Raw genomic sequence first — 130785 nt, 5'->3', positions numbered from 1 at the left:
ATATCAAAGGCCGTGGTATGTGCTATCCTGTGCATGGGATGGTGCATATAAAAGATCCTTTGCTACTAATGGAAAAATGTAGCGGGTTTCCTCTCTAAGACTATATGTCAAAATTATCAAATGCTTGACATCCAATAGCCGATGATAAAAATCAATGTGCTCCAGTGTTGTCGTTAAACAAAACAAACATTTTTTACTTACTCAATACGTTTCTTTGTTTAAAATACCAGTGGGTTGTGTATCTGGTGTGTTTCTGGTCGACCTAATGCTTTAGTAACTCATCCGTCATTCTGCTACCTAATATGTATGTTTTCGTATGTACAAGATTATTTGAAGTTTCGGCTACTACAAACATTATGACAAGCAGAAACACACTGTATTTACAGATACTGATATTCAAAACAGGAAGATTCTGTTGATGGGAAATGTCTTACAATGGCAGAAAACTCGGGATATTCTCTTCAAATGAACTTCTGATATTTTTTTTTTTGCACAGCTGTTTACACTTTTTAATGTAACTTTAAAATGTTTATATTGCCAATTAATCATGAATTTATTCATATTCTGACATGCGTTTGAAACCCAACAGCCGATGCATTTTTAAACAATACATGAATGAATGAATGAATGAATCATTCATTCTTTTTTCTTTAGTTCTTTCTTTCATTCATTTTACTTATTTTATAATAAATATCTCGTCAGGATGAAGTGAGGTCATGCGTTATTAGGTCAACAGAACACCCCCTGTGTGAATTTAAATACAGAATTATTGTCCTGGATGAATAAGATGGAACTTTCAAGTACCAAGGCAAGAGCTGTGCGGGAATTCTTCCTTCACTTGTCAAAAGCGAAGGAAAGACATTAAGTGTTCTATTAAACTGCAAAGTTTTAATATTGGATATCTAGACTAAAAAAAGAAACAAAATATTCACCGACGAAAGAGGTAAAACATTTGTATCCGATGTCACGCCACCCGCAGCTGTAATAAATAATAATATCTAGGATTCGGTCTACAATTTCAAAAAGCTAAATTTTACTTCAGTTTAGCAGAAACAGGACAAGAAGAAACGATTCTTCAGGGTTTTAAAAAAAATTGTTTGCAAACGATACATTTCCTTAGATAATAATATTCGTGTAACATTACCACACAGATCACGATGCGGTTCATTGGTGTAGCACTAAAATTTTGGAAAGTTAGTTAAAGAATGTTTCATGGACCAGTTTACAGTTCATGTCTGGCCTTCGGAATTAAGGCTACCTTTTAGGTAATCCTGGAGAAAAAGGTCCTGTTGACTCGAATACTTCTTTGATAATTTTGCCTTGCCAAGTCAGTAAATGTCTTTGTTTTGACATTAATTTATAGTTTACCATGCCTGTTAGTTCCCTCTCATTTTACAAATCTTAAATGGTTTGTGTGGCGAATGGAAATGCATAATTATTAGGTAATAAGTAGGCCTACTTACAGCTCACCATAATGTCAGTGCCTTTCCATGTGTTGCTAATTATTTATCACAAAATATATGGACAGGAAATTCATCAATGAAATCTTAAAATTACCATAATTGTTGCAAACAACAAATAAAAATGATATGTAATAACCGCATAATATTTTACTCCAAAGTGCAAAATTATTCAATCTATAAATGTTTTAACTACTAAATACGTCACCTTCACTTAGAAAAAAGTTGATGTATGTCGTGTAATACAGTCCACATCACTCAAACTAATATTTATTTTAAAAAAATGTTTGTACTATCTGTATCCTTAAAAGTGTGTGTTATATATCACTACTTATGCATGAAAATGCAGCCAATAGTAGGTATAAATATGCAATTATATGGACGTAATAGCTTCTCTCGAGTCAAATACCAAATACTTTATCTTCATATTATAGATAGACAAGAAGAAATATACTGTCATCATACTCGCAAACTTATTTTAATTCAAATATGGGAGTTTTTCTTGAAACCATCACTTTACTCTGACACCCCTTTAAAAGCGTGCATTCTCTCAAGACCGCAGCGTAATTTATCCAACCGCTATTGTTTTATTCGTATAACCAGCGTGGGCTCGGGTCGGCTCGAATCGGTACGGTACGGCACGCCACGGCTCGGCTCGATTCGCCTCAGCAAGGCTCAACTCGGCTCGCGTCGACTCGCCTCGGCTCGCCTCGGCCTTGGCCCGGCTCGGCGTCAGCTCGAATTCGGCGTCAGCTCGTCTCGGGCTCGGCCGTTTCGCAGGACCTGTTTATTGCTCTTGCGAATAAAAATTTAACCATTTATTTTGTAAGAGGTGTGAAGAGAAGCTGTTAAAAAAAAAGAAAAAAAGTACCCCCCCCCCCCCCCCCCTAACAAAAAAAAAAAAAAAAAAAAAAAAAAAAAAAAAAAGAAAGAAAAGTCATTGTCTTGTGACTTATTTCCACTCAGCAATAACTAGAAACTATATTTTCAGTTGCTATTGGGAGCATTAAATGACTGGCTATCCATAGGCATAAATTATAAATCGTGTTGGGGGGGGGGGGGGGGGGGGGGGGGGGGGGCGTGCACGAAAAAGACATTATTCGTGTATCAGTAATTTTAGGATAGACATTATTCGTGTATCAGTAATTTTTTTAATTTTAGTGTGTTATCCACAGCAATGTTTTTTTATATGTAGTTCCCCACGGACAATATAGCACATATATAGCACAGTATAATTATTTATACCTGTAACGAAGTACCGGCTGAAATGAGAAAACCCACGAAGAAGAATCGAGCTTACAATTTATTGTATTTTGGAAGAACGCTTTTTGAGATGATAACGAGCATTGCCTATAAATTATTCAGAATCTTTGCTATTTATCAGAGTTAAAAGTTAATTATTAATTATTCAGTTATGTGATTAACGCCTTTTTCAGAAATATTTGTCACAATAATTATATAATTGGGGAGAGTGCGAAGCGAGATTGTGTACATTTCAGGATTGTATGATTACATTAGTTTTCCTATCATATAAAATCAATAACAGTAACCTTTAGAACGTCCAACACATTATCTAAAACTGTTCTCCGCATCAGGTTTGAGGTCATATAAATATAAGATGCTAGCTCGCAGGGGAGAATGCCTCCACACCTCCAAATAGCTCACCATCATCTTTAAACATCCTCCCTACGAGCATTTTATACCGTATATTACGTTTAAATACATTGCGGTTGTCAGTATATATACCAGTGTTTAACCGCGTGGTGATTATAATTAGGTTTGTAGATATGGTTTAACGTGCAATTAAGGTTCAAACTAGCTCGTTGTGGCTACAAACTAATCAAGAATGCAAGTTTCATAACGAAGTACCGTGCAAATGTTTTCACAGGACTATGAATATTTAACAAGATCCTGATAGTTTTTTCTATGTTAGTCCATCCGATCTTTACTTTAATGTTTTCCTGTCACCTTTAATTAACACACATTCTCTCTTGTCATCTATTCTATTTCTAACGTGATTTCATTGTTTTCGATCGGCTAAAAAATATGACATCTACATTTAATAATTCATATCACCTAGAGATTATTATATAAAATTATATTTTTGTTTTGGGTATGTCAAATTCGTAATTCCGTACAGTCTATTTAATAAGCATAATTAAATATGATATAATGACTAAATAAGATATTTTATGAGTGTTTGTTTGCCAAAGGAAAGCTATTTTGACAAATGAATGTAAAGTAACCCTTGGAATTATCATTATAACAAAATGCCGGTTATACAGCTGGCGCTCCACGTTGGGCCCTACCATGGAGAGGCAGCTTTCTGTCGGTTTTCACTAATAATACTTCTCGTTCACTTGTTACTAATACTTCAGTTAACTATATACAGTCATTAGATAAAAATCCACACTCCAATCAATAAAACATTATTTCTACTATTAAACTAATTTTGGAATTTAACTACATAATTAACATCTTATTTAGTGATTGCATTCATATTTAAGTTTATTTATATTAAATTGACTGCACTAAGCTACGAATTTGACATATTTCAAACAAGCAAAACGTTGCGAAAAAATAATAAAAACATGATTTTAATTTCCCTATATCAAAACAAGAAACCACATTATAAACAGAACATACAGAAGACGATGAAAGGTGTTAACTAAATTTGAGACTTAACCATTTACATAAAAGCAAATTAAAAAAAATATATGTGTAAATCAGAAGTGTGTTTTTGTTTCTCCGGTGATAAAAAAAATAAATAAATAAATAAATAAATGACCTGAAAAGAACAGATTTAGGAATACTAAGTAAATATAAAAAAAAAAAAAAAAAACGATATTTATTTGAAATAGTAAAACACACCTTAAGTCTCATTATTGATTTTAACACCGTATCAAACTGTATTGTTTGCATACACAACCAAGGCGGGGACTATTTCGTACTGTATTGGATACCAGCCTTTCCCCTCTTCTGAGCTTTCACATAGGTCTATACATTCAAGACTAAAACAAAAGTGTAGAAAAACGCCCAAACCTCCTACAGAATACACCTACGAATTTACATTTTAAAATATTTCAGGGATATAATTTTGATTGTAGCAGTGGTGTTATTGTCTTTTTTGTGTGTTAAACAGATACATGTCCCTAGTTCACTTTTCAAAATGCGGGTGTTTGTTCAGAGGTATGCACGTAGGACATTATAATTGACTTAATAAATGTTTAGTACTAATATTTAACTAGTGAACACTCCGTAACTAGCAATAACAAGACCACAACATCTAACACAAGAGGAATTCGGTTTTGTTCTCCCTAAACTAACAAGTAAAACGTACCCATATTTTACATAAAAGACTGCACTAATAAGGCTTTTAAAACCTTAAAGTTTGCAAAAATATTTGTTCTGAAATGAAGCAAAACCTTTTCTGCTCAACCTGCTAGTCGGATGAAACTGCTGTGAATCAACAGAACGCGTTTTAATTATTCCAAAACCTAAGGAATCTTAAATAATCCCTCGTCCTTCCAACTGCAGGCACGCTTCCTCAAAACCAACGTTCTACAATTGGTATATTAGAGGTCATGTGCTAAGTCCGTGGGTTAAAATACATATAAATAAACGTTTGATCCTTAGATTCGAATTGGTAACAATAATTAATGTGCCTGTTGCGGATTTATTCTTTTACTTTGCAAAGAAAGTATTTTAGTTACACGCTTAACATCTAATATAAGTAGTTCTAATTGTACCGAGGTGTCGCTAAACATTACCTTTCCTTCAAATACATGTACTATGGATGGGTTCATCTACTGATTCTACCATAAGTTTGCTTTTTGTTTTAAAGAAAGAAAAAAAGAAATGTTTTATTTAACGACGCACTCAACACATTGTGTTTACGGTTATATGGCGTCAGACATGTGATTATGAACAACACAGATATTGAGAGAGGAAACCCGCTGTCGCCACTTCATGGGCTACTCGTTTCGTTTAACAGCAAGGGATCTTTTATATGTACCATCCCACAGACAGGGTAGTACATACCACGGCCTTTGATATACCAGTTGTGGTGCACTGGCTGGAACAAGAAATAGCCCAATGGGCCCACCGACGGGGATCGATCCCACAACGACCGCGTATTGAGCTAGCGCTGTACCACTGGGCTACGTCTGCCCCCTTTGTTTTAAATTAACGATCCTAAATTCAGTATTGCTTTGACGCACGTGTTTATGAGTTATTATTGACAGAACATAATGGGTTAAAAGTGACAGTTTACGCAATGTGGTGCCCTCATTTCTGCCATCAGTACTAGGGTATTATTTTTTCGAACAATTCTTCACGACTGGCATATTAAAAGTCGTAGTATTTTCCATTTTGACTATAAATTAATCTTTTTTTTAAATCTTAATACAGACGACTGTATCTCAAGACCATTTGCATAACGAAGTAAATATCAAAGAGCCTCATAATATGCTGATATGCCGATGAACCAACCATTTTAAATGTGGTATAATCCCACGACAAAACGTTACGTTAGTTCTGGATTAGAGGGGAAGTTGCCATTTAGATTTTTAAACTGTGGGCACTGGCCTATAAACATAGGATACTCCTGGCGTAATAATCCATACGAAACATTTAGAAATATATATTTTACGTCTACTAGGTATTTTCCAAAATAAATCAAATTAATGAGATACTATGCTTAATACTTAATGGTCATGTCCTTGTTAGGTTATTACCAGTCTTCTTCCCTCACATTGTGATACCTCACTAAATATAGTCTAGCTAGTCCATGCAGTAGCCAGGTTCATTCCATGGTAACAATTCGTGCTGCTTTCAGATAGTTCTTTGTTGGTCATTCATTGTTGGTCATTCACTTTTCGTAACATTCTGACGATCCATCTAAGACGTTCTCTCTAGAAGTATCCCATTTCTTAGAAGACACTGGATCTGTTGGCAGAAAACATAGAAACAAGCTGAATGGAACCCGAAACGTGAAAGAACTACGTAAGTTTTTATTTTTAAAATAAATATCCACTGAATAGTTTATGTATTAAAAGTATAATATATACTCAACGGGAACGATCAATCTACGATAGTTATTTGTAACCGCATAGTAGTGTATAATATATCTGTCTGTCTGTGTGTGTGTGTGTGTGTGTGTGTGTGTGTGTGTGTGTGTGTATGTGTGTCTGTCTGTGTTTGTGTCTATATGTATCTATCTATCTATATATATGTAGAGAGAGAGAGAGAGAGAGAGAGAGAGAGAGAGAGAGAGAGAGAGAGAGAGAGAGAGGGGGGGGGTAGAGAGAGGTTATTACCAGAGTGTTTTTCGGTATCATCAATATCATATATTAGGAATAAAAATTCTTGCACTGGCTGGAACGAGAAATAGCTCAATGGACACTCCGACAGGGTTCGATCCCAAACCGACCGCGAATCAAACGAGCGCTTTACCACAGGGCTACGTCCCGCCCCTTCATTTATCTATCTAAATAACTCATCCAAAACTTTGAAACTACTTCACATCACTAGCTTTTTTGTTGTTGTTTTGTGGTGGGTTTTTTCTTTTGTTGTTTTTAATTTAATTTTATTTATTGATTTGGGGGTAGGGGGAATTTTCTTATTATTCACCTGCTACAACGTCCTGACAATTCTTCTACCAAATCTGCCATTTCAGTTGTGGTCATTTGTTTTTGAAGTACCCAGTAGTACCGCGCATCCGTGGCATTTGTTGAACCTCTATTCAGATGAAATCATAAAATTAGTTGTGTGTGTTGGCCTCAACAATATTTTAATAACATTTTGAAGTCATGACCCAAGGTATAAGAATGGTGTATACTATGTAATAAGTTCATGTTGTTTTATTTAACACACAGTAAGTGTTTTGCATGTATGTAAGTTTACAATATATTACTTAATAAAATGTTGACTAATTTTGTATATCAATATCTGTGTTAGCCCTATATCGAAGTCATGAATGGTCAAACTGTGTAAACATTCAAACTCACTCCGAGTTGCCCATTTAATAAGCTAATTAGGGGGTAACTGTTATATTTGATCATTTGCGGTCGTTACAGTTGGTTTTACTGTCGCATATTAAGTTTTACTGGCGAAGCAAAAACAACGCATAATTAAAAACCTGGTCACTACTATCGTGTTTCATTTCTTCCGCCTTCTAGAATAATTATATTGCAAGCAGTTAAATTATACGTTTTCAAGTGTATTACAACTGTTGCTTCTAAATTCTTGTTTATATTTTATTGACTTAATAAGTTAAAGATTTTGTTCAACGACACCACTAGAGCACATTGATATATTAATCGTCGGCTATTGGATGTCAAACATTTGGAATTCTGACACGTAGTCTTCAGAGAAAACCCACATTTGCCTAATGCAGCAAGGGACCTTTTATATGCACTTTCCCACAGACAGGAAAGCACATACCACGGCCTTTCACCAGTTGTGGTGCACTGGCTGGAGTAAAAAAAACCCAAAAAAAAAAAACAGTTGAATGGATCCACCGAGGGGATATGCCGCTTTTAGTGCCGAAAATGGATTTGATTAGCCAATCAAATGTCACGTTATATCCAGATTGAATTCGAATTTACAATTCTTGATTAACATCGAGTGTTTACTGCTCATCAGTTGACATGCATGTATATAATAACAATTTACAGATAAGGAGAACGTAAGAAGATGTGTTTACAACACTAAACAATTTAAAAACGTAAAGTGTAAATTTTATAACTAGATTTTCGTCTATTAAACATATAAATATTTTTCTAACTTACATTATTCGTTGACGTTATTAGTAGATAATAACTATATTAATTTAAACATAGATGAATGGATTCTATAATAATTTATATCAATATATAAAACTCTGTAATCCTGAAAATGCGCAATATATTATGAAATTCATCTTCATTCTCGCCGAAATTGCACAAACAATACAATCATTCATTTATTCATTCGTGTTCGCGCTTATATCCAATTAACGCTCAAGCACGCTATTCTGGGCACACACCTCATCTATCTGGGGTTTCTGTCCAGGACAGTGGGTAAGTGAGAGAGAAGTCGGTGTAGTGGTCTTATTCATCGAGTCGTCAAAACTCGCTCTGGGTGGGAGCCCGTACCGGGTTGCGAACCCAGTACCTGCCAGTATGTCCGACAGCTTAACCACGGCACCACCGATCTGTTAGACCCATTATCTTATCAATCACCCTCAATGGTTACACTGTGATGATGATGATGATGATGATGATGATATTATTATTATTATTATTATTATTATTATTATACACCCGTTGGTGAGAACACCATGCGTTATTTTTGGTTACACGTGGTTGTTTACAGACTACGTGTGTTGACAATTTCAAGACATACGACTGGCTTCTCCAAGGTGATGACCAGGTCACCAATGCCATACATCCAATGAAAAACAACACGATGGAAATCGATTAGACTGTGGCGTATAGTTAACCTGACATTCATGTGTCTGTGACGCGTAAGTCAGATACAAGTGCAACGGCAGTAAATAACTTAGTCGAAAAAGGTGTTAAAATTTTCTTAAACCTGTTTTTTGAGGATATGTAAGAAATAGAAGAATACATTCGTGTCCGTTAGATACCATTTATCTCACAACTCGTTGTTTAAAAAGGTATCAAACTCGCTTTCGCTCGTTAGATACATTTTAAAAGATAAATGGTATTTAACGGCCACTCATGTATTATTCCCTATGTAATGCACTTTTTAAAGCTTGGGTACGTTTCATTAGACACTATTGTAAAATAATCCTTTTCACGATATATTTATAAAGGGATGAACGTTTGACAGGTGTATCTAGATGTATCACATTGGTTTGTAAAATATATTAGTCATCAATAACACCCACCTGATGACTGGAGGAAGATCATAGTCAGATCAGTTCAGCAACAATAGTCTTGTTTAATGACTGCCGACCTTGTCCTTGAATTGGTGTTCTCAGTAATATATCTGAAATAGCATGTTTACAACTGTATTTTTGTATAATTCTTAAAAGACCACATTTATTATATATTTGCACAAATATATTATACTTCTCTGAAACATTTTGTAAAATTTTGGGCTTTCGTTTTTGCTTAGTGTCTGTCAGTTTTTGAACAGAGAAAGAATAGGTGGGGAAAATGAGAGAAAATCACAGTATGAAATGTGTACAACAGCTTAGAAAAAACCCTGGTTACCAGTGCTGAAGCTCTTGCTTTATGCAATAAAACCGATTTCTAAACAAACTTTATTCATGATGAGCTGGTTGTTGCACTGATTGAGACATCTCGCAAAGATCTGAAATGAGACTAACATTTGTTGTGTAGCATGAGAAAGCAAATATCAAAACATTAACAACCACAATAACACGGATTAAGAAAAGATGGTAGGGCCTATCCATAGTTAACACAACCATAGCGCAAACAGGTTGTAATTTCGTATAATTTAGTTTAAGTTAGCTACCGGTATGTTTATTTAGGGTGGTGGTGGTTTGGGTTCGGTGTTAACCGTGTTGGTATTAAGATGTTTAGTGTTAGAAGTGTTCGTGTTAAAAATGTTAGTATTACCAGTGTTAGTGTCACTGTTAAATATTAATATGTGTTAAAGTGTTACCGGTGTTATTGTTAGTGTTAGTGTTAGTAATAAAGCGTTAAAAGTATTATTAGCATAAAGTGTTAAGAATATTATTATTAGCATAAAGTGTTAAGAAATGTTAGTATACGGTTTAGGTTTGGTGTTGGTGTTGGTGTTGGTGTTGGTATTGGAGTTGAAGTTGGCGTTGGTGTTGGTTTAGGTGTTAGTGTTAATGTTAGTGCTAAGTTTGTTTTAGTGTTAGTGTTAGTTTAGGTGTTAGCGTTAGTGCTAAGTTTGTTTTAGTGTTTGTGTTAGTTTAGGTGTTAGTATTAGTTTAGGTGTAAGTGTTAGTTTAGGTGTAAGTGTTAGTTTAGGCGTTAGTGTTAGTTTAGGTGTTAGTGTTAGTTTTAGTTTAGGTGTAAGTGTTAGTTTAGGTGTAAGCGTTAGTTTAGGTGTTAGTGTTAGTTTAGGTGTTAGTGTTAGTTTAGGTGTTGGTGTTAGTTTAGATGTAGGTGTTAGTTTTAGTTTAGGTGTAAGTGTTAGTTTAGGTGTAAGTGTTAGTTTAGGTGTTAGTGTTAGTTTAGGTGTAGGTGTTAGTTTTAGGTTAGGTGTAAGTGTTAGTTTAGGTGTAAGTGTTAGTTTAGGTGTTAGCGTTAGTTTAGGTGTAGGCGTTAGTTTAGGTGTTGGTGTTAGTTTAGGTGTTAGTGTTAGTTTAGGTGTAAGTGTTAGTTTAGGTGTAAGTGTTAGTTTTAATTTAGGTGTTAGTGTTAGTTTAGGTGTAGGTGTTAGTTTTAGTTTAGATGTTAGTGTTAGTTTAGGTGTAAGTGTTAGTTTAGGTGTAAGCGTTAGTTTAGGTGTTAGTGTTAGTTTAGGTGTAGGTGTTAGTGTTAGTTTAGGTGTTAGTGTTAGTTTAGGTGTAAGCGTTAGTTTAGGTGTAAGCGTTAGTTTAGGTGTAAGCGTTAGTTTAGGTGTTAGTGTTAGTTTAGGTGTAGGTGTTAGTGTTAGTTTAGGTGTTAGTATTAGTTTAGGTGTAAGCGTTAGTTTAGGTGTAAGTGTTAGTTTAGGTGTAAGCGTTAGTTTAGGTGTTGTGTTAGCTTAGGTGTAGGTGTTAGTGTTAGTTTAGGTGTTAGTGTTAGTTTAGGTGTAGGTGTTAGTTTAGGTGTAGGTGTTAGTTTTAGTTTAGATGTTAGTGTTAGTTTAGGTGTAAGTGTTAGTTTAGGTGTAAGCGTTAGTTTAGGTGTTAGTGTTAGTTTAGGTGTAAGTGTTAGTTTAGGTGTTGGTGTTAGTGTTAAGTTTGGTTTAGTGTTAGTGTTTAAAATAAGAAATCAGACGTTCTCTATAAATTATATATTAATAAAACAATATCAACTTTTACTTGGTATAAAAACTAAAACTAAAAATCAAAGAATTTAATAATAAATAGTAAAGAAATATATGTATAAATAAAATGTATAAATAAAAGTAAACAATAGCTTCCTGTTAAATATTGATATATACGGCCATATATACCCGATCGAACGTTGTTTTTGTTTGTTGTATTCTCAAGATAATAACTGACACAACATATATCATTAAAACTATGTCATTTGAAGAATTCCATTTGAAATAAAGGCATGAGGTACTTTTACCTTTGTAAAGTGGAACACGTTTCCTCATTTTCTTCAAAAAGACTTCTAATTTTGAAGAGAAGTTTTTAACAGGTTTTCCATGTTCAAATGTAATGCAGTGTCTGACTCAAAACAGCAAATAACCAAACGAAACATGGACAGGGTTAGTGAGTAAAGTGTTCACCTTGTTAATCCTGTACAAAGCTGTGGAATTAATTAAACTCCAAGCTGAAAACCAGTGAAAGGAAACAAATGACAAATACCACCTACACAACAAAAATGTACAAACAGCCAGTATACGAATGAATGAACATAACTTTATTCACATTAGACCTAGTGGCCTTTGAGCACATACTATATACATATATACACAGATATAATGTTTGTATACAACTTTTATAACGTAAAATTATACTGACACAATTCGGTTACATTAGTGATATGGCGCGTTTGAGTATTAACATGATGTTTATAAAATAAATCAATGCAAAATTATAGGTACACATAACACATAATATATATATATATAACAAACTTTCTACTTACGCATTAACATTCACATGAACGAGTGGTTTGTTTATGTTTAACGACACCACTATAGCACATTGATTTATTAATCATCTTAATCATCGGCTATTGGATGTCACACATTTAGTCATTTCGACGTCTAGTCTTAGAGAGGAAACCCGCTACATGTTTCGATTAGTAGTAAGGGATCTTTTATATGCACCATCCCATACCACGACTTTTGATATACCAGTCGTGGTGCACTCGGTTGAGCGAGAAATAGACGAATGGGCCCACCGACGTGGATCGATCTAAGACCGGTCGCGCATCAAGCAGGTGCAAAGAAAGTCACCCCTTCTTAAAAACATCATAATTATGTGCCTAAAAATATGGTACCAGAGCAGAGGAGCTGGGGGCCTTTTAGCCACACACCAAATATTTTAAATCAAAAACGTATTATTGACATTTTTATTTGGCATAATGAATTTATCTTCAAGCATATAATTTTAAAAATTTCCCACGGTAGCCAATGATCCCCTAAAATTTACGTAAACACGCTACCAAAATAGTCAAACCAGTTCAGTTCAATGTTTTAATACGAAGTCCTACACATTGCAAAATGATATATTTTTGCTATTATAAATTGCACTCCCCTGAATTTGAACTCCCCAGTCAGGATTATACAAGAATAAGCACTCCCCAGTGCATATTATGCATGTAATATACACTCCCTCTGAATAATATGTACTCCCCCAGTTTGTATTACACGTAGGCTATAATAATGTTTTAATCACTCACATAATGATATTTTTAATGTTTTTTTATGTTTGTATGGCCAGTCTGTGGGATGGTGTACAGGCCTATAAAAGATCACTTGCTACTAATGATAAAATGATGCCTCGACCAGAAGCGGTCAGGCCCTTTATAAGGGCCCTATGGGCAACCTAGGGAGACACCACAGCATCGTAAAGGTCTAAAATTAACGAGCTACTCTCGATTCACTAATATAAAAACCTATATTAGCTCGGCCATTTACCTTTCGACCGACCGTTCAAAATTGCGCCAAAATTTCCTCAACAAAATTGCGCACCACTTTCTCTTTGGCATTAACGGCTCCATTCAAATTCCATAGCACCATCACCACCCCCACCCGCCTGATACCGATTCAATCGGGCTGCTGGTGCTCCCTTGCACCTGCCAGTGCAGGCGGTCCCTCCTTCCCCTCCCCCCACCTTTCCTGTCATGACATGGCCGGCCAAGGCCGGCTCTTGCGCCCACGACAGGCGTGCGCTACAACAGCTTGCTCTGAATGTGCACGTAAAACCCTATGACATGACATGACAATGATAAAATGTAGCGGATTTCCTCTCTAACACAATGAAAAAATTACCAAATATTTGACATCCAATAGCCGATGATTAATGAATCAATGTGCTCTAGTGGTGTCGTTACACAAAACAAACTTGTGATTGTCGGGCACTTGTCGTTTTGAGACGGCCCCTGGAAGACGGAATGGCTGAGTGGGCGATCATGTGACGCAACGTCACGATATAGGTCGGCGAACGTAGAATTCTGCTGTCCGGAGTTTGCCGAAGCTTAGCTGAATGTGGGTGCTGTCGGGTTTCTTTCTGTAGTGTGTGTATTAGTGATTAATATCTAAAAAATTTTTTAATCAATTAACTCGAAAATTATCGATGTAAAGGTATTTGGCGTCAAACATAGGATTGTTGTGGTATTAGTATCCTGACACGTCTGTTTGTAATAGCCTGTCATGTTGTAGTACTGGTTACAAGAATACGTCACGGTGTTGCCGTAGTTGTAGCTGCTGCCGTAGACCTGACCATCAGCTATGGTTCCAGGTGATCCACATGTCACCACTTACAGAACGATAAGGAATATCATATGTTATAATAATGCATACCGATGGATGATCGGACAACGACGACCATACAGTGCCAGCAAGATGTTTGTCAGTCATCGAGTAAAAAGCTTTGGCGCTTTACTTCGCTTAACAGCATATTCGCTGAAGAGCAGAATCGAAACAACTTCAAACGACCTACTTGCCCACCTGCGCTGTACTACTGTGTATGTCAAATCTGTATGTGTAAATCGCTGGCACAAGCTGCTGTATATTATGTAATTAGTTTTGTATGTGATGTTTATATATGTTCTATGGATCTCTGATCTGAAATAAAAATCTATTATTATTATTATTATTATTAGAGCGGAAATCTTTGACAACTTTTTGGTTGTCGGCAATTGCTAAAAAAAAATACATAGCTTGGTCTCTGACTGTAATGAGAGCGTATTTATGTCCAAATGTCCGTCTAGCTAGCTTACAGTCGGAGTACTCGGGCTAGCCATAAATCTATACTATAGTTGTAAGTAACGATACTAATGATGTATAAAATTTACATTTATAACGTATACATTCATGATTATCTGGATGCACAAGGGGTAAAGCGTTCGCCTGATGCGCGGTCGGTCTAGGATCGATCCTCGTAAGTTGGACCAATCGGCTATTTTTCGTTCTAGCCAGTACACCATAAAAATCTACTAATGGAAAAATGTAGCGGGTTTGCTAAATCTAAGACTGTCAAAATTACGAAATGTTCGACATCCTATATTCCATAATAAATACATCAGTGTCCTCTAGTGGTGTCGTTAAACACTTTTTTAAATTGCACAATTCTAGGAGCAGTGAGTTGATGCTACACGATTTATTAAGTTCAGTGCGTGATAATAAATAGATCATTATTATACACATAACCTGGAATTCACATTAATTACATCTATTAGTATTAAGTCTATACTCCATGTTCATTATTATACATATAATCTACACTACCCATTCATTATTAAATACACCGGACTCGGTGGCGTCGTGGTAGGCTATCGGTCTACAGGCTGGTAGGTAATGGGTTCGGATCCCAGTCGAGGCATGGGATTTTTAATCCAGATACCGACTCCAAACCCCGAGTGAGTGCTCCGCAAGGCTCAATGGGTAGGTGTAAACCACTTGCACCGACCAGTGATCCATAACAAAGGCCATGGTTTGTGCTATCCTGCCTGTGGGAAGCGCAAATAAAAGATCCCTTGCTGCTAATCGGAAGAGTAGCCCATGTAGTGGCGACAGCGGGTTTCCTCTCAAAATCTGTGTGGTCCTTAACCATATGTCTGACGCCATATAACCGTAAATAAAATGTGTTGAGTGCGTCGTTAAATTAAAACATTTCTTTCTTTTCTTTTTTCATTGCTATACACACCATTTGGACTCCACATTCATTATTATACATATAATATCCACTCCCCATTCATTATTATACACATAACAATTCGCATAATACTTAATCAGTGGCAGAGTCAGGGTCATAGTTCAGAAACAGTAACTTTGTTAACCATTCTTGAAACATCCTTCTTTTAATAGAGCATAATTCATAAATGCATTAAAAGGAAAGGAATCTTTGCTCAACATGGTTGGTTCTGTCAGCATTGACCAATGCAAATTGAGCATTTCAGACATTATGGATACTGGTAATAAAACTATGTACTTGTATGTTTTTCACTATCCCTAATTAATTTTTGCTAATTGTAAGTGTCCACAATAATTTCTTTTCCAACAAACCCAACAACAAAATTATCACCAGAAATTACGACCAAAGAAACTAGTTTTTATTCTGTTTATCTTTGTTGTCTATAGGTGGCTAATATTAGCTTGGGGCCCGTTATTGCCGCTTACGGCTATATTTTAAAGTTATTTTCATGCTTATATAAAAGTATTGTTCAAGCACTGTTTCCTAGTACACACACCTCAACTATCTGGGCACTCTGTTCAGGACAGTGGTTTAGCTGTTAGTGGTTAGTGAGAGATAAGTAGTTGTAGTGGCCATACACCTACCCATTGAGCCGTTGAAACTCGCTCTGGGTTTGAATTAACATAATTAAATAGAAACAAAATATTTATTAAAAGAAGAAAACTCAAATTTTGTTTATTTAAGCGTAGTAACTTGCTCGTGTAAACTTGAATACAATTGATTCAAGAGAACCAGTCACCCACGTAACAATAATTGAAAAAGAGAGTGCATGTCTAATTTATATAATTTTAAACAGATGTACGCATGAAGGGAAATGAAATGAGAGAAAAACTGATAACCATCTGCTCTGTGGTGACTGGAAAATAAACGAAGTACTACATAATGAAAACACGCAAACGTTACTGCACACAGTCTACAACTGAACTCATACCATGTTCATTTTCAAAGCTTCTTCAGACTTTAGGATATCTTCCATTTCGTTTCGAAACCCCCTGTATGATGAGTAGGTGGTTGGTATTTCTATAAGTGGTCCACAAGTGTGTGCTATGATACGTCTTTCAAGGCCGTCTATTGGGCAAACATTTATTTCAATGTGTTTTACACTTAGCATGTTAGATCCTGTGAAGAATCTCAAAACCCGTGCCAAACCTTTTTCGTCTTGAGCTTTCACATACTGGGTTAAAGATCGAAACGTTGTTATTTCGCAAGGGCTCTTTAGTGTTGGTTTAAATAGATTTACCACCCGTGGGACTGTTGGTTTCCTTTCTTCGAAGAATGATTTGAGCTCTTGCATAGTTTTAAAGTGGTTCTTTGTTAGTGGAGTTTGGGATACAGCTGCTATGGAGTCTAATGCATATTTTGGTTTCTGTATGAACTGCTCATGGACAATTTGCAAAAGAACATATTTGACATTTTCTTTAGTTGGTATACCTCTGTAGTTCATCTGGTCAAAGAAATCAATCATCTCATCGGATTCATTTTCTATGAGGTTTCCAGACATCGGTTTCTCAAGTCGTTCTCTGTCCCTGTAGGATACAAAGTCCAAAAAACTCTCCAGTAGTAGGACACTCGGCACAGCATCCTCACCAAAAACGACAGCACAAATAAATGCTGGAGTAAGGCGTAGAGGGAAAAACTCGTGATCAAGAAATCCCTTCAGTAATATTCGTCCTAGCGCCATCCACTCTTCTGACTGCCACTTTGGAGATAGAGCTGGCACACGAATGCCTTCCCTTTCTGTCTGTACCTCAATGAACTCTTCCCAAAAAGCTGTGTATACCTCACGTGACACGACGGATGCATCTGCGCCAACTTCGTTCCTAAACGACATTCTAATTGTTTCACGTAACAGTGTATCCTCCTTGAAATGGCCAATCATTTCGTTTAAAATGTTAACCCTGTTCAGGGTGAGAGTTGGGATTGGTGTTGAGATATATAACAAAGGAGATTGGCTTGCAGATTCTCTTAATGGTGATGATGTGGGTACTTGGGAAGACAGAAAACGTGACAGTTCATCTGACGACTCGTACCCGTCTTGCAGCTCCTGGATGTGTTCGATTTCAGTGCTGATAATGGTACTGTTAGGCGTACAGCTTTCTCTTGCAGTGCAATTCAATACGTTTGGCAACTCGTTCCAAATTTCTTCTTTCGGTAACTCTTGAAATTCATTTCTATCTAATTCTTCCATTGTATGTACTACTTCGGTGACTGGCTGTTGCAAAGGTATTGTGTCATTCAAGGTGTTTATTGTGTTGTCATTGGGAACTGGTCCAAATTGCTTCCTTGAGTAAATCTTTGGCTCGTTTTGACATAGCTACGGTGCGTTGCCGAGTACCCTTACCCTTTTGGCTGTGAACTTGTTTGTAGTCCGATATATCTTCACTGTAATCCATCCAGCCCAGTTCTATACGCCTGTGTTTCCGTTTTGCGTATACATTTCCAATTTTTGAATTAAATCTTGCTTTATGTTCTGCGGGGGGGGGGGGGGGGTACTATCTAGCGCATCTGGTAGACGTTTCACCAGCTTTTTATCCTTCTATTTCTTTGGGGCATGTCCTTTGTAAAATGTATTCTGGCGAAATTGCCTGATGCTAGTCTGTCACCATATTTCGGCAAATACTTTGCCAGATCTTCATCAGAAATAATTACCAGTACATTTTCATCAACCTGAATGAAAATAAATGTACACATTTATTACAAGGTAGCAGAATGGCCTAATTTTGACTAGAATGCTGAACATGTAGAGTAGTGAGTAATGCACGACAAACTCGATTAATCGAAACACCACTTATATATATATATGTGTGTGTGTATGTATGTGTGTGTGTGTGTGTGTGTGTGTGTGTGTGTGTGTGTGTGTGTGTGTGCGCGTGCGCGTGTGCCTGTTTTGTCGTATGTGTCTACATGATACATAGACCCGTAAGTAATTGCAATAGATGGGTATTCACACCTGGCAGCGTGTTCTCATCTCCGGACCAATCGCGTTATGGAAGTACAATATTATTACGAGGGAACGCACTATTATTATGAGGGAACACAATATTTATTATGAGGGAACATAATGTTATTATGAGGGAACAAAATATTTATTATGAGGGAACACAATATCTATTGTGAGGGAACATAATATTATTATGAGAAAACATAGTGTTATTATGAGGGAACATAATGTTATTACGAGAGAACATAATAAAATTATTTTCTCGTCTGTCATCTCCGGGGCTCCGTAAGAAATAAATGTTTCATTGCATATATAAATTGACCGTTCCGAACTTGTAACAACTTAAAATATCTGAGTCAGTGTAATTTGCGTTCGACGTACCTAGACAGGTAAAAGTAACAGGACAGCTGTGTGTACCTAGGTGTTTATCCTGGTGCGTTCAACACGTTGAACATCACCGCAGACAGTAACAATGTAAACAGGACACGACAAGGCAGCCCGCCACCCCGTGTGTTATATATTATGTCCCTTATCTATGTTTACACGTCCCGACCACTTTCCGCTTAGCACGCACCTTAGAACAACAGTAGACTTTCCGAAAATGTAATTTGTACCATAAATCAAAGCATGTTATAAGTTTCCTTTTTATATACGAGTAGTTGAGAGAATTAAGTCCAATTAACAGGGGGAGTTACAAGCGTACGAGATTGGGGGAGGGTGACAACTGACACCCCACACACACCACCACCACCACCACCACACACACACACACACACACACAGTGCTGAGTCAAATCCATAAATTCGGGCAAAAACGATAGAGATATTGGGGGGAAATTAGCTTGCTTGAAACCTTTTCACCATGTATTTTTATAATTCTAACCACAATATTGGTTGTTGTAATCCATGTCAAAATGTGTAGTGATTCGTTTGCAACCCTATATACCTGTAATGCTAATATGAATAAAATTTTGTTATCCAGATTCGTGCAATATTTCCTTTAATTCGCGCAACAACAAAATCCAGTCTGACACCCTGCAAAAATGGAGGGAGTAATGTATTTTTACAACAATATAATTTTATTCCGTGATCCTTTAAAGCTAGAAGGAGATGAGTATAGAACACAATACCACAAAAGTCAGAAGGATCCAATAACAGACAACAATAAAAGAAAATACAGACAGAACTTTTTAAAAAACCACTCTTAGCAGTCATAATACCCCTCCACACCACCTAATCCAAACCGGAATTGTCTCAGAACTGGTCGTTTTTATGGTTCTTTGTTAAAGGCGTAGACCCTAGCTTCAACTCGTAAAAATGGACTCTTAAGGTTAGTTAATCTGCAAACCTGTAACACATTTGGATAAAGTTATAACAGAGTGAAAGAAGAGTTTGTAGCGTTAACACCGGAAAATATCCTTAAAAAATAGACCATACGTCGAATCAATAACCGCTACTTCTCAGACGCACGTGCGTTTTTAAAATATGAAAAATGCATTTTGTGGTATTAAAAACAACAGGATGGCCAAAAACACTTCGGTTCTACAGAAATGGATAATCTAAAGAATAAAATATAAGTGATGTTTGATTTCAGTGATCATAAATGGCTCTAATAGTGAAAACTATGCTGTAGTGTTTAAAAACTAGGAGACCCCTTTTAACCAGACTGTTTACTTGGTCCTGTGGGTGTCTGGTTTAGAGGAACTTCACTGTAATACGATTAATAATAATCATATTCCTTCCATGACTCAACAAACTAAGTTTACTCATTGGTCTAACATCTAATCATAACTAACAGAAAGGAATGTTTATTTGACGATACCCCCAACTCATTATGAAGAAAACAAGAAATATATTTAAAGATGCACTAAACATATTTTAATGATGGACATACAGCGTCGGACATGTCAGATGGTTAATGAGTGAGGAAACCCGATGACGTCACTCAATGGGCCACTCTTTTCTAAAATATGAGACGATAACCTCCACGTGGCTTAAAGTGTGAGAGAGAAAACCCTGCATCCAGGCGCGTGTGCAGGGGGGAGGGTTCAGGGGGGTCGAAAGCCCATCCTGTCTCGAGCTAATTTTCTTTTATCAATATATTTTCCCGGAAAGCATGACTCGACCCCCCCCCCCCCCACCACCACCACCACCACCACCACCACCACCATCCTTATAAAGTTCGCTCACCACAGTCTAGATCCCTTCTTGCTAAAATGTCTGTTCACGCACTTGGCATCAACCACTTGAATGGTTCTTTGATGAAGATTTTTACATGGACAGGACAACATATACCACACTCAGGACAAAAAAAAGAAGGAAAAAGAAATAACAATAATTTTTAAAACGAAAAACGAAAACAACATAGAAACACCAACCACATCCCCTTCGATAAAAAAAAAGAAAGAAAGAAGCCACTTAAAGGTGATCGATGCCAAGACCCATTTATCGCAGGCAAACGGCTTAACCCTGGTCACTAGATACATCCCGCCCCCGTGGAAATTCAAAAGGTTATACAGTGAAATGTACGATCGACAGTTTCACTGCTTAACAAATACAATTCATACCCGCTGTGCCCTGGGTAACTCCACCTAGTACCATGTTAATACTTTGAAGTTTCAAGTGACGAGTGTGCTTACTTTTGATAAGAAATTACCTACGAAAGCTGTCATTGGTTCAAGAGGGAAATTAATTATATATATTTAAGAGCCGTACATGTCTCCATTAGCAACAACATCATAAACATTTCCTCTGATTAGACAAGCAAACAAATATGTTTGCCAAACGACACGGATTGACGTATAAGATTCATTACATCATTTAAGGGAAGAAACTTTGGTTAAAATGGGGTTGCAGGTAAAACGGCTTAGCGGATTTAGAAAGTAACAGACAGGCTAGCACATTTTTCTGTACATGCTTAAATTGAGGATAATAACGATAAAGAAGAATAAAAAGAGATTCGAAGCATTGCAATCCATTCATGTACATCTATGTGAAGCAATTCTAGATTCAAAACTCGCACAAGTACCAAACCCTTGCATACCCACCCCTTGACTCACTCCTTGTCCATTCCATATCCTTGTTCTACGACCGTGTGGGCTTAAGGACTCTCTATATATTGGCTTGCTAGTCTAAACATCAAACAGGTTATACCAGACTATACCAACACCAAGACTAACTCTTGATTGCACCAAGACAAGACTTTCTTTTCACGGTCCTACGTAGACAAAGACTTATCTCTGAATCTGCTTAGACGTTTCTTTAGTTTCCAAACTGTAACAATGCTCGTGTTCCATGCGGTCATCGTGGTGTTCCTTGGCGCGCTGGTGCAGGCCGAGTTTCCATGCGAAGCTAACAAACCAGGCCAGAACTGGGTGGCCGATCCAAGGGACTGTTCCAAGTTCTACCTGTGTTTTGCTGGAAAGAAATACGACTTCGACTGCGGCAAGAGTGTGTGGGACCCAGACACCAAGACGTGCGTGGGTCGGGGGTCACGGTGGGACAAATGTAAGTTGTACAGAATTGAGAAATGTTTTATAGTACTGCAGGTAAAAAAAAAAGCCCTACTGATCAGCTCGTATGCGAAGGTGGTTAAGTCAGAGGCCTTAAAGATGATGGGCATCACCAGGAATTTTTGAAAGGGGTTTCATTTATATGATGAACGAGTTAAACGTGCCCTCCCTTCCAAAAATACTTACAAAAAAAACAATTCCCAAGCGCATTTCCAAATGAGTATTCGTGCACCCCCTACCCCCCCCACCCCACCCCACCCCCCGACGCAACGTTGTTACACATTTGAGGTTGGTAGGTAACTGGTTTTGCATCATTTAATTTATTTCGTTTAAATTTTCTGTGTTTATATCCAATTTAGGTTCAAGCACACTGTCCTGGACACACACTTTAGCTATCTGGACTGTCTTTCCGGGACAGTGGGTTAGTTGTTAGTGGTTAGTGAGAGAGAAATCGTTGCAGTGGCCTTACACATACCCATTGAGACGTTAAACTCGCATTGGGTGGGAGCAGCTTCCGGGATACGAACCCAGTACCTACCAGTCGTATGTCAAGGCCGGTTAGGGTTTACATTACACCCAATAGGTATGAGGACACTACATGGATTTCTTTTTCAAGTAACCGCTAGCAACTAATCATAAACCTCTATTCTGGACGGTCTGCCCACGTGCATGTAACTGCGGTATGTGCCGTAATTTAATATACTCACAGAAATAAAGTTACAATAAAATAAAATGCCCCAGTGGCGTCCATTATTGAGCAGCTATCTCATCTATTCGTACACCCTTTCATTTATCCATCAACCCACGTGTCCATCCATCCTATCCAAAAATAGAAAGATGGGTGGACGGACAGATAGGCAGGCAGAAATCATATAAAAAGCACTATATAGAAATGCGGATTATATTATGTCATGTGCTATTTGATTCCAGGCAGTATCAAAACCGAATTGGAGAAGCTAAATCCATGCTACGAAGGCGGAAACGGAATGACTGCCAAGTCCGACAACTGTGCCCAGTATTTCGATTGCAGATCAAGGGAGACTACTATCAGCCAAGACCCTCACTTGAAAGAATGCCCGTACCCACTTCTCTACAACGAAGACGAAAAGCGGTGTGAGCCGCACACTTCAGTCGAGTGTGGCAAGAGAAAAGAACCCGTGGACCCATGTGAGTAGAATCACTTATTAATAATAATGAACATGTGTTTGCTGCTGTTGATGATGATGCTGCTAACGCTACAACTAGCATTACTATAATTACTACTAGGCTACTACTACTGCTGCTGCTGCTGCTGCTGTTGCTGCTGCTACTACAACACATTTTATTTATGGTTAAGGATCACACAGATACTGAGAGAGTAAACCCGCTGTCGCCACTTCATGGGCTACTCTTTTCGATTATCAGCAAGGGATCTTTTATATGCACCATCCCAAAGACAGGGTAGTACATACCACGGTCTTTGATATACCAGTCGTGGTGCACTGGCTGGAACAAGAAATAACCCAATGGGCCCACCGACGGGGATCGATCCCAGACCGGCCGAGCTCTTTACCACTGGGCTACGTCCCGCCCCACTAGACCCTACAAATGGCTAACTATAATTTAATATTGTTTTCCTTTATGTAGCCTATATATGAAAACAAACACCATCCCCAACATATACATGTACGTCAATTCCATTGTCTTAGCTGGAGGTACAATTATACAGTTAACGTTTTCACACACAATTGATTATGGGTTTTTGTAATCGATCAGCACATAGATGGGGCTAAACCCGTCAATTTTCGAGTATAGTTGACCATAACTATAGTGATAGTATATTCCATCCGATCCTCCTACAAGTTTTTTTTTTTTTTTTTTTTTTTTTTTTGGTTTGACGTAATAGGCCCGTAGAAACAACTTTGGGAGTCGTGGGGTGGAGAGACACTGATAGATTGGGTACAAACACTATATCAGATTTTGGTTACAATGGCAAACATTAATATGTAAAAAAAAAAAAAAAAAAAAAAAAAAGGGGGGGTGCTCACAAGTTGGGGGCACGTGCCCTTCACTCCCCCCCCCACCCCCCGATCCGCCCCGGTTCCTACGGGCCTGCGTAACAGGAAAAATAAAAGTGTTTTGGAAATAACGAAACAAAATACTATTTAATTTTGTTTGTGTAATTTAGAAAACAATCGGCTCAGAAATAACTATAAATACATGTATGTTTCTTCTGCATACAAGAGCTATAATTCGGCCGACTAATGTAAGTTAAACATCACTGAAATACATGTAGCTCCTCAAAATTATTTTCGATGAACTGTTCTAAAGCATGCGTCAAATTATTTCATTAAAATTGCATAATTATTTTTCGTTTTGGACTCAATCCAACGGGACATTTGTGTGTTCAATTTAGAAAACAATCGGCTCAAAAAGAAATAGCTTGTAGTAAATTCCATATTATGAAAAACGGCATTCCCTGTGGGAAGGACTATAAATACTGTCTTGAACTTCCATAAACATTACGACAACCTCGGATATATCGTATACATGTACATTGTATAAAAAAAAATAAAAAAATTCTATTCATGATTCAGCCTGTAATTTGCAACCAGCTATATAAAAAAAAAAAAAATGTTCTAAAGGACTATGCATATTTAATCATTAAACCTGTTGTTTAACTGTCAGTACTTTTTTATTTTATTTTAGGTGAATACGAAGCGAACCAGTGCAAGTTTGCTCACTGTGTGCCCTGTAACGTCCGGTTTTCCAGCTGCAACGCACTGCCAGACGGACTCAATCCATGGGTCGGGAGAGAGTGGTCTCCCTTCTTTGTCGTCTGCCAAAAGAACCGTGTTGTGTACAATGGCCAGTGCGACATGACGAATGGACTTCAAATGTTCAGTCCAATTAAGAAAATGTGTGTGGATGCAGATTTTAAGAAAGATATGGAATGAAAAACAATCATGACATTTATTTTTCCTGATTAAAAAAATAATAAAATTTAATTTGAACTTGTTTATTAATTTATAGTAGGCCCCCTATTGCAATTAATACAAAGACTATACATATACTTCGCAAGTAATGTTACGGATAAAAACACTCAAATTAATGCTTTGTATATACAGAAAAGATTGAAAAAGATGGACAGAAAGTAACACTCATTACATCAATATTTAATGTATTCTAATAAATAAAAATGGTAATTTCACTATGGAGCTGAAATCACACTGGCGAAGGAAGCGGGATGGGGGGGGCAAGGGGGCGTGTGCCCCCCCCCCCACACACACACACACACACATACACACACACACTTTTCTTGATCCCGTAGCAGCAGCGATGGTTTATATATATTTATATTTATATATGTGTGCATGTGCCACACACACACACACCACCACCACCACCACCACTTTTTGCACCTTCCTCCGCCACTGACACTGATGTGCTTATCATAAATAATTTAGTCATGTTATATCTGTAAATATCTAGTAGATACAGAACATATGAAAACTCACTATTTGGTATGAATTCTATAATAAAGGAGTTCTACTTCTAAGCGCCTGCCATATAATCGTAGACCTAAATAAAATGTGTTGAGTGCGTCGTTAAAAAAAAAAACATTTCCTTTTAAGCGCCTTTTTTCTTTCTTTTTTTTTTTCTTTTTTTTTTTGGCTGCAGTGCTATCTATTTGTGTGATGCTTAATTAATTTCCAGGTGTAATATTTGATATATTGCAAACAGTGTTTCGCTTAATCCCCATCCCCTATCTATGAGACCAATTTCTTATATGAAATTCGGAATATATGCCTAAATTGGATATGTTTTCGCACAGAAATGATTTCTTTCTTAATACAAACCCTGTTATGATCAGACTAGATGTGAATACTGTTTTGAACAAGTGGTAAACCAACTATTAATAAGCTCCATCCAAAAATAATAACATGATACCAAACCATCAGACTGGCGTCGGTGGAGTAGCGGTTACGTCATCTGACTTATGGCCGGTAGATGATGAGTTCGCATCCCGGTACCGGCTCTCACCCAGAGCGAATTTAAGGACTCAGTGGGTAGTTAGGTGTAAAAGTAAAGTTTGTTTTATTAAACGACGCCACTAGAGCACATTGATTTTTTTATCTCATCATCGGCTATTGGACGTCAAACATATGGTCATTCTGACACTGTTTTTTTTAGAGGAAACCCGCTGTCGCCACATAGGCTACTCTTTTACGACAGGCAGCAAGGGATCTTTTATTTGCGCTTCCCACGGGCAGGATAGCACAAACCATGGCCTTTGTTGAACCAGTTATGGATCACTGGTCGGTACAAGTTGTTTACACCTACCCATTGAGCCTTGCGGAGAACTCACTCAGGGTTTGGAGTCGGTATCTGGATTAAAAATCCCATGCCTCGACTGGGATCCGAACCCAGTACCTACCAGCCTGTGTAGGTAGGTGTAAGGCAATTACATTTACTTCTCTATGTAAGGGGCGGGATGTAGCCCAGTGGTAAAGCGTTCGCCTGATGCGCAGTTGGTCTAGGATCTATCCCGTCGGTGGGTTCACTAGGCTATTTCTCGTTCCAGCCAGTGCACCACGACTAGTATATCCAAGGCCGTGGTATATGCTATCTTGTCTGTGGGATGGTGCGTATAAAAGATCTCTTGCTCCTAATGGAAAAATGTAGCGGGTTTCCTCTCTAAGACTATATGTCCCCATTACCAAATGTTTGACATCCAATAATAAATCAATGTGCTCTAGTGGTGTCGTTGAACAAAACTTTTGACGACTGTGTGTCAGAATTACCAAATGTCTGATACCCAATAGCCGATGATTTTATTTAATCAATGTGCTCTAGTAATGTTGTTAAACAAAACAAACACAGATACATGTGATAGCGTGCGACTAGCTGCTCCTATGTGACGACCCGGTCCACAGAGCCATTATCATCCAATCAAAATTATACGCTCGATCGAAATTAATAGTTAGATGTGAAAATGACGTTTAATTTTGTTTTAAACCTGGGTTATGTAAGAAACAGAACACTACATTCGTGTCCGTTAGATACTCGGTGTTCAAAAACGCATCCAATTGCTTTCGCTTGTTAAATACGTTTTAAAACAACTCGTAAGATAAGTGGTATCTAACGGTAATTAATGTAGTATTCTCAATATGTCACTTTTATCGTTGATGTATATATATATATATATATATATATATATATATATATATAGCCCATAATAGAAATATTCCAACTACATTTAACTTACTAAGTGTAGCCCACCGCCTGAATTGCACCATAACACTCGCACTCACAAAACAAAAACAAACGTTAAACAAACCTCAGTTTATATTTAACATACATAAAACATCTGAACTATTTCTGGTATGTATACAGGGGAAGAAACCGCAAATTAATGGGCTACATGTACGGCGGGAAATACTCTAGAGCACGGTCTAGCAGCGGTCAGTTGCTTAAATTAATACAGTACACAGGCGTGTACATACAGGCACGTATAGAACCGGGGGGTTGAGTCCCCACCCACTACCAACATTTGAAGATCAAAATATACGGGGTTTTTTTATCCAACTCTATGCAGGCCCGTAAGAACGATATCTCCATTAGGGAAGGAAGGAAGGAAATGTTTTATTTAACGACGCACTCAACACATTTTATTTACGGTTTGAGGGAGGAAACCTGCTTCCGCCACGCAATGGGATACTCTTTCCGATTAGCAGCAATGGATCTTTTATATGCACCATCTCATAGACAGGATAGCACATACCACGGCCTTTGAAGTACCAGTCATGGTGCACTGGCTGGAGCGAAAAATAATAGCCCTCCGACGAGGATCGATCCCAAACCGACCGCGTTACCACTGAGCCACCACCCACCCCCCACCCCCATCCATTAGGGGGACACGATATATCTAGTTGACATAAGCGTACGAGACAGAAGGCAAGTGCTCCCTATTGCTGGAGCAAAACCTCAAATTTAAATGTGCTAACCTGAGACCTTTTTACCATGCATTTCCATCATTTTACACTCAAAATTAGTTGTAATCCATGTAAAAATGCGTAGTGATTCGTTTGCAACCCTATATAGCTGTTCGGTAGTAATGCTAATATGAATAAATTATGTTGTTATCCAGCCTGCCCACCCCCACCCCGTACAAAAATGGAAGCCTGAGCGCCTATTGGCCCATCCGTGTGAACGATATCTCGAGTAGGGGGACACAATATATAATTATATATTTGGTGGTGCGAGGATAAGCTACATTGTTATCTTTATTTATATAGAGAGGGACAAAAATATGGATTAAAAAATGTGGCATGTGCCCCACCCACCTACTCAAGACGTGTGACCCCACGAGAAATTGTGTACACACCCTTTCAGATGTCATTCCTACGGACCTGTGTATATAAATCAGCCAAGACAGACCTGCGCCAATAGCTGGTTCTGGGTTTCAAGATATACTTATGTCTCTTTCAATAACAGTAGGCCTAAGTATTCCCACGCATGTAGATTTGACACGCCTGTTGAATAACAAGGTCGGTAGGTCAGCTCAGGCCTCAACAATCAATAACAAAAACAATTAATAATTTATGTTATTCGACGTTAAACGCTTGTTTAATGTGCCTCTTTAGAAATAGTTTGTAGTATAGTAAATTACTACATAGGCGTATCTGCATTTATAACAATTAAATAACTACTTTATACAGATTGAATATCACCAGCATTATGGACTACCTGGGCCTATTTCCACCATTCAGGTAACTCATAATTAACATTGCAAAATGGCGTCTGTGTTTGTAAAATGGGACAATGACGACAGGTATGTTACAATTGCCAAGATTGTTAAGATTGGACATGGTGTAAATTGTAATTAATTGATTTCTAATTATGAAGTTTACTAGCATTTAGGTAAATAATAATTATGGCTGTAAAGCAGAAAGAAATTAGGATTGCTATATTTAGATGCATTTTGGTTTTGTCAACGAGGTCTGAACAGACAGGTCAGCAATGTTTAGTTTATTTTGGTTGTGTTGTTCATAACAATAAGTTGTATTGACATGACTGTGTCATTTTTATGTTTGTAAGTATGTAGAATATAACACCATTAATGCTTTGTGTGTGTTACATTTTATGACTGTCAACTGGTGCATTTGTATGCAGAATGTAAACTTAATATTGGTCATTGACAGACACTTCCTGTTTTCAAAGCTTTATAGGAGAATCACTGATTAGTAATCTGCTATGGCCATAATATTATGTTATAATTTACTATAGTCAGCATATCCATATAATATATATATATATATATATATATATATATATATAATATATAATATATATATATATATTATAAGGTCTAGATTAGTCCAGACAGTATTCACTGTATTGACTTAATGTGTTCACTGCACTAGTTCTAGATACACTAGGCATTGTGTGAATAGTAGTACAGGAATGCTAAAGTTTTTTTTGTACATTCTACCTTCAGTTCTATAAAATGTTTTATATATTTATTTTAGAGGGGGGGGGCATCTTTTAAAAATTAAAGTTGGCAAGAAGTGCTAGTTAGTAGATCGCAGAATTTCAAATTTTATGGGAAACACTTTCTCGGATTCACACCCAGTGATGACCACTGGGCTCGAAACAGCCTGTGGCCAGGTAGCCAAATGCAACCAATGTCCTCTTTGGGTGACTTAAATATCAAAAAAATAATGACGTTAGTCGTCCAAATAATATTATGTGAGTGATCTTCTTTAGAACTATAACATATGAGCCACTATTAATATTGACCGGCGTCGTGGCAAGCCATCGGTCTACAGGCTGGTAGGTACTGGGTTCGGATCCCAGTCGAGGCATGGGATTTTTAATCGAGATGCCGACTCCAAACCCTGAGTGAGTGCTCCGCAAGGCTCAATGGGTAGGTGTAAACCACTTGCACCGACCAGTGATCCATAACTGGTTCAACAAAGGCCATGGTTTATGCTATCCTGCCTGTGGGAAGCGCAAATAAAAGATCCCTTGCTGCCTGTCGTAAAAAGAGTAGCCTATGTGGCGACAGCGGGTTTCCTCTAAAAACAGTGTCAGAATTACCATATGTTTGACGTCCAATAGCCGATGATAAGATAAAAAAATCAATGTGCTCTAGCGGCGTCGTTAAATAAAACAAACTTTACTTTACTATTAATATTTGTATTCCACATTAAAATATTGCTCATGGTTCGCTTACCATAATTTGACAACATCCATTATTATTTTGGGGGCCACCATAGTTTCAAGCCCTGGACCAGAACCCACTTCAAACTGTTTCTATAACGTTTTTACCTTTTCAGCAAAGGTGACTATGATACAAGTGTCTCATACAATAAATGCCAATGTGACAAGACAAAACATTAAATTTCAACAGTTGCCATGCAGCTGGTTATATCACATGGCATCACCTAAATAGTACATGTACAGTGATGTTAAATGTTCCATGATATAGCCATTTCTTCAACAAATTATGTTTCTTAAATATACATGTACTAATAGTACTTATTGGTTTGAAAAGTATACACAATTTCAAAAAGCAAGTAGCAAATGACGCTAAAAATTAGCCCATGGTCACTCGAATTTTTATAAAATCCACTAGCCATAGGGTTAGTGATTTAAAACATTTACTAACCACAATTAAAACTTCAGTAGCCCTACTTTACTTTAAGTTAATAAGAATTTTACTTTAAATATTATTAGCATAATCAGCTGTCTGATAAACGGTACCACAAACACGAATTGCTTTCCATCTTATTTTTGACACTAGCTTTCAAATTCATGTACATCTAAAATTTCTCATTATCAAGTGTGATACAGACCTATAGACATGAGAAAAAATTGAGGGGAGTGATTGATTGCTCCCCAGACTTAGTAGGTCATGGGGAGCCATATAAAATATTGTATTGATACCATATATAGATTTGCATGCTAAGTGAAGCTAAATTACTCTACTTGAATTCGTCCATGAAAAGCAAGATCTGATGATAATATGCATGCAAATCATAAGCTTTTAAATCCATATTAGTAATAATTTTGAGAACTGCTTGTCAAATTTGAGTGTTTATTACCTAATAAAAATAATACAAATCTTGCTTTCAAATCCACCAATTGAATTTCGAAGCTTGATTATATATATGTACGTTTCACCCTTAAGCTAAACTCTACAATGACTGAGCCATAATTGGTCTTTGCATGTATGCATGACAATCACATGTATGATACTATAATAATTGTCATATATATGTACAAGTCCTATGTCAGGTGGAGTTACATGTATCACACTGATACACTGACACCCTTACCTGTTTAGTCTGTTAATTTAGTGTTAGTTTTTATACTGAACAAAATTAATTAAGGGCCTCTAGATATTTTTGTCAGGGCTTCTAGAATTTTTATAAAATTCACTAGCCATGGGATCAGTGATTAAAAAAAATTCCTTCACTATTAAAAATTTACTGCCCAACTTTACTTTTAAGTTAATTCAGTATTACTAAATAATAGTAATAATTGGATATGTCACCTAAAAAGGCAGAGTTTTTAAAACACTAACACTGGGGTGGTGGGGATGGGAGCAGGATATTCATGTTTACAAAATAGACTAAACTGTAACATTTTACTCAAAAAATTCACTAGCCATCAGGCATGGCAATAGTAGTTATTTACTAGTCCAACATTGAATGTCACTAGTCATAGGAGTGGGGCTACCATAATCTAGAAGAATTGTTTTTGCTTTCGCTCGTTAAAGATACATTTTAAAAGAACTCCTTGTGAGATAAATTGTATCTAACGGCCACTCATGTATTATTCCCTATGTACATGTAGGTATTATGGTACATATGTATTTTTTAGTCATAACCAGTCACTACTCTAGTTTCAAATTTCTAACAAGAAGGCAACATAGGTTGTTGATGAGAATGGATCATACTAATCACCAGATGAATGGATCATCATGGTTCGTACGCGTCCTGGAAAACCTGGAGTCCTTGAATTTCATGATTTTAAAATCCAGGCCTGGAATGTCCTGGAAAAATGACATAAATCTATGTTGTCCTGGAAAAGTGCTTGAATTTCAAGGAAAAACGATTCTTTATTTTATTAATAAAATGAAATAAAAGTTATAGTTTCGTTAATCTAATATGTTGATGGTTATACTAGCCATTACAACATAATAGATAAATGGCTCGGTAATCGGGGATAGATCATTTCTTGCTCCTATCCACAACCGCTTTCAGTTTGTCTAAAGGATGTGAAAATTGCCAAGAAATGCAATGATCGGGACATTTTGAATTTAAAGATGCGGTGTAGGACATTTCTGGTGGAGATGGTGATGAAATTATTAGAAAAAATGCCATTCGTCTACCGATTGGCAAGATGTATGATTTGCCTGGATCCAAGGCAACTTGTTAAGCAACCTCTTGCAAGCAAGCATAAATGTAAACAGATGCTGGAAATGTTGACTGATGTAGGGAGAGTTGATGAAATTGATGCTGATGAAGCTTACAGACAGTATGGCCAGCTTGTCGAAGAAATGAAGGAGACCGAATTTGACTCGGATATTGACAGAGTTGATTCATTCTGGTTTGATGCCATTTCAAAGAAAAAACATCTACAGAAACTCTGGAAAGTTATTCAGACGGTGTTACTCCTCTCACATGGCCAAGCAACAGTTGAAAGAGGATTTTCCATCAATAGACATATTGAGACTGAAAACATGTCGCAGCAAACCACAGTGGCAAGGAGGGTCATTTGTGACCACGTTAGGTCTGTTGGATATGCCGAATGTAGTGATGGACAATACATTGTTAATGTCAGAATCTAGTGGAAGACGGAGGTACTATATGTACCTAGATGAACAAAAGAGGGAAACAAAGGAAAAGGAATCCAAAAGTTCTAAAAGAAAGCTGTTTGAAGAAGTTGATGCCGTAAAGAGAAGGAAAACCCAACTGCAGACAGATATAAAATCTCTGTTCGTGAGTGCAGACAGCATGGCCAAAAAAGCAGAAGCCCAGGGCAATCTAACACTGCTTTCTAAGAGCAACAGCATGAGAAGGGCCGCAAAAGAAAAAGAAAACCTTTTGAAAGTAGTTGAAAAAGAACTGCAAGAGAAAATGAATGATGTAAAAAAAAATCATGAATGAGCACCCCAAATATCGGAAACCATTTGAATATGGAGAATAGATAATTCTATCTAACTTGTTCACTTGTACTTTAGTTTACTTTACTTTTGACAGGTGAAATATAATTACAAAAATTACCCTTTCATCAAATCTGGACTGCTGATTCCAGGCCTATTATTATTATTTCACTTTTCAAGCACAAATTGCTGGACAAGTTAAACTGTGATGTTGGCTTTTTCGTTTCTCTCATTTTTTTTTTATATTGTTTGTGTGATAATGCAATGGCATTCTGGAAATATAACCTACACAGTTCAGTTGGAGTTGAATGACTGTGAAGGTACCTTTACAAACTGTTGGTAGTGGACTAAAGTGGTCTTAGTGTTTGTCTAATAATATATGTTGAATTCTGAGAAGGTATGTGGTTCCTTTAAATGATAATACAGTGACAATGAAAATGGTTTACCACCCTGAAATATTCAGTTGTTAAAGGTGCAAGATATAACAATAAGAGTTGATGGTAATCTTATCTTATATATTGAATGTAGGGAAGCTCCATGCTGAATTACATGCACAAATGTTCTGCTCTTTTAAGAAATCCAGGTGATACTGTTACATTGTGCTAGCAACAGTGTACACGAACACGTAATATATCTTTGGAAAATGTTTTATGTATCTTGACAACATTAAATTTATGTCATTTACAAAAAACTTTATGCTGAAGGGATAGTCAGTATATAATTAAATATTATTTTTAAGATGGTAATTTTATGCTACACCTACCCAATCATTGATATAACAGTTTACTTACCAAACTTCATATATAAAATGATATGATGAATTCCAAATAACCAAATAAATTTAAATAATTAAAATCAAAATTTATTTATTGTGTTTATTTTATTGTTCATGTAATAAGATGTTGGACCTGATAATGGTTATAGCTTTTTCTTTTATTAAACAAATGCATACCAGATGGCAAAAATGTTGTATATTTTGTCCTGGAAAAATCTTAAAATGTCCTGGAAATGTCCTGGAATTTGATGTGTTTCCAAGTGTAAGAACCATGATCATACTTGACATCGGAAATTTTCGATCAGTGCATTTGAATGCTTAGTAAGACCCATTTAATTTCCACAAGATAAAATTGTGCAAGCTGTTAATTAAATTTACAGTAGATTAGACAATGTGTTTGTGAACAAATCAATTTATGTGATATTATTTGTTTTTCAGATTGATAAAACTCACTATGTAGACATTGAAACATTCAACATTGGAGACAAATTATAAATCAACATGGGGCTTGTTGGCCTCAAGTTACTTCAAGTTCTTCTTATTCTTTTATTGAGTTCAGATGGAAAAGCCCAGAATGCTGAAAGCTCTTGTAAGTTTATTTCAGATAATAATTTTTAACAGATCTCGTTCATGTTCTAATCACAAATTTAAAAAGTTGGAGAAGTGACTTCCCAGGAGAAGTGACTTCCCAGAGAAGTGACTTCCCAGGAGAAAGGTGAGACGTTTAATAGAAATAAGCGTTTGTCATATTATAATATGGTGTTGTTCATACGTCCGTCAGTTTTTTTCTTCTCAAGGGCCTGGACGTAGCCCAGTGGTACAGCACTCGCTCAATGCATGGTCGGTGTGGAATGGATCCCCACCATTGGGCAATTTCCCATTCCAGCCAGTGCACTACGACTGGTATATCAAAGGCCGTGGTATGTACTACCCTGTCTGTGGGATGTGCATATAAAAGATCCCTTGCTGCTAATCGAAAATAGTAGCTCATGAAGTGGTGACAGCGGGTTTCCGCTCTCAGTATCTGTGTGGTCGTTAACTATATGTCTGATGCCATATGTCCGTAAATAAAATTTGTTGAGTGCATCATTAAATAAAACATTTCTTTCTTTCTTATTTTTTTATCAATTCATATAGGATCATCAAATTTTGCATTCAACTACAACTTAGACAGAACAAACTTTAACTTCACCCGTTTCACACATTACTGTGCATTAAAGGAAATCCTTGTCCGGGTGACATCTTCCTTATCTATTCATATAGGATCATCAAATCTTGCCTGCAAGTATAACTTGATATGGCAGTGTGTTGCAAATCATAACTAGGTCACTGTGATCTACTTCTAATGAGGATCTCATTTATTACATACCCATTTAATCTTACTACAGTAATAAAGACAATTCTGACTGTGCAATAAAAAAAATTATTTTGCATTATATATATTTTTTGCTTATATCACTAAATGCAGAGCAGCTTAATACAAATATACAGTGAAACTCCTCTAAACCAGACACGCTAGGGACCAATAAAAATATCCGGTTTTCGAAGGATCCGGTTTAGAGAGGTTACATTATGTACCGGTTTTTAAAAAGGGACTCTGTAAAATGTCCGGTTTTGAGGGAATTCCTGTTTACATAGGGTCCGGTCTTGAGAGGTTTCACTGTATAAGATTTTTTGCTGCTATCCAGTAGGAATAGTCTAGATGACAGCAGCCGGTTTTCTCTAGGCCAGAAGTTAAAATAATGATACATTAGACTGTACACATAGTTTAGAATACATATATTTCTCAGGAGTCATTAAAACAAATTTAATCTTCCTTTCTTCCAATGTTTCAGATGATATGAATAATCCAGGTAAGTGTAACTTTGCTGGCTACATGACGGTGAAGACAGGCCAGCACGTCACGCTGTACGCCGATGGGACCACGGCCAACACGATGAGGTGTAACCTGAACTTTGTGGCCGAGAACAGCAAGGCGGAAATTGAAGTCACTTTTCAGCGCCTCATCATGGATGACTGTAACGTGCATCTCACACTGATCCTTGAGGGCTCTTCAAATCCGGTTAGTTTCCACATGTAGTCATTTAAATAGGGGGCGGGATGTAACTCGGTGGTACAGTGCTCACCTGAAGCGTGCTCGATCTAGGATCGATCCCTGACGGTGGGGCCCATTGGGCTATTTCTTGTTTTAAGGGGAGGACATAGCCCAATGGTAAGGTGCTTGCTCGATGCATGGTCACAGTGGGATCAATCCCTGTCAGTGGGCCCATTGGGCTATTTCTTGTTCCAGACAGTGCTACACAACTGGTGTAACAAAGGCTGTGGTATGTACTGTCCTGTCTGTGGGATGGTGCATATAAAAGATCCCTTGCTGCTAATCGAAAAGAGTAGCCCATGAAGTGGTGACAGTAAATTTTCTCTCTCAATATCTGTGTGGTCCTTAACCATATGTCCGATGCTATATAACCGTAAATAAAATGTGTTGAGTGCATCGTTAAATAAAACATTTCCCTCCTTCCTTCATTTAAATAGTGTAGTCATTCAAAAACAAGAAGAAAAGATTTATTATGGTATACACAAATTTTACTCAGAACTAGTTTTAAAGGGGTGGGACATAGCCCAGCGGTACAGCGCTCACCTGATGTGTGGTTGGTCTAGGATCGATCCCTGTCGGTGGGCTCATTGGGCTATTTCTCGTTCCAGCCAGTGACAAGCGAGCACTTCACCACTGGGCTATGTCCTGCCCCAGTTCCCACATGTAGTCATTTAAATAGTGCAGTAAATGTAGTGATATTCCAATGATCGATTACAGATGAAAATTGATTGTTGTGGATCTACCGATGTGATGATTGATTATAAAAATCCATAATCAATTGTGTGGGAAAATGTTAACTGTAATTGTTCGTCCAGTTTAGATGATAGAATTGATGTAAATATGCCTGAGTTTGGGTTTGTTTTCATGTGTACATAAACAGGGCTTCTAGAATTTTTATAAAATTCACTAGCCCTACTTTACTAAATAATAGTAATAATCAGATATGTCACCTAAAGAGGGAGATACAGCTTAAAATACATTGGGGGGTTGGGGTGGGGAGAGGATATTCATATTTACAAAATAGACTGCAACATTTGACTTATTTTTTTCACTAGCCGTCGGGCATGGCAATAATAGTTATTTACTAGCCAAATATTGAATATCACTAGCCATGGGAGTAGGGCTACCATAATCTAGAAGCCCTTTTTAAGTTTAATAGACAATTTGGCAAAATGTTTTGCCTACCCAGAGCTAGCCTTGATTCAGTAACAAACTTCACTCTGAACTAATTTTTGAAGTCTTTAAAGTATAAAGTGGTCTCTTTGTTTCTAGAGAATAAGTTGCTTGAAGTCTTCTCAAATATCACGAGCAGCGGGACGTAGCCCAGCGGTAAAGCGCTCGCTTGATGTGGGCTATTTCTTGTTCCAGCCAGTGCACCACGACTGGTATATCAAAGACCGTGGTATGTACTACCCTGTCTGTGTGATGGTACATATAAAAGATCCCTTGCTGCTAATCAAAAAGAGTAGCCCCTGAAGTGGCAACAGCAGGTTTCCTCTCTCATTATCTGTGTGGTCCTTAACCATTTGTTTGACGCCATATAACCGTAAATAAAATGTGTTGAGTGCATGCGTCATTAAATAAAACATTTCTTTCTTTCTCAAATATCACTAACAGATGCACTCAAATAACATAGGTGACAAAGAGAAGTGTTTTCACAGACATATATGGTCTTTGTCAAATGTGAATTCTCATTCCAATCAGGGCACCATGACTGGAATATCAAAAGGTGTTATCCTGTGTGGGAAGATGAATATAAAAGATCATTTGCTACTAATGGAAAAATGTAGTGGGTTTCCTCTTTAAGACTAGGCATCAGAATTACCAAATGTTTGACATCCAATAGCCAATGATTAATGAATCAATGTGCTCTAGTGGTGTTGTTAAACAAAACAAACTTTTTAAAGGATAGAGTGGACTCTTTGTTTATACCAGATTGCTTACCGGCCTCGGTGGCGACATGGTTAGGCCATCGGACTACAGGCTGGTAGGTACTGGGTTCGGATCCCAGTCGAGGCATGGGATTTTTAATTCAGATACCAACTCCAAACCCTGAGTGAGTGCTCCGCAAGGCTCAATGGGTAGGTGTAATCCACTTGCACCAACCAGTGATCCATAACTGGTTCAACAAAGGCCATGGTTTGTGCTATCCTGCCTGTGGGAAGGGCAAATAAAAGATCCCTTGCTGCCTGTTGTAACAGAGTAGCCTATGTGGTGACAGCGGCTTTCCTCTATAAAAAAAAAAGCAGTGTCAGAATGACCATATGTTTGATGTCCAATAGCCGATGATAAGATAAAAAATCAATGTGCTCTAGTGACGTCATTAAATAAAACAAACTTTTTTTTACTTTGTTTTTACCAGATTGTTTTAGAGAGAAAGTTGCTTGAATTCTTCTTTAAAATCACTAACAGTTAAAAAAAAGTTTGTCACTTTGTTACAAACTGTTACATTAGTTTTGAATCGAGTGTCTGCCACCACCCTATGGTTAGCTGGGCTTCTGGTTTTCCGAGTGGATAATATGTGGTCGTGGGCTGTCAAATGTCATGTGAATCGGTGCAGTAGGTTTGAATACTGCCAGTTGACAGTTTGTATAAATAAATCTGCATTATTTACATATAGTCACCTGTGTGTTAGAGGCTAATTTTAATACACCCACATATTGGTTGCTGAACAGGTATGACTAGACATCATGAACAAGTCTCAGCTTTGTTTCAACTCTACTGTTTAAACCATTTGTATTGTGTTTATTTGATTCAGGCTACAAAACTAATATGTGGATCGGCATTGCCAGGAGCGATGGTCTCGCCCAATGGTCGAGCATCCTTTCAGCTGAACAGGGACTATATGGATGCCAGAGGGTATAACTATCAGATGACCATGACTGCTTATATCCGTAAGTATACAGGAGTCTAATTTTAATGGGGTTTTTTTTTTTGGGGGGGGGGGGGTTTGTGGTGGTGGTGGTGGTGGGGGCACAGCAAGAATTCAGTTCAGTTAATTAACATAGGTTAAGACAGAGGCAGCTTGGAGGGGAACCAAGGTAAAACGGGTTGTAATTGTGTTTTGTTATGAATAAATTTAGATAAAGCACTTTAGCAACTTGTTCCTTAAACCACCAATTCTTACATAAAGATTTATTATTTTTCACAATTAAGGATACATATACAGCATGGGATGTATGGGAAGGGAATATTGACAAAGCAGGTAGGGCAAATTGACATTTTTCTTGCTATTGACAATCTCTAATTTTGTGGGCACAATGGCAAGTAAGGATGGCAACCACGACACTTTCCATCAGGTGCCACGGTTAAACAACTAAAAATAATATCGTCATAAGTGACAACAAATAATAAAGCAAAATGATGAAAAGCGAGTTCAAAATTGTTTTCTCCTTCCCCTCTTTGAATTACTAAATATTTGACATCCAATAGCCATTGATTAATAAGTCAATGTGCTCTAGTGATGTCGTTAAACAAAACAAATAAACCTTCCCCTCTTTGAGTGCAAGATGTTCAAAGAGAGGTCTGTACTTCGTACATACATGTCGTAACAAATGGAAACTCTTGTGTTACTTTTATTTAATTTATTTTATCCTTTCAGCTGGACAAGATCCGACCCTAACCGATGCAAACCCTATTGCTGTGGGTCTTATTGTTGGAATCACTGGTGGCGTCATATTCTTCCTTGTCATGTTGGCCATCATTGGCATCTGCTGCTACAAGAAGAAAAAAGAACACAACAGACAGAAGGCATCTTATGAATATAAAATGAGGCTCGATGAACCAGAAATGTCCACTACCAGTTATGGGTATGCAAATGAGGTGACCAGCAATGGGGGTGTTCAAGGCAACTATGATGGTGACGAAACTCCAAAGTCTGACAAGAGATTATTGATGAATGATTCTTATCCTGAAAACTCTGTGGCGGAAAAGACCTCTCCACTTATTGGCTCCTATGCCACAAGTCCGAAGAAATCGGAAACCTTTAAGTACAACCAGCCTTTGAGGCAGAGTGGAGGTGCCCGCAGAGACAATGCCATCAACGAAAAGAAAATTAAAAGGACTGGAACTGATGACGAGCAAGACTCTGATATACCCAAATCTCCTATTCTTGCCGCCCTTCATGGTAATCCAAGATTCCGAGCATCGTTTGCTGCAAACGAGGCAGAGGCTGAAGAAAGACGGAGGAGAATATCGTCTAATGCTTCAGATGACCACGAGGCATACTCTGAATCAGGAGCCTCTTCGTCAGGCCTCGTTAACAAGACTCCTCCTGCTCCTCCTTTACCTTCAGCACCTAAATCTCCACGTGGCAAGAGGTCAGCATTTGCTAGCATCAAAAGAACACCTCGTCCATCTTCATCTGGGAGTGAGATAGAACATCTACAGCGGCGGTACAACTCTGAAGATGGTGATGAAGAAATCAGAGTACTGCATGACAGTGATGAGCCACCATCGCCAGGGGAAATGGTTCCAATCAGGATCCATAATCCCCAGGCAGCTGCCAATTTAAAACCTACAAGCCACACGCTCAGGCCCAACCGAGGGAAGAGTCCACAGAACAAGAGAAAAGATGCTGAGCTGTACGATCAGAAACCTGTTAGGAAAGCAGAGTATGAACCAGCTTTTGAGAGAGCTTCGACGCGACCTGCTGGGGGATTCCAAAAGAACAGCAGTGGTAGGAAGAAGTCGCATAGGCCACCTCGGATTGGCCGAATGGCTTCACGGAGTACTGGGTCTATTATTGATGATGACAGATCTGGCACTCCCAATAGCATGGCATCTAGACTGCGGGATGATGATGATCTGGATAATTTTGCTCGTAAGTTGGCTTTTATTCTCTATTGTTAAAACATCTTTTATCTGCTATACTTGTTGCATGAAGGTTTGTTGTAAAAAATAATATTTATTAAGAAGGTCACAATGAGTCAAAGGACATGAAGGTTGAGGATATTTGACTCAAATCAAGAGTTTTAGTCTGAATGTCACTTTTGACATCAAAGCTAGAGGTTACAGTTTAAATGTATCAACAGTTTAGTGCAAATTAGGTCAGATGAGCTTGATCAAGTTAAATCAAGCTGATGCAATCTGAATTTCATTTGTCATTTGTTTTTAGAAAGTAGTGTTGACAGGATTGCTTTTATTATTTATTTGTGATAAAAAGTGCTTAATCTTGTTTCTCTGCATTTTATTTTAGCCTTAGAGAGGTCACAATCAAAGCAGTCCTTATACTCCTCAAGATCATCTTTGTATGGTCGTAGACGAAGACGAGAAAGAAGAAATTCCTTTGGTGAATCTGTCTCCACCTACACACAAGATGACATTGATGCTTATGACGATTATGTCATACACAGTCGTCCGATGTCCAAGCGGGATAGATACGACCGAGGCTTCAAGTCACTGGGAGATCTGGAGTATGAGTTGAGAGAACAGTCAACTCAGACTCTGAGAGAGACTGCCACACAGACAGGCAAAGGTCACGCTGTTGTGATGAATCCAAAGCGTGTCGTTAACAAGAAGCCTCTACCAAAACACATGAGTTCTTCTTCCACTCAGACTGCCAAGAAAACAAGAAAGGACACTGAAACGGAGTCACGGCCAAGAACGCCAAAGCCGAAGTCTAAATCAGTTGATTTGGATACCGAATCACCAATTGAGCAGAATGTTTCAGCAATACCGAAAAAAATTAAGAAGTCATCATCAGTATCTTCAACTTCAAAAGCTGATAAACCTAAACGAAAGAAACAGATCACTGATGCCAGTTCTGAAGTTGGTGATAAGCCCCAACCAAAGCTTAAACCTAAACCGAAGCCACGTAAAGTAACCAATGTTGGTAGTTCTGCTGATGAATTGAGTGATGCTAATTCCAAAGGATCATTTGATGGTGTTGAAGAGCCTAACGCTTATGAAAATGTTGCTATGCCACCACCTGGAACAGTTCCATATGTAGGTCAGCATGTGCCCATGACAATGCCACAAATGAATCCCCAGTATATGGGACAGCCCATGTATGTTCCTCAGTACTATGGACCGGGAGGTGTTCCCATGGTAGCACAATACCCTGTGGGACTTCCACCAGTGGCTTTTGACCCTAACCGACCAGGCCCTGTTCCAGTGATGGCACCCGGAGGTCCCCCAGTAACTGGTCTTCCTCCTCCTGCAAGTGTTTCACAGGCACCACCATCTTCACAACCTTCTACGCAACCCTCCAAGTCTAAGTGGGAGATGCTGTGTTCTTTGACAGACTCTGCCGAGCCTGCGCATCAGACGGCAGAGACCGAATCTGTGACAGGCTCCGTGTTTAGTAGCACGCCATACCCAGCTAGTACCAGTGCTTCAGGACATCCTCATCCTCAACCGTACGTTCCATCCAGTGTGCTTCCTGGGCCAGGTAGTGCCTACCCAGCGACAGACTTTGTGCCTCAGACCCATTCCTCACATCCATCTTCAAACCATTCCTCAGAAAGGGCAGGTTCTGCGACATCAAACACGGCTCCTCCACCTTCCAGCAGCATGTACCCACGGAAGTCTTCGTGGGAGGCATTGAAGGAGCTAACAGATAAGCAGTATACACTGACTTACGGCAGTAATTATGAACAGTCGGAGAGCAATGTGTAGTTCGATGTCATTGGTTAGTCTTGTAATACATATCGGTGATGTCATTGGTTACTTTTGTAATACTTATCAGTGGTGTCATTGGTTACTTTTGTAATACATATCGGTGATGTCATTGGTTACTTTTGTAATACATATCAGTGGTGTCATGGTTTAATTATGCAACATCATTTTTACTGATGTCATTCATAAAACATTTATTGTTTGTTTTTTTACAACTAGATTAGTGCCATTTGTGAGTTTTACATGTAATTTGATAATGGCATTATATGCTTTTTTAATGTTACAACCTATTTTGTGCATTTGGGTGGTTTTTTTTAGAATAATAATAGGGTTTTTTTCCTATGAAGGTAGCATGTTTATAGAGAATAAGAGGTTAATAATGTAGGTTATCAGGTTTTTCCTGTTCCTGTGCTTGTAACAGTGGTGAAATCTACACAGCTTGCTAAGAAGAATTCCCCATTCATCCTGAACAGGATAAGGCTGATAGTCTAAGTTATTAATTTGGTATTATTTTTATGCTGCAACGCAACAAGAACAGTGAGAATATCATCTTTATTCCTAACTTCTGATATGCGCCAGCTAACAACAACATGTGTTTAGTTTCACATATATTTGTTACATTTGTCAAGTTAAACACTAGTTGTTAAATATTATACATATTATCTCATTTTTGTTCTAATATTTACCACAACTCAAAACTTACTTCACTGAAATTAATGATGAGAAGAATATGCAATTGAAAATCTAGTCAAAGCAAACAAATTGATTCAGACAGGTCATGTGATAAGCGATAATCCTGCTAATAACAGTTTATGACTTCATTTTAAATGGTCACCATAATGAGTTAATACAAACAGTGGTTTCAGAATAAAGTTAAATAACCTCATGGTTAAAACTTCCAAACAACTTCTACTTTGGAATTTAATCATATGTATTTGTTTTTTTATTCACAAGTTTTACTATTCATTTGGAACAGTGTTAATCTCCCTGAATGTCGGTATGAATAACCAAGGATGACCTCTATAATATAGCACTAATGTAAATCATAACTTGTGATTAAAATCAATTCATATCAGCACAATTTCAAAACATTAAACCATCTTAAACAAATATAGAATCTTAAAAACTACCATTTGTATATTATTTAAAAGATATTTCCAAATATATTCTAAGTTAAGTACAGTGACCATTGGGGTATGAACTTATTGGTTATTTTTAGATGTTACTGTATATAAAATGATTGCAATTCCTTTAATGCAAATGGTTGTTATATTTTAAACAGAGATGGTAACAACATAACCATTGATGGTTTTCTGAATCTCATTTAGGGGGTGATCCTTGAAAATCCATATCGATAGGTACATGTACTTCAGAAAGTATTTTTAAAAAGTCCTTAAACTATCACTTTTATCATTCCACTTTGAATCCCAAGTAACTGTTGCATACTTGTGTTCTTTTGGTTTTATATTTCACTAGTGTAATTTTTGTTCCATTTACAAAAGCCACTATTGTGCTACTGGTACATATTATGTTGAACATATCCCCCCATAATGTGTTGCATAAAACCAGCCTCGCTGGTGCAGTGGTTAAGCCATTGGACTAGAGGCTGGTAGGTACAGGGTTCGCAGCCAGGTACCGGCTCCCACTCAGAGCGAATTCTTAAGGGCTCAATGGGTAGGTGTAAGGCCACTACACCCTCTCCTTTCTCACTAACAACTAACAACTAACCCACTGTCCTGGACAGACAGCCCAGATAGTTGAGGTGTGTGCCCAGGACAGTGTGCTTGAACCTTAATTGGATATAGGCACAAAAATAAGTTAAAATGAAATGAATGTGGTATAAATATGCAAACATATCTGCTTTACTACAGTACGGCTCCACACTAATGAGAAGTTAAATGTAATTCCTGATACCAGGTGTTTTCTAGGTTTACTTAGATGGAATCATTTTCATTTCAACTTATTTCCGTGCTTATATCCAATTATAGTTCAAGCACGCTGTCCTGGACACACACCTCAGCTATCTGGGCTGTCTGTCCAGAACAGTGAGTTAGTCGTTAGTAGTTGGTGCGAGAGAAGAAGGGTGTAGTGGTCTTACACCTACCTATTGAGTCATTAAAAATTGCTCTGGGTGGGAGCCGGTACCAGGCTGCGAACCCTGTACCTACCAGCCTTATGCCCAACGGCTTAACCACGACACCACTGAGGCCCATTAGATGGAATCAGTAGTTTCAATATTTCCGTGTCACTGTAGTTGTATGTTGTTTCTGATATTTTAGATCTGTTTTATTTTTACCATTTAGTTCTGATAACAATATGAAACACTTGATACATATCGATCAGTACCACATTTTAATCTGATAATATTAAATACCTTGATGCCACATTTTCATAATATTAGATTGCTTATGAATTAATGTTTAAATACAAGTCTTGATAGTGCTACCTGTAATGGACTATTTTAATCTGTCTTTACCAAATTATTTTTAGTTAAAACTGAATCCATTTTTTATGGCCAGTCATATGCAGGTGCGGATCCAGGATTTTTTAATAGAGGGGGCCCAAAACCCGTTGTAATTTAAAAAAAATAGAATTTAAGGTCCTTGACAGGTGGACAGGATAACTTTGCATTGTTGTGTATTCTGTAATATATATTGTTTCACCACAAATTATCAGTGCCCCTTGGTCCCCCGCCTGAGTCCACACCTGATATGGGTTATAACTTAAAGATAACACATATTTTACCAGTTTCATATTGATAGATTTTATTCAATAATTGATGTTTTTCAGTTTTAGTCTGAGGATTTTTTTTTTAACAATTTAGTCTGTTTTAATAATAAATTGTTTCAATTCTGAAAATAACATTTAATGTAATTAGATCAATCATCATTCATCATGTAAAATATCTCATTCATCATGTTTTACATATTATCTAATGGTTGTATATAGATTTTATTCTTACTTTTTATACCAAACCTAAATCAAGTAGTGAAATATAACACATTTCATCCACAATATGTAGTTGAATACATGTATATAATACATTAATATAATCTTTTAGATGGTTAATAGTGGCATGTCATACAAATGTTGCAGGCAATAATATAGATATTACTGTATGATTGTGTGATATATATGAAGTATAAACATGTTTGTAAATTGTTTTATTTAATTTAAGAATGAGAGACGAGATGAAACATGTTTTACAACTTAACTATTATAACATAAATAAAACGTTACTTAAACACCAAGAGGAGAAGTCATCAAGATGGGGGGGGGGGGGGGGGGGGGGGGGGGGGGGGGAATAATTTTAACGCTGTGTAATTAGCATGTTATGAACTGGTATTGTAGAGGCTCAGAATTGACTGAATAATCAAACATGCATATGGCTTACCGGTACTTTTATCAATGCTAACAATAATATGCAATTGCCAGTGGAAGAATATACACTGACGTGTAATTTAAGAACAGATGAGACAGTGGCTTCAAGGACCTAAATCTTGACCATTCCATGAAAATATAGTAATAATTTTGTGTGGGTTTTTTTGGTCTGCAATTGGTTTTTTTACAAAACAAAATTAGCTATCTGGACATGGTCCAAAACTCTAACTCCTTCAATACCAACCATGACAGCAGTGAAGAGCCCGACTCTTTAAACTCTGCCTTAACAAGACTTAACAGGCAGTTGCATACTAGCTTTTGATGTAATTAAAATGCTGTTTCATGCTCACTTTGTTACCTATTTCCTATATATGCTGTATATATTTTTGTGGTGTTTTGTTACTTTTTGTATATAATTTTTTATTGTTGTTTCTTTAAAAAGTGCTGTTAAATATGTTTATAATGGAAATATCACATAATTATGCCAAGTACCCAATATGGCTGATGTATTGTTTATCGTTTTAAACTTCATTTTGAAATTAGTCCATTTCATCTTGCCATCTGCATGAACACACTACTACCTGTATTTAAATCACTGTTAAGAACAAACAATTTTTTTTAACAAATATTTTTTTTTTTTTATTATTATTTTTTTTTTTTTTTATTATTATACTTCATTCCCAGTGGTAAAGTGCTTGCCTGATGCCCTGTTGGTTTAAGGTCGATCCCCATCAGAGGACCCATTGGGCAATTTCTCGTTCCAGCCAGTACCCCATGACTGGTATTTCAAAGGTTGTGGTATGTGCTATCTTGTCTGCAAGAAGGTGTATATAAAAGATCCCTTACCACTAATTAATGGACAAAAATGTAGCTGGTTTCTTCTGTAAGACTTTATGTCAAAATTACCAAATGTTTTACATCCAATAACCAATGATTAATAAATAAATTAGTGGTGCAGTTAGGCAAAAACAAACTAACTTGTTAGACTGGGTTTATATTTCAGTTTTAATTTATCAAAATGATGGCCATCTACTTTAATTTAAATACTGTTAAATTTTGCACAATGATTTTTCTTAATTCTAAATGTTAAATATTTTATAGTTGTATTTAGTCTAAATATTTAGTCATTGTATTTCAATGTCAACATAAAACAAAATGTTACATAATCATTGCTCTCCAGTTTAATGTAAAGGACTCTTTATTATAATTGTACTTATGCTGAATGTAAAACAACTGTCATGTTGTACATTTTATGTTGTTACAAAAAAACAATGCTGTCATGTTCAAAGTAATACAATGTAATATAGTGTTTACTGTGTGTGTACAATGTTTGTAATGTAATCAAAAGGTATTTAGTTGTATTATGCAGGTACTTAGTGATGTGTGATCAAAGTAATACAATGTAATATAGTGTATTACTGCTGTCATGCCTAAAGCTAAAGGCCTACCAATATGAGAGCTATGGGCTGATCAAACAGGTACTTGATGATGCTCAGTTCATGGTTCACATGTGCACACAGATTGCTGAGGATTTTTTCACCTCACTTGCTCATGAGGATAATATTGATTGTGTGTGATATTTTTTGGCCAAGCATGGTAAAAATCTCGTGTGACTTATCAGCTGAGCATACTTCACCAACTGACCAATGCAAAATGGTAAAATTTCATCATTGACATCATTGTGACTGTCCTAAGCACTTTGTGTGCAGTGAAATTGCTATTCATGAGCTAACAACTGAGCAGAAGGTCACCGTTAAAGGTTCGCTCAGCTAATAGCTTTCATATGTGGTAGGCTTAGGATAGTTTACACTTTTATTGTATAATATTAAATTTAATAAATCTTAGTAATGTTAGATCACATATATTACTAATATGAGTAAATCACATACTTGTGTGTGTGTGTGTGTGTGTGTGTGTGTGTGTGTGTGTGTGTGTGTGTGTGTGTGAGAGAGAGAGAGAGAGAGACAGGGAGGGAGAGAGAAAAAGAAAAAGAGAATTGGGAGTGTATGTGACGTGTGGGTGTTTTTTGGGTTTTTAATGTAACAAAAAATAACGAAAAATAGTAATATACACATACTTGTTTTAATTGACATATTCATACTGATACTAGAATCAAATTTACAAAGTCTGGTTTTTTAGTTGCACCTGCAACTGCTTGTATTTACAGTGCTTAAAACATCTGTGTTTTAAAAAAACAGGCTTTGTAAATTTGGTGTCTAATGTTTTGTGTTTTATCATACAAATTGAAACAAATAAATTAAATGATGATCTCGGTATTAAACTGTTATAATATTTTATTACATATTTTATATCTACCTGTAGCATTAATACACAAATTTATATGACACATTTTGTCTTTTCACCAATGCTTTAACAAAGAATATCTAGAATAAAGTACATTTATCGCAAAAGACTAGTGTAGTCCATTTAAAACATTAAAGGGACTGACTACTTTTTAAACACTTAAGGCATATTTTTCACCTACACCCTAGTGTCAGCCCGTAAAAATGGACAGTAAGTGTGGTTAATTTACAAACCTGTAACAAATTTGGATACAGCAGAATGAAACAAGAGTCTGTGATGTTGAAATAGACTTTAAAATAGACTAAAACGCGACTCCATAATTGTTATTTCCCAGATGCACATGTATTTTTTAAAATATGGAAAATGCATTTTGTGGTATTAGAAACACCAGGATGACCAAAAACACTTCGGTTATACAGAAATTGATAATCTAAACAAATTATAAGTAATGTTTGATTTCAGTGATCATAAATGGCTCTAATAGTGAAATATATGCTGTAGTGTTTAAAAACTAGGGTCTGTCTGTTTAAAACTTTACTTGCTTTATCTTCTTATGCAGAAAAAAAAAAACTTTAGAAATAAGTTCCCAGTAATATAGAGGGGATTTATATGCTGCAATGGTGTGTCTGTGCATTTACAAAATAATTTGACATACCTGTCCAAAAAATTTTCCAGAAGCAATACATTTTTATTCTGAACGTGCCTGCTATTGTGTTGGTTGTAAAACATGTTCCTCATAAAAAACAGTTGGCTTAAAAAAAACATTAACATGTAACAGTCCAGTAATTTAATTCAGAGTTCATTATTAGCTTGGTTATTGGTTTATTGGCCACCTACATGTCCATGCATAAATGTGCTACTGACTTTAAGAAAATAAAATAAAATATCATTATTCATGTACTGTTTTTGGAACGGGACGTAGCCCAGTGGTAAAGCACACACCTGATGTGCAATCAAGTCTAAGATCGATCCCTGTTGGTGGGCCCATTGGGTTATTTCTCATTCCAGCCAGTGAAAAGGTCATGGTATGTGCTATCCTGTCTGTGGGATGGTGCATATAAAAGATCCCTTGCTACTAATGAAAAAATGTAGGGGGTTTCCTCTTTATGACTGTCACAAATTTCCAAATGTTTGACATCCAATAGCCAATGATTAATAAAGCAATGTGCTCTAGTGGTGTCATTAAACAAAACAAACTTTATTTCATATACTGTTTGAATTGGACGTCCTGGGCAGATTCAAATCTTTAATGATGTGACATGAATGCAATTTGTCCCTTAATTCACCATTATAACATTTGAAAGTAAAAGCATGTTATTTTTTTTCAGATCAATTTATATTCCCATTTTCCTACATCAGCAAATTTTATTACCTGTAAATCATTTACATTTAATTCTTTAAGCATATCATCCGAAAATTGTGCTGGGTGCTTTTAATAAAACTGCCTGGATGTTAGTTTAATACATGTGTAGATATATAATTTATTTTATTATATTCAAATGTTTAAATATACTGTTCATAGTTATTACATGTACCTTCATATTTAATTTTTAGAGTATCACGTAAATAACAAAGATTAGCAAGTTCATTTCATCGGGGCATATAATTTTCATAAAACATTCCATTGACAGTAAATCATTATTACATTAGGGCTTTCTAATTCTAAATTGTATTCTTTTATTTACATTATATGTACAGTTTTAATTATTTTGTCAATAAATATTTACATTTGTATATACATGTTTTTGTTTTTGGTTTATTCGAGGCATTTGGTGAATATACTCTATTCCACCTCTGCAATTCTTACTACAGTTGATATTTATAAATGTATTTTTGGGGGGATGGAGTTTGAGGGGTGGTTGTGGGTTGTTAGTTTTTATGGTGTGGTGCTTTCGTTTTGTTGTTGTTGGGGGGATTTGGTTTTGGGGTTATTGTTGTTTTTTTTGGGGGGGTATTAATGGGATAAGGAAGAAGCATTTCTGGGGTTAGGGAGAAAGATGATACATTCAGTTTAACATATTTTAATTATTTGAGTTTGTACATCTGGGTCCTATACCAGGGCTGAATCTAAAACACAAACATTGAGGGGTGGTACTATGCAAAATACAGTTTTTTGTGGGTTTCAAGTTTTTACATTTAAGATGGAAAGTAAAATTGCAGTGAAGTTGATTATCGGGCGTACATGCATTTTTATACGACATTTGCTGCCTGCTCTGTCAATTGCGAGCCTTATTTAGAATATCAGTGTATGACATACAGTATGTATATTCAGTGTTTTTATAGTCGTCTTAATGCTGCAGTCTTTGGGTTGAATCTTATAAATATCTTACAACTGCACTTTTAATTCATTAGTGTGTCTTCACTATTAAAGTTGAAGATTTCTCAACGACTAACGTCCGTGAAACGTGTGAGACGCAGTGTCTCGCAGACGTGTTGAGTTGACGAAACAAAAAAAAAAAAAAAAATGTTTAAGCTTTTCCCTTTTCTCACGTTGACGTGTGGTATTACAAATGCACACAAAACATTTGTGAGTGCTGTATTTTTAAATATAGGTTCATTTCTTTTGAGTTGTTAGAAAAATATTGGACTATTTGATTCAAGGAAAATTATATATGTGTGGTATGAAACCGAGGTAGATTTAGGACTTTTACAGTGGTAAAAATCGTGCCTACTTTTAATTAATGATTTCATAGAAATCTATGAAAATCAAAATTAATTTTTTTTTGGTTTCATAATCAGTCGAAAGACTCATCACCACTTTGTGTGTAGTACTAGTAGTCCACACTGGATTTTACCTATCAATAAATCATAGATACAAAAAATATATATATTCTAGAAAATATAAAGTATGATCTAAAACAAATATTAGAACGATCACAAATACGTTATAAATATAACCACTGGTATTTTAATGAAGAAAGTGTATTTAATATTTAGTCGTTAAAAGGCAGAGTTAGCAGCCTCGGTGGCGCAGTGGTTAAGCCATCGGACTATAGGCTAGTAGGTACAGGCTTCGCAGCCCGGTACCGGCTCCAACCCAGAGCGAGTTCTTAAGGGCTCAGTGGGTAAGTGTAAGGCCACTACACCCTATTCTCTCTCACCAACCAACAACTAACCCACTGTCCTGGACATACAGCCCAGATAGCTGAGGTGTGTGCCTAGGACAGCATGTTTGAACCTTAATTGGATATAAGCACGAAAATAAGTTGAAATGAAATGAAGACCGAATTACTCTGCATACTTGGAACGGTCTCTCAATACAAGGTTATTTCGATGTTTCGTCGAAAGAGAAATTAAGAAAAAATACTGCCACATACAGGCTACTCCTATTGAATAAACAGCAAGCAAGGTATCTTGAAAAAAGCACACACTGCTTAGTGGGAGGGGTCACAACCAAAAATGTATTTTGGCTTATATAGTAAAATATACAATATTAGTTAATGTTTCGTGCATTGGCTCACAGGTAGTTAAGATAAACGTCTCCGGCACGATATTTATTATTGTGATGTTTATTGTATTCAAAATGTTAAAAAACGGACCGTAGATGTTTACCTTGGTGAACTAGCTCGCAGGATAAGTCACCCACAGTGGACTCCGGTTTTCCTCACCCCAATTAGTGCTCTACGACTGGTACATCAAATGCCATGGTATAAAGGTCTACTGTTCTGTCTATGGGAACGAGCACATATAAAAGATATCTTGCTTAAATGTCGATAAAGAGTATAGTAGCCTAGCTATCTTAGCCTATGTGCTGACAGCGTGTTTCCTGTCAAAATAACCACGTTAGTCATCAAATAGATGTACATGCAATTTGAAGTGTACCACGGGGCCGTTAAATCAATATTCCTTTCGTTTCCAATTTTGTCATCTGTAGTCTAACTATATGTTCTATCGCCATCTATATCAGAATATTCTTTGTGTTCAAATTCTGGACATAAACATTAGTGGGACATACCCTAGTTTTTAAACACTAACACATATTTTTGAATATTAGAGCCATTTTTGATAACTGAAATCATGCTTTACTTAGATTGTATGATTTATGTTATCAATTTCCGTACATTCGAAGTGTTCTTGGTCATCCTGTTGTTTTTAATATCAAAACATGCATTTCTCATATTTTTAAAAACGTCTGAGAAATAACAGTTATAGAGTCGAGTTTTGGTCTATTTTTAGAGGGTATTTGACCATTTCATTGACTCATGTTTCACTCAATTCTAACTTTATCGAAATGTGTTACAGGTTTGTAGATTAACTAAACTTAGTGTTAATTTTAACGAGTTGAAACAAGGGTTTGTCCCTTTGATTTTACTAGCCATTTACAGTAGATCTTAAAGGGACATACCCTAGTTTTTAAACACAAGGCATATTTTTTACTATTAGAGCCGTTTTTGTTAACTGATATCATACTTTACTTAGATTTTATTGTTTAGATTATCCATTTCCGTACATTCGAAGTGTTTTTGGTCATCCTGGTGTTTTTAATATCACAGAATAAATTTCTCATATTTTTAAAAATGCATGTGCGGCTGAGAAGTAACAATTATGGAGTCGAATTTTAGTCTATTATTAGAGAGTATTTCACCATTTCAAAATCACAGACTCATGTTTCACTCAATTGTAACTGTATCCAAATGTGTTACAGGTTTGTAGATTAACTAAACTTTAAGTGTTAAATTTCACGGGTTGAAACTAGGGTCTGTCCCTTTAAATAGTTTGCTAGACTACATTTATAAAAGTTTAATTCCAACTTGAACTAATTAATTATGTATTCATACACATTTATTTTGGTTTTATATTTTGAAGCTGAACGGTACCCCCAGCGTGTGCTGTTCCACGTCGTGGGTTTCCTTGAGAGGTGCTGAGGTGTCGGTACTTTTAAAAATCCGTAATTAGCCGAAATGTTCCGAATACATTTCTATTCTTTCCGGTACATTTTACGAATAGTGCCGATATTGACAACTGGTGCCCGTAGTTTTTCATTCCCGTGTGACTCCTAAAGTGATATCAGTCTACGATTGATAAAACGAAAGTTATTTTCCTGGTTCACGTGATTAGGCACCTGAAAACCTGCCGTCTTGGCCTAATCACATTATGATTGAACTTAAACATTCATTCAATTTACTGGTATCAATTAACGCATATTTAGCTAAAAGAAGAGAAGAATTGGGACGATCTGGTAAATTATAATAAGATGATGGTGTTAATTTTAGTTCATAAAAATAAACTCGAGTGCATTTACATTCGAGTTTATTTTTATGAACTAGTGTTAATTTGTGCTTATAAAGTTATAGGGTGGGGTTGTTTTTGGGGTTTTTTGGGGGGGTTTTGGGGGGTGTTGGTGGGTTTGTACGTGCGCGCATGTGGGTGTGCGTGTTCAAACAAACTTCATCATTTAAACCTTTAAGAAAGAATCCATGAAAAGTGCTGTCATACGATGCAGGTACATGTATACACAATGTCGTAGCCAGGGAGAGGGGTCTACGGGGGCCATGTCCCCCACCCCAATCAAACCTTAAAAAAAACCTATTAAATTTTATAAAATTATACATACATGGGTTGCCCCCACCACTATATAAAATCCTGGCTATTATCGATGTAAAGGTATTTAACATCAAACATAGGATTGTTGTATTAGATTAGGAATCTTTGACTACCATTTGTTAGGCAAAGATTGCGCAATATTAATATAGATTGTTCTCTGATGGTAAGAGAGCATGATAACTGTCCAAATGTCCATCTAGCTCTTTTACCGTCAGAATACTCAGACTATATCTAGGTCTGTGGATGTCACTGTCAGTTTGTATTACTAAAAGGCAAAAGTTATTGTGACACACAAAAGACAAAGATAATTGATGATAAGTTTTTACTGTCGTGTATGAAACGTTATAACATGGAAAGAGAAATGTCCGAAGGTATGGAAACGAGCAATAGTCCATAAAAAGGGCACACCTGCCATATGCAAATGAGCCACATCACTAGAGGGGGTCCAGAGCGAAGTTCACACAGTCAGTAGCGAGTGTGTCCACCTTGAGCATTGATACAGGCCTGGCATCATCATCTCATTGAGGACACTAAAGGCTGGAGAAAGTTCCTGGGAATGCCATTCCAGATCTGAGGAAGGATCAGCCTGAGTTCTTGCAGTTTTGTTGGCGAGGGGTTGTCACGGGTGGTTGGCCGCTACAGGGACGGTCCCTGACCTGGTTATTTTGTTGATATCGTTGCCATGAGGGCCATATGGTGTTTCTGTGGATGTTGAATTGACGTGCGACATCACGCTGCAAGGTCCCAGATTCAAGCATTCCCTGACTCGCCATCTGTCATTTTCACTGAGGCTTGGCATGATGAAACTGCATCAAACAGTTCACTATTGGTGTTTTTTTTGACTTCTGGACTTCTGAAGGCTGCACAGAGTGGCAATGATTTGCGACTGAATGTCTGGCCTTTTATGGTGAACACTGGACAGGATGTCTCCCGAATATTCCACGTGTCTTGCACAAAGCATGCAATCGCTGCAACAACTGCTTGGTTGCATTTCTTTGAGCTGTTTCATGCACATTTTCTCTGGTTTACATCCATAAATCCATTCACAAATTTATTACTCCAAACAATCTATGTCACAATAACTTCTGCTTTTAGTATACTTGTGTAAACGAGTGCGCACACATTAACATGTCTCATGTATTAGCACAAATAATTATACTCTGCCTTTTAATTAAGATCTAGAGGGATATTTGGCCTGTTATAAAAGAGAGTAATTATAACTGTCCAAATGTCTGTCTAGCTTTTTTACCGTCGGGATACTCGGGCTAACCTAGAAACTACTTTAGAGTTATCTTAGTGACACTGACAAAATTGTGTTTGATTTTTGTTTTACTTGTAGATACTGGTACCTTGAAGCCTCGAGTTCTGACACAAGAAAAGGACGGGATAGTAATCTACACCTGGAATGACCTGGTTGTTTCTCAGTCCAAGGTTACTAAGTCTGTTTTCCAAGTGTATATCAGGCCTGTATGTGTGATATCTGGATGGGGGTAAGGCAGTGGCATACCTAGGGTATGGCAGGTATGGCATGTTCCCTGGGAGCCACTTGAAGGGGGGGGGGTTCCACTGAGCAGTTTCTATTAAAGTCAGACTGTATATCTAAAAGATGGGTGTCAGATGTTTGGACAGGGGTGCAATTTCAGTGCTTGGTGATGGGGTCACAGTCTAGTGGGGGCACAGTCTATTGACAGGGGCACAGTCTAGTGCTGGGGGCACAGACTCTAATGGTGGACAGTCTAGTGGGGGCACAGTCTAGTGGGGGGGGGCACAGACTAGTGGAGGACACAGTCTAGTGGGGGCACATTCTAGTGGGGGGCACAGTCTAGTGGGGGCACAGTCTAGTGGGGGCACATTCTAGTGGGGGGAGCACAAGCCATATTTTTATCTTTATTACAGGCCTCTGAGAATTAAAAATTTGCATACACCATTTATAAGTGAAGGTATTATGTTTACATTTCAAAGCAAAAGTTAAATAATTTTGTCCAGAATTCACACCATTATGCACTTTAATACTTTTTGTTTTTGTTTTATATACAGCCTGACAGTAGTAATCCTGTAACTCACATTGGACTTTATGATCCCACCTCACAGCAACATAAGGTAACTTTTTAAATTAGTTTATGATTTTCTTAAAATATTTTCCTATCAAAGATTATTATAGTTTGTCGTATTACATGCAGAATGCTAGAGGTGAAATACGGGTGTTACTTGTCAACAGTTGTGTCAATAATTTTTGTTGTCTGTATTACATTTTCAAATTTATTGTGGATTTATGTTTCTCAGAAATTGTAATAGTGCAAGATCTACTTGTAGCCTAAATTTACCTCTAACCCTGAAATGTTTTGTGACAAATTAAACAAGTTTTAATTTTTCGAAAAGGTCCAGAAATTTATTATGAGTGCTTGTCAAAAGTCCCCTAAAATGCTCTGCAAATTGTTTATGTTGTTATACAATGTTCGAAATAAGCACTAGTCCATTTGTCCTGACAAGTAAAAATCTGCTCAGACAAACAAATGTACCTTAGTGGTTGTCCAGTGGACAAGTAAAAATGTTCAACGCAGTTTAATTTTAAATACAACAACCCATTTATTTGGAAAGTGTCTGGTGGACTAGTAAAAGATTCTGCTTAATATTACTATCACTGTTATAGGTATCTTGAGAATTGGTATTGGTTGCTAATGTACCCTTTTTAACAAACTTTTGGGATTGTCTTCTAATGTATTTTTCAGATGACTTTTGATCAACAAAATCATGGTTCAAATCTAAAGCTATTTATTGCAATTACAGCAGTTATCCAGCGTTCCTGTTTGATATTTATATTTCATATAATTTTGCAGGTTGTGTGGACGTACGATACCAAAGTGAAGATTGTGTCATGTTCTATTAATCAGAACAAAACATTGCTAGGTATTTTGTTTTCTAAAAATTTAAGAACTGTAATTTCCTGCATACCAGTATTCCCGTCAGACTATACATTTTAAAACACCTGAGAATATATACCACCTATGGACTATCTGTTAGTGTGAGTTCTGGGACTGTTTCTGTTTTCCAAGGCTAAAAAGAAACATGCTAGCGATTAGGGCCTCCACAAGTCCAACATTTTAGACTCGAGTACTTAAGGGTCAAACTCGATCCAGACTCGATTACCCGACACTTACACTAGATGATAATGACACTAAGGGAAAAAGTCAAATAGCATTATGCATCTTAATTCCAGCGCTGAACATGGATGCTCTGTCATGCTATTGTATTGAATTCCACACATTCAAATTTTGTTTTCTCTCCATGTCTTATAGCCCTATAATGTAACTTAAGCATATGGCAAAATGCCGTAAAAAAATAAAATTAAATGAGAATGCTCTTCCTTGTACGGGTACTCGAGTCCTGTGAATGGACTTGAGTCTAGCTAGACTTGACCCGTGCCCAAGTACTCGAGTACTCGTGGAGACCCTACATAACGCTTGTTTTAAACAGACTGTTGTATAATGAAACAAAATCAAACATATAATGGTACATCAATATTTATTTTGAAAAACACCAGTATTTGAAAAACTCAAATTGGTGGGACTTACATGAAAAATATAGTTCATTAGCAATCAGCTTATATGGTACATGGGGTTTAAGCTGGACACCAAATATTAATAGCAATTTGGCGAATTTGATCAGAAACGTTTTAGCCAAATTTAAGTTAAATTTAACTAAAGAGAATTTTTTTTTTTAAACTTAGGTATACACTAAAAAAAAAAAAACAGAATCATTGTGATATTTTTTTTTTTTAAGAAGACGACTTAGAACTTTGCCATGGATGAAAAGTTAGGTAAAGTTTATTATGACAGGGCAACTATTTTGCCCATGTCGCCCCCTTGCGTGATCCCTGTACACATACAAACGATACCTGGTTTTTGAATGAGCTTTTTGTCAATGTTGGTAATGACATATATTTGCCAAATTAAACTTTGAATTGCATTTGGCGATTGGTGAAAAACGGCATTCACGTTGGTCATTTGATTGATTGTGTTTCATGCAGATAGTGGCCTCGGTGGCGTAGTGGTTAAGCCATCAGACTACAGGCTGGTAGGTACAGGTTCGCAGCCCGGTACCGGCTCCAACCCAGAGCGAGTTCTTAAGGGCTCAATGGGTAGGTGTAAGGCCACTACACCCTCTTCTCTCTCACTAACTACTAACCAACTAACAATTAACCTACTGTCGTGGACAGACAGCCCAGATAGCTGAGGTGTGTGCCCAGGACAGCGTGCTTGAACCTTAATTGGATATAAGCACGAAAATAAGTTGAAATGAAATGAATCATGCAGATAGTGTCTGGATTATTCACTAGAGCAGGCTATCAGTATCTGACTATCTGTGTTTTTACATAAAACCTAATTATAGCTAGTTGTGGTCTATCTGGTGTAGTGCGCATTATGTATGAAATTACGGTATATACATGCAGGAGGGATGGATGGATGGATGGATGGATGGGCATATCTTAATAGAGAACTGTGCTAAATCAATAGCTTTGTATATTGTTAAAATACTGAATAATCAACTTTATGTATAAATAAATACAAAGCCTTATTTGTTTTTGTTTTTCAGCTTTTACAACTGTAACTATACAAAAAACAGATGATGGAAAATCAGGAAAAGGTAACAGAGAAAAAGTCATGAATATTTTTGTTTATGTACAATGTAGTTATGAAATAAATCATAATAATAATTATAATACATTTGCTTGATAACTTTGGTTATCTAAATGGTGTCGTTAACACTAATGTTATACTCCTATATTGTGCAGTAAAACAAAATCGATCTTAACATTTTATTGTGAACTGATATGTTACACATGTTTTTGTTCTTTCTTTAAAATCAGAATTGTTTGCCCTTTGTGTTTGTTTTTACTTTGCATTTATCTCCTATACTTTCCATTGAAGTGAGGTGGATATATTTTAAAACAATGTTTCTGGGAATTTAAAACCTGCAGAGAAGACCAAAAAAAAAAAATCATAATTAAATTAAATTCAAAATTTAACACTTTCTAGTTGTCCCTTCTTATTAGGTTAGCATAAAGTATATTATTACTGCTCTGTTAATTGTTAAATTACACATTATTTATAATATAACTTCTGGATAGTATAAGTTATCAATTTTGGCAACTACAATGTGCTTTTGGTTACCCTGCTGTTTGTATTAGCTCAAAATGCATTTTCTTTTGTACGTACAGTAAAACTTCTAGCAGCCACCCATTAAGAGGCCAAATTTTTATTCTCTCTAATCATCTAATATAGTATAAACTTACCTACATTTATATTAAGCAGCTGCCTGTGTTAAAAGGTCACTTTTTTATGCTCCCTTTGGTAGCTACTCAACATATATTTACTCTACTTGATAAACTATGATCAGTGAGTTTAAGTTTAACACTTTATGATGAAGTGGTATGTGAGTAAGGCTTCTTTTCTGTTGTATCTGTTGACAGACTTGTTCCAGGCCTACCTGGTTGAGCTCCAGGCCTCAGACTCGCGAGTGTTCTCACTCAATTTGGAGAAGTCATGTTTCCTCAAGGTCCAGTTTTTGTACCCGGGCCATGGCGAGCAGATGTTGTTAAAAGAAGCCTTTCTGCTCGTCTTTCTCCACAAAGAATGTAAGCTACTTTTCTCTTTCTAAATAAATACCAGCTTCAAGCCTAAAAGAAAAAAAAAGGTTTTTCCTGGCACCAAGCAAAAAGAGCCGATTATAATTGTAATCTTTCTTTCTTTTTTTTGTTCCAGTTTTTATACATGTACTAGTACATCACAAATGTACATGAGTCTTGGATGGGAGATCAATTTCACCTGACTTGCATTTATATACCGATTGTTTCCTTTTCCCTCCCACATATTTACCTCCCTTTATTTTAACAAGTGCACATTTTACCTCTTGCCCATTCAGATTGTTTTGTTTGTAACTGTAACAATTAATTTGTAGTATTTTAGAATTATTTTTGATTAATTAAATTACATATTTGTCTTTATAAAGCTATTCAGTTATGCAATATAATTTGTATTGATGGTGTTGTGGTTAAGCCATCAGACATAAGGCTGGTAGGTACAGGGTTCGCAACCCGGTACCGGCTCCCACCCAGAACAAGCTTTAATGACTCAATGGGTAAGTATACGACCACTACACCCTCTTTTCTCTCATTAACAACTCCACTGTCCTGGATATAATGCTTGAATCTTATTTGGATATAAGCATGGAAATAAGTTAAAGAAAGAAGAAAGTATTGGTTTAATGATAAAAGGTTCTGTGTAGTTGAATAATATGCATATAACTGATTTATGCTATAAACCGATATGCAATAAAATGGATTCGACTGTATGTTTTTTTACTCTCTTTGTAGCTGTTGCATTGTATAGCATTCAGTTATCACGGTTTGGAGACAAGGGAATAGTGAGTATTTAATGTTTTAATTTTTTAAGATTGTCCATTATTTCTTTTAGATTCTTCGGGTATGAACAAAAAAAAGCATGCACAACTTGTGTGAATTGGTGAAGCTGTTGAAGTAAAAAAAGTTTGCCATGCTTTTTTTTTTTGGAGGGGGTGGGGGTTGGCATTAAATTTGAAACATACTTATTAATAAAAACACAAACAAGATCCTATTTTATTTTGAATTATTTTTGGGGTTTCTGGAACAATCGCGCACGATAATACAAAGTACCAATATAAAATTACATTATCAGATATGACATTCCTGTCATGTGTTAATCTTTAATGGAATATAACCTATTAATATAATGTGTTTTTTGTGGATCTTTTTACTTTATGATTTCAAATGACACATTATACAGTAGAATCTCGTTGGGTCGAACTCAGAAGGGTCGAATACACTGCAACGCTTGAACCAAAAACAAAGTCCCGAGTTACACTTACGCGATGTTGACCGAATGGTTAGGTCGAACTACCCGATGGGTTAAACACTTTCTCGAGCACCAACGGGGTTCGAGCCAACTCTGGATTTAACTGTATATACAAGTATATATCAAATTGTTACAGTACATGCGAGACCAGCCAAAGACAGAACAGATCATTCAGAAGTTTGTGTGGTGTCAGTGGGACCCACAGAACCAGCAGTTGCATTACATCTACAATTGTCGCCATGACAACGGCACAGTGTATCAGAAGTTCAGCAGCATACAGTTCTATCAAAATGCGAAAAATGACAGCATGGTAAACATGTTTTGTTTTTATATAAAATGTACTGAATTTTTCATAACTTTGTATTTCTGCATTAAGGTCGACAGCGGTCACTTTTCCCACCGTTGTTTTGGCTTCGTTAGTAATAAATATAGCATATCTTACCATAATTTCACTTGAAATCCATATTTCGTAAAAGGTACAATTGTTTTTTAATCACAAGATTTTTGTACACATTCAAGAGCATTAGTAATGTCAAGATAAAAACATTTCAATGGCAATTTTGCATTGGAATTTTTCCGCCATTCCTACAATGGAAACGTCATGTACCCAGTTTATGGTTATTGTAAGACGATACAAAGTGACTTATTGGAATATGGACGTTATTCAGTTCAAAATTAGCTATATTATTACAATGCTTCGCCACATTAAAATAAAAATTGGTCTACTAACCTTGACCCCTGTCAAATTTCTATAACAAGCAGACGACGCTGTTTACAGGTCAGTATATATTTTTTTTTTCATAATTCTGAACAACATATTAATTTTAAGTTTTAAAAGATGAATGAAATAAAAAGTACCTTTTGTTAAATATATCATATCAAAAAATTGCTGTTGGATATGTTTTATTTATTGTGTACAAAGCCAAAACAAGGGTCCAAAAGGTGACTGTCGTTGACCTTAGTTAACTTTATAATAAAGTAAAGTTAAAACAAGATAAAAGTTTTTTGTACATGTATATTTTCATTTTTAATAAAGAAAGAAAGAAATGTTTTATTTAACGACACACACAGATTTTGAGAGGAAACCCGCTGTCGCCACTACATGAGCTACTCTTCCGATTAGCGGCAAGGGATCTTTTATTTGCGCTTCCCACAGGCAGGATAGCACAAACCATGGCCTTTGTTGAACCAGTTATGGATCACTGGTTGGTGCAAGTGGTTTACACCTACCCACTGAGCCTTGTGGAGCACTCACTCAGGGTTTGGAGTCGGTATTTGGATTAAAAATCCCATGCCTCGACAGGGATCCAAACCCAGTACCTACCAGCCTGTAGACCGATGGCCTACCACGACGCCACCGAGGCCAGTCATTTTTAATAAAGGCTATTTTTATTTTATAAAGAAATTATTGAAAATCCTACGTTAAAATTTCTGTTTGGCTAAAATCAGTATGTGTAATGACATACTGCAAATGATCATGAATGACGTCATGTCATGAATAACAATATCTTCCTTGTTTTTGGATAAAGTTTGGAATGTTTAGCATAGGCATTTTGTTAAGACGATTTCCAGCACTTGTCTTTAAGCAAATGTAGGAATAGCACTTTTTACTCATTATTATCAAATTATACAGTAAAATAAGATTTAAACAATAGTTAATACATTTATTATAAAATTAACCTTTAATAATTTTACATCCTTTAAATTTATGAAGAATGCAAATACATTTACAGGAAATGAATATTGTTTAACGGTATCTCAGCACATTTTAAACTATAGCTACAGAAACTTAATGTCTAGGGATGGGTATTATGAGAATGTTTGTATCAAGATGTATCACAAAGTATTAACAGTTGTATTATTAAGTATTATATAGGTACCATGTATCACCATATATATCACAAAGTATTATTGTATTAAATATTATATGGGTACCATGTATCACCATATACACTGGCATATGAAGGGGGGGGGGCAAAATGAGCATGTGCCCCCCCCACACACACACACACACGCACACACTTTTCTCGATATTTATATTTATATATATGTATATATGTGTGTGTGCGTGTGTGTGTGTGTGCACGCCCCACTTTTTGGCACCTTCCTATGCCACTGATATATACTCTTCAAAAGAAGAAACGCAAAACCACATTGTCGTAACATTTGGAGAATTGATTTAATTATTGAATGGTGAGTCCGATAATTACCAAATGTTGCAGGATTGTTCACAATTCACTCTAGTCCATTGTGAGTAAGTGATAGGACACACCACCAAGGTCAAGGTCATCTGGAGTCAATACCGGGTGTGGCCTCCGTGTGTGTTGACAACTGCCTGGCACCGCCTGCCCATTGAAGCAACCAGAGTACGGATGACGTCCCGGGGGATGGTGGCCCACTCGGCCTGAAAGGCTGCTGCCAGCTCGGGCAGGGTCTGGGGCTGTGGTTGTCGCTGTCGGAGGCGTCGGTCCAACTCGTCCCATAGATGCTCAATTGGGTTCAAATCCGGTGATATCGATGGCCAAGGAAGGACATTAATGTTGTTGTTCTGTAGGAAAGCCGTTGTGAGACGTGCTGTGTGAGGCCTGGCGTTGTCATGTTGGAACACTGCGTTGGCGTTGGCCATAACTGGAACGATGTGTGGCCGGAGGATCTGGTCAATGTAGCCCTGTGCATTCAGGTTGCCCTGCACGTGGACCAGGTCAGTTCTGCCAGTGTGTGAGATGGCTGCCCACACCATGACACTACCCCCGCCGAATCTGTCCACTTCCTGCACGCAGTTTGCCGCATAACGTTCACCACGACGCCTATACATGCGACATCTTCCATCATGACGTCGGAGCAGAAATCGGGACTCGTCACTGAACCACACCTGTCTCCATCGCAGTTGAGGCCATTGTCGATGAATCTGGCACCACTGCAGTCAGAGTCGACGGTGTTGTGGTGTTATGATGACACCTCGAACTGGACGTCTGGCACGAATTCCTACCTCACGTAGGCGGTTCCGTACGGTCTGGTCGGATATCCTGCTCAAACCTGGTATTGCTGCGGCTGTGGAGGTGGCAGTAGTCAATCGTTCCCGAAGGTGGCGTACCCGGATGTAGCGGTCCTGCCCGGGGGTAGTGACCCGTGGTCGACCGGATCTAAGGAGGTCACGTGTTGATCCATGTTGCTGGTAACGGTCCCACAGTCTGGAGATGGTGCTTGGGGACACATGGAATGCCCTGGCAACGGCCGTTCTGGATTCGCCTGCGTCTAGTCGGCCGATGGCATTGTTTCTCTGCGGTTCACTGAGACGTGGCATGTCCTGGATTGTCAACTGTCGGCCAGATACAGAGGCCAGGCAAGCGAACACCCTGCACTTTTATACTGTCGGTGTTCATGTTGCACGTGCAGACAACGCACGTGCAGTGGTGACATGGTTTGCACGTGGCTGCATTTTTTTGAATATTCACATTTTGGAACTTTATTGTACAGTAGCTGCGTTTTATCGAATGTAACCGTGGGAATGTGTTTGGGACATGCAATGACCTTATATTCACAAAGCATGAACCGGTAGGAAACATAAAATCGGAGTTATAACCCATTTGTACCCTTTTGCGTTTCTTTTTTTGAAGAGTATATATCACAAAGTATTATTTACAGCAGTATCAGCTGATTCACTACAGGTAGATGTATCATATAAATATGTTTTGTTCCTCATTTGAATCATAACATATTAGTATACCAATAATATAACATCTCTATTGATATCTAACATATTATATATGTATCAATTTTTTATTTTTTTATTTTGTAGATGGACCTTCCATTGAACTTTCCATTTCCTCACATCAGATCTAAATTCAAGTGAGTAACATTTATCTTGTCATACATGTAGTTTAAATATTTTTAATTTTGACTTAATACCATTAGACATATGAAGAGTTTCATTGGAAAACGCGATAAACACCATATTAAAAACCATTGTGCGAACACCACTCAGACACTGTTCACATGTAGACGAACACAAGTTCAAATTCAGCTTTCAACAAAACGCAATACGATTGTCTGAGGATATATGATTGCAGAGAACCTGGCGTAATGTTTATGGTGGTTTGGAATAAAACATTTTTAGGACTGGTGTGTGTATAGTGGCGTTTATCGTGTTTTGCAATGAAACTCTTCATATGTTCATCCATATGTACATTACCTGTAGATGCTATTCCTTCTGAATAATTAGTCTAACAAAGCTTTAGTAGCAGAATACCTGTTTGGTTTCCTACAAGTCTGACCGGGGAGTGTTGGTTTTGTCTCCATCTGTTTGTCCATCCATCTGTCCATCTGTCCCACATATAGTTTTCCAGACTTTTTATTTCATAATGTCTCAAGAAACTGAGCTAAAATTGTGTATCTACCTTTATTATGTAGAGTCACTGATCAGTTTGTCTTTCATATGAATTTTCCCATTTCTAACAGAGATGGTTATATGAAAATGTGTTGGACCCAGTAGGGGACATATAACAGAGATGGTTATATGAAAATGTGTTGGGCCCTGTAGGGGACATATAACAGAGATGGTTATATGAAAATGTGTTGGGCCCAGTAGGGGACATATAACAGAGATGGTTATGTGAAAATGTGTTGGGCCCTGTAGGGGACATATAACAGAGATGGTTATATGAAACTGTGTTGGGCCCAGTAGGGGACATATAACAGAGATGGTTATGTGAAACTGTGTTGGGCCCAGTAGGGGACATATAACAGAGATGGTTATATGAAAGTGTGTTGGGCCCAGTAGGGGACATATAACAGAGATGGTTATGTGAAAGTGTGTTGGGCCCAGTAGGGGACATATAACAGAGATGGTTATATGAAAATGTGTTGGGCCCAGTAGGGGACATATAACAGAGATGGTTATATGAAAGTGTGTTGGGCCCAGTAGGGGACATATAACAGAGATGGTTATGTGAAACTGTGTTGGGCCCAGTAGGGGGACGTATAACAGAGATGGTTATGTGAAAATGTGTTGGGCCCAGTAGGGGACATATAACAGAGATGGTTATGTGAAACTGTGTTGGGCCCAGTAGGGGACATATAACAGAGATGGTTATGTGAAAGTGTGTTGGGCCCAGTAGGGGACATATAACAGAGATGGTTATGTGAAAGTGTGTTGGGCCCAGTAGGGGACATATAACAGAGATGGTTATATGAAAATGTGTTGGGCCCAGTAGGGGACATATAACAGAGATGGTTATATGAAAATGTGTTGGGCCCAGTAGGGGACATATAACAGAGATGGTTATGTGAAAATGTGTTGGGCCCAGTAGGGGACATATAACAGAGATGGTTATGTGAAACTGTGTTGGGCCCAGTAGGGGACATATAACAGAGATGGTTATGTGAAACTGTGTTGGGCCCAGTAGGGGACATATAACAGAGATGGTTATGTGAAAGTGTGTTGGGCCCAGTAGGGGACATATAACAGAGATGGTTATGTGAAACTGTGTTGGGCCCAGTAGGGGGACGTATAACAGAGATGGTTATGTGAAAATGTGTTGGGCCCAGTAGGGGACATATAACAGAGATGGTTATGTGAAACTGTGTTGGGCCCAGTAGGGGACATATAACAGAGATGGTTATGTGAAACTGTGTTGGGCCCAGTAGGGGACATATAACAGAGATGGTTATGTGAAAGTGTGTTGGGCCCAGTAGGGGACATATAACAGAGATGGTTATGTGAAAGTGTGTTGGGCCCAGTAGGGGACATATAACAGAGATGGTTATGTGAAACTGTGTTGGGCCCAGTAGGGGACATATAACAGAGATGGTTATATGAAACTGTGTTGGGCCCAGTAGGGGACATATAACAGAGATGGTTATATGAAAATGTGTTGGGCCCAGTAGGGGGACGTATAACAGAGATGGTTATGTGAAAATGTGTTGGGCCCAGTAGGGGACATATAACAGAGATGGTTATGTGAAACTGTGTTGGGCCCAGTAGGGGACATATAACAGAGATGGTTATGTGAAACTGTGTTGGGCCCAGTAGGGGACATATAACAGAGATGGTTATGTGAAACTGTGTTGGGCCCAGTAGGGGACATATAACAGAGATGGTTATATGAAAATGTGTTGGGCCCAGTAGGGGACATATAACAGAGATGGTTATGTGAAACTGTGTTGGGCCCAGTAGGGGACGTATAACGGAGATGGTTATATGAAACTGTGTTGGGCCCAGTAGGGGACATATAACAGAGATGGTTATATGAAACTGTGTTGGGCCCAGTAGGGGACATATAACAGAGATGGTTATGTGAAACTGTGTTGGGCCCAGTAGGGGACATATAACAGAGATGGTTATATGAAAATGTGTTGGGCCCAGTAGGGGACATATATTGTTTTTGTCAGTACTCTCAGAATGCTTGTTATTTTAATAATTTTTCAGTGTCATCTTTTATCATGGAAGAGAAAGGTCACATCCTGTTCTGATGGAGAGAAAATGGGGAACACATAAATAATAAACAGCAAACATTGTCTGCAAACAAAAGCCTCATCCACTGACTGTATCAGGAAGTTAACTGTGTTACTTACATTCAGTAATAACATCTCAGTATTTTATATAGCCATAACTCTTCTAGCAGTGATTTAAATTTGGTCTCTCAGGCCTAGCTCAACAATTGCAAATTTTGAAAGCAGTTGGCAATTTTTTGTTTTAGTTCGGCGAAATAATTTCATGTAATAATTGAATTTTGTTTAGAAAATAACTGACAATTTCTGCAATTTTCAAAGTTTAATAGACAAGTTGGCGAATTGTTTTGCTCACCCAGAGCTAGCCCTGTCTCTAATACAGTGTGTTCCCTTATTTATTTCCACTCGTATATGACAAAGAAAAAGTGTAGTATCGACAAGGTTAGAAAATTCTGTACCGATTCACCTGGGTTTTGGTTGCAGTCACTCATCCCTGTTAGTGTTCGTGTTATTCCTTATTTCTCTCCATCAGTATATGTCTGACAATCTGAAACCCTGTTATGGGAAGAAGCCACATTTAAATCAAAAGACAACCGTTTTCTATTTTAAAGTCACAGACCTCTAGTTTCAACCCATAAAAATGGACACTAAGTTTAGTTAAATCTACACACCTGTAACACATCAAGATAAAGTTACAACAGAGTAAAACAACAATCTGTGATGTTGAAATGGTGAAATACCTTTAAAAACAGACTAAAACTCGATACCATAACCATTTCTTCTCAGACGCACATGAATTTTTAAAAATATGAAACATCCATTTTTTTATATTAAAATGATGAGGATGATCAGAAACACTTCAGATATACAGAAGTGGATTTATAATCTAAACAATCAAATTTTAGTAATGACTAATTTCAGTGATCAAAAATGTCTCAAATAGTGAAAAATATGCTGTACAGTAGTATTTAGAAACTAGGGTCTGTCACTTTAACTATATTGTGTTTCAGGTCCCGCTATGCTGACAGACCTTTGTGTCCTGGCATCCCAGGTATGTTTGTGACTTTTTGTGTTAAAATATAGAGCTTATTATGAGTTGCTTCAAAATGTAACTAACAAGCAAAAAGCAATATTAATTATGGTAAATGATATCTTGTGGACAAAAATATAGTTACCACAACTTAAACAGTGCATTGTTTCTGCGTTGTCTGTTACTGGCATAATAATTAGTTCTCATGCTGTTTTTGTCTTAAAGTGACATTCCTGAGTTTGCTGCAATTTTTAACATGTGAACAACTAACAGAGACTTTTTAATGATTGTAATTACATATCAAATGTATTTTTATGCATAAAATATTAGTGGCTGTATATTAAACATGTTTCTGGTCATTCTAATATTTGTACTAGGGTAAATTTCATTTTATTTCCTAAAATATATATTTTTCATACGTACGAAATTATTTGAAGACAAAATTCAGTTTGGGCTTCTTACAAATATTAAGACGACCAAAAACACATTGAATATACAGACACTGATATTCTAAACAAGAATATATATTTATCATGTAAGTTTAATTGTAGAAATATTTTATTAGTCGGAAACATCCTACAATGCAGCAAGTTTGTGCGACTAATCGCATAATGATAATGCTCCTTTAAAACTAAAGTACCTCACATTATGACTTCATGAACACCGGCAGACCAATGTATATGAAATAACTACTGTCCCCAGAATATAATTACTCATCCATCTTATAATCTCCCTGTGGAGTCTTATAAGTTTAAATATATTCTTGGCTATTTCTTACACATCTGGTCCATCACAAATCAGACTCCTCCCAACCAGATATATATTTTAATTTGTTTATGGAAAGGAAAGGAATGTTTGTTTAATGACACCTGAGCACATTTTAAATTACGACTCTTTGGTGTCTAACATTTGCTTATTTTGATATTTGGGTTGATAGAAAAATAAATAAAGGAACTACATTGACTACTCCTACAAATATTGCAGTAAGGAATCCTTTATGTTCTTTCCTATACACATCCAACCAGTGCACCACAACTGGCAAAGGCCATGGTATGTGCTTTCCTGTCTGTGGGAAAGTACATATAAAAGATCCCTTGCTGCATTAAAAAAAAAAAAAATGTAGCGGGTTTCCTCTGATGACTGTGTCAGAATTACCAAATATTTGACATCCAATAGCCAGTGATTAATTAATCAATTGCTCTAGTGGTGTTGGTAAACAAAACAAACTTTAACTTTGTTGAAAATCAGGGTGGGATTTAGCTCAGTCATTTGAGCATTTGCCTGAGGTGCTTGCATCGCAGGATCGAACCACCTCAGTGGATCCATTCAGCTGATTGTTTTTTCTCTCGTTCCAAACCAGTGCACCACAAATGGACAAAGGCCATGGTATGTGCTTTCCTGTCTCTAGGAAAGTACATATAAAAGATCTCTTTCTGCATTAGGAAAAATGTAGCAGGTTTCCTCTGATGTGTCAGAATTACAAGTACCATATGTTTGACATCCAATAGCCAATGATTAATTAATTAATCAGTGTGCTCTAGTGGTGTTGTTAAACAAAACTAACTTTTTCCTATAAGCAGGACAGTACATACAACAGCCTTGTTGAAAATCTTGTGGGTCACATGTTAGGATGTGTGTTGAAAGCATCATTAAATGAAACATTCCTTTCTTCCTTCCTTGTTAGGATGAGTCCATTGAGGGTTATCGATCCTGCAACCCACCACACTTCAGGCAAGTGCTTCAATACTGAGCTACATCCCGCATCTAGCTTATGAAATGATGCTCAATATCAGAGTCTAAATAGATATGTAATAAAAAAAATCTGCATCTGCTTTTTGTGTTTTCAGTGGCAGATCCAGAAAATCCATTATGGGGGCCCCCAATGACATGAGGTGGAATGCCAAGGGAACTTTGGGGGAGGTTTGGAGGAGAATCGTAAATTTTTTTTTAAAATTAATATATAATAAAATTATAACTGTCGCAAAATTTAGGCCCCCCCCCCCCGATCCATCTCTGGTTTCTTAACAATGAAATGTTCTGACATCATTAGAGAATAATTACATCCTTTGGGGAAGTGTTTAGCATATTATCTGCATTCTTTAGATAAGCAGTCTTATTTTTAAGCCTAATGATGCAGTATGGAAAATGAGCATTATGTTTTTATTTTATTTAGATGTCGCTGTCAATGCTACTGTCTTGACTCAGCCAAATGGGACTATTTGCATCTGTTATAAACATCACAAGTCACAGAGCAACCCTGCTGAATATAGAAGTGACAGTCAGGTGATTTTGATAACTCATAATTTTATTAGTTTTAAAGCTCACGGATTACTAAATAGGTAAGATATGCCTGGTCTTCAATGAGTCAGTATGATGAAAAACATATTTGTACTTAACCTTCTTAGATTGATAAATAATGGATATACAGTGTAGTTGAGTGACACATCAAAGGAACAAAATACAACTGGGTGAGATTGGAGCTTCAAAGAAAACATGTTATTTATTTATTTGTGGTCGCGGGACATAGCCCATTGGTAAAGCGCTCATGTGATGCACGGTCTGTTTGGGATCAACCCCCGTCGGTGGGCCTATTGGGCTATTTCTTGTTCCAGCCAGTGCACCACGACTGGTATATCAAAGGCCATGGTATGTGCTATCCTGTCTGTGGGATGGTGCATATAAAAGATTCCTTGCTACTAATGAAAAAATATAGTGGGTTTCTTCTCTAAGACTATATGTAAAAATTACCAAATGCTTGACATCCAGTAGCCAATGATTAATAAAGCAATGTGCTCTAGTGGTGTCGTAAAACAAAACAAACTTATTATTTATTTGTAAAAATTAAATATGTTGTAGAAAAGTGATCTAAATTCCAGTCATTATTATAAATGAAATTGGGTAACATAATTTGTTTTATTTGTAAAATTATAGTACAGATTTTTTTTTATCATAAAACATTGTCTTAGTATCAAAATTTAAGAAAGAATGCTTTTAAAGATAAACTATATTTCTAGCTTAATATATACATGAACACTTTTTGGTATTATTTGTCAACTAAGTCTTCTTTAAAGACAAGATATCTTTTAAAATGTAAGTGAGGCTGATATTTATATTTTATATTTTTAAGTCTTTAAAGCCAACATACTAATATCCTTGTAATTTTATTCTGGTTTTTCAGACACATCATGATGAAGAGTCTATAAACTATTACATATGTATGGTTCATCATGGTGAGTTACAAAAAAACCTCAGTAGTGGACAGGTCGGAGATGTTTTCAGTTCAGAAATTCCTGTTCCGAGTCAGGCAACCGATCTTATCAGAGATCAGACTTGGGATGGGCGTGTTTGAAACCCTAGTGGTATATGAGCACGTTAAACTACTTTATCTATCTATCTATCAGTTCAGATTTTCATAATTTATTCTTCTAGCACTCCTGTTGGAGCATGGCGGGACGTAGCCCAGTGGTAAAGTGTTCGCTTGAGGTGCGGTCGGTTTAGGATCGATCCTCGTCGGTGGCCCCATTGGGCTATTTCTTGTTCCAGCCAGTGCTCCACAACTGGTGTAACAAAGGCTGTGGTATGTACTATCCTGTCTGTGGGGTGGTGCATATAAACGATCCCTTGCTGCTAATTGAAAAGAATAGCCCATGAAGTGACGACAGCGGGTTTCCTCTCTCTATATATGTATGGTACTTAACCATATGTTTGACGACATATAACCATAAATAAAATTTGTTGAGTGCATCGTTAAATAAAACATTTTCTTCCTTCCTTCCTGTTGGAGAGAACACACTGTATGATTTTTAGTATCACACAGGGATCTCCATTGTACACGTGATATCAATTTAAAATCATCTGATTAGTTGCTCCATGATGATGACCTGGGTGCCAAAGCCATCCAGTAAAATAAACACAATCTAAATTGATTGCTCTGTGATGCATAAGTTAACTGCTAGTGCAATCACTGTCAGTACCTTTTAGATGGAAAAGATGTTTAACCCTGGTACCGGCCTTGGTGGTATCGTGGTTAAAGGGACATTCCTGAGTTTGCTGCATTGTAAGATGTTTCCGAAAAATTTAATATTTCTACGATTAAACTTACATATTAAATATATTTTCTTATTTAGAATATCAGTGTCTGTATATTCAATGTGTTTCTGGCAGTCTTAATATTTACAAGAAGCCCAAACTGGATTTTGTCTTCAAATAATTTCGTACGTATGAAAATTTTTATTTTAGGAAATAAAATGAAATTTAACCTAGTACAAATAGTAGAATGATCAGAAACATGTTTAATATACAGCCACTAATATTTTATGCAGAAAAATATATTTGATATGTAATTACAATCCTTAAAAAGTCTCTGTTAGTCGATAACATCTTAAAAATTGCAGCAAACTCAGGAATGTCCCTTTAAGCCATCGGACATAAGGCTGGTAGGTACTGGGTTCTCAGCGCGGTACCGGCTCCCACTCGCAGCGAGTTTTAACAACTCAATGGGTCGGTGTAACACTACTACCGTACACCCTCTTCTCTCTCAATAACAACTAACCCTCTGTCCTGGACAGATAACCCAAATAGCTGAGGTATGTGCCAAGGACAGCGTGCTTGAACCTTAATTGGATATAAGCATGAAAATAAGTTGAAATGAATGTTTAACCCTGGTTTATGAGGATATGTAAGCAGTAGAATACTACACTGGTGTCAGTCAGAAATCATTTATCTTACAACTCATTGTTTAAAAATGTAACCAACTAACTTTTGCTCGTTAGATACATTTTAAAACCACTTGTAAGATAAAAGGTATCTGACAGCCACTATATAGTAATCTCCATTTGTCACTGTATAAAGACATTTCAGTTGGTCTTTGTTTGTTAAAGAGAAACCCGGCCTCATTGGCATCGTGGTTAAACCATCAGACATAAGGCTGGTAGGTACTGGGTTCCCAGCCCCGTACCGGCTCCCACCCAGAGCAAGTTTTAACGACTCAATGGGTAGGTGTAAGACCACTACACCCTCTTCTCTCTCACTAACCACTAACAGTTAACAACTAACCTCTGTCCTGGACAGACAGCCAAATAGCTGAAGTGTGTGCCCAAGACAGCGTGCTTGAATCTTAACTGGATATAAGCACGAAAATAAGTTGAAATGAAAATGAAATGTTAAAGATTAAGCATACTGACCCTTATTTAGCACACATTTTGTTTATGATTTTTTTTTAATAATTTGACTTACATAGAGTATTATGTTTTCTTTCATATGAAATATCATGTAACCTTACTGTTCTTACTTTGAGATCATCTCATTTGTGAACTAAATCAGGGTATAATGTAACTTTTGGTATAAAGTATTTTGGAATGGCTAGGTTTCTTAATTCTGAACTAATTAGTTTTAATTTATTTTACTAGCAAAAACCATTCAAGGTTGTGTGTCTGGCTTGTCACAGAGTATCCTGGGATCTAGAAGATTGTCATTTCATTGGTTGGGTGTGTATATATCAGTATTACTTTATTTGTAAAGCTTTTAAGTTTTTTTAATCCATGTGAAATAATACTTTTATTACTAAATATTTGTGCATACACTATAGAATCTTTCCTTTAAATTGTACATAATTATGTAATTTATTATTTTCATGTCTTGTGGGTGTGCTAAAAACATTTCTTTATGCATGTGGTACATTTATTATTATTAAACCGGAGGGATCTATAGGTTTCATCTTCATCCTGTCTGTCTGTTTCTCTGTTCATCTGTCTGTCCCACATATAGTTTTCTAGACCTTTTTTTCACAATGCCTTGAGATATTAAGCTGTAGTTTTGTTTGTAGCTCTGTTATGTCCCTATCAAAGGCCGTGGTATGTGTTATCCTGTCTGTGGAATGGTGTATATAAAAGATCCCTTGCTGCTAATCAAAAAGAGTAGTTCATGAAGTGGCGACAGCGGGTTTCCTCTCTCAATATCTGTGTGGTCCTTAACCATTTGTCCGATGCCATATAACCGTAAATAAAATGTGTTGAGTGTGTTGTTAAATAAAACATTTCCTTTCCTTTCCTGTCATGTCCTCTTACAGATCAAGTTTGACTTTTTGGGTGATTTACCCATTTCTGACAAAGTTATGGCTTTTCAATGTAGGAGATACGAAAATTAGTTTGTCCCGGTAGAGGACCTGTATTTGCTTTAACAGTTCTCTCAGAATGCTTGTTTATATGTACAGTGAAACCCCTCTTAACCACACACCCTTGGGACCAATACATATGTTCAGTTTCAAGAGGGATCTGGTTTAGATAGGTTACGTTCTGTCCTGGTTTTTAGAAAGGGACTCTGTAAAATGTCCGGTTATGAGGAAATTCTGGTTTACAGAGGGTCCGGTGTTGAGAGATTTCACTGTAGTAGGTTTACAAAAACAGTTGCTTCCTGCTTCCCATGTGTGATCAATTCATGGACATCATGGCAAAAATATAATCTTGTAAAAACTGAAAATATTTATACAATATAGTTAGTAAATAACCAGGGACAGTGTTTTAATAAGAAACATTTTTATGATTTTTGTATTCATATTCTCGTTGGAATTTTATCAGGAGACTATTTGATGGTTCTTCTTCCTGGATTCTTCGTTCACCTGTTGAATGTCAGTATTGAGTATGAACCGTGTCATCACATCATGTTGCATAGTAAGTACATGTATTAATTTATTGCATAATAAAAACAAGTATGAACCATATCATCATATCACCTTTACTTGATTGACAGTTCCATTAAAAGAGTACTGTGAAATAAATTTTGTTCATGGTGGTTTAATTTTCCTATAATTAATGGAATAGAGGGTGCATACTACCAAATCAAATCCCATAGACGACAATAGTAACATACACATGTATGTTGCTAAAACTCCTACCTGCTGTATATCAATCGACATAACAGCACGGATGTAAATACTAAAACCCCTCACCCTTAAAGTGATTCAGAAAAAATTAGGGGTCAAGCTGCTCATTTCTGAGATAACGGGTAGCATCTATGACTACCCTACATGTAATTCCGTACAAAATGTGAGTACTTTTTTTTAACAGGTACCTCATACATGTTTCAAGCACAAGGCTACTTGACACAGTGGTACTAGATGAAATAAAATTGCAAACATTTTTTGCCCAGATAAAACTTTTATCACACTCACATTTATCACCCATCACAGGACTCTATCAAAAATTGGGTGCACCTCGAACTTTGACACAGCTGGAAGTTATTTGGTTTAGTACTACCTAGAGCAGTCAACACATTTAAGAACACAACAAAAATATAATGCATGTATACCGGTACATACAATAACAATTTATGACACTACCTTTCTCAATTCATGATTTTAAGTACCCATCAAAATGTGGTTTCTTGTTTTTATAGCAAAACCACAAACTATTTAAGCCTACATAAATGAAGGATTTTACAGTAAATGGAGGTACCTGTAGTTTTACTGGCAAAATTACAAATATACACTCTAGAAACCCATGGAATGTGATGAAAATAAAAATGTATTAAAACGATTGTGTTTTAGATGAGAACAAGCCATTGAAAAGTAAAGTAACTCTGTCTCCAGCAGCCCAGAGTTGTGGCCCATTGCCAGTCAGCTTCACGTCTGATGTGGAGGAAAAGGATCACAAACCAGCAACAGTCAGGTTCCAAGTACGTTTTCTTTAAGTACCCGTAGGTAATTAGTTCAATTTTACCTTACATATGGCTAGCATAATGTACATGTAGATTGTAGATGGCTTAAATTGGTGGAAAGGTCTTTGTTACGTTCCCCAACAAATTATTTTATTTTCTACTTCACCTGACCTCAAACAAAGGCATATTCCCCTAAGGAATAAATAAATTTAATATTTTAGGTTTAGATTTTCAATGTTCTTCAATATTGGGGTATATTAAATAGAGTTTATCTACAAATGATTTAAATTTTAGTCCATATTTTTACCTGTATTAAACAGTTGAACTTATTTAGTTCATAAAAACTAATATTTCCCCAAATGTGGACAATAATTGTTTTATTACATAGAAACAAGTATATTTTATACATTCATATTTTCTTCATTTTAATGGAAATATGTACAGTGTGTTTACAATTTTCCGCAAAGTTTGTTTAAATTGACAAGCTTTGTGTAACATCACTGAATAATATAACCTGACATCTTCCCTCAAAAAAGATGTGATTTGAGTTTTTACTACAAAAATTGTAATTTGAGAACACCACTTTACAGTTCAAGTCCAGTACAAGTCATTACTACAAAAATTGTAATTTGAGAACACCACTTTACAGTTCAAGTCCAGTACAAGTCATTACTACAAAAATTGTAATTTGAGAACACCACTTTACAGTTCAAGTCCAGTACAAGTCATTACTACAAAAATTGTAATATAAGAACCGGCCTCAGTGGTGTATTGGTTAAGCCATCAGACTGGTAGATACTGGGTTCACATCCTGATACCAGATTCCACCCAGAGCGAGTTTAACAGCTTAATGGGTTAAGACCACTACACGGACTGCTCTCTGACTTAAAACTAACCACTAACTCACTGCCATAAACAGACAGCCCATATACAACACGTAGCTTAGGTGTGTGCCCAGAACAATGTGCTTGAACCTTAATTGATTACAAGCATGAAAATATAAATGAAATGAACAAACATAAGAACACTATTGTATAGTTTATATTACAATAATTATTATATTATATATTGTAGTTTAATTTGATTTGTAGAGAAGGTCTCAGGGGAGAATAGTTTATATTACAATAATTATTATATTATATATTGTAGTTTAGTTTGATTTGTAGAGAAGGTCTCAGGGGAGAATAGTTTATATTACAATAATTATTATATTATATATTGTAGTTTAATTTGATTTGTAGAGAAGGTCTCAGGGTAGAATAGTTTATATTACAATAATTATTATATTATATATTGTAGTTTAATTTGATTTGTAGAGAAGGTCTCAGGGGAGAATAGTTTTGTACTCATCTCATTAACTTACCTTCTTTATTTAAAGAAGTAGTAGTAGTAGTAATAGTAGTAGTAGCAGTAGCAGTAGCAGTAGCAGTAGCAGTAGCAGCAGCAGCAGCAGCAGCAGCAGCAGCAGCAGTAGTAGTAGTAGTAACACCACTTTACAATTCATGTCCATTATAGGGTGTATACTACCAAATCAAATCCCATAGATGACAATAGTAACATATGTGGCAAAAACTCCTACCCGCAGCGTATCAATCAACATAAACGCCATGGATATAATTACTACCACCCCTCACCCTTAAAGTGAATCAGAAAACATTGTGGGTCAAGCTGCTCATTTCTGAGATAACGGGTAGCGTCTATGACTACCCTAGTTCCACACAAAATTCTAGTACTTTTTTTTTACAGGTACCCAATACATGTTTCAAGCACAAGGCTACTTGACACAATGGTACTAGATAAAATAAAATTGCATTTTTTTTTTACCCAGATGAAACTATTTTTTTTTACAACCAACACTCACATTTATCACCAATCACAGGACTTGTGGTGTTCACATCTCTATCAAAAGTTGGGTGCACCTCGAATTTTGACCCAGCCGAAAGTTATTTGGTTTAGTACTACCTATAGGTCATTACTACAAAAATCATAACATAAGAATGTTGTTTTACCAGGAATCTGAAGAACATACACTGTGTACATCACCTCAACCGGTCTCTATCCAAGAGGTGACAGATGAGGAGATTCCTGTCACATCTGTGATCAGTGAAAATGCTCGCACAATTCATACCCTGTCATCATGTACTGGCTTCTGCAAGGATATTTCTAGTTCCAGTAGGTTTTTGTTATTATCGTCTCAAATATCAAACTGTAAATGAAATAATTACAGTACAAAATTGTGATGTGCACACAGACATGAAACTATTTTTAGCGACTAGCACATAATTATTTCTGTAATAAAAAAAAAATCACAGTAATTTTGTTCAGTAAATATTTCTTTTTCACAATGTTTATGTAGTATGCATAAACTATCAAATGTCAAATGTATGACTATAGAATGAATAACATATCGAAATTCACACATTTAGGGTATACATTTTGGGTGGTTAAAAGTTTATGGTGGCATTAACATCCTTTCCCCTCCCTTCCCTCAGCATACAGTTTGTTTACTCTTAAAAATGTTCATAAATGTGAACCATTTCTGTAAATGTTAATTACCATGGTTACATCTGTTACAGGCATCTGTCTCTATGACTACCACAGTGGTTGTGTGTGGCGGTTGTCCGTCTCTCTCGACGACTTGTTCCAGTGTTTCCGAACGGCCTACTCATCGACGCGGCAGGCTCTCTTCCATTACTTACTGCTGAAAAGCAAGGACCTGTTCACTTTGAAAAAGGTTTGTAGGGGTGGATTTAGGGAGGGGGATGGCAGAATATATGTTTTAATTATTCAACTTTAAAATCAGTGAACTACTAATCAGTTTTGTGGTGAACTGTTACATTCTGTAATTAAATCCCCATTAGTGGGTCCATTGGGCTATTTCTCATTCCAGCCAATGCACAATAGACATAGGCCATCGTATGTGCTGTCCTGTCTGTGGAAGGGTGCATATAAAAAATCCCTTGCTACTTAAGACTATATATCAGAATTACCAAATGTTTGATATCCAATAGCGGATGATAAATACATCAATGTCCTCTAGTGGTGTTGTTATACAAAACAAACTTTAACTCTGGGTTTTTTCTCTAGCTAAATTTTGTTTATGTGATTTCTATCATGGATGTATTACAGGTTTTTGCTGACATATGTCAGGATGCGACAAATCCAGAAATACCCACAGCATTAGTCGAGTTTCTCATTAGTAAGTACTGTCAAGTATATAGTATTATAGTATAGTATATTGTAAAATTAGTATATATAGATAGCTAGATAGCTAGATAGCTATATATAGATATATAGATATATATATATATATATATATATATATATATATATATATATATATATATATATATATATATATATATATATACTAAAAGGCAAAAGTCGTTGTGACTCACAAAATACAAAGGTAATTGATGATGAGTTTTTACTGCCATGTATGAAACGTTATAACATGGAAAGAAAAATGTCCGAAGGTATGGAAACGAGCAATAGTCCATGAAAAGGACGCACCTGCCATATGCAAATGAGCCACATCACTAGAGGGGGTCCAGAGTGAAGTTCACACAGTCAGTGTGTCCACCTTGGCATTGATACAGGCATGGCACCGTCGTCTCATTGAGGCCACTAAATGCTGGAGAAAGTTCCTGGGAATGCTATTACAGATCTGTTTCGCAGATGCGTGGTTCGGATCCATGTGTCTTAGCAAGGGGTTGTCATAGGTGGTCAGCCGCTACGGGGACGGTCCCTGACCTGGTTGTTTTGTTGATATCATTGCCATAAGTGCCATAAGGTGTTTCTGTGAATGTTGAATTGATATGCGACGTCATGTTGCGAGGTCCCAGATTCAAGCATCCCTATGACTCGCCATCTGTCATTTTCACTGAGGTGTGGCATGACGAAACTACATCAAACAGTTCACTAATGGTGTTTTTTCTAACTTTTGGACATCTGAAGGCTGCACAGAGTGGCAATGATTTGCGACTGAATGTCTGGCCTTTTATGGTGAACACTGGACAGCATTTCTCCCGAATATTTTGTTTTTTGCACAAAGCATGCAATCGCTGCAACAACATCTTGGTTGCATTTCTATATATATATACAGTGATACATATATATATATGTATGTATGTATGTATGTATGTATGTATGTATGTGTATATATATATATATGTATGTAATATGTACAATAGACAAAGGCCACTGTTGTACAATAAAGCATCTTCTTCTTCATGTATATAGTAAGTATATGTATCTCTGTTGTAAGTGATTTCTCAAACTTGCAGGTGTCAAATGATGCTGTTTTCACATGTATTTGTCATAAATAACTATATAATAATTGATCCCACTTATAATCTTTGCATAATTTAACTCCAGAATATCAAAATTATAATGTATTACCATTTAGCATAAATGGTGTTTACTCAAGAATCCATTGTAAAAATTATAAAATACAATAAAACCCCTCTAAACTGGACACCTGTGGGACGAAGTTAAAAAGCAGGGCTGTACCCTGATCAAAATCCTGGGGGGGGGGGGGGGGGGGGGGGCACTACTTTTTATAAACCAATGAAACACTATACAAGTTAAACCCTTAGATGTGTATGTTATTTTCTGGAGTAAAAAAAAAAGAGAGAGATTCTCAGGGGGGCAACTGCCCCTTCCCTTGTCCCCCCAAGGGTACGACCCTGAAAAGTCGGGCCCATATTTTCAAAGCTATCTTAGCACTACAAAATAGTATAGCCATCGTAGGCTGTGACATCACTATGGTGTGGGCTGTAGTGACGTCACAGCCTATGATGGCTTTACAATTTTGTAGCGCTAAGATAGCTTCGAAAATCACTAGCCTGGTTTTAAGGGGTATCTGGTGTAGAGAGGTTTTGTGCTATACCAATATTTAAAAAGGGATTGTTAAAAAAAAAACATCTGGCTTATGGGGAATTCTGATGTTGTATTGAGGGGTTTAAATTTACAGTACATAGAAAATCTTCACTGTATATCCATTAAAATATATACCAGCAAATTCTTTGTCTATATGATGATGTAGTTCAAATTCAAATGATTGAATAAAATACTACAAACATAATTAAGTGCTGTTAAGAGATACATTTTTAAAAAATTAATTTTAATTTCTCTGTTCTATGCTAATTTTATTTTGAAATTTTTTTTTTTCAATTCACAAAGTACATGTATAATTTTATTTCAATAACAAAGAAAAACTAATTACGAACAAAATAAATGCCTAAAAAACCCTGAAAATACTGCAGTAATCTCCACAGCATTGCCAGTTGCCATGGTTACTTGCCAGGATTGTTCTTGTTCTAGCTCTGGGTGAGCAGGACATTTCACCAAATCATCTATTATATTTTTAAAATTGCAGAAGCCCAGTTATTTTCTAACAAAATATCAGTTATTACATGAAAATATTTTAACGAATTAAAAAACAAATTTGTCATTATATTTATTTTTAAAATTCACAACTGATGAATTTGTCAAGTGCCAAGTCTAAGAGACTTGGATTGTGTGTATGTGTGGTTACAGATTATTATTATTTGGCTTTTTGTACACTATTAATACTCTTTTCAAACTATATTTAAAAATGTTTTAATTATTATTAGCAACAACCTACAGCAGCATGAAACGTCAGCTCGGACGAGAAGTTCTTCGTCTGTTACCGTTTACATCTGTGGATACTTTTCGTGGACAGTTTGTCAAAGTAAGTCGATGAATTATTCATTCTCCAAAAGGAACGTTTTTCTTGATAATGGTATTTCTAGCATGAATACTTTTCTGATTAATTAAACTTTATATTTTTGTGTATGTTTGATCTTGTTCTTTTCTTCAAGATTGAAAAGATAAATATTCATAATATTCATCAAGAGGGATGAGTTCAGGATGTGAATGAATCCCTACATTTAAATCATTACTTTATCATTACTTTCTCTTTTTTCTCTTTCCAGCCAGTGCACCACGACTGGTATATCAAAGGCCATGGTATGTACTACCCTGTCTGTGGGATGGTGCATATAAAAGATCCCTTGCTGCTAATCGAAAAGAGTAGCCCATGAAGTGGCGACAGCAGGTTTCTTCCCTTAATATCTGTGTGGTTCTTAACCATATGTCTGATGCCATATAACCGTAAATAAAATGTGTTGAGTGCGTCATTAAATAAAACACTTCCTTCCTTACTTTCTCTTTTCTGCAGTGCTTTAATTTGAAAGTTTGAAATTTTAGCTATAAAGTTTATTACCAGGACATTCCCTTTAAAAAATGATGGTGTGGTTGTTTTCCCAGGATTCTGCAGGTGTTTTGTTTGCTCGGTTGTCCTACACAGCTCTTGGTAGTATTAACTTCAGCACAAAGACAGCTAGGGACAGAATGTCGAGGAAACACGAAGACATTTGGGATATTCTTCGAAAACACTTGCGTCTCAAACAAATCGATGCTCCAAAACGCTTCTTGCAAGACAAGGTCAAAGGAACATACACACAGCATATTAGGAATGAAAAAAGAAGGGTTTGTATTCTTTTTATAATTCTTATGGAAAGCAGATATTATTCTTTTAAATTTAGATGGTCTGCCCATACGCAGATACGGGAAGACAATTCTGCAGTGGAGGAGCTGCTTCAGGTTGTATAGCATATTTGTTGTGCTAGCACAATAAGTTTAATAAATTAAAGTTTGTTTTTGTTTAACGACAACACTAGAGCACATTGATTATTAATCATCAGCTACTGGATGTCAAACATATAATTTTGACATATAGTCTTAGAGAAGAAACCCGCTACATTGTTCCATTAGTAGCAAGGGATCTTTTGTATGCACATCCCACAGACAGGATAGCACATACCACAGCCTTTGATATACCAGTTGTGGTGCACTGGCTGAAACGAGAAATGGCCCAATGGGCTCACCGACAGGGATCGATCCCAAAACCGACCGCGCATCAAGCAGTCACTTTACCACTGGGCTACATCTTGCCTCTAGTAAGTTGAATAAGACTAAAGGCATTCTAACCACTCGTTAGGTTATCTTTGGGTGTTATAGCTTGAAAGATCAAAATAATAAGTATGGCATTTAACCACAGCAATTTGCTGTGCTGTGGACATTGTTGAGGTGGTTTTTTATTTTTATCCACAGCATTTATTTTGCCATGGAACTTTCAATTTTCTGTGTCAGTTTTCTTAATTAATTAATCATTTATTGCAGTACTGATATATTAAACTCCTCTTTTTTGTGGCCAATTTCTTTATTTCCAGGGTTGTGCTATATTGCTATTTATTAATTTCATATTTTATCTACTTTTATTTCTTAGTAAGGATCACAATTACCAATGTGTCATAAAATGAACATTCTTTTCCTTTAGTTTAAATATTAAAAACAATTATAAGTAAAAAAGCGCTCACACACACACACTTGCATGTTTGATCTCCACACTAGAACACATGCATGCTCACGTGCACACACACATACACACACACAAACAAACACACAAACACCTCTCTTACACACACACACACACACACACACAACACATATCCATACACACACACACAAAACATGTACACATATATAATATTTGCATTGTTTGAAATTGGATTTTTCTTTTAGTTATCCTGGGAATATGTCAGCAAGGAACAGTCATTCTTGGGACATGTGACAGCAGGATCATGTAACAGGTCTGTGTTTGGGTAGCCATTTTACAGTTTAATTAGTCTTCCTTTTTTTCATAGCACAAATTGTTTTATATTAATGGTCGGGTAGAGATGTGAAGGGTTGTAAGATGAATATCCCTTGGTGGACTCAAGGCCATGGTATGTACTCTCTTGCCTATGGAAAAGTGCTTATAAAAAATATCCCTTGCTGATTTTGGTAGGAGTAACCTACATGTATATGGCAGAAGTGAGTTTCCTCTTTCTCTCAATAAATGTTGAAATAATTTTTTTTTAAACCAGCCGTTGTTCAAAATGTGCAGAGGTGTTGTTAAACAGTATTCTTCAATGTTCATCAAATGTTATAGTTTTTTTCCAAAACGGTCAGCTGAAGTTAAAGTTTGTTTTATATAACAACACCACTAGTCTAAGAGCATATTGATTTATTAATCATTGGCTATTGGATAACAGACATTTGGTCATTATGGCACATAGTCTATAGAGGCTACCCGCTACATTTTTCCATTACCGGCAATATACCAGTCATGGGGCACTGGTTGGAATAGGGAAAAAACAATCAGTGAAGTAGTCCACCGAGGAGGTTCAATCCAAAGACCCAAAAACCTTAGGTGAGCACTCTGCCCACTGAGCTAAATCCTCAAAAGGTACAAATAAAGTGACTTGTTAATTTTCTAATCAGAGGAGTTTATGTGTTTAGGCTAGATATTTGTTCGTGTCCTGGCTTCGGGCTGCCATATTCTATAACCCCTGTATTATATATCCTCCATCTAAACATTGTGCTGTGCCATCTCTATTCCAATTTTATTTTCCTCCTTGTTTTCAGGGAATCCACATTGACTGTTGCCGACAGTTTTCCTGGAAGACAGAGTCGTGCTGACACCGTGTTAGGGGCCGTTCCAGGTTTCCTAAAGGGGGGACTTGGAGAAGACAACACAGCATTTAACATATTGCTATCACTCGTATGTACTAAAATTTGGTTAACACAACATCATTCACTATTATTGCTCATAGTTTGTATTGTTTTAGATAGAAGCAGTGGACTTAATGGCTGTGATGGCAGTACTCATGACTTATGCCACTGGTGGGGTGTGATATGTTCATGTTTCGCAAACACCAGATATCACTATTTCGATAGCAATTCATAAGAGTATGCTATCACAGTTTTCTCTCTTTCTTTCTCTCTCTCTCTTTCTCTCTCTCTTCTCTGTCTCGTTCTCTCCTTCCCTCTCCTTCCCTCCCTCCCCTTCCTCCCTCCCTCCCCTCCCCTCTCTCTCTCTCTCTCTCTCTCTCTCTCTCTCTCTCTCTCTCTCTCTCTCTCTCTCTCTCTCTCTCTCTCTCTCTCTCTCTCTCTTTCTCTATGTCTGTCCATTGAGCTCTGGTGTATGTTTGGGAATGTCAGACTAGTCTTGTGGGTGGCAGTCTTCTTAAAGACAACGTATGGATTTATATTGTCCTGAGGACTGGCAGGCCTTCTGATAGTGATTCATGAAAACAATCACAATCTTGCCAGTGCCCTTTCGACTCTGTCTTGTGTGGAGATACAATTTTGATCAAGATAATAGTTTTCTCGTTCTGATTATATATTGTGAAGACATGAGGGTTGTCCAGAATTGATCACCTCGGTGGAAAGTAATTTGTGTATATACTCACGACCCACAATATAATGTTTTATTTAAAAAAAAATTATTTATTAAAGAAAGTTTATTTCAGACAGAGCAGATGTTGACAGGCCACCTGACTCATCACCTTAAGAAGGATTCCAGAGTAAAAGCTCAGAATGTGGCCAAGGAGTACGTCAGTTGTCAGGTAATCATAACTCCCATGTTTTATAGTGTCTTAGTTCAACTTCATGTAACAAGGAGTACATCAGTTGTCAGGTAATCATAACTCCCATGTTTTATGGTGTCTTTATTCAACTTCATGTAACAAGGAGTACATCAGTTATAAAAATATGGTGATAATTGTTTTTGTTTTTTTTAAATAATTAAAAAGAAAAACATTCCATGTACTTTAGCAGGGCGGATACTGTTGTGTAGGCCACGACCCGAAACATTGCTTTTGTCTCAAAAATCGTTAAACAAATTATTTAATGCAAATAAAATGTTGAATTCAGGATGTAATAATCACAAATCATAAAACGATCCTATATTGTCCTATATCCTATATCAAAGAAAAATCGCAAAAAAAATCCGGAAAGCATTATAGAAAATTCTCTTCTTAACCGTTTAAGGAGTTTTAGACTATTAACTACTCAGTTGCTGCCCCCCCCCCCCCCCCCCCTCGCCCCCAAACAAAAAATGCTAGTTACGGCCCTGGGCATAGGCCTAAGCGTACGGGCTCTCATTTTTGTTGGGGTTGCAGGCAGATTTCTGCCAGAGTTGAACGAAAATCCCTGAATCTGGATAACACCAATTATTCATATTAGCTTTACTGCCAAACAGCAGGGCCTCAGCTAACGGCTAGAGGCAATGGTGTATGTGTTTTATTTTTTATTTAGCGACACCACTAGAGCACACTGATTTATTAATCATCAGCTATTGGATGTCAAACATTTGGTAATTTTGACATACTAGTAGTCTTAGAGAGAAAACCCCCTACATTTTCCATTAGTAGCAAGGCATCTTTTATATACACCATCCCAAAGACAGGATAGTACATACCATGGCCTTTGATATACCAGTCATGGAGCACTGGCTGGAACGAGAAATAGCCCAGTTAGCCCACCGATGGGAATCAATCCCAAACCAACTGCGCTTTACCACTGGGCTGCATCCCGCCCCTGGCGTGGGAGGAATGCATTTGGGAGGGGGGGGGGGGGGGGGGGTGTTGTTAAAATAATAGAAAAATAGTTTATTGATACTGATGTTTTAAGTATGTAACCTCCCAGAAATGACTGCAAAATGGTGTCTTGCACCTTCCATGCTCATTGGTTCATTGTTTAAATCCTAGTTACAGCCCTGAACAGCTATATATATATATATATAGTGTTGCAAATGAATCACTACATATTTTTACATGGATTACAACTAATATTGTGTCAGAGTAAAATGATGGAAATACATTGTGAAAAGGTTTTAGGCCAGCTCATTTGCCTGAAATGCTATACCTGGATAGTATTCAAATAATATATAAAGGCAAATAGATGACCAGTGTATATACATGTAACTTGTGAATGTCCCCTTGGTGAGGATGGAGTTCACAATAGTTACATAGAAATTGCATATCCGTGACCCATTTCCTTGTGAATTTGGTCATTATACCCCTCTCCTAAGGGTGGGGCACAGATAGGGGAAAATTAAGCCAATTGTCGTGTCCAGAAATACCATAAAAATATAAATTTTGCGAATTTCGTTAATGTTGTGTCCCCTGTCCCCCCTCCCCTCAGGTAGGAGACAAATTCATTAAACCATCTATCATATAGACAAATACATTTAAACTATTATGTCTTCAGAAATACTAGACCATTTCCAACCAAATTTATTTGGAAAACCCAAAACCATAAATTTGGTCATTTTAATCCCCCAAGGTAGTTGTGGTCAGCAATTTACTCAGATGACCATTTAGATCTATTTTGTATCATGCATAAGTGTTCAACACTTGATACACATTATGTATACGGTACATATTTAATTAGGGCTCACATGTTGATGTTTGTTTCTTTGGGTTTAAAATATTTTTTAGGTGAATGGACATTTTACTTCTTTTTTTTTTACAATTGTGACCGTGTGAAGCACTAATGCAAGTATCTTGTGTCACAATAAATTACTTAAATGCATAAAATACTTTTTACTATTTCTATTATTCTAATATTAGTGTCCAGGGTTTCTGCCAGAGGGTATGAAGGGTAAAATTATGTACCCTAAAATCGTGGGAATGAATGGATACGTTTTAATAATTTTTAGAACGATTATAGTAAGATAGCTGCTGCTTAAAGTTTGTACATGAAATGCAGTGTCCAATTTCAAAAGATTCCAAACCCCATAGCCACCTAGTAGCGGCAGTTATGATCTGGAGTTTCCAAGTACCCTCAAATTATTGATTACTGGTGTCCTTTACTTTTGACCTTATGACCCAAAAGTTGTATGCACACAGCAAATAGTTTCCAGTTTTACACACCTTACCATGGTAACATAGTTTGCATTGGTTACCATGGTAACAGTTTCAATCTGGGTACCATGGTAACATATAGTTTTGAACTGGTTACCATGGTAACAGAATTAATAAGCTTCATATATCTTTTCTACAGGCATAGTACAATTATGTCACTATGCATTATTGTTTTTTCTCAGTCCTTGAAAATGATATTTTTTTAGAAATTAGTTTTCTGTTATGCATTGGTTACCTTGGTAACATAATTCACAATTTTCACACTTCTCTTGTAAACAGCTGGGAGCTTATTATTATTTTTTTTTTTTTTTTTTTTTTTTTTTTTTTTTTTTTTGCACATACTACCATCAATTCATTTTTGTAACTTGTGGAAATTGTGTCCAACATTACATAGACACTAAAAATATGTATACTAAAAAAAAAAAAAAAAAAAAAAGTATGTGCATTTGACCCTATTATTCAAAAACAAAATTGGCTGTCTACTTAATTCTTTTTCTAAATCGAGTAGTATGGTTAATAGATCACACCATAGACTTAAATTAAAAGCAAAATATTAATTTTAAATTAAAGTTTTTATAATTATTAATAAAATGGTATATTGAAAGTTGCAGCTGTTGCCATGGTAACATAAATAATATAACTGACTATAAAATGTTAGTGTTATGTAGGTGGATATTCTTAGTATACATGTGTATAATTTCATGCTGAAATGTCAACTGATTTAAATAATATTACCAGAAATGTATAATAGTTAATGTTGAAAATTATGTTCATAATTTACAAAAAATGCGTTGATAGCCGAATGCGCATCTGAGCCAGTTTTTCAGAAAAAACGTGGTTGTCGACTTAATTTTTTCTTTACATCAAGCAGTATGGTTAATAAATCACAGCATAGACTTAAATCAAATAAATTAAAAAAGTTTTTAATTAAATTTTTCATAATTATTAATGAAAATATGGCATATTGAAATTTGCAGGTGTTGCCATGGTAACATAAATAATATAACTGACTATAAAATGTTAGCGTTACGTAGGTGAATATTCTTAGTATATATATATGTGTAATTTCATGCTGAAATGTCAACTGATTTTAATAATATTACCAGAAATGTATAATAGTTAATTTCGGAAATTATGTTCATAATTTACAAAAATGTGATGATAGCCGAATGCGCATCTGACCCTATTTTTCAGACAAACCGCGGTTGTCGACTTAAGTTTTTCTTTACATCAAGCAGTATGGTTAATAAATCACAGCATAGACTTAAACATTTTTTTTAAATTAGTTTTTATTTAAAGTTTTCATAATTATTAATGAAAATATGGCATATTGAAATTTGCAGGTGTTGCCATGGTAACATAAATAATATAACTGACTATAAAATGTTAGCATTACATAGGTTGATATTCTTAGTATATATATGTGTAATTTCATGCTGAAATGTCAACTGATTTTAATAATATTACCAGAAATGTATAATAGTTAATGTTGGAAATTATGTTCATAATTTACAAAAATGTATTGATAGCCGAATGCGCATCTGACACTATTTTTCAGAACAAACGCGGTTGTCAACTTAATTTTTTCTTTACATCAAGCAGTGTGGTTAATAAATCACAGCATAGACTTAAATTAAAAGAAAAATATTAGTTTTTAATTAAAGTTTTCATAATTATTAATGAAAATATGGTATATTGAAATTTGCAGCTGTTGCCATGGTAACATAAATAATATAACTGACTATAAAATGTTAGCGTTACGTAGATGGATATTCTTAGTATATATGTGTGTAATTTCATGCTGAAATGTCAACTGATTTTAATAATATTACTAAAAATGTATAATAGTTAATGTTGGACATTATGCTCATTATGTACAAAAAAGTGTTGATGACAGTATGTGCATTGCACCCTATTATTCGGAAAAAAATGGCAGTCTGCTTAATTTTTTCTTTAAATCAATCACTATGCTTAATAAATCACAGCATACACTTAAATTAAAAGAAAAATAGTAGTCTTTTATTCATGTTTTCTTAATTATTAATGAAAATATTGTATATTGAAATTTGCAGCTGTTGCCATGGTAACATAAATAAAATAACCATCTACAAAATGCTATCATTACGTAGGTGGATCATTATAGTATATATGGGTGTAATTTCATGTTAAAATGCCCATGAATTTTAATAAAATTACTAGAAATGTAGAACAGGTGAAAATTCTTTAAATTTAGCAAAAAGAATGCGGCAGGATAAGGGTTAATTTGTATGGGTGTTTTAGTTCAACTTCATGTAACAAGGAGTATGTCAGTTGTCAGGTAATCATAACTCCCATGTTTTATGGTGTCCTGTGTATGTGTTAAGTTGTATGGGTGTTTTAGTTCAACTTCATGTAACAAGGAGTACGTCAGAAGTTAGGTAAATGATAACTCCCATGTTTTATGGTGTCCTGTTTATTTGTTATGTTGTATGGGGTGGTTTTAGTTCATCTTCATGTAGCAAGGAGTACCATATTTCCTCTAATAAACGCTGGGCCTCAAATAAGCGCCGGTTTCCAATAAGCTCCGGGTCTGTAACATTTTGCAACAAAATAAACACCAGGCCTCTTATACGTGTCGGGCCTCTAATGAATACTGGGTAAGACAGCTGAAAACTGAATACTCCCTGGCATAATTAAAAAAAACAATCAATTTTTTTAATTAAAAATGATGGGTCCCTTTTTATCACTTCCTGTCTCAAAAAAATAAAGGCCAGGTCTCCAATAAGTGCTGGGTCTGCTACCATTTTGAAATGAATAAGTGCCCGGCTTCTTATTATTATTCTGTGGGATGGTGTATATAAAAGATCCCTTGCTGCTAATCGGAAAGAGTAGCCCATGTAGTGGCAACAGCGGGTTTCCTCTCCAAATCTGTGTGGTTCTTAACCATATGTCTGACGCCATATAACCATAAATAAAATGTGTTGAGTGTGTCGTTAAATAAAACATTTCTTTCTTTCTTTCTTATTAGAGGAAATATGGTATGTCAGTTGTCAGGTAATCATAACAAGTTTTACTGTGAAATATGAAACAGTTCTTGTTTATGATTTTATTTGTCAAGTTGTATGGGATATTGAAATTGTTATGTTCCATTTAATTAAGTTTGTTGAGCATTGCTCTTTTGGCTCACTTCACCAAGTACAGTTTTCCATTTGTGGGTGACATAGAGCTTATTATACAATCTTGTGTATCGTACTGATTTTACCAAATGAGAGTCAGGCGTGCTGGGGTGTCGTTAAACATTCATTCATTCTTTCTTTTTTTTGAGTGTCAGAATTCTTGTACTGTCCAACAAGACCCTTGTTCAAATGATTAGACACCACCACTAATCTTTGAAAACAGGGCCAGGCATCTTAATGTTTGGACTGGGATGGGGATGTTCAGTGTAGTCAAGGGGAATAACTTAACACTAGGGTAGGTGGTGTTGTACAAGGCCACCATCAATTCTTTACTCTTTTTTTTTGTTAGTTCATACTTAAAATTTCAAATATAGAAGGTATTCCCAATTATGAAATATTAAACCAGACTCCACATTGTGGTGCTATAGCCAGTAGGATTGTAAAGCAGGGTTAGAATCAAGGTCCTCAGAAATAGACTGTTCCTTATTTATTATATTCCCTATTATAAAATATTCAACCAGACTCCACATTGTGGTGCTATTTGCTGGTAGGACTGTAAAGCAGGTGTTAGAATCAGAGTCCTCAGAAATAGATTGTTCCTTATTTATTATATTCCCTATTATAAAACATTAAACCAGACTCCACATTGTGGTGCTATTTGCTGGTAGGACTGTAAAGCAGGTGTTAGAATCAGAGTCCTCAGAAATAGACTGTTCCTCATTTATTAAACATCTAGTTACTGTGTGTCAACAGGTGCAGCAGTCTCGACAGCTGTGTCACATACTGTGGAGTGTTGCAGGATTTACACCTGAGGAATCCATGCCAGACTTGTGAGTGTTCCCAGAATTATATGTGACTTATTGTTATTTATAAAATTTACTTATCACTATAGATGACTTGCTTGTTTATCATTATAATTATTTATAGCTTATATTTATAATGTATTTATAACTGATCAGGGGCTGCACAGTGTAAAAAATAGTGGTACGGCTCATGGTTGCCAGACTCACCTTTCGAATTACTTGTAAGGACATTTTCACAGATATAGCAAATATAACCCACCCACACACACAAAAGTGGTACGACCATGGCCATACTGTCTGCAGCGCCCCTGCTGATCATTGTTTTTAACCATTATTCATAACCTCTCTATAAACATTTTACGGTAATTGATCACAGTACTTACATGTATGTGAAATGCTGCCACTTACATGGAATTTACATAAAAACAATATTTTTAATACTGTAACCGGACATCTGTCACATTGCATTTCACCCATCCTCACAACCACTGAAATAACAATGGTTTTCCATTGTGTTTTGTGTTTTTATTAAATTGACAATATTTTCCTTTTTATCAGGGGTGGGAATTCTCCTCGGATCAGCTGTTTTCCTCTCATGGAACATTGTGTTTCCTTGCATTTTAATCGTCCATTCTTCTTAAATGTGTCAGATGGCACAGATTTTAACCTAGGATTTCAAGAATTTCATGGACCCTCTAGATTTCCTGTTTTTTACAGTTCACCAATTCCCACCCCTGTTTTATCTTTGAGTCTAATTGAAAAAATTTAATAATTTAAAAAAACGCACCTAGTTAATGACATTCAAAAATGAAATATAAAAATCTGTTTACTATGTTTATAGAAGTGAGCCTGGGTCTGATGAGGAATATGAACTGTTTCAGCTCCTTGAGAGATTCTATCTTACAGTCACAGAAAAGTCTTTTCCCCTGCCTTCAGGTAAATAAAGTGAATGGATATACATATGGACACGTCAACGTAAATAAAACAGACAAATTTACACTGTGGGGGCCATTTAAGAATTATGTGATGCAAAATCTGGACTTTTTAAACTCCTTCACCAGGGGCGTAGCATGATCTGGACCTGGGGGGGGTTCAAATATGAACCAAGTGGACCCTTTTTTCTATTTAGTTTTTTCACCACCAGAAACTCCATATGTATAATAAACCTGTATGTTTTAGTTCTGAAAGTGAACCATTTGCTTCAGTGAGGGGGTTCATTGCCAAATTAGCTGATTGCTAATTTTTATACAAAATTGCTAAAAAAAAATAGACTTTGGCTAATAAAATATTTCTCAAATTAGCCACATTTTAATGATTTTCAAGGAAATACTCTACATTTATGAAAATTGGCTACACCGAAATTTGTTCCAGTGTGAGCCCTGCTCCTTCCATGTAATTTTCTGTGATATAATTTAAATTTTGGAATTTCTATTTGTATTCTTGTTGGGTGTTTTTTTTCTTTGTTTACAGATACAAATTTAATAATAATGAGTATCGTAATGAATAAATATTACACATTGTTTTGAAACTGTTTATCGTTTGAAAAACACCACCCTTCTCTCTTTCCCATAACGTTTTGTAATGCATCCCATAACACATAATATCCCTTTCCCCACTTCTTAATTGTTGAATGCTTTCTTTAAACAAGAATGTTTTGGAATTAAATGTCTCATTTATTGTAAATCTGTAATTAAATATGCTGTATCTTTCAAGTAGATGGATAGTATCGCAGTAATTTCTAAACTGGTTTTACAGTGATGAGTATTTTGTTTTTCAGGTTTTCGGACATATTTTACAGCTCTGGGATTTCGCTGTATGCAGCTGAAGTAAGATTATCTCCCTTATTCCTTGTTTTTCAGTTGCATCAGGTTATAGAATAGCATTTTAACATAGCAATATTGATAAAACAAATTATATCTATTGTTACCTATTCATTAACTTAGTAATAAATGTATTGTTCGGTGCAAAATTTTGTGTTCAACTGATTTTTCCTTTAACATTTGTTAACTAGGGATATTTACAACTGTTCACAGGTGAAATTTCACATATGCATATTCACTGACATGGCTATGAATGACTGTATTTTACTTTTTGAATAAAAATGAGACATTATTTGAAATCTGCAGATTCACTCACCATGCAGACAAACATATTTGGCATCAAATACCCGTAAAAGAAGGTCTTTTTTTAATGCCAGTTACTGGGTTATACATGTATGTGCATCCCAAATCCTAGTGGGCGAGATGTAGCCCAATGGTAAAGCACTCGCTTGATGCCCGGTCAGTTTGGGATCAATCCCCGTCAGTGGGCCCATTGGGCTATTTCTCACTCCAGCCAGTGCTCCACAACTGGTGTAACAAAGTGTTGTATGTACGATCCTGTCTGTGTGATGATGCATATAAAAGATCCCTTGCTGCTAAGCGAAAAGAGTAGCCCATGAAGTGGCGACAGCAGGATTCCTCTCTCTCTATATCTGTGTGGTCTTTAACCATATGTCTGATGCCATATAACCGTAATCTAAATAAAATGTGTTGAGTGTGTCGTTAAATAAACCATTTCCTTTCTCAAATCTATGAGAGTTGAATCCCTTTGTAGTTATAATTAGCCAATAACATTTTGCATTTAGTTTGTAATTTTGGATATTATATTGACTAAATTATCTGAATGTATATTATCATCTTTTTTTACACTTTAAATATGTCAGTAACCAAGATAATTAATAACTGAATTTGTTTTTCTCTAGCTTGTTCCTTCAGTACGTTGATCATGGAGTTTTGGAGCTAACAGGAGATTTTATTTCTCAGCTTCTAACAGGTGACACCTTACAAAATACTTTTAATTAATCTTGTTACGGTTACATAATCAAACAAATTTTTTAATTAAGCATTTCATATTTGTCTTTATTTAACATCCAGAAGCTGATATATTTTTTATTGTTAAACAGTCATTCTCAGTGTAAGAAACTGTTTTAAAGTTAAAGTTTGTTTTGTTTATCTCACCACTAGAGCACATTGATTAATTAATCATTGGATATTGGATGTCAAACATTCAAATATTCCGACATGTGTAGACTGGAGTAAACCCGCTACACTTTTCCATTACCAGCAAGTGTTCTTTTATATGCACTTTCCCAGTCAGGATTGTACATACTGTAAGAGATAAATCAACCTCCACTGAGGGGATTCGAACTACAGACTCTCAGTATGAGAGTCCAGCACTCTACCAACTGAGGAAGGAAGGAAATGTTTTATTTAACGATGCACTCAACACATTTTATTTTACGGTTATATGGCGTCGGACATATGGTTAAGGACCACACATATATTGAGAGAGGAAACCTGCTGTCATCACTCCATGGGCTATTTTCGATTAGCAGCAAGGGATCTTTTGTATGGACCATTCCACAGACAGGATAATACATACCACGGCCTGTGATATACCAGTTGTGGTGCACTGGCTGGAGCAAGAAATAGCCCAATGGGCACACCGACGGAGATTGATCCCAGACTGACCATGCATCAAGCGAACACTTTACCACTGGGATACATCCTGCCCCCTACCAACTGAGCTAATAGGGCAAGTCCCGCTAGCTACTGTCAGTAGGATCACTGTATACCAACACTACTACAATACCACAGCCTTTCATATATACACACCCGTTTTGAGGCACTTGTTTGGATGGGAAAAAAATAACCTGTTATCATGATAGCTGCATTGGTATTGCACATAAATCCATTTAACTGCTCACAAGGGAATTGTCTGTAAATACCTTATACATGTTTGTTATTCAGATGTTCCTGATGATGGTGATGATGGTGAAAATGTAAAACTCAAGTATGCAATCATCTCTCGTCTACCTAAAGTAAGTTTTGCCACCATGATCTGTTTTATACCATTTGTCACAGAAAATACAACAACCACAATTATCATTAACACTTGGTATTTTGAACCTTTAGCAAACTCTTGGTGTTTTGGGGTTTTTACTGTTTATACAGTGAAATTCCTCTAAACTGGACACCCTCGGAACCAACTAAAAAGTCCAGTTTTAAGAGGTATCTGGTTTAGAGAGGTTCTCTTCTGTACAGATATTTAAATAGGGGCCACGAAAAACGTCCACTTTTGAGGGAATTCCGGTTTACAGAGGGTCCGGTTTTGAGAGGTTTCACTGTAGTAGGTTGTGGACCAACTTACAAATAAAGGGCTAATTTCTTAAACAGGTTGAAAATGGAGAAGGGTTGGGACTTTCTTAAACATTTTAGGCAAACAGATGGTTTATTTATAGCCCATTTTATATTATGAGCATATTTCTATAGGTGTGCATTACTTTTAAGCCTCAAGTGACTTTTTGCTAAGCTGATAGCTCTCATGTGTGGTAGGCTTTAGCTAGGTAGGTAGGTGGGTGGTTGATAGCACACCTAAAATTCATTTTACGTGGGTGATGGCTGGTACGAGTGATTGCTAACCTTAAAACACAAAGCCCAAGAATGGATTTTCACTTTGGAAGAATTTAATGTACAGTCAAACCTCTCAAAAACAGACCCTCTGTAAACCGGAATTCCCTTAAACCCGGACGTGTTTCATGGCCCATTTTTAAATATCAGTACACAAGAGAACCTCTATAAATCGGATACCTCTTAAAACCGGACTTTTTAGTTGGTCCCGAGGTTGTCCGGTTTGGAGGGGTTTCACTGTATATGAGTAGTAATTTTTTTATGTGATTATTGATAAATTGTACAAAAATTAAAATGTTATATAACAAGAAAATAACTTAAACGAAATGAGTTTAATCCTTGCTTCTGTGTTTTTGTTTGCTGAAGACTGCAGCAGAAGAATGCTTTAAGCTGTGGAATCACCCTCTGTGTTTGAGATATTTCGCACATCACCAGGTGGCCGAGATCCTGCTTGGTGAGAACCATTGTTTGTGTTATTCGTCTATTAAAAGTCATTGACTCCAGTTAGAACTCGAGATACCTATTTTCTTTACCTAAAAATGCAGTTTAAGGTACTACAAACACAAAACAACTAATTGAAACGCATTCTAAAAGGGCGGAATGTAGATTTTACTTTTTCAGTGGTAGAAGCTATGGCAACATCAACTTAAAATTGCATGTAGCTCAATGTTAAAGGGACAGTCCCAAGTTTTTAATACATACGAAATTATTTGAAGACAAAATTCAGTTTGGGCTGCTTACAAATATTAATTTAAGACGACCAGAAATACATTGAATATACAGACACTGATATTCTAAACAAGATAATATATTTATATATATTTTTAGATGCTAAAAAAAATATATTAGTCGGAAACATCTTACAATGCAGGAAACTCAGGATAGTCCCTTTAAAGTTTCATATTTAACTCACAAACTGTATATTCTATATCAATGAAAAATGGTTTATAATTTATATTGTTTATAAAAATTGTAAAACAGGTTTAGTGTTTAGTGTTTTATACATGTATATTATAACTTATTTAATACATTTCTGTTCATGATTGTACTTTCCTAAACCCATACCAACATTTTAAATGGAACATAATTGAATTTTAAATGGAAGATTATTTACTATACTTTGCATTCACTTCCTCTTTACACATAATAGCCTAATGTCCCATACCGGTATAATAATTCTGATTATCTCTCATGGAATAGTGCAAGGGCGGCACAGACGGTACGGCCATACCACTTTTCAAAGAGGTACAGCATGGCCTTACCACTTGTGTGTGTGTGTGTGTGTGTGTGTGTGTGTGTGTGTGTGTGTGTGAGTGTGTGTGTGTGTGTTATATTTGTTATATCTGTAAAAATGTCCTTAAGTAATTTGAAAGGTGAGTCTGGCCACCATGAGCCGTACCACTATTTTTTACACTGTGTCACGCCTGTAGTGTATGGTAGGTCATTTAATATACTGTATATTCACTTAATGTTTTCTAACAGAAACTACTTCGACACCAGCAGTAAAGTCCTCTTCTAAGTCAGATGCTACATGGACAGTTAAAGACAGAGGTGGGTGCTCATGGCACATGGAATACTAGGTTGATATTCAAGTGATCTAATCAGTACTCCCTGAGTACAGTGAAACCTATCTAAACTGGACACTCTTGGTACCAAGTAAAATGTCCAGTTATAAAGAGGTATCCGGTTTAGAGAGGTTAAATTCTTTACTGATTTTTGAAAAAGGACCGTGGAAAATATCCAGTTTTGAGGGAATTCCAATTTACAGAGGGTCCGGTTTTGAGAAGTTTCATTGTATTTAGTATTAGCAGTGTTTTCTTTTTGTGGGGTTTGTTTGTTTGAAGGGTTTTCTATGTTGTTGTTGTTGTTTTTGTTGTTATTTTTTGGTTTTTGAAGTTATGTTAGTCATCCGAAGTGTTTTGAACAGGCAAACTTCCTGACGTTTTCTATTCATTAAGATCTAGTTTTAAAAGTACCTACAAAAAAGCAGTATCGTCAGAATTATTGTACACACTGAACAGTCACATCAATACACCATACTGAGCATCTATAGGCAGCCAAGACCACACCAAAGGTACAACAGTGAATATTCTAATTTTGAAAGAGAAAGGTTTCTAATTTTAGAAAACTGCAAAGCAGGAAGACAAGTTAGAACCAGATGAATCCAACTCAGCAGTGCATCAGTGGGCCTGGTGGGCTGTTTCTCGTTCTAGCTAGTGCACTATGACTCTTAATATCAAAGGCTGTGGCATGTGCTATCCTGTCTGTGGGATGGTGCATATAAAAGATGCCTTGCTACTAATGGAAAAATATAGCGGGTTTCCTCTCTAAGACTATATGTCAAAATGACCAAATGTTTGACATCCAATAGCCAATGATTAATAAATCAATGTGCTCTAGTGGTATCGTTAAACAAAACAAACTTTCCAGATCAGCAGTGTAATGTATTTGGGAATATGCTCAGACACACCTGTATACTTATCACAGCTCACCCTATCCATGACCAAATTAGACAATTGCTACTTTTTTTATACACAGTGGGTACAACATTTAGTCTTTAGCTAATAAAAGTTTCTTTAAATTAACAACATTTTAATAATTTTTGAGAAAATACTCTAAATATCAGAGAAATGGCTAACCACAATTTGTTCCAGTGTGAGCCCTGCTGTATGTAAATATTCTTTGGGGGTTTCTTTCAGCAAATTCAGAAGGTAGAGATAACGTGAGCACAGCCAGTGATTCGAGCGTTTGTGCAGGTGTCTTCCAACCACTGGCATCTCTGATCGATTACCTGGAGAAGAAAACAGAAGGTACATCACATTAGTAGCTTTTTGTTTATCTTATTAGTCCCCTACCTGTCCAACAGGAGGGGACTATATGTTTCATCTACATCCTTCTGTTTGTCTGTCTCTCTGTCTCTCTGTCTGTCAAACTGTCTGTCAAGTTTGACAGACAGAGTTGTGGCCCTTGAACTTAGGAGATAAGAAACTTTGTTTTTCGGATTTATTTTGCAATGTTTTAAAGTATACAGCTGGAAATTTGTGTATAGATTTATCATGTTCTGTTACAGATCAAGTTTTTTCATAGCGAATTACCCGGTTTTGACAGAGTTGTGGCCCTTGAATGTAGGAAATACAAAAATGTGTTGGGCCTGGTAAGGGACATGTATTTCTTCACCAATATTCTTAGAATGCTTGTTATATATATCACAATGGGGAGGTGGCTCGATGTAGCTCAGTGGTAGAGTGCACACTTGAGGAGTGATGGCTTCAAGAACTGATTGCCCTTACTAGATCAGTAAAGTTTTTTTCCCATCCTAACTAGAAAAAAGAAAAAAATGTTTTATTTAACGATGTACTCAACACATTTTATTTACGGTTACATGGAGTCAGACATATGGTTAAGGACCACACAGATTTTGAGAGGAAACCCGCTGTCGCCACTGCATGGGCTACTCTTCCGATTAGCAGCAAGGGATCTTTTATTTGTGCTTCCCACAGGCAGGATAGCACAAACCATGGCCTTTGTTGAACCAGTTATGGATCACTGGTCAGTGCAAGTGGTTTACACCTACCCATTGAGCCTTGCAGAGCACTCACTCAGGGTTTGGAGTCGGTATCTGGATTAAAAATCCCATGCCTCGACTGGGATCCGAACCCAGTACCTACCAGCCTGTAGACCGATGGCCTGCCACAACGCGCCGAGGCCGGTCCATCCTAACTAGTTCCCCAAAACTGTTAGGTCAAAATCCTGTGTGACAGTAGTGGATTTCTTCTCTTTAAAGCCCAAATAAATCGAGTATTAATTCAGGTGTCTTCCAGCCAAGTATCAAAGTTGAAAGTTTGTTTTAAATACACCTCTAGTGTATTAATAGAATCTGTCACTGTTGTGAGGTATAGATAAGGCAATTCCAACCCGAGGGACAAAAACATTGTGTCCCATGGGTTGGAATTGCTTTATCTATATCTATAACGGTGATTAATTCTTTTTCTTGCCCATTTTCTTACAGTAACAAAACATTAATTTTATAAGCTATGGTTTGTTTATTGTAGAACGATTCATAAACATTTTACCTAAATACTCCTTTAATCATACTCGGAAAAATATAGTCCACATTATGCAACGACATAAAAATGTAACAACTTATCAATAAATATAAAGTTGAAAATATTAATGTGTTTAAATATTTTTTAAACAATGATACAACATTAAATGGCAAACAGAATTCTGAAAAACATGAGTTATGACGTCAATCGTCATAAAACATGAGTTATGACATCACGCATACGTAGAAATTGTCTAGCCCTCGGGTCCCTCAGACAGATTTATCTAGCCCTAGGGTCAGACAGATTTATCTAGCCCTAGGCTCAGACAGATTTATCTAGCCCTAGGCTCAGACAGATTTATCTAGCCCTAGGCTCAGACAGATTTATCTAGCCCTCGGGTCAGACAGATTTATCTAGCCCTAGGGTCAGACAGATTTATCTAGCCCTAGGGTCAGACAGATTTATCTAGCCCTAGGCTCAGACAGATTTATCTAGCCCTCGGGTCAGACAGATTTTTCTAGCCCTAGGGTCAGACAGATTTATCTAGCCCTAGGGTCAGACAGATTTATCTAGCCCTAGGCTCAGACAGATTTTTCTAGCCCTAGGCTCAGACAGATTTTTCTAGCCCTAGGCTCAGACAGATTTATCTAGCCCTAGGCTCAGACAGATTTATCTAGCCCTAGGCTCAGACAGATTTTTCTACCACTGTGCAAAAGCTGGATAACCCTGTTCAGTGGGCAAGAAATTGATTTATTAATTATCTTCTGTTATATAACATTCTGAATTACAGTCTTAAAGAAAACACACAACATTTTTTTCTTTAGAAAGGGATTCTTTTATGTACACTTTACCACAGCACACACCAGTCTTTGATATACCCGTCACCAAGCACTGGTTGGGACTGGAGGAAAAGAAACAATTAAAGAATGGGTCTACAGGCGAGTGCTCTACTGACTGAACTAAATTCCACCTTGTCCTCCACCTTTTACCTAACAATAGCTTGTTTCAAATTCCAGGTCTTTTTTATTTCGCGCTAGTATAAATTTACCCCCACCCCCCATGTATTTATTTATTTATTTTATTATTTTATTTTATTTTATTTTATTTTATTTTATTTTTTGTTTTGTTTTGTTTTGTTTTGTTTTGTTTTGTTTTGTTTTGTTTTGATTTGATTTGTTTTTGTTTGTTTGTTTGTTTGTTTGTTTTTGTTTGTTTGTTTATCAATTTATTATTATGTGTTTTAACCATTATATCTTCTTTCTTCTTCTCCTATATTTCCCAGTCCTTCCATTATATGCGTCATAGCAATTTGTTTTGTTTTTTTGCCAATCTTTAATTTATACAGAAACATTACAAATGCATTTATGTATCAAATTGTTATATATGACTATATAACATTACTATACAACAAATTAGATATATGTACTTGTATATACATTATATCACTTTGATGTAAGGCCATGAATTCAAGGCTCCTCAACCGTGACATGGTCAGAATAGACTGTGAGAAATAAATATTTTAAAAATTTTTTTACAAAAAAAAACATTCCACCTTCTCTGACCCCACCACCAATGTCAAAGTAAAATTTGCTGAGGTGACACTAAAAATTTAAATGCACATATTATGCATATAAAAAGCATATACTTTAGTATCTGTGCATACTTATTAGTCCCTAACAGTCCATGCGAAGGTCCATCTCACATATAGTTTTCTGAAGAAAAAAAATATTATTCACAATGCCTAGAGATATTGAGCTGAAATTTTATAGCTTTACAATGTACTGTTACAGATCAAGTTTGACTTTCATGGCACTTTACCCTTTTTTTTCACAGAATTATGGCCTTTGAATTTACCAGATAAAATTTGTTGGGCTTGGTAGGAGACCTGTATTGCTTTAGCAGTACTCTCCAAATGCTTGTTTATTTCCACATTTCTATTAAAGGCATACTGTCACGGATTTAAGGACCTTATTTCTCTAAAAATGGATAATAAATAAAAATTACATTAATTGTTGGAAACCAAATCTAGCTATCGCATCACCTTAACTGAACCATGATGGAGTGAAATCCATGTCATCCTTCTCAGCAATATTAGTTTTTTAATCATGGACCATTGCCATAATTCAATTAATTTTACAAAATGTCAGTAATAAATGGAATATGGTGGTCATGAAGATGGTTGAATAAAGTACATTTAGGTACAAATTAAATTATTTTTGTTCAGGTAATACTTTGTTAAGACCATTAAATAGGTCAGTGGTCTGTGACAATATGCCTTTAACTTAGTGGGGTGAGGAGGTCACTAAATTAATGCTTAAGACACTTTCAGATAGTACGGCTTAACCACTACATAATCTAGACTGAAATATTATTTTCATTAAGTTTGTGTTTACTACACTTTCAGATAGTACGGCTTAACCACTACATAATCTAGAATGAAATATTATTTTCATTAAGTTTGTGTTTACTACACTTTCAGATAGTACGGCTTAACCACTACATAATCTAGACTGAAATATTATTTTCATTAAGTTTGTGTTTACTACACTTTCAGATAGTACATCTTAACCACTACAAAATCTAGACTGAAATATTATTTTCATTAACTTTGTGTTTACTACACTTTCAGATAGTACGGCTTAACCACTACATAATCTAGACTGAAATATTATTTTCATTAACTTTGTGTTTACTACACTTTCAGATAGTACGGCTTAACCACTACATAATCTAGACTGAAATATTATTTTCATTAAGTTTGTGTTTACTACACTTTCAGATAGTACGGCTTAACCACTACATAATCTAGACTGAAATATTATTTTCATTAAGTTTGTGTTTACTACACTTTCAGATAGTACGGCTTAACCACTACATAATCTAGACTGAAATATTATTTTCATTAAGTTTGTGTTTACTACACTTTCAGATAGTACGGCTTAACCACTACATAATCTAGACTGAAATATTATTTTCATTAAGTTTGTGTTTACTACACTTTCAGATAGTACGGCTTAACCACTACATAATCTAGACTGAAATATTATTTTCATTAACTTTGTGTTTACTACACTTTCAGATAGCCACAGCAGAAACGTTCGTCCCGGAACCGTACCTTCCATGACCAGCGTAGACTCAGTTTTACTGGAGCAAGTTGGACTGTACCACACACGACAGACAGATGAATATGATATGACAACTGTTAATTTATAGAATAATGAACAACTTATTCAGAACAGAATTGACATATAGATTATTAAACCTGATTGACTTATTCAGAACAGAGTTGCTACTTAAATTATTCAATATGATTGACTTATTCAGAATGGAATTGATACTTAAATTATTCAGTATGACTGACTTATTCAGAATGGAATTGATACTTAAATTATTCAATATGACTGACTTATTCAGAACGGAACTGATACTTTAATTATTCAGTATGAATGACATATTCAGAACAGAGTTGAATGACTTATTTGGAAATGTTGTGAAAGTTAAATTATTTAAACTTGAATGACTTATTCAGAACAAAGATAATCCTTATAGTCTGTTTGTGTCAAAAGGGAACTGATGAACTTGTTTTTAAATACCTGAATCAAAAAAGAAGATTTAACCTGTACAATGTGTTGGTAATTTGTAAAGAAACTTTTTTTTTATTTACACTGAACTTTCTTTTTGAGTGATATGGGTTTAATACAATGCTTAATAAATTTGTATATGAATTTTACTTTATTCATTATAAAGTTACATATGTACCAAAATTTAATTTGTTTAATTTTTAAAATATTTTAAGAACTAAATGATGAATTTACATTTCCATTAATAGTTTAATCCATTTTTGTTTGGGGGTTTTTCACATGCAGACTGGTATAATAAAGGTTGTGGTATTTGTATGAAGGAGTTTATGCTTCAATATAAAACCTTTACTGACCTCCCGTATTTTTTTTTTTTTTTTTTTTTTTTGAGGGGGGGGGGGGGGGGGGGGGGGGGGGGGGAGATGAACATCCAATAATACAACTATGAGCAACATGGAATATGTTTGTGGTAGACGAGCCATTTAATTCTGCATAATTCTTGTTTGGAAAAGTTGTACAAATTAAATTATTAAATATGAATGACTTATTCAGAAAATTTGTGATATTTAAATTATTTAATGTACATTACTTTAATAAATGGCTTATTAGGAACTGCACCAACAGCTAAATTATTATATATGAATTATATTGAAAACTGCTGAGCTGATGTTTAATACTAACATACAAGGGTAGATAGGGGTGTTCATGCATTTTCTTTAAGTAGCAGGGGCCTAATTCACTAAACTCTCGTAACTTTGCAATCTCGCAATGCAATGCTAAAAGCTTTGTTGTCTCACAGAACCTAAGAGACTTTTGTGAATTAGGCCCCAGGCTGTTTGAGAAAAATAGGCAGCTGTATTTTCTGAGTAGAGTGAGGTGTATAACTGTAAGCATGAAAGATAGGTGGCAGCAGCATCCAAAACTCAGCACCTTTCTGCGTACTATGAACAGTGAACGCACTGGATAGCATCTCTCCAAGGTACAATAGTTGGTCATGGAACCAAGCCTCGTCAGTTTATGAATTGTGGATCGTATTTCAATCTAATCGAAATTCAGCGACTGGTTCAATAAAGGTTGTGGTATGTGTCATTCTGTTTTAAAGGAGTCTGTCCTTCAATAATATTGTATATAATTACATGACCCTCTATTGAACATGTGTATTGCTATTTTATTTATATATTGAACAATGTTTGTACAAATTGCACACAAAAATTATATTTTTGTTCTTTCTAAAAAAGTTTAAATTTTTTGTCAAACCATATTAGAATTATAGACAAACAAAGACAATTATATTTTTTGACTGTAATAAGGTATAATTACAAGGTCCTTTAATCATATTACCATAATCATTTTGTGAAATATTTAAAAACGTGCATTCTCAAGGTTGTAAGTGTCATATTTCGCTATTTTTACTTACATTTGTGATAAATAACTACAAATTAATCGATCTCACATATAATCGTTATTATACAGAGATTATTATACGAGCTTGTGTGTCATACTGATTTTACGAAACGAGTGTCAGGATTTTTGTATTGCCCGAGCGAGAGCAAGAGTAATGCATGAATCCCGACACGAGTTTTGTAAAATCAGTACAACTCACACGCGAGTGTAATAATTTCTTTATTATCCATATTATTATTGTTGTTTTCTTTATGAATAACAAGACCCAACTCAAAACGTTTCTGCCCCAACTAGGAGACAACAAAATGACGTCATATTTCAAGTGCACAGTCAGAGCTAGGACTGGAGAAGCAACATCATGTTATGACGTCGCTTCCCAAAATTACACCATTACATTTGTTATTACACATGTGCTTCATATGATTATTAACTCAGTTATGTTGAACCAAATGGATAATAAATTATTGTATTATAATTGCATTTGCAGCTGGTGAGCGCAATGTCCACAAAACTTCCACCATTAACGATGGTGGGAATTTTTATTTGTTTAAGGAAAATTAAGACTTAATTTTTTTTAAGCAGCACCTAGTGGCTAGCTCCCTTGAGAATCCTTGGTAAAAAAATATAAGGTACATAAGAAAATATTCATAGTGTATTCATTAAAAAGTTGGTCAGTTCTTGTCAATTATTGTTATCCAATTCAGATTCAAATTGTTATGTCACATGTTTATACTTGTTGGTAAACCTTATTGAATTTTGCACTATTGTAAATTTACTAATTACTACTAGTAGTAAATGAAATTATTTGGATGTATTTTTGTGTGTGTGCATTTAATTCAAGGTATAATGTTTATATTTCTCTATGAAAATTAATAAATATTTTTGGATATTATGCAACTTTGAGATACATTTTTGTTTTCAAGTTCCTATGTTATGTCAAGTTGTTAACGTGCATTTATAATAAATTGTTTTTTAAAAGTAATGTTTTTGAGTTATATATGAGTTGGAGGGGCAGGATGTAGCTCAGAAGGTAGAGTGCTAACCCGAGCTGCTTGGGTAATTCATCCCCCCCCCCCCCCCCCCCCCCCCCCCCTCCCAAAAAAAAAAATTAAATATGGGAGGTCAGTAAAGGTAATATATTGAAGCATAAACATCTTCATACACATACAACCTGAGCTGCTTGGGTCAAACCCCCTTGGTGGACCCATTCTCTGTTCAGACTTTTTTTCCATCACGACTGGTATATCAAAGGCCATGGTATGTGCTATCCAGTCTGTTGGAAAGTACATATTTTAAAGATATCTTGCTGCAAATGGAAAGTGTAGCAGGTTTTCTCTAAGACTCTATATGGCAAAATTATCAAATGTTTGACATTCAATGTCCGATGATTAATAAATCAAATGCTCTAGTGGTGCCATTAAAGAAAAATATTTTTAACTCTCTTGCGATGAATTTGCATGGGTGGCTGCAGGAATGTTTTAATGTGAGGAGGTGCAGCATTGAAAAAAGGTTCATATATTCGAAACAGCATTCACAAACAACTCGGAATCCATTCTCGTCACACCACTGTGTGAGGTGGTATGGGTTTTGACAATGGGAACCCATTCTTGAACACATTCTCACCACTTCAAAACATTTAGGAACACCAGAACAGAGTTTGTAATGTATGTTAAAGTAAAGTAACGTGCATTATATAAAAGCAGTCTCCCTTCAAAAAACACCATTCTGATCAAGACATTCAAGGAAATAAATCCATTGCATTCATACATCAATCTAATTAAAATTAGCTCCACTATTACATGTGGATCTAACAGCAGCCCATTGGAGCTCATGTCCAGTTGACCTTTCATATTCGACCAGTCAAAACCTTACTTGCAAAATCATGCCAGTGATTTGAAAAGAAGTTGAAAACATTCGGGATTATGCCAAGGATATACGAAATGATTTGGGTGAATTACGAAGTATGCCGGAAACTAATTTCAATATAAAATTTTATATAAAATTTGTTTCAAGACGGAAAAAACGTGATGGTATAGCCATAAAATCTGTTTATACTAGTATACAATCCAGAGTTTGCTGCACTTTTCTGCCTGTTTTTTTCAATGTTGAAATAGACCAACAAGGTCGCCTATTGCATAGTCTCACCTGATATTTTTAGAATTTTTATGCTCCTAAATAACGCTATAAAAGGCGATGTGTAATAGGTCGATATTTAAATTGTTATTTATAGATGAAATGTCACCTGGACATGGGAGTCGAAGCAATGCTGTTAGATCTACTGGTAGACCAGTAGAGACAATTTTAATCAGATTGATTCATACATTAACATTGGATTTGTTAGGCATTTGTAAATTAGGTTGTGCAACCCCAGCACCCTTTACCTGGGTCAGTATCTGATCTGAGTATATTGGTATGAACACATCCACAAATAAGGAAGGAAGGAAATGTTTTATTTAACGACGCACTCGACACATTTTATTTACAGTTATATGGCATCAAACATGATTAAGGACATCATCTACAAATAAATACAAGCAGTGTTCTAGCTAGCAATAAATAGAGGGGCACTGCCCCCTGCCCCCGTTTTTGTGCCGTCCTGCCGTATTTGTTGCCGCACCGACCCTGATTATCGCCGCCCTGCCGTAATTCATTGTCAAACAAAAATACATCTTGCTTTCCTCTCAAAGGGTGTACAGTGTTGTTACGAGTCTCAATTCCCAACTAAAAAACGTTTGACAATACACTGTTTGGCCACAGTTGTGAAAGCCAACAGCGGTAACATGATATGTTTTTTTCTTTTCTATTGTTAGTCAGTATGACTGCAGACGAGCGGACAGGCAGTCTTACAAAGCTTTAATGCGAAGTAATCCTCATGCTGTCATGCACATAACCAAACACCACCTAGCAAACACCTAGTTGAAAGTAGACCATCATGATAAACTTCGACAGAACGTCAAATGCGAAATTTATTTTGATAAGTAAATTTTTGAAAGCAATTGTTGCCTTTGCAAATACCCAGACCAAGATACATATAGTTTTAACTGATGTCAGTAGTCCTTATCAATGACACATTGATTGCATCTTTATTATATGGCACAGAGTAAACTAGCAACACTGGTTAGTTGGTCTATGAAGGCATAACTGTGTCTTGTTAAAAGCATGTCTACAAAAGCTATTTAATGAAATCTATCTAGACCTTGACATGCAATAATAGCCGTTTTTAAACTTGTTACAAATATATCCTTATGTCAATTTTTTAATTTGTTTGTTCTTTTATTTCTTTATTTCTTTTTATTTATTTCTAATCATTCTCTTTTTTTTCATTTCTTGATTTCTTTTAATTATTTCATTTATTTATTTTAAATTACATTTGGGCATGATATTAAATGGTATAAATACTATATATAATAAAAAAAAGAATATGATTTTTTAGGTGATCCGACCTATTGTAAAATATTTTAATAGTTAAAGTTTGATTTTATTTAACGACACCACTAGAGCATATTGATTCATTAATAATCGGCTATTGGATGTCAAACATTTGGTAATTTTAAAATTTAGTCTTAGAGAAAAACCCGCTACTTTTTTGCATTAGTTTCATCGTTTATATACACCATCCCACAGACAGGATAGCACATACCACGGCACATTCCAGTCATTTTAATAGTGTCTATATTTAGTACATTAGTACAATAATATTGCATACAGCGATGAATGTACTGTTTCATCAAACATCCAAATTTAAGAATAATAAATTTGGGTTTTGTAAATTAAAACCAGCATAAATATTCCTACATATATGATATTTATGAATGTAAAAAATTCGATCATATCTAGCACTTGCCTCAAAAATAAGATTTTCACGTTAGAAAATGCCCTACAATTAAATTAGCGCCCTGCCCCATCAAAATCCTAGCTAGAACACTGACAAGTGTATCTGTTGTCTGGTTTAACCTTGATTAGTGCTGTTTCGTGCCGGCTACAATATAACATTGTGTGCTGATTCTCCAACCATCTATTTCTCTTCTCTCCTATTTCTCTCTTCCCTCCTCTTTCTCTCTTTTTCAATATATTTATCATTTTTTTCTTTTTCTCCACTCCCCAGTAGTTTTTTTTATCAATGTTTCATAACTGATGTTGCAGCAGTAGACAGGGTTGTTTATTCATTTAGGATTTTTGTAGGGGTTTGCTTGTTGGTTGGGTTTTTCTAAATGCAGTTTGCAAAGTGTGGCGTAAAATGCTTGGAGGGTTTTTTTTCAAAGGAGGACATCTGACCAGGGGCACAGATAAGATGTAAAATGGAAGATAGATAGATAGATTGAATAGATGTTTAACGACACCCCAGCACGAAAAATACATCGGCTATTGGGTGTCAAACTATGGTAAAGAGTAAAATGGGAGAGGAAGGAAGGAAATGGTTTATTTAACAACACACTCAACACATTTTATTTACGGTTATATGGTGTCAGACATATGGTGAAGGACCACCGAAATATTGAGGGAGGAAACCCACTGTCGCCACTCCATGGGCTATTCTTTTCAATTAGCAGCAAGGGATCTTTTATATGCATCATCCCATAAACAGGATAGCACATACCATGGCCTTTGATGTACCAATCATGGTGCACTGGCTGGAGCGAGAAATAGCCCAATGGGCCCACTGATGGGGATCGATCCCAAACCGACCACGCATCAAGCGAGTGCTTTACCACTGGGCTACGTCTCGCCTCCAAAATGGGAGAGACAGGCAAAAAGGTTGGGATCAGGACATCCTGACTAATATATCGGCCTCGGTGGCGTCGTGGCAGGCCATCGGTCTACAGGCTGGTAGGTACTGGGTTCGGATCCCAGTCGAGGCATGGGATTTTTTATTCAGATACCGACTCCAAACCCTGAGTGAGTGCTCTGCAAGGCTCAATGGGTAGGTGTAAACCACTTGCACCGACCAGTGATCCATAACTGGTTCAACAAAGGCCATGGTTTGTGCTATCCTGCCTGTGGGAAGCACAAATAAAAGATCCCTTGCTGCCTGTCGTAAAAGAGTAGCCTATGTGGTGACAGCGGGTTTCCTCTCCAAATCTGTGTGGTCCTTAACCATATGTCTGACGCCATATAACCGTAAATAAAATGTGTTGAGTGCGTCGTTAAATAAAACATTTCTTTCTTTCTTTCCTGACTAATACTGATAGGCCTATTAAATATGACCCACAAATTAACAAAAATTAAAGTTTGTTTCGTTTTATGCCACCACTAGAGCACATTGATTTATAAATCATTGACTGTTAGATGTCAAACATTTGATAATTTTGACATATAGTCTTAGAGAGAAAACCTGCTACATTTTTCCATTAGTAGCAAGGGATCATTTATATGCACCATCTCACAGACAGGGTAGCACAAACCATGGCCTTTGATGTACCAGTCGTGGTGCACTGGTTGGAACGAGAAATAGCCCAATGAGCACAGGGATCGATCCTAGACTGACTGTGGCACTTATTAAAAGAGGGAGATAGACTCCCCACCCTTAAATCTGCCCCTGTTGTACTATACAGTGTCACAATACCAGTAGCTGGCAATTACATCATGTGCTGGTGTATCTTATAGTTTTTCTGTTAATAGCAAGGAATATTTTATATGCACCATCCGACAGACAGGATGGTTCATACCACAGCCTTTGATACACCAGTGTTGTGCACTGGCTGGAACATAGTAGGTCATGATGATGACAGCATGTGTTGAATTGTGCTCTCAACAATGTTCAACCTGCTGATAACATTACATGTAAGTGCCTTGACAGAGATAAAAGTGGGAAATACTTGACCAGGATACAGATTGATATCTGTTACAGTTCATATGCATACAGGAAGTTGAACATGATCTGTTTAACTTTTGGTGAACTTAAACAGATCAGTATAATGGTTTATCCCTTCAGCAAACAGGAACAAAAGGTTTACAATGGATAACTTACTAAACAGGCTATAACAATTGGCTAATGGGAATGATGTAAATTCCTGTCCTGGATGGTGGAGCTGGCTAGAGCATGCCTGTGCCCATGGCAGACATGTGTTACAACAGTTTGTTCTGAAAGTGCACGTTAAACCCTTTGACCTGACCTGACCTGTCATGATGTAACAACTTGTCAAATCCAAAATAGCTAATATTAAACTATTGTGGTCCCATTTGTTCCCATATAGCATGCATGTTGGAACAATTCTCTCATATATGTGATTTGTAATGGTTTGGGGTTGGGGGGTAGGTTTACAGCCCAAGCCAAGGAGATATCAAACTATGGCTATAAAGTTAAAAGTTTGTTTTGTTTAACGACACCACTAGAGCACATTGATTAATTAATCATCTGCTATTGGATGTTAAACAAATTTTGGCTATATGGTACAGATGGATTTATCTTTTTGTTCAGGGGAGGGGCAACTGGAAAGACCACATGCTGGGATTTCAATTTTTTTTAAAATAAATCTATATATCTGCATTTATAAGCCTGTTTACCGGCCTCGGTGGTGTCGTGGTAGCCATCGGTCTATAGGCTGGTAGGTACTGGGTTCGGATCCCAGTTGAGGCATGGGATTTTTAATCCAGATACCGACTCCAAACCCTGAGTGAGTGCAAGGCTCAATGGGTAGGTGTAAACCACTTGCACCAACCAGTGATCCATAACTGGTTCAACAAAGGCCATGGTTTGTGCTATCCTGCCTGTGGGAAGTGCAAATAAAAGATCCCTTGCTGCTAATCGGAAGAGTAGCCCATGTAATGGCGACAGCGGGTTTCCTCTCATAATCTGTGTGGTCCTTAACCATATGTCTGATGCCATATAACAGTAAATAAAATGTGTTGAGTGCGTCGTTAAATAAAACACTTCTTTCTTTCTTTATAGGCCTGTTACTTTACCCTTGCCATAAATGAATCTGAAAAACTTGTTTTCCCTTCTATTTATACCACCAATAAATAAATAAATAAATAAATATTAAAATAAGTAAACTGAAAATGTACATGTATGCCTATATTTGATGTTATTGCTTTTTTATGACTGGCAATTTATGCTCTTGTATTTATTTGACAATGTATAGAAATCAGTTTCTGAACATGAAAATAACTGTTCTCACACTGTGTAACTGATGACCTCTGAAGCCAATAGGGGCAATACTTGTATTGTTAGATGTTCATCAGAGCATGGACTCAATACACAAACAAACCAAACAATAAATATGAAGGATTGAATGTCAATCAATCTTCTTTCTAAGTGGTGTTAGTGCAGGGCGCACATTAAGTCAATACTTTCTACGTCCATTCGGACTACAGATTTTTTTCTCAAAGGAGGGGCACCTGCAGCATTCCAAAGTACACTAACATATAAATACACCCAGCCGACCAAAATATAATTATGGGCCTACCACTAGAAAGATAAATGTGTTATATTTATACATTAAAAGCTGGATTTCCTTGGCACCTTGAAGTTTAATTGAGTGGTTTGCAACTTTTTTAAGGCCAAGCACCCACCCTCTAGAATCGTCCTTAGCGTTATTCGACTTTAGCTACATAAACGATCTTTAGACAAGCGTGAGTGCTTCAAATAATAGGAGGGAACATACACCAAGAAGAAGACACGGAACCGGCGAAAAGCACGTTGAGTTGCACTGTGTCCAATTTTTCACTTTCCTTGTGACAGTCGCCGACTCAACATGAGCAACTACCACTGCCCCGATGCCAGCGTCATCCAGACTCTGAAAGATGTCGCTAACAAATTGAGAATTAACAGCATCTTGATGACAAACGCAAGCAAATCTGGGTAGGCCATTGACATGCATCCTAAACTTAGCTATTATTATACGTCCGCTTAGCCTATCGCCTACATTGTTCCCGTTTCATGTGGCTAAGCATGTGTTATACTCCCGTTATTACTACTGGCCCTGACAACAATAATTAATACTAATTAATTTTTAAAAAGCTTCATCATTAACAAAATTAAAGGTTATGTGAATTAGTAGATGTTTCAGAACTAGGTCATTCACAAATGATTGTAACATAACTGCATAGTTATTGTTTAAGTTTGTCTTGAAACTGGAATCAAGGGTCAATGACACTTAAACGAAATTTAATGTTAAATCCATACCTTTGGTTTATGTCTGAGGAAGGACTTGCCTTTTGGCACTGTCACTAACCCTAACCCTAATCCAGGGCTCGAATTTATGAATTTGTCTCCCACTGCAATTTTTTAAAGGATTATAATGATTAAATCATCATCATGGGTGAAATGGCCCACCGACGGCAATTTTGAGCCTGCCTATGGCATTATTCTTTTTAAAATGAAATTTGCAGCAAATAAACATGACTGAAAGGTTATTTTGTTGTATGTAGACATTTCAGACATGCAAATGTTAAATATTGGCAATTAATGTACACCAGGTGTATACATTTTACCATTGTTGAGCTTTACCGATGGCACAAAAGTGCCGTCGGTGATGCTCTCTACCTATGGCAATTTATATCTCAAGGACAGCAATTGCCGTCATTAAGTTTGATCCCTGCTAACCCTGTTTATTATAAGTATTTATAATGTTCTTTATATGACAGTGCCAAAGGAAAGTCCTACCATAGATGAATGAGAGATGTACTGTCCTGTCTGAGGAAAGTGCATATTAAAGATCCATTGCTTCTAATGGGACAGTGTAGCAGGTTTCCTTTAAAGACTTTAAATATGTAGCCTGGTGGTAAAGCGATCACTTCAGTCTTGATGTGCTGTTTGTCTGGGATTGATCCCCATCGGTCAGCCCATTGGGCTATTTGTCATTCCAACCAATGCACCATGACTGGTATATCAAAGGATGTGATATGTGCTATCCTGTCTTTGGGATGGTAAAAATAAAATATCCCTTGCTAGTAATGGAAAAATGTAGCAGGTTTACTCTAAGAGTGTCAGAATTACCAAATGTTTGACATCCAATAGCCTATGATGAATAAATCAATGTGCTCTAGTGGTGTTGTTAAACAAAACAAACTTTTAAACTTTATAGAATACAGGTCACAATGACCAAATATTTGACATCCAAAAGCTGATGATTTGTAAATCAATGTGTTACAGTGATTTTTAAAAAATAAAATAAATCTGTATATGATTCAAAGTATTATGCATACAAAAACATGCTTTGTAATTCCTCTTGTAGACATCCAACGTCATGCTGCTCCATGGCGGAGATAATGTCTGTGCTGTACTTACATACTATGCGGTACAAAGTGGACAAGCCAAGGGATCCTACCAACGACCGTTTTGTCTTATCCAAGGTAAGATGTTTGTTTTGTTTGGTGGCTTTAGTCACTATGCATAGTTTGTGTGGCAGGAGTATTCTTCCTCAGGGTTCAAATTGCAAGAAAAATGCCATGGTACCCTATATCTGGTTTCCCACCCACCATGCCTATACAACCCCAATGTTTCTGCCAGAAAGAAATTTTGGGGTATGGCGCTACTGAATTGAATGCAACGACAGTCAACAAGGGTAGGGAGGGGAAGACATCCCCCAGAAAGAAAATGAGTTAGGGTTAGGGTTAAGAAAATGATAAAAGTAATTAATTTTGTCAAAACGTTAATTTAAGACATAAATATCTTCAAAAAAAATTGGGTATGGATCCATATCAGTTTTACTCTCTGGCAAAAACCCTGATTACCCATGTTGTAATATTATGTGTCTTTAATTGCAAAAAAATAATATAAATTTGAAACGGAATTTATGTTTCAAGTGATGAAACTATTTGTGAAAATTATTAAATTAATTTTTTTAGTAACTAAACACGCTTGCGACCAGTTTTGCATTGGTTCCCCTTCAAAATACCTAGGTGCGCTAGTTTTTGTTATTACACTTGCCATGCCCCCGCCCCCCCCCCCACCCCCTGTTAAATTTTTGATCTTTGCAAATTAAAATAAAATTCACCAATTGTGTCTTGTCAGCCGTGCTCCACAAATGATGTAACACAGATTCTGTCTGTGGAATGATGCATATAAAAGATCTCTTCCTGCTAATCAAAAAGAGTAAGTTGTTAATTTGTGGCAGCAAGTTGTTTCTTTCATTATCTTTATAGTCCTTTGTCATATGTCAGATGCCATATACCAGTAATTATAATGAAAAAGCAGAAATGGTATTTCATATGCACATTCTCAATGTGATAAGACCTACCATGGTCATTGATATACAAGTTCACAAACTTTTAATCAAAACATTTTCTTCTTCTTTTTTTAAACAAAGACAAAACCTACATGTAGCAAACTTCATAAAAATCTCCCAATCCAAACCATTATAAAATAATAAAATATTTTAGTGAAATGAAATGTGATTTCTTATTTGCAAGAACTTTAAAAAGCCTATGATGGGTATCTGTATTATATATTGTTTGAATCTTCATTTTAATTGTACCGTCTGTTGATATAAACTTATATTCTTCAGACAATATATCAATAAAAATTTTAGGTTTTTTAAGGGTTTTTTTTGCTTCTCTTTACAGGTACATGTGGCACCCAAATGGTATGCTGCATAGTTGATCAATATCAAATTACATTCTTCAATTACTATATTATTATAACATGTTTTTATTTTTTTCTTCTCACAGGGCCATGCAGCACCCATTCTGTATGCTGTTTGTTCAGAAGTGGGCATGTTTCCGTCTAAACAACTGATGGATCTGAGGAAAATTCATTCAGACTTGGAGGGCCATCCAACTCCTGTAAGTCACTCAATGTATTTGAAATGAGTATAATAACTTAGAGAAATTACAGAAACTAGATTGTTTCCATTGGGAATGGAGTGGAGGGATATCAGGGCTAGCTCTGGGTGAGCAAAACATTTCGCCAAATTGTTTATTAAACTTCAAATATTGCAGAAATCGACAGTTATTTTCAAAAAAAATGTCAATTATTATATGACATTATTTCGCCAAATTAAAATAAAATTCGCCAACTACTTCCAGAATTCACAATTGGCGACTTTGGCGAGTGCCAGAGCTAGCCCTGAATATACTAGTCACAAAAAGTTTGGGCCACATGGTCACTGTAGCCCATTTGCTGGGCCAGTGCTATGTAAATGCTCTTGCAGTTAATGGATGATGGAATGGCTCACTTGCAGGCATTTCGCTACTTGTCTCATGGATATGCTATCATTCAAACATGGCAGGGCTCGACAACAGTCCAGAATGCTCAGTTTACATTTTGGTGGTATGGTTATCCGAATTCAGTTTACAAAGAAATTTGTATCCTCTCAACCTTAATCAAACATGACAAGTGTTGACAACACAAAAAAGGAGTTTCACATGCACCATGCAATTTTCAGACAGGTGCCCTGCTTAGTCAGTAACCAGTTTTAAAAAGTCGAACAATCTTGGATTTTTTATGCATAATTTGCCATACGCTTTTTATCGGCAAACCGGCCTCGGTGGTGTCGTGGTTAGGCCATCGGTTTACAGGCTGGTAGGTACTGGGTTCGGATCCCATTCGAGGCATGGGTTTTTAATCCAGATACCGACTCCAAAACCTGAGTGAGTGCTCCGCAAGGCTCAATGGGTAGGTGTAAACCACTTGCACCGACCAGTGATCCATAACTGGTTCAACAAAGGCCATGGTTTGTGCTGTCCTGCCTGTGGGAAGTGTAAAAAAAAAAGATCCCCTGCTGCCTGTCGTAAAAGAGTAGCCTATGTGGCGACAGCGGGTTTCCTCTAAAAACAGTGTCAGAATGACCATATGTTTGATGTCCAATAGCCGATGATAAGATAAAAAATCACTGTGCTCTAGTGGCGTCGTTAAATAAAATAAACTTCTATCGGCAACCAAACAAGCTGTAAGTAAGTATATACAATCTAAAATGCTTTATTCAACTCTGTAGCCTACTTTTCATTACCTATCACTGCCCCTGATTTGTTTTTGATTTTTTGGAAAAAAGTAAGGTAAAATTTTATACTACTTGTGGCTAATATATTATAGGAAGACCTTACTAGTCATGGTTAAGTCTGTCTGCAATATGACCACTGCAATAACCAGTCAAAATACCAACATTTAGCGAAAAATATCTAGCTGAATAGTCTGTATTTAGGTGTGCTACAAGTTAAGAATAGCAGAATGATACAGCATATTTTCTACATTAAATTATTCATTGATTCACATATTCAGCTTATTTCCATGTTCATTAAAGCATAACTAGTGAACTGTAACACTTGGAGTAAATTGCATGCATGAATGATGGGTGAGACATGTTCACTGAACTATGTTTTTTTTTTTTAATGCAGTTTTATGATAGAAATATCTTTTTAATAAATGATTTTTGATGTCATGATTAAAGGGAGACCGCTGTTAAGATATGTTTCAGTAATGGGTGAATTAAGTAATCTAGGAACACCGTTGTGGCTGTAACTGTTTTATGACATTTTAATATTTCACTCTGAACAATTTCATCATGGTCTTTTGGTAGCAATAAAATTGTATTTAACATAATTATTAGTGTTTACCAGTATTTATAAGTTTTCCCTCAAAACTTTCAAATTTATAGAAAGGTTCTTAAGGATTTAATGTTTTGCATAGGTCATTTAATTTTTTGTAATCAGTTACATAATATGTTTTGAAGTGAACAATAACAACAGGGCACATTATTTCATGAGAACTTTGTTCTGTTCGTGTGTCAGTTACGCAACTTTAAAATCTCGAGAATCGCCAATCAGTTGACCAGATGTTTGACATCCAATAGCCGATGATTAATAATCAGTGTGCTCTAGTGGTGTCATTAAATAAAACAAAAACTTTCGTGTTAAACCACATGACCTGATCCGGGACCACAGGCTGGACATTGCCCAGCGTTAGAGAACTTGCCTGATGTGTGGTCTGTCTAGGATTACCAAATGTTTTACATCCAGTTGCCGATGATTAATAAATTAGCGTGCTTTCATGGTGTCATTAAACAAAACAAAAAAACAAAATCATCAGGGACCAGTCAGATAGTTTGTGAGCGTGAGTGTTGCTAGTTGTGGCTTAACACTGGGCTGACCACACATTTTCAAATCTATCTTAGCCAGGGCTTCTAGACAATGGTAGCCCCACTCCCATGGCTAGTGATAGTCAATGTTGGGATAGTAAATACCTGCTATTGCTATGCCCGACGGCTAGTGAATTTTTGTTGTCAAATGTTACAGTTAAGTCTATTTTGTAAATATGAATATCCTGCCCCCACCCCAAAGTTGTTGGGTTTCTTCTTTTTTTTAAACACCACAAACATTTAACACAGAGACTAGACATTTTTGGTATTCTTGGAAGTCCGATGGCATAACCACTACACCAACGAGGCCGGTCCCGCACCCAAAAAGTTAGTGTTTTTAAGCTCTATCTCCCTCTTAGGTCACATATCCGATTATTATTATTATTATTTAGTAAACTTGTATGAACTTAAAAGTAAAGTATTACTAGTGAATTTTTAATCTGGCTAGTAAATTTTTAATATCACAGATATATAAATTCTAGAAGCCCTGTTAGCGTTATGTTACCGTAGGCTGTGATGTCACATTGCATAGCTCCCAACAGTTCTACAATATCATAGAGCTAAGATAGTTAAGAAAATATGGGCTCAGATGTGCGCATTTTGACCAATTTCAGTTTTCAGATTAAAATTTTAAATACTATTGGGTGTGTGTTTTGGGTTTTTTTATTGAATATTAATGCGATTTTTATTTTGTTCCTATTAATAATATTTTTTAATTGGTCTCGACAGCGCCTCAACTTCATCGATGTTGCCACTGGGTCTCTGGGACAGGGTTTGAGCTGTGCAGCAGGAATGGCCTATGTTGGCAAATATTTGGACAAGTCTGAGTAAGTCCATTTCTCATGACATCTGTAGTTATACTCTTCTTTTTGTATTTGTCGCGTAGCTCATTCTAGATACAGGCCCGTAGCAGGCAATAATTTTGGCTTTTTTCTTTCTTTTTTTTTGATAACCTTTACATCTCGACTGAACGTAAAAGTTGTAGCAAGACTAACAGATCGAGATTAACGGCTAGAGTTACAGTAATGGGCAAATAACTTTTGAATCATGCCACCAGACCCTCCAAATACCTTGCGCCTTTGGTGCTAGTTCAATTTTGGGGGGGGGGGGGGGGGGGGGGGGGTTGGCCATAATGTCCACCATGCTATGGGCCTGAGATATTTTTCAATTTGTTTACATTTTATTAGTATTTACAGTTAGTGTATACTATTATATTCATTTGATGTTTTTACAATCATTTGTAGAATATCTGATATGTTGTTTTTTGTTAAACATAAAAATTTAGTCATCAGTAGTTTGGGTCTTTTACAGTTAATGAATTTGTTGTTAATAGATTAGTTTTTTTACAGTTCCTATGTATAGTTGTTTGTTTTTATTTACAGTTACCGTGTCTACTGTCTCATTGGTGATGGGGAGAGTGCAGAAGGATCTATCTGGGAGGCTTTACATTTCGCCAGTCTGTACAAACTGGACAACCTCACGTTGATTATTGACATTAACCGACTGGGTCAGAGCGATCCCACAAGTCTGGGACACGATATACAGGCCTATCATAAAAGGGTTGATGCATTTGGGTGAGATTTAAAAGAATTTAAGGACAGTAATTTTTTTAATATTAAATGCATTATATATTTTTTTCTATATTTTGGTTGATAAACCAGATGGGAGATGATTTTTAACAGCTATTCTCATAGAAAATGCTTGAAGCTTGTCCTGTGTTCAGTTACCTTAAGTGACTTGTGGCTTTGCAAAATGCTTGCTAGCCTACTTTTGGCGTTTACGGGTAATGTAATTTACCATAGTTTGACACCCAATAGCCGTTGTATTTTTCGTGCTGGGGTGTCGTTAAACATTCATTCATTCATGTAATGTAAAAAAAAAAAGCTGGAACCAGTCGAATAAAGGGTAAGATTTTTAGCATTTGGTTCAGTGTTAAAATTTTAGAAGCAGAGATTGCTTCACATTTCACAAACTGAATTTTGAGCCTTGGTAGGTGTTTGCTGCAAAAAACTATCTAGTAAATTAATGCATAGAAGAGAAGTAACTGTATGGTACTTTTTTACTTACTTAGTCATGAAATTTATACCATACTCAAATTTTATTTCTTTGATAGTTGGCATGCTATTGAAGTTGATGGACATGATGTGGAAGCTCTGTGCAAGGTATTCGACACAGCCTCGACAATCAAAGGAAAACCAACTTGCGTATTAGCCAAGACTTTCAAAGGCAAAAATTGTCCAGGTGAGTTTTGAAGGAACACCCTCATCTTTTAGGGGGCAATACATAGCCCAGTGGTCGGTTTGGGATCGATCCCCGTCAGTGGACCCATTGGGGTATTTCTTGCTCTAACCAGTGCACCACAACTGGTACATCAAAGGCCGTTGTATGTGCTATCCTGTCTATGGAAGGGTTCATATAAACGATCCCATGCTGCTAATCGAAAAGAGTAGCCCATGAAGTGGCGACAGCGGGTTTCCTCTCTCAATATCTGTGTGGTCCTTAACCATATGTCTGATGCCATATAACCAGAAATAAAATGTGTTTAGTATGTCGTTAAATAAACCATTTCCTTCCTTTCTCATCTATTGTTGATATTTTTTTATATTATTATTTATCATAACAAGGGGTGTGATCTAGCTCGGTCATTACATTGCTCGACTGAGATCTTTTTTTTTTCTTTTTTTCCCATTATCCCAACCATTTGTGGTACGTCCTGTCCTGTCTGTGTAAAAGTGCATATAACAGTGGGACGATTAGTTGCTCAGTTTTTAAACAGTCAGAACATGGTGGGAGGGGAAAATGAATTGGGTCTCATTTTAATACTGTTAAGTTTGTTTTATTTAACACTACTATTAGAGCACATTGATTAATTAATCATCAAGTGTTAAATGTCAAACATTAGTCTTTAGAGGCAACCAGCTACATTTTTTACTTTAGCAGCAAGGGATATTTTTTATATACTTTCCCACAAACAGGGCAGCACATACCATGGTCTTTAATATACCAATTGTGGTGCACTGGTTGGGATGGGGTAAACAGTGTGTCTGTTGATATTTTATTCTACAACCCACCTGACAACTAAATTCACCTGCTATTTCGCATATAGTTTTCCATCAAAAAATGATGCAGTGTTTTGGCTATTTCGCTGAACTTTTGTGTAAAGTTACAGATCACGTTTTTGGGGATTGACTTTTATGGGGATTTGTCTATTCTTGACAGAGTTATGGCCCTTGGACATAGACGATAATGAAAATGTGTTTGGACATGTATTGCTTTGGCAGTATTTAAAGAATGTTTGTTAATGAATGTAAAAGTCAAACACTGTTGCAGCCATACACAATTTTTGCAGTTTTCACTGATGATTGATACCTTTAACAAAGAAAATTACATTGTAATGATCTAAATTGTTCATTATTATATAACGACAAGATGTTTTACTACCTAGGAATCGAGGATCAGTTGAACTGGCATGGCAAGGCTCTTGGGGATAAAGAAGCAGCTGTCTTGGAACACATCAAGTCCTTGATTGTCCAGAAGGAGCCGCATACTTTGAAACCGCAGGAACCAACTGCCAAGGTTCCAGCTGCCAACATTCACAATATTGTCCTGTCGGAGCCACCAAGTTACAAGAAAGGTGATGAGGTGGGTGTATTGTATTTTTTATTTTCTACACAAACTTGACCGGCAGGACGTGACCTAGTGGTAAAGCGTTCACTTGATGCGCGGTAACCTTGCAGTAACAAAAACAACTGGTTTCAATGCCTGAATTTGAATTTTAAATGTGAAGGACTGCAAAGCTAGCTCTGGGTGAGAAAAACAGTTCACCAAATTAACTTTAAATATGCAAAATCCACTGTCATTTTTCAACAAAATAACAATTATTACATGAAAAGTTTTCGCCAAATCAAAATAAAATTTGCCAGTTGTTCCTAAAATTCGCAATTGGCAAATTGGGTTAGTGGCAGAGCTAGCCCTGAGCAGGTAAAGGTGATATAGAAAATTACTACAGTCAAACCTCGTTGCAACGACCACATTCGTCCATGGGTCACTTTGTCGTTATATCGAAATAGTCGTTATATCGAAATTGCCGTTATAAAGATTTGTTTTATTTAATGACACCACTAGAGCACATTGATTTTTTAATCATCAGCTATTGTGTGTCAATAGTAGCAAGGAATATTTTATATGCACCATCCCACAGACAGGATAGCACATACCACAGCATTTAATATACCAGTCGTAGTGCACTGGCTGGAACGAGAAATAAACCAATGAGCCCAACGACATGTATCACGGACCATTATTAAATATTAAGTATATTATTATTAATCATGGCGCATTCACAGTCAATCTAATCGATTGGTATCTACTTTGTTTACAAGATGTCATAAAACAAATAAACTTGATTGTTCGAAGTTAATCCTTTAATTGAACGAGACTAAAGACTTATTTTCAAAAGCAATACACTATGATTTAGCCATCGGTAACTCTGACATCATGTGACACTGTTGGATGGCTACGAAATCAAGGATGACAAACGGCTGTGTGTACTGCCAACATCTGTGATTATGTAATGTCATTGTAGAGAGGTGTTCAGAGACATCGGATGCACGTTTGTTCGCAATTTGCTCTGTCAGTGTCAGAAGGTGTGAATTCCGGTGTAATGAACAGAATAACATTGATGTACATTCATTCCCGACAATTTGTGGTCGGATGGTGTAAATGTCGTAGTAACAACGGTCGTTGTAACAAGGTCTGACTACTGCAATTTTCTTCTGTCACTTCACTTGAGTAAGCAGTTTTAATGACTTGGTGGTGGGTATGCAAAACTATTTCCCCCTTTAGCCCTACATGTGATCAATTTTTGAACTGCCCTAAGTGAATTATATTAAGAAAAATTATTTTTTAACATGTTATCTTTTCAGCTTGCCACTCGGGCTGCATATGGAAATGCTTTGGTCAAGATTGGCACCAATAATAACAGAGTTATGTCCCTTGATGGTGACATGAAGAACTCTACCTTTTCCAATAAATTCATGGTAAGAAAATTAAATATGAGATATGAATGTGTGCTATAGGTAATACTGTAGACAAATATCTGCAGTAGCTACAATAGGTTAATTTGATATCATTTTTTCTTCTTTTTTTTCAACTACAGTATCTAAGGAACCCATTTTTTACCTTATGTGTAACACTACATCAGTTAAAGCAACCTGTTAATTTCTGTTGATGTCTATACAGAATATTATATAGGATTGGCCATGAAGTAACACTTATCTTCAACTGAATTTTGTCAAGCAAGTTGGATATGTTATTAAACAAGTTTTAAGATAAATGGTATCTTCTAATAGACACAAATGTAGTCTCCTCAAAAACCATGTTTAAAATATATTTTAAGTGTCTTTTCCAACTAATCCTTGTTTATTGTGCTTGCAGTTAACTTGTGTCACACAACAGTCAGTTTCAGGTTAATTTGTATGTTACAAAGCATTTGGTTTCAGTTGTGTTTATTTCATTGGATGGTATGGCTGTGACGACCAGGTTGTCAACCTGGTGCAACCAATCAGAAGTGTCAAAAGTGATCTCCAATGTATGTTAAGAGACAAAAATATATAAATAAATGGTGATTTTTCTTGTGGGTGTGTTAGAAAAAGGATCATCATAACTTTGTATACATTTTTATGTTCATCTTTGTTGATTCCATTGCCAGGCAAAGTTTCCCGATCGATTCATCGAGTGTTACATTGCTGAGCAGAACATGGTGGGAGTTGCCATTGGCTGTGCTACCAGAGATCGTGCCGTGGCGTTTGTCAGCACGTTCGCTAGTTTCTTCTCCCGAGCCTACGACCAGCTCCGAATGGGAGCCATTTCTATGACCAACATCAATGTTGTTGGTTCTCATGCAGGTGTTTCTATAGGTAAGACGAATCTTTTCAAATAGGCTATTTCTTGTTCAGCTATTGCACCACGACTGGTATGGTGCATATAAAAGATCCCTTGATACTAATTGAAAAATGTAGCGGGTTTCCTCTCTATGACTGTGTCAAAAATGACCATATGTTCGACATCCAATAGCCGATAAATTAATAAATCAAATGTGCTCTAGTGGTGTCGTTAAACAAAACAAACATTACTCTTTAGACTATCTTTGGGATAGTACATATAAAAGATCCCTTGTTACTAATGGAAAAATGTAGCAGGTTTTCCTCTCTAAAGAATGTATGTCAAATTACCAAATGTTTGACATCTAATAGCTGGGAGGGTGGGGCGTAACTCAGTGGTACAGTGCTCGCTTGCTGCACAGTCGGTCTGGGATCGATCCCTGTCAGTGGGCCCATTGGGCTATTTCTCGTTCCAGCCAATGCACCACGACTGGTATATCAAAGGCTGTGGTATGTGCTGTCCAGTCTGTGGGATGGTGCATATAAAAGATCCCATGCTGCTAATGGAAAAGAGTGGTGACAGCAGGTTTCCTCTCAATATCTGTGTGGTCCTTCAGGGGTTTCCCTAGGGCCGTTAGGCGTAGTGGCCCGACACGCCTTGGTCCGTAAAGTAAGCGCTTTGGCGACGTGGAAGCGCCTGAAATCAATTGCCGCTATGCCTTGATTTGAAGTGCTTTAGAAAAACAATTATCACAAGTACGAGCGTGGCAGTCGATTACCTCTTGCAAACAACTTGTGTACCAGTATATCAAGCACACCTAATCACTGACAGGTAAAACACTTCCTAAATACCTAACAATGGACCAGTTGTCTGCTCACAATTGGTGTTTGGTAATTTACCACATCTATTGGGACCACTACTCCGTCAGAAAGACGCTTACGTGTAACGGGATTCGCATGCCAAGTAATCAATTGCAAGCTAAAAGGCCGATCAAAGAAGATGCCCATTGACAGAATCAACTGTACTATTTAGCAGAATAAACGATAGGTGAAGCACTTTTTAAAAGTACAGTTAAGTTGGCAATCAGTCATTTCTATCCTAACACCCCCTTCCCAAAACACACGCTGAAAACATCCATGGCTCGTGCTGTCAGTAGACAAATTAGCCATTGGCTAATTAAAAATAATTTTTACAAAAAATGGCTAATAAAATTACAAGTGGCTAAAATTTTCTATCTTCTGATGTGAACAAACAGTTACATAATCTTTTCGACACCTCAAACATAATAATAATACCAAATATTCAATTAGCGTAATAGCGATCTCGCGACCTGTAATGAGAAACGGTGTTATCCAGAATACAGCCTAGGCCATATGATGTTTGCTTATTTTAATAATCAAGGTTATTAATTTTAACGGCATGCATTCAACATGTATGACAGCAATGTGACGGTGATTCAATGTCTGGAAGATCTGTAACTTGTTATTTTAACTTTGTAAAGTCTTTGAACCAAAGTAATAAAAACAAACCGACAATGCATGTCAATTTGAATACACATGCCAGTTCAAGGCCGAAAGACATGTAGGCTATCCCAAGGGGCATGAGTTCAGCCAGACCGAGCGAAAACAACGTTCGCTACACTAGTTTGTGCGCTTCACGTTAAACCAAATGGACATGACGGACACCAATCAAATAGTTCGCGAACATTAGGAAGAACGTTCGTTGGCTGAACTGAGCAAAAGCTCTCTGCGCAAATATACGTCACGCTTCAGAGTTAGCTAACACCCACGTGTCAAGAGATATCGTTGTGAATATTAAACAATATGATTATACAGAAGTAAATCTTGATATAAATTTGTAGAAAAACAATAGTTGTTTGCATCAATGAATACATAACTGCATTTTCGGATATTTCCTTTGTCTGTTAATTTTGTACCTATGGTCGAGATCACACATACAGATCGCAATCGCAGAAAATGAACATGCAGTATTTATACAAATTGCAGTTAAATGTACACAGAATTAGTTTACGATAATCATATTTGTTAGATAATGTTAGATATATATTTGTAAAACCGTGAGGTGACATTTAATAAGTTAGCTGGATTTTAAAAAGACCGTAAATTTTAATTTTATTAACGTTTTGTTTTGTTTTTGGGTTTTATTATAAATGGAATATAGTGTGAAGTCAGCATTCTTAGCCTAGGTATTTTACAAGCAGAAATCACAATAAGCATTTAACAAGACGCTGAAATCAACAGTAACAACATGGCGCAAATTGAAGGCAAACACTTAACTGTTTTCAACCCACTACCCCACTTCTTTTGGCTTGATTTGTGTTATACTGATGCTAAATACGTAAGCGCCTTTAAAAAAAATCCTGGGGAAAGGCCTGGTCCTTTACCATATATCTAACGCCATATAACCGTAAATAAAATGTGTTAAGTGCATCGTTAAATAAACCATTTCCTTTTGTAATAGCTGATGATTGATAAATCAATGTGCTCTAGTGGTGTCATTAAACAAAACAAAATTCTTGTTTTTTTAATTCTTCAATTACTATTTGCACATGTCAAAAGATTTCTTTCTTTTTATCAGTCACTCTTGTAGTTTTTTATTTCTTCACATCTACTTTTGGACCTCTTGACTTTATGTTGTCTATTTATTGCGGAATTTTTTTTTTTTTTGATCCACCATTTTTGAATTTGATTTCAGGTGAAGATGGCCCATCTCAGATGGCTCTCGAAGATCTAGCAATGTTCCGAGCCATTCCCGGCTCCACCGTCTTCTACCCCAGCGATGCCGTTTCTACAGAGTATGCGGTACAGCTGGCGGCTAACACTCCCGGTATTTGCTTCATTCGTGTCAGTCGACCAAATATACCCATCATTTACAAGAACGATGAACCGTTCTCAATTGGAAAACTAAAGGTGATTTGATTGGATATATATTAAGCATTCTACAATGAATAACAACAGAATGGCAAATGTTTCAATTTTTCTTTTAAAAATGTTCATGATACAATTAATGTGGTATATTCGAAATTGGCCTTCAGTGTTCAAATATAAATAATACATTTATATTTTTAATACCCCTGAACCTATGGCATTTCAGCTCTAGTCCTATGGATTTGTCTGAAATTCCCAAGACCTAATCAGAGGCTGTGCTTATCAAATTTGAGTCTAGAATCATGTAGTACACATGTAGATAGCTGTAATCTTCCATTGTGTCATGAGCATCCTATTCCGGTCACATGGTAACTGCTCCCTTCTTAGTCCTACACATCTACAGTCCAAATGTATTTCTACTTTGCTCACATTCTTTTTACAAGACTATCTTCTTTGTTTTTGCATAGGTGGTTCGTCAAAGTTCCTCCGACAAGGTGACGGTGGTTGGAGCGTGTGTCACACTGGTTGAGGCACAGAAGGCCGCAGATCAGTTGGCAGCAACTGGAGTAAATATCCGTGTGCTGGATCTGTTCACCATCAAACCCATCGACAAGGAGGCCCTCATCAAAAACGCCCGCGAGACTGGCGGGAAGATCATCACCGTGGAGGATCACTATCCTGAAGGTGGGTGGATAACACCTGGGGTTGGGGTTGATCCAGGTGGGGTGGGTTTAATTACCATTTAGTGTGGTAATGTCTATTCTAGCATCGATCTCTGTCGGTGGCCCATTGGCTTGTTTCTCATTCCATTGGCTTGTTTCTTGTTCCATTTGGTTGTTTCTCGTTCCATTGGCTTGTTTCTCATTCCAGACAGTGCACCATGATTGGCATATCAAAGGCTGTGGTAATTCAGATGGTGCATATAAAAGATCCCTTGCTACTAATGGAAAAATGTAGTGGGTTTCATCTCTAAGATTGTCAGAATTAACCATATGTTTGACATCCAATAGCCGATGATTAATAAATCAATGTGCTCTAGTGGTGTCATTAAACAAATCAAACTTCGTCCTCTCTAAGACTGTATGTCTGAATTACCAAATGTTGTGCATCCAATAACCAGGGGCGGGACGTAGCCCAGTGGTAAAGCATTCGCTTGATGCGCAGTCAGTCTAGGATCGATCCTCATCGGTGGTCCATGGGCTATTTCTCGTTCCAGCCAGTGCTCCACAACTGGTGTAACAAAGGCTGTGGTATGTGCTATCCTGTCTGTGGGATGGTGCATATAAAAGATCCCTTGCTGTTAATTGGAAAAAGTAGCCCATGAAGTGGCAACAGCGGGTTTCGCATCTCATTATCTGTGTGGTCCTGAACCATATGTCTGACGCCATATAACCATAAATAAAATGTGTTTAGTACATCGTTAAATAAAACATTTCCTTCCTTCCTTCTTTCAATAACCAATTGTTTGCATATTGTTTTTCAGGTGGTATCGGTGAAGCTGTGGCAGGTGCTGTCAGCGAATGTCGAGATATCATAGTGAAGAGACTGGCCGTTAACGCTCTACCCAGGAGCGGAAAACCAGCCGAACTGCTCGAGATGTTTGGAATCAGTGCCAGTGCCATCGTCAAAGCAGTCAACAATATGCTGTCCATGTAGAACTACCCACAACACATTCATCAGTGTGGGAAAAACCCCATAGTATACCTCATGTGAGGCAGATTGCCTCATTTGGTGCAGATTAGACATTTATTATGCTGAGCATTTTGAATTTGAATAGATATAACAATGTTACAATTGGACATTTTATTGGTCATATATTATTTTCTATATAATACAACGCATTCGTTAGTGTGAAAACCCCCGTAGTACGCCACATTTGGTGCAGGTTAGACATTTATTATGCTGAGCATTTTAATTTTGAATAGATATAACAATGTTACAGTTGGAAATTTAATTGATCATATATTATTTTCTATATAATAGTATTTTAAATTAAAAGGTGTGATATTGATATTTGTTTATGCTCAGTAATTTGAGCTTATTTAAAGATATTTATAATGATATTAGAATTGGGAATTAAATAATGTTTTCAAGATAATAGTATCTTGAAATTAAAATTGCTAGTTACTAGAAATTTAAAAGGTGTATACCTGTATTTGCTTATTCTGCTTTGTTTAGTTTATATATGCTATTTTCTAGAGGAATATATATTTCTTTAACCAATTGCTTTATTAGTTTTTAGATGCTTTTCTCTTATTCTTTAACTTTTAAAACTTGAGATCTTTTGAATGAAATAGTACACGATACAAAAAAAAAATTTTTTTTATACTATAACTTACCCATGATATCCATGTCATAAACCCATGTGATAATTTACTTTATTAACCCTGTTAATAATGGTATGTAAATTTTCAAGGTCTCTAGGTAATGTGTTGCTGTGGATGGCTCATTTGCTTACAAGCCAACAAGACCCCGTGTACCTGAGCGTAACGTTTTCAAAGATTTGTTTAAAATGCGTGACGTCAAACTAATCGTGATAACAATATATTATCGATGGTGGCGACTTTAGTATTGTGATTTACTAAAAAAAATTATTAAAATGTTATTTTAGAAGTGTTATAGGATAAATAGAATTCGCTACTCGTGTTTTTTTAATATGTAAAATATCAATCTCGTCTAGTTTATCGGTATTTGACGAATCCTCTATTTATATAATGTTTAAAGATTATGAAGAATGTATTATAACTTTGTACCTTGTTTTACTTGGTAACAGAATACTAAGTTGATTTTTGCAATATTATCAAATAGAAACAAAGTGATTTTAGCAAATATATTACATATAGTGAATACAACATAAGATACCATTAATCTTATGAGCAAAAAGCGAATTGGTTATGTTTTAAACAACAAGTTTTATGTTAAATGGTATTTAACAGACATGAGTGTATTATTCTATTTCTTACATATCAAAAACTGAGTTTTAAACAGATTTAAACATCTTTTCCAAATAACTTATTTTCAGTCATTGCACTTGTAGCCAACTTACAGGTCACAATCTAATCGATTTCAGGTAACAGATCACCTAGGAGCAGCCAGTCGTATGACCTTTAATTGTTATCACGCATATATGTTTTACTAGTATGTGTTACCAAAAATAATGAATGGTATTCTCACCAAAGGGTGTGCAAGAAAATGTATCATCTCAAAATGTGACGGTGATAATTACATTTCTTATTTCTTTAGCTTTTTATTTCATTTTACAGTGACCAGTTGAAATTTACTATATACAAACAAAATACCAAATTTGTTAATAGTTTTGTTTCAGCTTATATACTACACAATATACTATACATGTTTTGTACAAGCTGTATAGTATTAATTTGAATTGAATTACAAAGTGTTATGGGTTTTTTACAAGTGATACTGACAGAGTACCAGGTTACGTTGTGTGACAGTTATGTTTTTGTTTTTCATCCTCTTAAGATGTTAAGTTGATTTGTAATAGAAACTGTGATGATTATAACGATTGTAGAAAATAGACAGGTAGAATATGATTGATTATAATAAAATCTGGTAATGTGATTATGAGTGGTTGTATTATTTTATGTTCCAGTCTCGGTAGACCTGTATGATTAATCATATGTTCCAGGTTCGGTAGACATGTATGATTAATCATATGTTCCAGGTTGGGTAGACATGTACAATTAATCATATGTTCCAAGTTCGGTAGACATATATAATTAATCATATGTTCCAGATTCGATAGATATGATAATTAATTCCATATTCCAGGTTTGGTGGCCACATAGAATTGATTCATGTTCCGGGTTTGGTGGCCACATAGAATTAAATCTTATGTTCTGGATTCACCCAAATCTGAAACATATAAAGTCTGTTAGCAATACAGACAAAATACATTGTAGACTTAATCTAAATTGTCATCTGTGT

At 36.4% G+C, this 130785-nt stretch overlaps 4 protein-coding genes across 7 annotated transcripts; all 4 read left to right on the top strand.

Moving 5' to 3' along the window:
• Window positions 1-21595: 21595 nt before the first annotated feature.
• Window positions 21596-24925, top strand: LOC121392602. The gene is made up of 3 exons (XM_041523751.1): window positions 21596-21933; window positions 22869-23105; window positions 24627-24925. The coding sequence occupies exons 1-3, from the start codon at window positions 21708-21710 to the stop codon at window positions 24872-24874; spliced, it is 711 nt and encodes a 236-aa protein (XP_041379685.1). The 5' UTR covers window positions 21596-21707; the 3' UTR covers window positions 24875-24925.
• A 3771-nt stretch (window positions 24926-28696) lies between these two features.
• Window positions 28697-44190, top strand: LOC121369089 (serine/arginine repetitive matrix protein 2-like). Its single transcript, XM_041493938.1, has 6 exons — window positions 28697-28752; window positions 34307-34457; window positions 35704-35930; window positions 38722-38857; window positions 39565-40785; window positions 41161-44190. The coding sequence occupies exons 2-6, from the start codon at window positions 34370-34372 to the stop codon at window positions 42579-42581; spliced, it is 3093 nt and encodes a 1030-aa protein (XP_041349872.1). The 5' UTR covers window positions 28697-28752; window positions 34307-34369; the 3' UTR covers window positions 42582-44190.
• Window positions 44191-53277: 9087 nt separating this feature from the next.
• On the top strand, window positions 53278-104044 carry LOC121369088 (gamma-secretase-activating protein-like). 4 transcript variants are annotated; one of them, XR_005957557.1, is made up of 32 exons: window positions 53278-53445; window positions 55150-55241; window positions 55848-55910; window positions 56648-56717; window positions 58404-58454; window positions 59281-59445; window positions 60184-60233; window positions 60837-61010; window positions 64500-64549; window positions 68161-68201; window positions 70354-70463; window positions 71359-71410; window positions 73589-73666; window positions 74756-74848; window positions 75724-75851; window positions 77846-78005; window positions 78410-78567; window positions 78963-79032; window positions 81452-81549; window positions 82128-82349; window positions 83445-83524; window positions 84330-84465; window positions 85217-85312; window positions 91522-91598; window positions 92413-92507; window positions 93349-93397; window positions 94315-94385; window positions 95363-95433; window positions 96389-96476; window positions 97505-97602; window positions 98722-98832; window positions 103148-103168. XR_005957557.1 is itself a non-coding variant. In XM_041493937.1 (32 exons), the coding sequence occupies exons 1-32, from the start codon at window positions 53361-53363 to the stop codon at window positions 103279-103281; spliced, it is 3075 nt and encodes a 1024-aa protein (XP_041349871.1). In that variant the 5' UTR covers window positions 53278-53360; the 3' UTR covers window positions 103282-104044. The 4 variants fall into 4 exon arrangements, 3 of the variants coding, with proteins under 3 accessions (XP_041349871.1, XP_041349869.1, XP_041349870.1); XM_041493937.1 differs by having other exon boundaries at window positions 83445-83512; window positions 97505-97573; window positions 103148-104044; XM_041493935.1 differs by having other exon boundaries at window positions 97505-97573; window positions 103148-104044.
• An 8621-nt stretch (window positions 104045-112665) lies between these two features.
• On the top strand, window positions 112666-129267 carry LOC121392593 (transketolase-like). The gene is made up of 12 exons (XM_041523740.1): window positions 112666-112851; window positions 114227-114344; window positions 115662-115775; window positions 118796-118893; window positions 119449-119640; window positions 120180-120307; window positions 121512-121708; window positions 122992-123105; window positions 123777-123984; window positions 126665-126879; window positions 127305-127521; window positions 128321-129267. Exons 1-12 carry the CDS (start codon window positions 112745-112747, stop codon window positions 128491-128493), a joined length of 1881 nt encoding a protein of 626 aa, XP_041379674.1. The 5' UTR covers window positions 112666-112744; the 3' UTR covers window positions 128494-129267.
• Window positions 129268-130785: the final 1518 nt, after the last annotated feature.

This window comes from Gigantopelta aegis, chromosome 3, assembly GCF_016097555.1.
Source record: "Gigantopelta aegis isolate Gae_Host chromosome 3, Gae_host_genome, whole genome shotgun sequence".
In the NCBI taxonomy this organism is placed as follows: domain Eukaryota; kingdom Metazoa; phylum Mollusca; class Gastropoda; order Neomphalida; family Peltospiridae; genus Gigantopelta; species Gigantopelta aegis.
This window is presented reverse-complemented; position numbering and strand designations above follow the sequence as displayed.

Bases quoted from the DNA above. Each gene is read 5' to 3' on its own strand.
- LOC121392593 (XM_041523740.1), top strand. From the start codon at position 112,745: ATGAGCAACTACCACTGCCCCGATGCCAGCGTCATCCAGACTCTGAAA. The intron at 119,641-120,179 runs GTGAGATTTAAA...TTTCTTTGATAG, and splicing joins AAAAGGGTTGATGCATTTGG to TTGGCATGCTATTGAAGTTG. The intron at 126,880-127,304 runs GTGATTTGATTG...GTTTTTGCATAG, and splicing joins TCTCAATTGGAAAACTAAAG to GTGGTTCGTCAAAGTTCCTC.
- LOC121369088 (XM_041493935.1), top strand. From the start codon at position 53,361: ATGATTGAACTTAAACATTCATTCAATTTACTGGTATCAATTAACGCA. The intron at 64,550-68,160 runs GTGAGTAACATT...ATTGTGTTTCAG, and splicing joins CACATCAGATCTAAATTCAA to GTCCCGCTATGCTGACAGAC. The intron at 81,550-82,127 runs GTAAGTCGATGA...TTGTTTTCCCAG, and splicing joins TTCGTGGACAGTTTGTCAAA to GATTCTGCAGGTGTTTTGTT.
- LOC121369089 (XM_041493938.1), top strand. From the start codon at position 34,370: ATGGGGCTTGTTGGCCTCAAGTTACTTCAAGTTCTTCTTATTCTTTTA. The intron at 35,931-38,721 runs GTTAGTTTCCAC...TATTTGATTCAG, and splicing joins TTGAGGGCTCTTCAAATCCG to GCTACAAAACTAATATGTGG. The intron at 38,858-39,564 runs GTAAGTATACAG...TTATCCTTTCAG, and splicing joins GACCATGACTGCTTATATCC to CTGGACAAGATCCGACCCTA.
- LOC121392602 (XM_041523751.1), top strand. From the start codon at position 21,708: ATGCTCGTGTTCCATGCGGTCATCGTGGTGTTCCTTGGCGCGCTGGTG. The intron at 21,934-22,868 runs GTAAGTTGTACA...ATTTGATTCCAG, and splicing joins GGGGTCACGGTGGGACAAAT to GCAGTATCAAAACCGAATTG. The intron at 23,106-24,626 runs GTGAGTAGAATC...ATTTTATTTTAG, and splicing joins AAAAGAACCCGTGGACCCAT to GTGAATACGAAGCGAACCAG.